At 40.1% G+C, this 144,179-nt stretch overlaps 3 protein-coding genes and 1 long non-coding RNA gene across 8 annotated transcripts; all 4 read right to left on the bottom strand.

Annotated features, from left to right (window-relative positions):
* Window positions 1–13,157: 13,157 nt before the first annotated feature.
* LOC148053340 (uncharacterized) lies at window positions 13,158–30,974 on the bottom strand. Its single transcript, XR_015708877.1, has 2 exons — window positions 30,523–30,974; window positions 13,158–13,943 (listed from the first exon to the last, which is right to left on the bottom strand). It is a non-coding gene; the product is annotated as an uncharacterized LOC148053340 (long non-coding RNA).
* Window positions 30,975–51,307: 20,333 nt separating this feature from the next.
* ALDH8A1 (aldehyde dehydrogenase 8 family member A1) lies at window positions 51,308–64,089 on the bottom strand. Of its 2 annotated transcripts, none has more exons than XM_009460735.2 (7): window positions 63,845–64,089; window positions 58,065–58,212; window positions 57,526–57,681; window positions 55,971–56,120; window positions 54,798–55,054; window positions 53,820–53,981; window positions 51,308–52,357 (listed from the first exon to the last, which is right to left on the bottom strand). In XM_009460735.2, exons 1-7 carry the CDS (start codon window positions 63,980–63,982, stop codon window positions 51,905–51,907), a joined length of 1,464 nt encoding a protein of 487 aa, XP_009459010.2. In that variant the 5' UTR covers window positions 63,983–64,089; the 3' UTR covers window positions 51,308–51,904. The 2 variants fall into 2 exon arrangements, with proteins under 2 accessions (XP_009459010.2, XP_087631379.1); XM_087775253.1 differs by lacking the exon at window positions 63,845–64,089 and adding an exon at window positions 58,957–59,025.
* A 2,881-nt stretch (window positions 64,090–66,970) lies between these two features.
* Window positions 66,971–129,630, bottom strand: LOC104008892 (HBS1-like protein). Of its 4 annotated transcripts, none has more exons than XM_087774004.1 (19): window positions 129,447–129,630; window positions 126,034–126,099; window positions 124,027–124,104; window positions 121,485–121,679; window positions 105,261–105,359; window positions 95,141–95,249; window positions 86,993–87,249; window positions 86,350–86,515; window positions 83,936–84,053; window positions 80,632–80,778; window positions 79,881–79,955; window positions 78,964–79,081; window positions 78,707–78,775; window positions 74,352–74,456; window positions 72,243–72,333; window positions 70,521–70,629; window positions 69,803–69,903; window positions 68,715–68,859; window positions 66,971–67,622 (listed from the first exon to the last, which is right to left on the bottom strand). In XM_087774004.1, exons 1-19 carry the CDS (start codon window positions 129,487–129,489, stop codon window positions 67,611–67,613), a joined length of 2,103 nt encoding a protein of 700 aa, XP_087630130.1. In that variant the 5' UTR covers window positions 129,490–129,630; the 3' UTR covers window positions 66,971–67,610. The 4 variants fall into 4 exon arrangements, with proteins under 4 accessions (XP_087630130.1, XP_087630129.1, XP_087630131.1 ...); XM_087774003.1 differs by having other exon boundaries at window positions 123,967–124,104; window positions 129,447–129,628; XM_087774005.1 differs by lacking the exon at window positions 105,261–105,359 and having other exon boundaries at window positions 123,967–124,104; window positions 129,447–129,625.
* On the bottom strand, window positions 117,752–120,794 carry LOC104008824 (uncharacterized). The gene has a single exon (XM_087774130.1). The coding sequence runs from the start codon at window positions 120,792–120,794 to the stop codon at window positions 119,337–119,339; it is 1,458 nt and encodes a 485-aa protein (XP_087630256.1). The 3' UTR covers window positions 117,752–119,336.
* Window positions 129,631–144,179: the final 14,549 nt, after the last annotated feature.

Raw genomic sequence — 144,179 nt, 5'->3', positions numbered from 1 at the left:
ACCTTCAAGATCATTGGGTACAACCGTTAACCTAGCACTGCCAAGTCCACCACTAAACCATGTCCCTAAGCACCACATCTACCCATCTTTTCAATATCTCCAGGGATGGGGACTCAACCACTTCCCTGGGCAGCCTGTTCCAATGCTTGACAACCGTTTCAGTGAAGAAATTTTTCCTAATGTCCAATCTAAACCTCCCCTGGCCCAATCTGAGGCCATTTCCTGTTGTCCTATCACTTGTTACTTGGCAGAAGAGACCGACCCCCACCTCGCTACAACCTCCTTTCAGGTAGTTGTAGAGAGCAATAAGGTCTCCCCTCAGCCCCCTCTTCTCCAGGCTAAACAACCCCAGTTCCTTCAGCTGCTCCTCATAAGACTTGTGCTCCAGACCCTTCACCAGCTTCATTGCCCTTCTTTGGATACACTCCAGCACCTCGATGTCCTTCTTGTAGTGAGGGGCCCAAAACTGAACACAGTACTCGAGGTGCAGCCTCACCAGTGCCGAGTACAGGGGGACGATCACTTCCCTAGTCCTGCTGGCCACACTATTTCTGATACAAGCCAGGATGCTGTTGGTCTTCTTGGCCACCTGGGCACATTGCCAGCTCATATTCAGCCAGCTATTGACCAACATCCCCAGGTCCTTTTCCACCAGGCAGCTCTTCAGCCACTCTTCCCCAAGCCTGGAGCATTGCATGGGGTTGTTGTGACCCAAGTGCAGGACCTGGCACTTGGCCTTGTTGAACCTCATACAGTTGGCCTTGGCCCATCAATCCGGCCTGTCCAGATCCCTCTGTAGACCCTTCCTGCCCTCCAGCAGATCAACACTGCCACCCAACTTGGTGTCATCTGCAAACTTACTGAGGGTGCACTCGATCCCCTTATCCAGATCATTGATAAAGATATTAAACACAACTGGCTCCAGTACTGAGCTCCTGATGACAACTCTAGATCTCCTGTACAAATCACAACAGCCCTGAAACTTCTGCTGGTGGGTTTTAGGATGGCCAGTGTCCAGATAAAGTCTGAACAATGTTGGGGAAATATGTATGTGATAGAACAGTACCTCTTTGTTGAATGTTATCTGGGAGTTGGGGCATCCAGTGCCATGAAAAGGAACTTCAGGGCAGCAGAGAATAATGTCCAGAGAATTCGATTCCTCCATTTTTTATGCCCAGGAAAAGTTTTTAAAACCCTGCTGCGTAAGGATAATGCTATTCTCTGCCAAAAGTGCATTGCTGCTGACAATGGCAAAGCATGGAGTATTCAACCCCTGCTTTTATCCAGCTCCCTCTGTAATCTCCTGTATAAGAGCAAGCAAAGCATTTTACTTGTAGATCCTTCATATCCTTCCTGGGAAATTAAAAGATGCAAAAATCCACCATGGGATACTGTGGGGCTTAAGGGAGAAATAATGAACACTTGTTAGTGAGAAAGTAAGAAAACTCCAAGGAACCTGAGGACAGAACCATAAGGAAAGACAGCAACGACTGAATGGCTCTGGAGAATAAGATATTAGCCAACACCAGTGAATAGATAGATCATTATGCATATGGCCTTAAGGGACTCCACCCAGAGGAGATAGTAGAGAAAATTTCTGCAAGACAGGAGGGAGACATAAAGTTTCTGATCCCTTTCTTTCAGGCTCCAGAGGAAAGAGGAACAATGTACCCTAAGGACAGCTTCACACTGAAGGACAGCACTAGCCCATCTGGCCTGCACAAATGCTGGGGAGGAGGGTCAGACTTTTCAACTGAACTTCATTTCAAGGAAAGAATTTGCTTTGAAGAGCCACACAAATTTGGCATCTCTTCGTTTTTATTGTTGCAAGTTATTTGCAGCGGAAATAAAGAACAATGAAAGAGAGGATATAGACAGTTTTTGAAGGAATTCGTTACTAGTTATAGCTAGGGAATGAACACCAACATGTTTTACATTTCCCACTTGCAGATGTCATTTGATGCCTTGCGTTAAACATCTGTATTGCCCACTGCAGCCCACCTGCAGCCCTGGGTGGTGATATTTCCCAAGAGTTTAGGGGGCTTACATGGACCTGGACAGCAAGTGCTTCCAGCAGAGGCAAGCACCATCAGCTCACCCTACGGTGCCCAGCACTGACCTACTAATGAGACTGGAGGAGTAGAAAAAACATGGGGAGTGTGTATAAAGGAGGCTGAGGGAGAGTCTGGGAAAAACACACTGTGAGATGAGGGGCGAAATGAGCTGAAGAACATCACCTCCTGTGGTACCATATTCCTTATTTTTAGTGTTACTGGTTGTTCATAGTAGTGGTTGTGTTGTTCTAAAGCACAAACACCCCAGAACCATTTCAAGTGAGTTTCAAACCATGTATTAATGTCGAACAACAATCTGATGTACACGGTCCTAGCAGGGTCCTGTTAAAGTCTGCTGAGACAGGTCAAAAGGAGAAGTTACTCCTGTCTATAATGAAATGAATCTGAGGATTCAAAGAGTATGTTATGGAAATATTTTTTGTTGTGTGATGTAATCTTAAGATACCATACAGCCATTAGTGAAATATAAGTAGATTTTTCTAAAACTTTAGATGACAGCTTTCTAACACAACCTGAACATAGCCTGTTATTGACCTTGTTATGGTAATATGGATATAATGAGTACTGAATCTAGAGATTAATCATTTCTCAGGTACACCACATGGGTGAAGGGTTCATTTCCCCCTGTATGTCATTGCTTCATAAGCAGGAGTCATGACCAAATACTAGGAAATCAGATAAGTCCCAATCAATAGTGTTTATACTTTTGTTTCCAAAGAACTAATTTCCCAGCATTGAGGAATATCAAGAGCAAGCTGACTGATAATGATGAAATACTGCCAGTCAATTTGCAACCAAGCAGGAATAATATTAAACAATTTTAACTGGAGAGAAATATTCTTGGATCAGTAGATCAAGATAATTCATACCAAGGAGCACCAAAAGAGATGGGTGAGGTGTTGGCTGTTGATAAATTTCCAGTTATGGAAACTTCAGAAGTGTGTCAGTATTATATTAGTGCTAAAACAAAAAGTGAGGTAACCCGTTTATAACTATAGCTGATATCAGTTTCAGGCAAAGTTACAGCACAGCTGGAGTAGGTGTTTATGACCAACAGCTTCAAAGATCGGAGTGCAAAGGGAAAACAGGCTTTGGCAGACAAATCTGACCCCACATTTCAGTGAGATTTCACATTTTTTTGATAAAGTTATCAGAACTGATGTACAAAATTCTGGCAAAACCAAGAGAAGTAGTGGTATAAACTTGTGCTGAAGAAAATGCACCCATAGCCCTTCAAGCCCACAGGCAACAGCACACCTGTCACAAAGGGGATGACACAGATGTGGTTTTAAATGTGCTGTAGAACTGGGTTGCAAATTTAGTCAGGCACTAAGGACCCGAGTGGCAGTGTCTGCCACTCTTCGTGGCATGGATGTGACATGCTTTCACATAGCTGTAGGATTAAGAGTATCATGGAGTATGGAAATGGACTTTGCTGCCAAAGTTCAGATGGATGCAAGAAGCTCTGGCAACGGCAGAAGAAAAAAAAAAAGGAGGAGGGAAATATGTCAAAATTGCAAAGTAACAGTTATTTATAGGAATGAGTTGGTTGATAAGAAATGAACTGTGTGGAAGTTTTACAAATTGACAAATTTATATCAGCTTCATAAATCCTCCCTATTTGACTAAAAATCTTGGCTAATAAGCAAAAAATCCTAAAGGTGCCTGCACAGCTGGGAAATGAGCTTTTCAATGCACAGGCAGTCCAAACCCCAGAGAGGAATGGCCCCACGTGGGACTTGGACAGGGAAGCAGGAGGACACGTGGGACCCTACGGTGCTCCCTACAGACGGGAATCTGAAAAACCCAAGCCAAAAGAGATCTGCAGCTGCCAGCTGAATCTGAATGAGACTTGCCACAGATTATAAAATTTGAAGTGTTCCCAGTTTAGCAGGGAAGAGACAGCTGACCTGACTGCAGACCCAAAGGGAACTTATAGCACCTGTGAAGCTGAGTTCATCGCTAGATTCAGACATGCTGGTAATGTAGCAGTAATGAAGACTTTCTACGTTTCTCAGTGGGGAATTTACACAGATATTGAGATTTATAATTTAAAAAATGACTAATGCCAGTTTGCCTTTATAGCCAACTGTGCCAGGACATGATTTCTCCCAGCTTTGATTTGTGAAATATGTATGATATATAGATACATATAAATATATATATGAAGTAGATAGAGCCACTGATTAGGGGAGAAAAAAGTTTCCATTTAGAGTACAAATCTGCCACTGTAATCAATAAAGGCCTGTTAAATATTAGCAAAGAGAGAACAAATGGGGGAAATAGCACACCAGAAAAATCCTGCTTAGATTCCAATTAGCTGCCAAAAACCTTCTCTTTTTAACCTGTGGCCTACAGGAACTCAGCATTCTGTTTGGCATCGGCATTTTTCTCCATTAATTAAACACTGACTTTTTGAATGCCTACAGCAGGCTGATGGGAAACATCAGTGAAAAAAAGAGATTTCTGAAAAGACCTTGCCGTGTTTGGAAGATCCCAATTCAATACAGCTATGTAGAAAAATGTGATTCAAGAGGGCCGCATACATGCTTACATTTTTATTTGTAATCACAAGCCCAGCAGGAGAAGGAAAAAGGATCTTTATTTTCCAAACAGAATTTTAGTGGAGAAGGGGGGAAAACTGACTGAAACCAGTAAAAAACAGTGTATCAGACCAGTATTGTCTTCTTGTTACCTCAGGTTCCCTCTTCTGCTTCTATTCTTCCAACTGCTGTTCCTATACTTAACACATGCCCAGCCTACAGAGCATAGCATAACAGTGAATGCCTCCAGACTAACTTTGAACAAGCTTCCCCAGGCAGCACACCGAGCAGGTTGTGCTGCGGAGCATACTCCCAGGCTGGAGAGGTCAGCCTCGCCAGCAATGGGCCACAATACCAGCAGCAAGATGGTTGCTCACAGGACTCCCTGATGTGAGGCTGAAGCTGTCCACGATGATGCTACGTCTGGCAGTCTGCAGGACATAGTTACTGTCCCTACATGACACTAACAAAGTATACAAACTGTGTTATAGTCCTTTCAAAATTCAAGCTCTATTGAAGAATTAAACCAGTGTTACAGTATACCTCTCTTCTCACACATCCTCCACTTTGGAAGAAAGAGCATTTTTTCAAGAGGCAATAGTCTCCATTCAGTGGGCCTCTGTGATATAACTATTAACATGATGGGGAGATTAAGCCCCAGAAGATAGCGCAGCCACATACCATTGCTCATTAACTACCAAGAGCAACACAGGAAGCAAATCAAAGCCTTACTGGCAGGTTTTTTAATCTGGATAATTTGACATTTAACAGCCAGGAAATGCACCCTTAGAAAAAGGAATTTGGCTGGTCAGGGTAGTCACTGGATGGCAGGATAGTAAAAACAGAAAACAACTCAAATTTCATAAACTGTTGTAGTGCCACTGAATTTAGCAGAGCTCTACTCATCCATGTGAGGTCAGGCTCTGCCTGCCAGGGCCAGATCTGTCAGGTCACCACGTCTAATCAGTGAGCCATGTTGCCCACACACTAATTCCTCGTGCTGTCCCACAGGTTTCCACAATCTATCCACCCCTGCACAGTCCTCTGTCAGTGTGGTTTCGCAGCGTAAACATTCAAGTGAAATATTGCTCACTGCTGATAAAGGACCACACTGGCATTTTTTACTCAGAATGGGTGCCATCGTACTGCTCAGTCCAAGCAGGGAAGTAAGGTACACTTTGAAGAAAAGAAAACACAGGCAGTAAATTACAGACATTAAGTCACCTTAAAGAATCATCTGGACTGATTACGTGAGCCTTTGTGCTTATCCAATGCTGAGTACACACTGAAAAGCTCATTTGATTAAGAAAAAAGGCTGGATCTGACAAAGCCATGTGACTAAGAAAAACATGTCCTGAGGAGGCTGTCCCTGCTACAGCACAAGAAAGCACATTGTGAAACCACCGTGGTGTGGGTGGGAGAAGCAAATTCCAGAATTACGGGTGGTATGTGGCAGCATATTGATCGCTCCCCAACAAGACTGCCTCAGCTCTGCAGGAGCGGTTTGCTCAAAGGAGGCAGAAAGCAGAGAAGAAAGTTCTCCTGTGACAGAGGAACCAATTCATCTCCTGCATGATATTGTCCATTGCGGTTACAGTTGCTTAGTTTCTTCAAAAATTCTTTATACTCCCAGCCTTTAAAACTATGGGAACAGTGACAAGGACTTTCCAAATCAGCTGTTAAACTGTAATATATTCACTTGAGCTCATTACATATAATTAAGAACTCTGTTTTTATAATAATGTAGATTCTTTTGTTTTTCTAAAGCCCTATGCAAACTTTTAGCTATGTAACACCAAACTTTGGAAGTTCTTCATAACAAAAACATATGGTAGGGAGCCACCTCTAAGATGAAAGGCCCATAGTTCAATCCTTGCACCGTATTCAGCTGTAAAAACAGTCTTCACACTCCTCTGGAGAGCTATTGAACAGGTTTAGCAGTAGAGTGCCTCAAAAGGAATTGCCTACACAGTCTGCAGTGTCCACAGCTCTGTATTAGCTCATACTGGGGGAGAAACCTGAAGTGCACTCTGTTAAAAGGCCATCACACACCAGTGAGCGGAGATGGAACCAGATTCAAGCGCAGACATAAACTTTCCACTCCTCATGACTCTCTCATTTTCGCCCACATTGCAGGCTTTGCCTGGCCCAAATCTGTCAAGGTCAGGCACCCACCATTCACAACCTGAGTTCAAACACATAAGAGATGGCAGTATCCCCTGGCTTTGAGAAGGTAAATTGCATCTGGAAATGATCGCTGTGCCTTCTGGGAGACCTGTGGTGAGACCTGGGCCTGTCTCTCTTTGATCCACCCGGACCACCTAAATGAACAGACTCAGGTCTGCAATATGTCTTCAATATATTTCATGCTCTGTATCTCCAGAGCCTGACATATGTGTGAAGTTGTGCACAGATAGTGACTGGCACTGGTCCGTGGTCACACACCCAGAAGCTAGCATAAACATGTTCTGCTTGTCTTGCCATGTGTTGTCTTGCGTGCCTGCTTGGTGGCCTTCAGAGTCCCCTGAAGTAAATTAACAGCATTTTCTATCACTCTTCACACACATTTGCAGATAGTGACAGCAAAATATTCTTGCTAATGGGCATTAGAAATAGGCTTTATTGGAGTGTGCCATGAACAGTAACCTGGAACTCCAGTCACGACACTAGAAGCCAGAACTTGGACTGCTCAGTGCTGCAGCAGAGCAGAACCTCTGGTGAAGAAGCACCCTCAGCTCAAACTAAATCTTGTCAATGCAGAACAAAATGCAGCCTCTGTCAACCTTTCTCCCAAGCTCAGTGTAAAGCAGACAGAAATACTATTCTTCTGCTTCTATCTGGACCAAGCAAACAAACATTAAACAGAGTTCAGCCATCTCATTTTGGAAACGATAATTTTGCAAAACAACTATTCCACAGCAATAGGGATGGTGTTTCATATCAATGTATCAGCTATATACAGGTACCCTGACACATTTTATAAGGATGAAGAATTAAGATTTGTGATAGCCCATTTGTATTAGGCAATTGGACCAACTACCATAATTATCATATGCCATTTAACACGGGCGCTTCACAATCTGGGTGCCAAAATTAGGACATATTCACTCAGATTTTCAGACTTCAGGCACCAGGCTGTGGCAATGTGGTTTCAGACCTGTGGATAATACAAGCCCTCCACACCTCAGAAAGTACACTTTATGTTGACTGCACTAGGAACTAGTACAAAAATACAAGTAAGGTGGTAAGAAGAGGTAGTATGTGTTTTAAACCAGGTGATACAGCTATGGACAAAAGATCAGACAATCTTTCAGGTACACAAGCTTTTTGAATGGAAAGGAAACTCACTCTGTTTGCCTGATGCTGAGCACCTGCAGACTGAGGCACATCTCAGTGCAGAGCGTTGTTTTACAGCATGGCTCAAGGAACTTAAGGAGTTGTTTGCCAGTTTTACATGACAGCTACTGATGTCCTGTTGAGAAAGAGAACCACAGTCTATTAACCTCTTTTCTTTGCTTTAATCACTGAATCATGCTTTCTGTATTGGAACAGCTCTGTGAAGAGTGGGAGAGATGAAACACGAACACCAAATGGTAGGACACTTGCCCCAATAGCACTTTACAAAAGTACCAAGTGATGGTGATTTTGACCAAGAGGAAGAATGCACAGAAATACAAGTGTGCTACGTTGCTAGGGCAGTGAGGAAATAAATGGAGGCAATCAAAGATTATGCCTTTTCAAAATATAGTCATGGCCAGGCACAAACGCACTAATACAGGGCAGGGCAAACTGCTACTGTCACAAGTATAGGCCCTCACAGACAAGTATTAGCACATTCCATGATCACTTGAAGTACTTCCGATGATTAATACTGAAACTTTCTATGGTCTAACTTAATTATTAGGTGCTAGATATCTTCTTACATTTTTTACAGTAGGAAAAAAATCCTCTCCTAATTAATTCTAGTGTCTGCTAAATTGTTCCAGTACTAATTTAACACATTCCTGTCTAGACTGAGCTGTTCTGTGTAGCTCACTGAAATACAGATGATATTACCCTGTGAAACTGCACTGTGTACATAGTGTTTATTACATCAAAAGCTTTTCCTTCAGGTAGTAAAACCTATTATAGATGGCACAACACATCCCAGAGCATTACGGGCTCGGAGGGGATAGAAAACTGCCAGGCAGTTGTTTCCTACCCAGCACAGCAGTACCCTGGCTGCTCTGGGAAGGGAGAAGTCCTGTTCACAGATTGAAATAGGCAGAGAAGAAAGCAGCTCTGTGTTGTCAAAGATCTTATTTATGGCTTTCACTGGAGAGCTGCGAGCTGTGAAATGTGCAGCCTAGCCATTCTTCCTTCATATGTAATAAACACAAACGTTTTCTTGCAGAAATCAATGACTCAAGAAAAGGTTTGTTTGCTCTCCGAGTGATTTGGGAAGGCAGAGAAGAATGCTGTTGGGGAGTTCTTGGCATGAATTTACAATGTGAAGACAACAGTCTGCAATGGAAGTTGGGAAATATTTAGAAAATTTGAAAACAGATTGTGTTATATTGTTCCTGTCTCAAATGATATGTGGATGGTGTTCACCTCCCTGCAGGAGGGAAGGGGGTGCGCAGCTGAGGAGGGAGGCAGTGGAATTTGCACGCTCCAGTGCTGCTGGCCTTTGCTTTGTTTTGGTATGGGGGGAGGATGGAGGGCGAGGAAAGGACACTGCTTGTACGTGTAAAAAATGAAGAGGTGTTTCAACTAACAGGAATATATTGTCTTGTATTATATTGTCTTGTATTAATAGCTTATGGGTGGGGTGGAGGAGTTACTGTTTACCCCTGTGCTAGGCAGCATAGGAAAGCACACATTTAGAGACAGCCAAGATTTTTTACTATATTAAATTTTGCTAAAATCAAAATTTGCCCATAGTGCAAAACATGAGCTGTCGCTGTTTTGACAGGAAGGAGGGAAGAGGGTGGGGTAGGGAAAAAAGTAAAGGAGAGAGGAAGACAGCACATGAGAACAGGCACACGTAACACTTCCCAACCTGTTCAGCTTTTGATGAAAAGTGACATTTTAACACAGCCCAGTTTGGTGAACATGTTTGAAAGAGCTTGGTATTGTTTCTGTATGGAACCAAAGGATGCTTCAAGACCTCAGTAGACACCCCAAAATGGGATAGCCACTCTCCAAGAAGATCCAGCTGGATTTGCTCCAGTGTGTATAAGGCAGGGCTTGAATATGAGTAAGCTGACAGACACATAATTTACACCCTGGTTTATACCATGCAAAACCCTAAGCCATTATGCTACTCATTGAGAGCTCATGGACAATATATTGACCTGCACCTTCGTGGGCAGGCATCTGGATACAAATAAATCATTCCAAAATAATTTTCTTAATTGCGTCTTGAAACTGCTGTGTAGAGACACTCTAGTAACCCACCAGCTTGGGTTCTTGAAAAGCACTCAACAGCACAGGCAACAGAAGCTCACTAGGGTTAGAGAAGAGAGAGCTAAGCAAAAGGCCAACCCAGCTCTCTGGTCCATAGAAACAACCAGAAAGAAGCTTTCCACCAGCGAAGGTGGTCTCAGTCTTCTGACTGCCCAGGCTCTGGTACTCTCTGGGCACAATGGATCGTTTTCCCTCTTATTGATGCCTTTCAAAAACAGTTTTGCTCACCTGTCTGCCTGACCTTGTGACTGATACTGGTGCAGCAAGAGCAGGGGCCTGAGACCATAATCATCAGGTACGTTCTTCACAAGATCAAATGGAGCAGAAGGGCGTGCCATTTATTCCTGCAGATATATTTCCAGTTTACAACCCATGCAAGAAGCCAGTGTGAATGACACTTGGCTGAGATCAATCTCTACTTTAATTAAAAAAAAAAATCTTGCAGCATCATACATATATGTTTGTCTCAAAGCTCTTATTATGCAGGACATTTTTACCTCCATTGCTTAAGACGCACTGGAAACCCTAGAAAATTCAGAATATTGGTTTCAAAAAAGGCTAATTTTTTTTTCTGAATATGTTAGAAATAATCTCAAAAATAAATTTAAATCAGATAAATATTTGCAAAAATTTAGCTGAGATGCTATGAAGACAAGTTTTCAATTCCACTTACAGAAAAAATATGCATAGACTAAGGAGAACTACAGTACTTCAGAAAGTTTTGGTTAGGATCACCTGTCAGTTCAGCCAAAGCGGCTAGTCCATAGTAACCCCTAGTAAACCACGACAGATTATTGCAACACTACAAAAGGCCATTTTCAACACAATTGTTTGCCTTCCAATTACAATCAATGTTACCTTGGTTATATCAGGTTACCCTGATTACATCAGATGTAAAGCAGATCAAGGTCTTAGAAAAAAACAAAGCTCAGTTGGCTCTGTTTCTTAGCAGAAATCCTATATTTTGAGATTGTTGCAGTTCAGCCATCCAGGGCAGCTCTGCTCAGAATGCAATGGGTCAACAGCGGCTATGAAAGGACCCATGTTTTCATCCTTCACGCCCACCACTGGCTGCAGCAGTCCCAGAAACGTGGCTGGAGAAGAACTGGAAGTGCCACACAGGGGGTTACAGAGCAGATTGACATTACATGGCTCTTACAGCCACTGCTTAAGGGGAAAGACTCCTTGGTAATATCTAGGCATCTAAAATTTAAAGTCAGAGGGAGTCAGATGTGTGCACTAGTCTTTCAATGCCCTGTGCCATACAGCACTGCTACATGAGCCTTCCTCTCTCATAGGCTGAGTGGGAGCAGGCACGTGCATAACTGATGCATGTGCAAGTACTCATCGTGTCCTGCACAATCAGAGGGTATCAGTGCCAGATTTCAGTAACTGCTACTTCCAGCAGCCCATTTCACTCCAGTTACATGATCTGTGGGAATCATTAGGGGTGTGTTTGCACAAGCCAATCTGAAAGAAAAGGCCAGCCAATGCTTATCTGATGAGAAACTGGAAGCCCCATGAACTCATAGGCACCAGAACTCATTTGCTCTCAAAATCAGCACCATCAGATGCAAAACAGGTCAGGTCATTAACCTTCAGTTCAGTGCCAGTCTACATCATGGTCAGACTAGAATGGACAGTCTTGCTAAATTTGATAAATTGCTTTATCATGTCTACTCTGGCATCTAATTTCCATGTTAACCCCTTGCTTACCATAGTTAAATGATGCCTGAAATACTCATTTGACTGAATTCTGTATCCTCCCTCCCTTATCTATCATAATGACTTGTTATTAAATATGAAAAGAGTGAGACTTAACATCATTAGGGAGATGGTAATGTTTCCAGGGTATGCATCTAACTGGGTCACCGATGCACTGACAGACTCCAATGTATGTAATGCACTGACTGGTATCTTTCAATGCATGATAAACTTACAGTCACATTAGGTACATCTGCTATTATGCCCAGCAAGAGCTGTGCAAATGCTAGGGTGAAAAATCTGAGCATCTTTTAAAAGAGACAAGAGAAGTTGTCTTCTGTTGTGTTCACATCTTCTCATGCTCTCTTCCTGGAAACATTCAACCACCCATTTAATTAGATTAAAAGATTTGCAAAGATGGAGTTTATGCTTACACATGCAAGGATTTTATATTTACCTCTCTAAGTAGTCACACCAGCAATCTGGTTGTAATTATACTCTTATACTTGAGTGCAAAGGAACAGTATCTCTTACCTGGTCCAAACTTTCAGCCCCAAGCTACAGAGCTTGTGTTTTCCATTCTCAACTCTGAAAACGCAGGGTCAACAGAAGTCGGGAACAAGTTTGTGAAATCATTTTGATTGATGACAGTAAGTTTGTTCACAGTCCATTGCCTCACTGAGCAGTAGGAGGTGTTTCTCCCAGTATGAGTCAGTGTCTGTAGCTGGAACTAGATGCCTAACAGCAGGTCAATACAAAATTAACACAAAAGGGATCACTGAGGATGGAAAAATCACACTAGCACTTTCAACAATAAAAAGTGGCCACAGCAAGGGGCACAGATATCATTAACAGTGTTCTTGCCACATATCCCACAAAAACATTTCTCCAGACTAGCACTGGATGTACGTGACTTTCCAAGGAACCTGTTGGCAATCAGGAATCCCAGATGTTTATTTGGGGTTGTGATTATAGGGCTCAGCTCCAGTTTTCCCTGATGTGAACAGAAGCACACAGTGAGTGTCAGTCACCTTGAACTCTCCCCATGCAAACTGGCACATGGACACTGGTACTCTTTGAGATGCATCTGAAAGCAAAAAGTGATGTAAGCCTACAGCATCATGAGAAATTGGATGGCTAGATGTACATCAGGTTCTGGTTCAAGTGGGTTAGTAAGCCCTTAAGGAACAAATAGTACGTTTACCCTCAACTGCTGTACTTCCTGAAAAGATTAGTAAAGCAAATGATCCAACTTAGTGCCTGCACTTCCTTACAGCTCTTGCTTTCTAATGACCCACATTTTTTGGCACAATTGTCTTGGCAAAATTCAGTGTTTTCAAATACTTACAACAGATGCACAGTCACAACATTTTCCACGATAGTCGCATTTGGATATAGATCCCTTTAATTTTCTCTTAAGGATGGATTGTAGGTGTTATCTTTGTTTACGGCTTAAAACTTGAAAGACTGTCAGGTGCAACATTTGCCTAGAGAGACTCCTCATCTGAATAAATACACAGCTTTGAATGAAGCACTGGGCATTATCATGTTTTACTTGTATACGCCTGCTCAGTTCTTCCACCTTCAGCATGGAATATCCATTGGCTCAGTTACCTTCAGCCCAACTTAGCAAATAATTCAGCAGGTAGAAACCTGCCCCCTTTACAGTGAAGGCTGAGCGATCCATGTTGGTTGGATGATTCTTGAAGTATCCTGCTTGAGAATGTTCTCATCTGTCCAGGTTTTGAGCTGAGATAATCAGATTAAACACAGTACATACTGTATTGGCTCTACACCAGAGCAGTTCTTCCAGTTGAAATGCGATAGCTAGAACACTCATCTGCTGAAAAATGGTCCACCTGGAATGATGTATCATCACTTCTAGTCTGCCGGTACCACCCATATGAAATGTATGTGTCAACCATCCTTTGGATTTACTGAAAGTGGATTTACCACAGTTGTTTATAAAGAATCCGCTAAATGAAAAGCCCATTCATTAAAGTACAGACTTAATTCATTTCAGGCTCTTTCATGCCCTGTCATGTTACGGATATTCTTATTTCACAATCCAAGCAAGCAAAACAGAACAATCCATCCTTTGGTTCGCCAAAACATTCACATGAGCCGATGACAAATATCCATCATGGAAGAAATAAGAGCTTTCACATGGTGCCTAAAAAAGAAATGTTCAAACGGAGTCATGTTAATAAACAATTTAAGTTATTTTGGACAAATATTTGCACTCATCAGGAAATAAAACACCCGTTTGTTTCTAATGAGTAGCTGAAAAACAACAAAAAAATAAGAGCTTATGGGAATTAAAAAACACCGCCAACTCCCTTCTTTCCCCTGATGTTTGTAAATTGTCTGCAGCAAGTGTCCCACGTACACTGAGCAAAACTGCTGATCACTGCCAAAAATGAGACAAATGGCACTACAGAGAAAGGCTTAGACGGAAGAGGAGGAGATTGACCCTTCCATCATGCATCGGCTGAAAGAGGGCTGCGGCTGATTCCTGAAGAGGCAGAACGGAACAAAAGAGCAGCTTTTGCTGATTCTTGGGGCAAAAGGCTTGCAGCATGGCTTGTATCTCTGCCTTTCGCTCAGAATGAACGGCCAACGTGTTCTGAGCTTGTCACTCCTTGCTGCTCCCAGAGGTGTGCAGCAGATCTGCATCACCCCGCGCCAAGTGGCTCAAAAATGCCAGATAATAGTTAACAGAATGCTGATGAAAACCAAAGGTGGTTTTAGAGTCTTTTTAAGAAGCGTCTCCTCTCCTCATGTGACTTCTTTTCCCTTTCTTAATTTCCAGATTGAATATTCCCTGGTGCTAGCAGCTTTTGGCCTTGATTTTTTTTTAAACCCTGTGCAGGATGTTTTAAGCTCTCCTATACAAGTGCACTGGATCTCTTAAGGGGTTCAGCCATAAGGACATCACCTCTCTATACACAGCAGGGCAACGATCCATCTCTTGAGAGGGAATCTCTCTATTACAAAACTGTACACAATAAAACTTCGATTTCATATACACCCCACTGCTGAGCTCCCACCATTTTCTTTAAAAATCTTTTTTCTTTCCTTTCATTTGGCCCACAGTTTGCTCATTTGTATTTAAAAGCCGTTGGCAGCAAAGGAAACTGGAGCAGAAGTACAATAAACAAATACAAGAACAGCAGAAGTGTCTTGGTACATTTTTTGGTCCTTATCTTGAAGAAGTTTTACAACATATTTTGAGGTCAACAGAAGGGTACTTATTAATCAGATTGGACAGTGCTACTTAAGCAAAACAACTGATCTTATATTCATTTTTACTTTGACTCATAATAATTAATATGAAAACTTTGAAATAGACTCTACTTGGCCTGACTCACTCTTTAAATTGACTAAAAAAAACAGGGCAAGGACCTGTTCTACCACAAAGGGATGCAAAAGTCAGATAAGTCAGTCTAGAGGCAGCAAAATTACCCCCTATAATTTTTCCCGTAGAGGACAGGCCCAAAACGCTCCCCACCACAATCATTTCTGTTGAACTGCTTGGAGAAGATGATGCAGAGGATGCCTGTCTGACATCCTCTGGCCAGACGCCCGACTCGCAACTTGACACTCTTTACTCACCAATCCACTAGAAGTTACATTATGGGAAAGGGGCCCCATGGTATGGGAAAAGAGACTGTGTGACCTTAGTGAGAGGGAAAGAGTTGTCTAGCAGGCTTGAGCCCAGTGGGAGAGACGGTCTTGGTTTCTCAACTCAGTTCACCAGGGATAAAAAGGGAAATGACTTCAGTCACTTCGTTGGGTCAGGATTGCAGTAATGACCTAAGGTGGGAAGCCTCAGGCCACAGGGAGCCTAGATGTGTTAAGGGATGCAAGAGGAAGGCAGGAAGTACATAGGAGTTACACAGACTGAATGAAAGATTTATTGCGACAGCATCACCCTCTCTCAATTCCCCTGCTCTCCCTCCACTCTTTTCTCCTCACTATTAGGCCACCTAGAAATGGAGGCAAAGCAAGGCTTGCAGCACTCCAGAAACTTGTACTGCTGCTGCCAGCAATGAGGTAGGAAGAAAAATGCAGTTATGTAACTTTATGAACACTTTGCTTACACAGGAAATTTAATCAGCAAAGACATCATGTACTTTAGGACTTCCTAAATAGCAGTATTATCTATAAAAGGAATGAATGCTATTACATTAATCCCCCTTCTGAATGGACAAGTACATTTCATCTCCTTTGCCTCCTTGGCATACCTGTAAACCCTGCAGTATTTATGGGTAATGAGCTCCACGGCTACTGGACAGTGAATATTTTATTTGGGTAGCTCTTAACCTCTTCAGCTCTTCTGAGCACCATATGCTGCATGGCTCAAGAGGCGAGTTTTAAAACCTCCACATTCTTTCATAAGAGTGACTTCCAAGTCACCAGTTGTGCTGTAGTTGTGGTAACACAGCTGCTGCCTTGTTATCTGCCTCTTGGAAAGTTAATTTGGCACCTGTGATCTAAAATATCTCCTTTTCCAGAGTTACACAACTGAAAATCACATTACAGGTCTGAAATAACAGAGTCATCTGCTCTAAACTGCAGCATCCCCAAACATTGTCCAGGTCCAAGGTGCAGACAAGAGGAGGCAAAGCTGTAGCCATCTGCTCTTTGAAAAGATATAGATCTAGTCATGGTTTAAGTTCATGCTTCTTTGTCAATCTCTTATGCAGCCAGGGGAGTCACCAGGACAAAAAAAAAAAAAAAAAAAAAAAAAAAAGCTGCAATAAGCCAACTTATCTGGTATTGGGTTCTTTTCTGAGGTTTTTTACACAGCCAGTTTACTGGAGAGTTCCTTAAGCAGCTCCAGGACTCTGCCATGCAGGAACTAAGGAGCTTCTTAGCCTGCCTTACAGGACTCTGCAAATCCCAGGTGCTTTACTATGAAAATTAAGATATTATGGGAAAGATAGCTCATATCTCTGTGCATCTTTTTAATATTCCTTAAACTGGCACTTATTTCCTGCCTGGTCAGGGAAGGAAGAAACTAGAAAGAAATAATCTGATTATTAAATCCTTTGAATCTCCTTTTTAACAGTTAGAGTCTACTAACATACCTGTAATATTTGAATATGAACCTCTGCTACATACACACACATATTATATATGTATAATATATATATAGGGGTATGCAAGTCAGGGTCATTTTATGTACATGAAATTAGTTTCAGCTTCATAAGAAAAAACATACCCTGTCCTTTCATTCTTATTCCTGAGGATCCCTCATTGGCTTTACACCCCTGCTGTCCTAATTTTCAGGACATTCTTTTCAGAGTTAATTCTGCCTGCCTATCATGTGGTTTCTTCTCTCCTGGCCTGCTATATTGTAAAGGATATTTACTCAAAGACAGATGAGACATGTTTAGCCCCTCACATTATTAATTGACAGGTTACAAATCATCAGCCATTGCAGCTACTGCTGTGACTGGCACCCCAGCTGGCATTTACTTTCAGGGGCTCCAGAGCCAGGCATGAGAGAGGACATCAATTTAGTTAGAAAGCAGGCTCTGCGGGGGCGACTGTAGCACTCTTCCACCTGTCCGATCCAGAGAGGACAAATAAAAGATGCTCTGATCCCAGTGGGTGACAGCTGAAATGAGGAATACAATGATGTCACAGGGGCACTAGGAGTCCAGCCAGCAACCAAACAGAGAAGCAGATGAACTCATGGGCAAAACCCATTCTGTCTTCTTGTAACAGTCTGTATAATTAAAAACAAACAGAAAGCAACAGGAAGGACTATGAAGACATTTAGGCAGAATCATTCAACAGGACTGTATTCAATGGAGTCAGCCAGTCTTTAATAACAACATTGGCATTCTTCAGGCCGTACGTCAAATGAAGAGCAGAGTTCAATGTAGCTTTTTCTAGATGTTCTCAGTCCTTTTAGCCACTTGAGCAATGGGCTGTTATTGGTTCATAGGTTTTCATATCAACAATTCAATATGGACCTTATTATGCTTGCTGAGGTATTTCCCAACAAAACAGATTTTCATTGGAAACTATAGACTGGTCAAAACCAAGAAATTTTGGCCAAATTGTAGTGAAAGATAGGAGTTTGTCCAGAACTCATCCTGCCACTTTTCCTTTGGAGCATCTAAAGGTATAAAAGATTCCAGCATCTCAGCTTCTGGGGCATTTTACCATAACAAGCACTAACTCATCCATCAGGTCTCAAGTTTTCAGGCTCCTTGCCATTGATTTGGGGGCCTAAGAGAGAGCCTCAGCTACCAGTTTCCTATCAATTTTTCCTTCTCTGTCCATTTTCCTCATATGGTCCTATACAAAGGTAGCCCAAATGATCAGCTCAACTTATTTTACATTACGTTTCACTTTCTCAGGTCTGTATTTTAGTTTTCAGAACAAACTATGTTGCTAAAACAGAGATGCTACAATACATACAAAGCAAGAAGCTTTCTACTTTGAAGCAAGTTACCTCCCGAGACAGTCCAGGACAAAGACTGAGCACGCTTCTCATTTTGCCTCACACCAGTGTTATCTTTGTAACAAAGATCTGAGTAGACAATTTCTGCTTCTCTAGATGAAAATTAAAATGCAATATGCTGGGCAAAATAGAACCACACAGTCATGCCATCCACTTTTAAGGCAAACAATCTTTGTTTGTTAGACATGCTGTTGAAAGAACCAGAATGAGAATTAGAAGTGTTTGAAGACATCACCTCAGGGTTAAAACGAACAAGTTAAATTGAATTTGACTTATGCCATGAAAAGTACACTACCTAGTGCCCTATCAGCAGAGAGCCAGTAAATGAAAGCCATACTGTGCTTGGCACCACAGATGAAACGGAGAAAACGTAGAGCACATAAATGATGTCTGTGTAATTGATCCTTAATCTGAAAAGAGAAGAGTAATGCTCATCATTCATCTACTTCAACATATGCCATTAAAATAAATCAACACTTTTGTGAGCTTGACATCTTTGGAGAAGAAAACATTGTGTTTTTAAACAGAGAAATCCCACAGATTCCAATCCCACACATGCTAATGAACGACAGAGAACAAACACAAGTCTTTGAGGCCCTGAGAATTAGAATAAATAAATGTCACAAGGGAGAGCACTGGCAAAAACAGGGAGGGCTTCAGCATTCTTAATTGCTTTCAGATTACACCAGGGAAAAAGAGAAGTCCAGATTTTTATCTTAATAAAAAATTGGCAACTTTATCCAACTATGCACTTTGCGCTATTTTATTATCATTATTATTATTACTACTACTACTGTTTTCAGGTGTTGACAGAAAACTGAAAGAGAAGAACAGGAAACAGAAATACCATTCTGGAATCAAGAAAGGATTTTAACTGTTACTACACGTACAGCTATGACACAGTAAAAACCACTTGCTTAATAACAGCATCACTGTATAAAACAGTGATCACAAGCCTCTTGGTAAGTCTTCTGAGGACTGTAGTAGTTCTCACATCAGTTGTTAAGATGTGAAGCTGAAAGACACAAACTGAAGCTCTTAAGCTGGCTCCTACTGATTTGTCGGGTGGCATCAAATAAACAGTGAACACTTCAAGTGAATTTCCCAGATTATAAAGGAATATCAGTGTGTGTCCTGGTTTCAGCTGGGATAGAGTTAGTTTTCTTCTTAGTAGCTGGTAGAGCACTGTGTTTTGGATTTAAGATGAGAATAATGTTGATAACACACTGATGTTTTGCTTCTTGCTGAGCAGAGTTTACACTAGTCAAGGACTTTTCAGCTTTTTGTGCTCTGCCAGGTACACAAGAAGCTGGGAGGGAGCATAGCTAGGACAGCTGACCCAGACCGGCCAAAGGGCTATTCCATACCATATGACGTCATGCTCAGTATATAAGCTGGGGGAAGAAGAAGGAAGGGGGGGACATTGGGCGTGATGGCGTTTGTCTTCCCAAGTAACCGTTACGCGTGATGGAGCCCTGCTTTCCTGAGGATGGCTGAACACCTGCCTGCCGACGGGAAGTAGTGAATGAATTCCTTGCTTTGCTTCGCTTGTGCGCGCGGCTTTTGCTTTACCCATTAAACTGTCTTTATCTCAACCTGTGAGTTTTCTCACTTTTACTCTTCCGATTCTCTCCCCCATCCCACCGGGGGGGAGTGAGCAAGCGGCTGTGTGGTGCTTAGTTGCTGGCTGGGGTTAAACCACGACAGTGTGGAAAAATCCCACATTGGAATTTTTTTTCAAAAACTGGCCAATCCTGACTTCTCTTTGTCCCTCTCCCCCCAAAAAGAGGGAAATTAAAGTTTTAAAATCCCAGCATTTGAACACAAGTTCACTATAAAAAAAAAAAAAAGGCAGTTTTAGCCAGATAGAAATGTTTCCTTTCCAAAAACTGCAACATAAAAATTATTTTGATTATTTCCATTAGGAAGTAGTAGATGCTATTTTCAAGATAGCATTAATATTGCAGTTCTTAAACTGGAGGAGACCTTTTGTTGTACTGCTGACAGCTTATTCATCTTAACTTCTTCTAAAGCGCCCATCACACACCTCCGAGTACCACACAATCTTTTAATCTATTTAACCTTACGGTACCCCTGAGAGACAGCAAAGCACTGTTATCCCCAACTGCCAGGTGAGCTGATGCAGGGAAGCCAGTCTCTCGCTGACCCGCGCCCTTCACCGAGTTGTGCACCCAAGCCCCTGGCACAGGCAGCAGGGAAAGGCTGGAGATTGCTGCTCAGCAGCCACCTAACCCCGCATGTGCCCTGGGTATTGCTGGTGCCCACTCGAGCTTTCACCAAACAGCCTGGGCCACAGGTCTCTGGGGATGCTCCTAAGGCACAATTCTTGCCCTGGCAGTTCCCAGTGATTACACCAGAGCTAAGCCCTGAACAGCCAAAAGTCCAAAGGCAGATAGATATCCTCCCAGCAAAAGGGGAGGGAGATATTACCCATGGCTACAGCACCTCCCCAGGATGAGGAAGACCTTGAGTCTTTGCTTCCAGTTAAGCAAAGAATTTAATTCCTCTCTCAGTCATCTTGGACATTTTCAGTGCAGCACAGCAGCTAGTCATGACTATGGTTCCATACCACACCTCTGCATTTGAGCAATTTAACCACTTCAGGAAAAAGCATCAACAGATAAAAATCCTGTAAAAGAAGTATTCACCTCTGATGAGGCCTGTTAAGATGGTGCCTAAAACTTTCCTGTGCATTTTGCTCGTGGTTACCTCTCTGCAGGTGGCTGCTTCTCCCTGCACATGGCATAGGAAACCTGAACTTTCAACTCGGTGCTTGGAGTGACCATGAAGGAGTCAAGTTTTGCAGTGCTGAGGAGAAAACCTGAGTGCAAGCAGCTCTGAGGGTCTGGCCCTGAGCAGTTTGCCAATAGTAATAGGAAAAAGGTGGTCGAAGGTGGATCAGAGACATAAATTCAGGCGTTCCTGAATTTGCTCATAAATTCTGGTGTTCCAGCCCCTGGACTATCCTCACTGCTGGGCCGTATAGATTTTTGAAAGGAGATAAGAAGCATTCCTGTCCTGAGCAATCGGGACTGGTTTTATCCAGGAGTATGCTCAAAATCTCTTCTCTCAACCATCTGGCAACAAGATGAGCACACATGGGATGGGAATGTTAATCCATTGCATTAGCTTCCTTCACCTTCTCCAGCTGATACAACCTCAGAGTATACAGTATGAGAGACTGATTTATGCAGAAAGATTAAAATCATTAAATGTGTTTAGCTTGGCCAAACAACTTCTAAAATGGGAGGTGGCTGTAAGCATTAAATAATTTGGAAAGCATAGAAAGTGAGTAAGGAAATTAACTGGTTAGATTAATCCAAAGGAGTGGAAATTATCCCATATGATGGTTAGGTGCCATCAATTTTTATACTAGACTAACACAGAGATTAAAAATTGCAAAAAGCAATTTTCACCTTCAGCTTAAGGCGTATATTGCTCGAGTAAGATAATGTTTTCTGAATTTCAGTATCAGGTTCGCAAAGGGCACAAATAAGGGGAAGCATATGGCTGAGAGAGAGAGAGAGGGATTTCACTTCTGTACCAATATACTCAATTATTAAAGGCCCAAGCTGCTGCCCATGTCTTTTCCACCCAAAGGCAAAATGGACTGCATTCATCCCCATTGCCACTTCACCACATTGCACAGAGCTACATCGCAGCTCAATCTGAGCAAACCCCAAAGGTTTTTGCATTCACATTGAAGCACACATCTTCATGAGTAGGCAGTAACTGCTTCTAGCTATCCCACAACACAATTATAGGTTTTCCTTTTCTTTTTCCCCCTTCTGCATGCTTTTCTCTAATTTCCTGTTGTATTTCACAGAATCACAGGATGGCTGAGGTTAGATGGGACCTCTGGAGGTCACCTTGTCCCTGTTCAAGCAGGGTCACCTAGAGCCGGCTGCCCAAGACTATGTCCAGATGACTTTTGAATAAATATATTTATATTGTCTAAGACCTTTAATCAGAAGCAGGCTAAAATAAAGCCAGCGTATATCCTAGGAGGTAAAACAGTGACACTTCTTGGCATAATGATGGTTTGAGTTACAGATGTCCAGCTGCGGTATACTCCACACATAGCAACTGACTATACAGTTCAAGTAAACTGGAATATTGGCTGTTATTGACTGTCATCTAAGTTAGATTCCCTTTATATTCAGTCTAGAAAGATACAGTTGATGAAAAGAAGACCTGCCCCTCTGAAAGTCACCTGAGATCTTAGGTAATCATCTTGATGGATTGGACCCAAATCTCTCTGTTCCAAAGATGCTACAGTCAATGTCTTCATTAAACAATGTCTTCATTGTCTTCATTAGACAATGCTAATGAAGGAAAAAAAGAAAAGCCAAGAGCAGGAAGAGATGTGCCTCCCATCTTTCAGGGAGACAATGGCACAGAGAAGAGGTGAACTTCAAGTAACTTGCTCCTAGGTCAGAGCCTTGTACATGACCCCATGTGCCTTGCATCACTCAGCTTGAACTCTTAGAGAGCCTCTTCTAAACCTTCTTTCTTTCAAAGCTGTGGAAAACGGTGCTGCTTACCTCTAAAATATTGCTATAAACAAACATTTCAGGCACAGGCACATCCTCTTTATGAATAGTTCTGTGAATACATACTGATGGGGCTTTTACAAAGATTGCTCTGAAAAATCATGTTTTCCTGCTATTTGGGCATGCTTTACTAGCACTTCTGAAAGCTTTTGCACTGACTCTTATGCCACAACAGGCCACAGGTTTCAATCAGTTTGCTGCATGACACACGCTGCTTTGTTTATAAAAGGTTGACTGATCAGAGAAGCGTGCCTCCTGAGCTTTAGAAGCACATTAGCAGTAAGCTTTAGATGTGGCCATAGGGAATGGCTGTAAAGAGCATACTACCATATCAGAATCAACAGGGGTCTCACAATCGATTAACTGCTTATTTAAATGTCCACTGATTGTTTAATTGACCCATTCTAAGCATAGCCTAAATACAAAGCATGGGAAGTTTTTCACATGTGGATGAGACTATACTGAACATCTAGCCACTTTATTCTTGTTTTTTTTTTTTTGTTGGTTTGGTTTTTTTTTTTTTTTTCCTTTGACAGGGTTGACTTTCTCAAACCAGTCTAAGTAAGTTAGATGCACAATTGCCACTGAAATTAGGAGCCAGCTACTTGGTATCTTTTAGAAACACCATTCTTCTTCAATATGTCAGAAAGGAAAAGAAACTACTCTATTGTGAAAATTGGAAAGTAGCTATCGTAAAGGTTGATGCTGACAGGAAATGATCACTTCAAGCCTCTGATTCACGTACATGTAAAAGATTAAATTGGCTTTAGTGATGAGTCTTTTTGTGCTCCCAGACAGTTAATTTTAAGCGGAAGTTCATGCTTTGTGGATAAAATGGATATAATGCTGGAAATTATGGGACAAAACTAAAATACTATGGATGCCCAGTTCACTTTCCTGCAACTTATGTACAAGCCCTCCTTCCCTTCTCTCTAAGCAAGTGTATATTCTTTCTTAGCATATGCAGACACTCCACAACATATACCTGTCACACCTAAAAACCCAGTCCTTCGGTTTTCTTGGCAGTCCCACATAACAGACGTCAAGATCTCAGGTTCCCAATCTATGGTCTGCATGACACGAGGGTATGGAACACTCTTCCAGGTGAATGTGTGGGGCACATGGCAGCAACAGTTCTTGACAACCGCTGCATGGAGGTTTCCACAGGAACTGCTGGATAAATCCCTCATGGTTCCCAGAGGGCAATCAGGAGTTGATACAATTAGCATCCAACACAACCATGCCCATAATTCCAATGCAAACTGCAGGAACTTGGCAGAATGAGGTAGAGAGCATTGGATTAGGATGGAAGAAAGGCTAGATTATGTTTATCCCTGAGGTGAAAGGAGAAGAGCAATTAAGAAGGAAGAGAGGTAGGATCGGAGTCCTTATTTTGGCAGATAGGAAAGGAAGGGGAGGAGATAGGAACCAGGGAGTGGCTGTTGCTTAAGAAGGGTGTGTAGAAGGAAGTGAGGAGCTTAAGATTGGGAAGGGAAGATGGATGGGAATGGAGTCCTGGTTTGGGAAGCAAGCAGGCATGTGTAACCTGGCCTGAAAGCTAGCAACTGCTGCTGCCTTGAGTAGTGGTTCCCGAACAACCAAGCCTGGAAACCCCATTTCTATCAAGTTCAGCCTGGGCCAAACAAAGTAGAAAGTGAATTTCAGGACAAAGGGATTATGGCAGACAACTCCCTGCCCACTGTCCCCTCCCTTTCTTTTATAGGAGGAGGAATCAAGAGAAGGGCTCAGCTTTGGAAATGTGGCTCCACTCCCAACCAATTTAGTGTCAGAACCAACACCCTAAAGTGCACCCACGAGACCAGCACGAGCCAGAGCAGCTCAGAGAACAGGGTATCTATCCCACGCTCCCTCTCAGGCATGTTGCTTACTGACATGATGCTTTTACACTGAGACTGCACTGCTGAGCAAGTGCCGCACTGCTGAGCAAGTACCGCACGGAAGCTTCCAGGTCTATAAATGCAGAGCTATTATTTGCGGTAAAAAGGAAATTAAAAAACCAACAAATGTGTATACTGGAAATGATGCCAAGGAAGAGAAGTCATCAAAAATATATATACTTTTTTCCATTGACCACTAATGGACAATATGAGGATTTGGTATCACTGAAGAAAAGCTGCCTCCCCCCCCTCCCCCCCCATCTCACAAATACTTACATGTATTATGGCCTAGTTAAGCAGGCAGCTCTTAGCCCTGACTTCAGTAGAAATCAATGCTTAAAGTTAAACTCATCCATAAGCATCTGCAGGATCAGAGACTGTATTCCCATAGTTAGCTTTTTCCAATACAGTTCACAACACTGCCAGAGAATCGTATTTAAGAGTGTATTGCAGTATGTCAAATCTATTTAGCTCCTGCATCACAGGATATATAATTGCCACAAATTATTGCTGAAGATTTGCTTTTCTGATCCCCAGTTGTCCTGATCATCTGCTTTCTTTTTTGGTCAAGATGTAATTCATTAAACTGAAGGGACTTTGATTTTCTTTATGTTCATATCCATCATGCTTGCTTTGCTGAATTCCGTATGTGTATTATTTGTGATATGCATAATGTTTGGAAACACATGAGCAATACACTCACTAAGGATAGAAATTACCAGCTCCAAAGGCAAGAAAATTATGTTCATTCCATTATCTAGCTTCACCAACAGAACTCTCACTGAAGAACTCTATTCTAATACGCAGCCAGACAAGCAATCTTATTACCTCATAATGAGAGCTGATATCTCCTCATCTAAATCTCCATTACTTCTGTCATCTCATTTTTATGTCATTTCCTTCTTACAGACATTTTTTTGTTAAATTTCCCCAAGCAGACAAGAGATATTATGTTTGTTTGATAATCTATTGCAAAGCCTTTTATGTGGAATAGAAATAAGTGTAGAAAAGCTAGAGGAAGGTTTTGTATTCTCATGGACTCCAGCTAGATATATTCTACGTTGCAGATTCCTTCTATAAAGAAAACTACACTCCTTCTCAGAAACAATCCCAATTCCAAAAGTAAAGGATTAGCAAGCTAAGTTGCAGGCTCAAAAAAGCTTTGTATTTGAAATTTTATTATTGCTGATACTGGCCAAAAAAAATTTCCAGGAAGGCCCTACAGATTATCGGTTGAACCGTATTTCACAGATCTGATGCAACAGCAGCCTCCTAGAGTTCCCTCCTACCCACAAGTACAGATTTTTTCCTCTAACAACCTATGAACCTCACCACATTTGTCTTATCAAGGTACAGGTCCCAGAATCTATTTCCAATCAGAATCCTCTTAAAGATGGAGAGGTGAAACCAAACCTGGATAAAGTGCAACTTGCATTTGGCAAGCACACATCAAAGTAGACTAACCTGATCGTTTTTCTCTGACTATCTAAAAAAAGTTATCATAATTAAGGGTGGCAATAAGCAGCACGAAGTCTAGTTGAAGGCCAGTCACTAGTGACACACCCCGGGGAGGGGCAGACAGAGAGGTGATGGTATATGTTGATGATGAGCCAGCAACATGCCCTTCCAGTCACCATGCCTTAAGAAGAGTATTGACAGCAGGTGGAGACAGGTGATCCTTCCCCTCTGCTCAGCCCTGGTGAGATGCACCTGGAGTGCTGTATCCAGCGCTGGGCTCCCCAGTACATGGGAGACATGGACATAATCGAGCAAGTCCAGTGAAGGCCCACAGTGATAATTAAGGGACTGGAGCATGCTTCATATGAGGAGGGGCTGGGAGAGCTGGGGACTCTTCAGTCTGGAGAAGAGAAGACTCCGGAGGATCTTAACAATGTATATAAATACCTGATGGGGTGGGTAAAGAAGAAGGAGCCAGGCTCATTTCAGTGCTGCCCAGTGCCAGGACAAGAGGCAATGAGCACAAACTGAAACACAGCAAATTCCATTTAAACATAAGAAACCTTTTTTTTCATGGGGGTTTTTGAATGCTAGAGGAAGTTACCCAGAGAGGCTGCAGAGTCTCCCCCCTTGGAGATACTTAAAACCCAACAGGACATGTCTCTGAGCACCCTGCTCTGAGCTAGGGTTTGGACTAGACAATCTTCAGAGGTACCTTCCCACCTCAGCAGCTCTGTGATTCTGTGGGATTGCATTGGATCTAATTTAGCAAAGCATTTGATAAAGTACTATCCAGGAGACTAGTGGTTCAGCTGGAGAAGAGGAGAATTACAGCATTGATAAGGAATCTGCATGTGCCAATAGAAGAGACATGTTAAGTCAGAGGAAAGTTACTAATTCAGCCTATGGTCTTTGAAAAAATCTTTCCTTACTATTTTTATCACTGATCTTGATACCAAAAAATAAGAATAGTGTACTGAAATTCACATCTGACAAAGCTGGGATGCACTGCTGACAAACCAGGCAGGCACTGCTAATGGAGAAGGGGACCAGAATATCATCACAGAGAGACTGAGTGCTCTTGAAGACTAGAGAAACAGAAACTGGATAAGTAATAGAACAAATGCATGCAAACTAATAAAGTAATCAGTCTTTTACGGTGAGGAAGCAACATTTGGAAACAACTGACAAAATAAAAAGACCAAGATTGTAGTTAATCACAGGATGACCTTAAAACCTATGCCAAAAAAAAAAAGCAGTCCTGAGCAGCATAAATCAAGATATTAAAAAAAAAAAAAAGTAGAGATGTATTAATATTATTGCCACTGCACAAGGCACTACAATGCTGCATACAATTTCAGCAACCTATGTTCAACAAAATCTATTCTACATCAAAAGGAATTTCAGGGTTGTGGGGCACTAAATTAATTAGGTGAATGGAAAATCCTTCTTCACGAATGGAGACAAGGAGAACTTAGTTTATTTTAGCCTAGCAAAATAAAGGCTAGGGAAAAAAAAAACAAACTAATGAATTGTGCTGCCAAATAAAAAATGACGTTGAATAAATTGAACCTGGAAAACAGAAGGTATCTAACCAGCAGACCAGTGAGGTCCTGGAAAATTCAAATAACTCAGCAGAAATTAGAGGGAAGAAGTTTAGCTAGGCTTAAGATAAAGGCTGAACAGTCTGTGAAAACAATTACAACATGGTGGTCTGTGGTGGCAAGGGACAGAAATCAGCAAACTAAGAGCTCCCATTTAGTCCCCATCTATCTAACCCATGCTCTCAATTCCAGTTTCAGGTCTCTACTTTACATGCTGCCCTTGACTACAGCACAGGGGCCACCTCTGAGATGCTCCGAATTATACTGGAGACAAGACTAAGTATATAAAGGATAAAAATCACCAAGTTCCAGGTTGTTTGATCCTACACTGGGAGAGGCTGTACTAGTTAAGAGGAAGTAGTGAAGTAATTGCCATCTTAAGGCAACTTTCAGCTATATATAACTTTATATGTGGAAAGGGAGTGATCCAAGAAGCTCTTAGGCTAAGGTGACCACCCTGAGCTGAAGCTGAAAATAATAATATTGATCTCTTTACCAGCTGTTCATTTTTTCCTTTTCTGCGACTAACAACGACACGAGTTAATTTAATTAAACTCAGACAGCCACAGGCTGTGTGATGGTGAGATTTGCTGAATAAAATCAAGAGACATTTCTTCATTTGAAGATCTAAATTTTAAAAAAAACAAAGATGATCAATTTAGAGCAGTCAATAATATTCAAAAGGGCTAAAGCAGTACAGCCTCAGTGATTTGAATGGCTTTGGTGCTGCTCCATACCCCTCCAAAAATCAGCTTCCATGTGTCTCAGGTTCAGCACCAGAAGGGAACGTATGCATTTGAAATAATGGTCATTAGCTATCCTTAAATTGGAGAACAATTCTAATCACTGCATGATGCTGAAGAACAAGAGAGCATGTATGACTCAGATAAGTTCACCTATGTGTTTAGAGACTCAAAAGAGAAGGGGTTTTGTGCTAACAGGTTAGAAAAACAGTGTGAAGAACACCCTGAGAGCAAATGATCTAACAATTGTGTCATGACATGTATTTTAGACCGAAAAAAAGATTAACTGCCATGGTGAGCTAAATGATCATTTAGACAATATTGCAGACAAAGGAACTAGTTCTCTGCTGAGATTTTAACGACTTGAGAACAAAACAGTCTCCACTTAAGAGAAGCGGAACACACCAGAAGCATTTGACCCCAACAACCTGCTCTTGCTGTGTTTGCCAGGTTGTGCTCATACTGCCCTTTTGGTTCAGTGCTGAAGTGAAACCTTGACCATCCCAATTTACCACCTGTCAGCTGGGTTTGGAGGGTCGTTTTAGCACAGTCAAACTAGATTCTCTGAGGAGGAAACTCATCCAAAAGCTCTCCTCCATCCACCCAGGCACCAAACTCACCCCAGTCCGTAATGGAGACAATAAGTGGCTAAATCAGTTACTTGTCCTTTAGACAGCCTCAAACCGTATGCGAGATGAGCATATCGGGGGACAAGATTAAATCCAGTCCAGAGCAAAATACCCAAACCATTAACAATTCTGATATATTAAATGGTGATCCATCTGCCCCGGTCTACTGATCTGCTCCTTTCACACAGAATTACTTGCTTATGTAAACACAGCCACAGAGACAAAAACATTATTTCTCCAAGTGAAGGTTGTGTATAAATAGCTCCATCAGGTCTGTGACTGCCCATTGGTTTGTTGGTTTGTTTTTTTTTTTTCCCCAATGGTGAAGAGAAATTCACTTGTACCTCAATGAAGTGATAATCAGTGTCTCTTCTTCCTAGCAGATGTATACCTGACCAGGATTCAATTCATGTGGACTACTGACTGGACATCAGTTTCCCTAGCAGACACTGGTATTAAAAGAGAGCATAATGACAAGGCTGCTTCTTACTCCAGCAATAGAAATGGTTGTTCAGAAGAATGTTTTTGCATTTTATGATCCTATTGCACAACAGATACTATTCAGAAAATGTAACACTTCATGTCACAAATCAGCAGAGAAGATGACTCCATTCCCACTACTGAATGATCAAGACTGCTGTGGGAATGAAAAGACCCTGTAATAAGACTTGCAGGCACCAGAGATTAGGTTTAGAGTTCCCCAACCCAGTTTCCACAGGCAGATGTTTGGCAATGTAAATTGTATTTTGGCCTTGAGAATCGACCTCAGTGTCCCTATTACAAAACCCTAATGCATGCCTCCATTTCATTTGTCTAGCACTACTGTAATTTTATGGCTAAACATGTCTGGGTTTTCTCCCTCAACAAGCAGTCTAGAATTACTCTTGCCATATTGCAAAGTTGGGTCATTTCCGATTCTTGTTTCATCTTGTCCATTTTAGTTGCAGCACTGAATCATGTTAACTTCAGCCCATGTAATCCCTTATCCAGTTGGAAAGTAAGTAGCCTCACAAACCATATAATGTGGGATCCAAATGGGGTTGCCTAATGCCAAGGTACCCCTGCACCAAGGTACCCAGATACCCCTCCTTGCTGCCACTTCTCTGCATGTCTCTGTCCTCAGTGAGTTCTCCCTGCATCCCAACGTCCTGAAAATGAGTTTATTTTGCAAGTGAGCAGAGCCTGTATTCATTGTGCCTGTAGCTCTCCTCTTTCTCTTGCACACAACATGACAGTCTCACAACCACCCTCTCTTTACCCCAAGCACTTTCCTCAGACTGCCTTAGCCCAGGCTCTCCTGGTCACGGGTCTGGAACACAGCTTGAAACAAGCTCTGCACTGGTATGGGAAAGCACTATAACATACCTGCAACAATCACATGGACCTGAAGCATGGATCTGTACAACACCAGATGTCCGAATGGGTAGCCTCTAATAAAACCTGTAGCAGATCCAGGGGACGCTCGAGGTTTGGCGACCACCAAGAAACCTTTTCCACAATACCTCTTGGCTGCAGTACTCAGTACTGTCCTAGGAAGCATCATGCATGGGAGCTCCAGGTGAGGATAACATAGAGCGCTGTGAGGTCAGACTCTTGCAGCCACCTTCCCATAGCTGTGGTGTGCCAAGCTGCACTGGTGCTTGACCCATTTACAGTTGCCATGGAGAGACTGAAGCATACAGAAGTATCGCATCCTTCAATTACAACAAGATCTCACAGAAATAAATACCTATTTGTGAATTTAAAGGGGAAATATAATAAAATAATTATGAAAATCTATGTCCAGTAACTGCTGGCAAACATGAATTATCTGAGAAAGCTAATCTATCATCCTTCATTATCAGTAGGCTGCAGCCCCAGCCTAACCAACCCCTTTAAAAAGAAAAGAGAGGAAATTGGACACAGCTGTGGCACCTTTCCTTTTAAGACTTTCACTTTTAAAACTCAAATACTTTTCATCTTAATGGTCTTGCAACACAAAAATGGATTAAAGCAGCATTAAGCCAAGAATCACATTTTCATGTGCAATGCAATTTCTCACAGATTTTGTAAATAGGTTAGTCTCCTTCCCAACAATGAGATTTCTGCCTTGTAATTGTGCGGCAGCTACAGCAGCTGCTAATGAGAACAGCACAATGATAAGACTGGTTCACTGAGGTTGCAAGGAGCTCAAACACCCACTCCTTCCAAGTGCTACTACTTGGCAACGTTTCTTGAAGAAAGAAACACTAGTATATTAAGGTTCATTGAGCAGATAGGAAATGACCAAAACCTTTTCATTCGGGCTTGAGACCAAAGTAAACATTTTATGCATTTTTAATAGGTTTTTCATCAGTTTATTCTCTTTTTCTGCCAAACTGTGAATTCATGGATCTCAACTAGGTATAGAAATGTTAAACTATTGCAATCAACTCTGTAGTCATGAAACAGCCCAATTTTGCAAGCTTAGTGGCTGAAGGTAATTTTGGTCAAGCCTCTGATTAGGGATATTTGCAGCACATAATAGCAGTAATTTATCGAAACTATGGCTCGGTGAACGATGCTATCTATACTCATGTGTCAGCGGATGGCTCTCGATTAGCCATATATGTGCATGTAGCTAAGTACATCCATTTATTATTATTTTCATTTGTTTTAAGAACTTGGAAGCCTAGCTGGGGACCAGCATTCCCAAACATCACCCACAACTGAGGGAGCTTAGTCTTATACTAAACATCCAATCCCACTTTTTTTCCACTGAGCCTTCTGAGTCTGTTGCATTGGCGATAGCAGGTAGAAAGAAACAGGCTAAAGGAACAAAGTACAAACATCAAGGCATGTAAAGTGTATTATTCTAACCAGAAGGTCCCACGGGCAAATGATTCAGGGCTAGCACTCCTGAAGCTAGAGAGGGAAACTGTGCTAAAGCACATTTTATTAACACAGACCCAGCTTCCCCACCCTGTAAAGACTGAAAGCAGACAGCTGAAAATAAAGAGGTAGGCAATGTGTTTCATCCGTTCTAGAGGGAGGGAGGTGGCTTGTCCTGCGGTGATGCAGTGCCATCTAGTGATTCCTTCCTTCAAGGAAAAAGAAAAACCCACCAAATTACATCTCCAGGTTAAAAAAAAAAAGTAAATTACACCTCGGGGTAGGGGAAGGAGTCTGGCAGGCAGCCTGTTCCCATAACAGGGTGCGAGCGTGAACAGGCTTCCCTCTCGCAGGCAATAGCTGCCGGGGAAGTTTGGGTTGAAAGCCATCGCCATCGCCACCTCCACCACCCTCTGCGGGAACGGGGACCCAGGGTGCCAACTTGGCAGCTGGCCCCAGGCAAGCCAGTGGCCAGCAGGTCTCCCATCGGCTCGCCAGCTTCACGCAAGCCAGCACTTAATGACACTCCAGTTTTAAGGGTCCCCAAGGCCCATGTGTCAGGCAGCACAACCTCGGCAGATGTAGCCGAGGTTCACTTAACCAGCACTTTGCTTCCCAAGGTTTAATTAGCTGCTGCTGCACTAAATAACAGCTCCCAGGAGGCAGCGACACGCCAGCGCTGTTTCTAGCTGGTGCCTGAGCCAGCCTGAAGGCAAGCTGCAGCTCAGTGTCAGAAGCAGCATGGCCACCTCAAAGCAGTTAAGAGGACCCTCTTTCCTCCCTTCCCACCCTCTGTACCTCACACTGTCAGCTGGGTTTGAAAATGCAAGCTTTTTCAGTGAGTGGTGTCCAAGCTCTTGCTCTGATTAGAAATCAGAGGAGTCTAGAAGACTCCTGGTCCCTTGGTGTTCAATTTGTTCATGTTCTCAGTTTTTTTCTAGACAGTCATGAGAACAGGTTTGCTCGTTCTTTTTTTTTTTTTTTTAATTTAATAAAAGCAGTGACTAAGACATTACTATATGATTCCAAAGTCCTGGAGAAAAATACCAAATATTGCCAGCTATCCTGATTTTTACCATGAGCTTTGCAATGCTGGAGTTTACCTGTCTCAACAACATATAGCTAAATACAGCTAAATCCAAAAGATTTACTTCACAGGTGTGAAAAACTACTAAAATGGGAAGGAACCTTTTTTTTTTAAAGAAAAGTAAAACCAAAATTTCTCAACACAGAAGACTTCACGAACGTACAGTGATCTCTAGATGCTGGCAGTTAATCAGAAGCTGATTTATCCCCGTCCTTGTGAACTGAGGTTCAGGTGTTGGTGTGGGTGCCTTCCAGAATCCACACGTTCCCACGAGCTGAGCACCGGGGTGGGTGCCAGGAAATCCCACATATTTCTGTTTCTGCTTCCATCTGGCCTGAAGGAGACCATCCATTTGTATTGTTCTGTAGCTGCTCCAGGCCAGGAGCCTGCTGCAGGCAGCACGTACAGGTGGGGTCTAGGGTGCAGTTGCCTGGTCTCAACATCAGCACATGACCACCATGTGTGTTTGCTGCATCAGCAGGTGCTGATATGGGACTACTGTCTTTCCCTCCCCAGCAAATCCATGTTCCATCTTCTTTATTACAAACTGAGAGGAAGATGAGTGAGAGGAAGACTAGCCAACCAGCCTGGGATTTAGGAGTGCCAAATACAGCTCCTTACCCACCACAGACCATGGTGACCCTGTGTTTCCCTGGGCACGTGAGTCACAGGGGTGCTGCTTGGCTCCTGCATCCAAATGCGCTCTCCAGCCACGTCCAGTCCTTGCTGTGAGGTATGACCCAGAAGTACATCATTCCCTTCCGCTTCCCTTGCTTGTCTTCTTCCCCTGTTCCCCGTTCTCCCACAAAGCAAGCCCAAGGTGCCTAGGAGGGACCAGAGCAAGGGAATAGAGGGCACAAGGCTCTGCCTTTGAGATGAAGGAAGTTAAGAATATTGTCTTATTTTGCAGATGGGGAAAATAAGGACCAGAATTAAAAGCCAGTCACCCAAGGGAATAAGATAACCAAATAGCAATCAGGACCTCGAAGTCCTAAGCCAGTTCAAAGGCTGGCAGACAGCTGTGCCTCCTAGGGCAAATGAGTGGTTCCACTGGCAAATCTGGAGTGGTTACCTTATACACATAATATATAGATAACCAGATCTACTAGATACATCTAATATATATAAAATAATAGCTTAAGGTAAAGTATGTACCTTTAACCAGGGTGGTCCTAGCTACTTGGAATGCAAGAAATAGCAAACTTGACCTTCCTTATGGGTTTCCAGCTGTCAATATCAGAAGATGTTGAGCAGAACTGGTTCTGCCAGTCACTGCATCCCACGCCGAAGATGTGCTCAGCATGCAACCAGCATGTGAAGGGAGGCACTGCCATTCCTCAGGAATCAGAGGTTGCAACAGAGTTGGAAGTGATCAGGATCAGCATAGGATTGTTTGTTTCATTTTTGCTCAGTTGTGCTGAACGCACTATTCCAAATAGCACCATCTCTATTAGGGCTTATCTAATAGCACTATAAAACCAAACATGGGTAACAGAAATTTCCTGACACCTGAACACAAACTGAAAATTCATGTTTAGAGGAGCAAATAATATCCGTGTCAACAATTTCACGATTCACACAAAAAAGAACTATCTTTATGTTTAGAGATAAAAATTAATTGGAGAGCACTAAAATACTGAACATTGAGCAATATATTACCCTTAAAACCATTAAGAATATTCAGGAACACTAGTAATATCATTCATCATCACTTTCGTAGCCATGTTTCATGTTGAAAGTCAAAGCACTGAACTCATGCAGTGCTAAGACTTACTAATACAGCACCAGAGTAAATGGAGGAAGAAGGACTCCTTACAAATGGAAAGCCTGCATCAGAGGACAATGTTTCAGCAAGGTTGCATTTTTACCATCAGTGTGAGGACTTTGGGACTGACTCAGTGCTGGGGAGGGGAGTCTCCCACAAGGACATGATTTTTCTCTCTCATCACCGTAAAGAGGTGAAGAAGGAACATATTTGTGAAAGGATTACCAGTAACTCTTCTCCCATATTCTTTCAGTGATAAATAGCAATATATCCTAGCAGAAGTAAAATTCCTGATGCAGAACCAAAGAGGAACTCGTGCATGTTTGTGAGTTAGTTAGTTTTTCCTCACTGATGCAGCATTTACCTTTCCCCATTGCTAACATTTTGTTTTCCTTGAACTGGAAATACTTTCCTGAAAACTGTAGTTTGCATATTGGGCCATAACATCATGGTCATACAGAGTCTGAGAAGGTCTATTGAAAACAATGGGGAAAAGGCTTCTCGAACAGTAGAGGAGCAGATCCTGAGGGCTGGAATCGTTCAAAGCTGACCTTTGCTCAGCACTAACATGTAATTCTCAAATTCCATGAGGCACAGGAAACAGTCCTTTGCCCTGTTCTGTCCTGGCAAGCTCCCACTTGGATACCATAGCCAGAATTGACTGTCACTTTCTCAAAGCATGCGAAGAAATCCACGGAAAGTATCCAGAACAATCCAGAAAGTATGACATACAAGGAAGACTTGCACGGGGTAAAATAATCTAGCAATATATAAAAAGCTAGTGGAAAGAGGAGAGACATAATGAGATCTTCCTGTTCACCATGGGTGGGAGGAGGGTGTAATGACCTTCATTTGTAGTTAGGAGAATTCAGGCTGGATGCTAGCAAAAAGCATTTTAGCAGTGCAGGTAGCGATACTGGAATAGGGTGCCTGAGAGGCTGTGGACTCTCCACCATCAGAGGTTTTTAAGGACAAATTTAATAAACACACAGGTATAATTACTCTGGCCTGAAGCAGAAGCAAAGCCTAGACAAGTTCATGAGGTTCTTCAAGCCCTATTGGTCTGTGAGCCTCTGATATTAAAATTCTAGCCTAGAAAAAATGAGCTTCTTTCCAACTGCAAACACAGAATCAAATTACAAGTACAGCCCAACTTCACACACAGTAGTGTAAATCAGGAGGCACTAAGCTAAAGGCGGTGGAATTATGCTGTAAAGCCCCAAAAGGTGGCATTCAAGATCATTAAGCTAATGGATTTTAATGTAACACATGGCAATTTCAAGATATTCTTTGTACCCATACTAGTTTCTTTGTTCTGTTCCATTCTGGGTTTTGTAGCAGTAACAGTATCGTCACCTCATTACCTTGGCACCTGAGTAGTGTAGGAGGGTGGAAAAAAATATTAGCCAGGAGAAAAATAAGCTGATTTGATGCCCCTGCACCATATTTGAAATCCACTGATGGAAGATTTGGAGACCAGTACATTATTTATATAACTCCGCTTAATAAACCAATTTCTCTGACTTCTGTAGCTAACAGTTCCACACTACTTTTTTTTTTTAACTGGCTAATTTTGTACATGGTAAGTGTATTAATTAAAAATGGAACCAAAGGGCCTAGCTAAATCTTTGATCTTCTCTGCGCCCCAGTTTCCCCTGTCTGTAATACAGAGATCGTATTTTTCTCACCCAGATGTCTGCTGGATGATTAGTTCATTATGATTTGTAGGGTGCTTTGCATATCCCCAAATTATTAAATTAGATCATAGCAGATATTTCAACCACCATTTTAGAAATTAATTCCCATTTATTGGACTTTTGATAGAATTCAGAAAATGCCTGGGAGATCTGGTTTTTCTTCCTAGATACACACTGTCACCCAGCGTGACTGTCCTTGCTGAAACCAGTTAACAAGTCTCCCAGCAGCATCAGTGGGAACGAGCTCAACTCACACTTTCTCACTTGGTCTGCAGGATGCCTGACTCCTACCAACACAACCAGCACCCTCCAACAGGTACCTTTACTTCTGCATTTGCATCCTGTCCCAGGGGAAATCCCTTACCCATCACTTCCCAAAAAGCAGGGCTGCCCCTTTGTACATCTGTAGGCAGCTTTCATTGCACATAGGAGCATTTCAATGTCTCTTCTATTTAGCGTGAAGGGAAGGTAGTCAGTACAACATTGGTTTTAAGGCAATTTACTCATTGGCAAAGACCAGCCTACCCTTGCTGGGTAGAAATCAACTCTATTCAGAGACAAAGGGGATGCAGTCTGCCTAGTTTCACAAATGCCACAGAGCATCACATGTAGTAGTGATTGTATTTAACTCTCCATGTGTGGACACTCTTACCCTAGAAGTAAAAAGGGCATTTTCCTGTTTAACCCACTTCTGAAGATGAATGTTGAATGTGAGTAAACTAAGCAGGAAGAAGACACTCGTACGCCAGGAAATAAAAAGGGAAAGTATATGAGGCTCAGCATGAAGACAAGGCCAAGATGCCGTGACATATACCTGAAACTATGGATATTCAAAGCCCAGGCTCAAGGCATAAACGAATCACCTTAAAACATTTGACCACACAGGAGTAGCCTGTGTACAAGGAAACAGGTATTTGGAAGTGTGAGGCAATGGCTGCTAATTCACCAAGGGTATATGGGACAGTTTAATCACTTCAACTGTCAATGTCTTTGACTCAGGACAGCTTGACTTATCACGGGCAAAGCCATTCCTATGTCCACAGCTAAGAGGGTACCAAGCAAGGACAACTTCCACCAAATACTACAGTAAAGCTCTTGCTTGAGTAGTGCAATAACTGTGCTATTTCTCACATTATTTGGCAATTCTGTCCTGTATTTCTGCTCTAGAAAAGCTCCTTATTTTCCACTATTTCTAAATATAATATAGTTCTGAAATAAGCAAGCATGAACTTCAGGTTATTAATTTTCAATGCCAGATTATAGTTTTCATTGTTTATTGCCACAACAGATTATTAAAGAGGCACCTCTGCTCAGCTAAGATTTTTGTCTTCAGGCATAATAATATCTCTGGGAGTTGCTCAACTCTAATAAGATATTTAAGCATATACTTAAATTTAAGCATGCAATGCTTAAGGTCAGTCTGAATTTTGTTTAAAAATAAATCTGTGGTTAACTCAGTATACAAACTTTTTTTTTCCCAGTACAATATAGCTGCTATGGCAACAATCAGTAGCATAGCACTTGTGGTGAAAGGCGGTGTGTTTTGATTATTAAATGAAGATCCATGAAGACTGAACAGTGTTCATAAGTGCTACCTCACAGTGGATCCAAAAAGCGACTTTAACACTGCTTAACTAAGCTGGCTCTGAAATGGGAACACATGGGTGGAAAATTCTTTTGGCTATTTTTGGACTTGTCAAAACCAGTTTCTCATAAACTCAATCAAATCACCTAGATTTTTCCTCTTTTTCAGCTGATAAAATGTTTATTGCTTTTCCCCACGTACTTCTTTCATAATGGTATGCTTCTTCATGCACAGTAACTGAGCTTGCCTTACTTCAACCAAACTGTGTTTTGTAAAGCCTGATGTCTATGGTTCAATTCATAATGTTAGAGTTAGTTCTTATAAAACTGTAAATATCACATACCCTTCCACTTAAAAGACACTAGCTTAAGTCTCAGCATAGCCAGTGGAAGCTGAAAAACAGAACATAATAGAATTATAATCTGCCACTAGAGGTGCCTGAACATTTTGACAGGCACAGGTTCACATCAATTTCAGGCAAATTTCCAAAGATCTGATGTTTTGAAGTATATCATATCTGGATCTGGTCTAATACCAATCTAAAACCTTAGGGACAAGGGTCCCTCACAGGAGCAACTTTCCTGCTAGCTTTTCAGTGCTTTGTCCTTTTGCTGTTCAGTGTTTCAAACTTGCAGAGGCAAAGGTAAAGTAGACAGGAGTAACATCATGGTAAAAAGCTGAGAACAAAGGTTTTGAATATCAGAACCAAAATTTGTTTCAAGAAGTTGGTGAGCTTCAGGTAACTACTTCTTTTAAATTCTTATTTATGTTTTTAAAACATTTTGACACAGACCCCTTTGATACAGATCTGTAGGCTCTGAGGTGGAAACCAGTATCTCCTCTTTGTCCAGAGGAATGCTAGAGAATTGCTTGCTGGGAAACCATCTTTGACAGGCACATAGGAAAGCCTCAGGAAAACATTCGTCACAAAACCTGGGTCTCCTGCTCAAAACTAGGGAGGCCCTCCAGCCACACACCTTCCACGCTTTTAAATGGTTATACAGGACCCAGTATGAGAACTTGATGTTCCTTTTTGTTTTGACATTAATCAGCTTTTGCAGGAGTAGCAGAACTGTTTCATCCATTCTCTTAATATATATAAACATTAGGTTTATACATATGTAACCAACCATTTTGTACTTCTAAAACTTAAATTACTACAGGACTGAAATATAACTTCATACAAGACTGGAAAAAAACCTTATCAAAAGAAGGAGGGAAAGAACTGAGAGAACTTTCCTCTCTCAATATAAATGATCAGTCAGATAAGTTTTCTATAGCTATCAACAGCTTTGGTTCAAGAAGATTTCACTTTGCAGTGCAACACTACTAAAAGACCCCATAAACTTAGTCCTTTTTGCCATGTATTGCCACAGAAGCTTATAACTATCAGAATATACGCTTGCTCTAGCAAAAATCATGAACACGCACGCACACCCCACTGCAAATTATTTTATTGGTAAATGCTTTGTGGTGCTTGAGAGAAGAGATATCAAGTGGTCTTAATTCTGCAGACTAAGGCAAACTGTTCCTCAAATAAACAGCAACCAGGCAGAAAAGAAAATTCATTGCTTGGCTCAGAAGTTTGTAAACGCTGAGAAGAAGAGGAGACCTCTGCGGACAGGGGGAGTTTCTCAGCCTCCTCCCATCCCATCCAAATCAATCAGTGCTACAGCTCTACACACCCTTCAGGGCTGGTTTATATTTAGAACTTAATAAAGAATAAAAAATAGCAAATCATACACCCACTCTGCTTTGGGGAAACAAATGTGCTAGTCAACGGAATATATAAATAATCACATGGTGACACAACGAAACGCCTCATCCGGTGGCTGCACTGCAAACTGCTGTCCACCGGCCAGCAGAGCTGCTGGATATACTCCATTAGTCTCTTTTCCAAAGTGATGGATTCTTTTTTTGGGAACTAGCCCAGTTCACCAAGGAGTCATTTTTTCCCCCATCAGCTGAGATCAGTCACCACTAACTCATCACTTTTGATCCAGCCCGTGTTCTTCACTTGTAACTGAGACTTTCCAGCAACAATACTGCAGCTGGCCTGCAGGAAACACCTCCGAACTCCCTATTCATATTCTGGGCAGGGCAAAGGAAGGAGAGAGCAGGCAATCAGATACAGAGTGACAGGAAAAGTGTGATCTTCCTTTCCCTCGATAATGACACCATTTTCTCCCCTCAGCTTTAACCTTTCAAAAACATTCAAGAAGCCATGTGAAAACCTACAGCCCCATGCAATCTAGGCATAGTAACTCCAAATCTTTAGATGCAAAGCAAAATCTGTAGTGTTGGGCATGTATAAATAGGCCTGAGAAAGTGAACGTGACCACTCAGCACCAGGGAAGAACCAGTCTGGGTTCCTACTTCGACGACTGCAGGCATTTCTATTAAAAACTGCTTTTATGTTCCATTAGATAAATTGGACAGGCTATCCTGAAGCAAGAAAACAAGAGTTTCATGTACCCAGCTCTCCTGCTCTGTCACAATTTACCTTTAGGGAATGTATGAAAAATAAAGCTCTATCAGGGATACTCATGCCCCCGTCCCACTCAGTTGCTGGTGAGGTTAGCACCAGGCAGAAGTAGTGATGCTTCTAGACACACACTTGAAAGGACTGAGGCACCGGGAACATTTTGATCCTAAATGCAGAGAGGATGGCAGGTTTACACGGTGGCTAAGCAGGGGCTTGGGAAACTGCAACATGAGAAGTCACTGTCTAAAGAGCGCTAAAGTCTTGCCTTGTCCATCCAAAGCCTTTGGTAAATCTGGCCCTATAAGTCTACTCAGCTTCACAAGTGCTTGCAGACACAAGTGACTGTGCAAGGGCATTAAAACAGACTGCAGTGTATTTTTGTCCTGGTAGAATTCCTTCTGAACTACCCCAAGGAACAGGGTCAAACTGGTAACCAGTGTAAACCAATGAAGGTCTGCCCAGATGTACCAGCTGTGGATCAAACTCCTATCATCCCAAATGTGACTGGAGGTGTACAGGGACAGAACAAGAAAAAAATATGATGGGTTTATAGGGAGGGAACTGGGATATTTACTGCTTTCCAGCTGGCTTACAAGAAAAGAGTGCTCATGTGTCAGGCTTGTGCTCTCAGGGAGCTACTCAGTGGGGTGGAAAAAAATTGAGTTTATTTACATGCTCAGTTGCTCTTTCTGACATCTAATAAGAGCAAAAGCAGCACGAAATGAGGTCCAGGCTATTGTGGAGAATTGCCAGATAATGGGATTTAAGGAAGAGTACATGTGTTTATATACACCCCTCAGCGGTTAACCACTGTATCAAGCAAAAGACATGCTGCCACTTCAGGGGTTAAAACAGATTCATTATCAGAAGGGAGGCTACAAAGACCCTAGTGCAATCCTACTGTGCAGTATGGGGCGGGGGGGTGAGTGTGTACACACACCTGCTTCTCCTTGCAGCAACATTTTTGTTGCACTTTCCCAGATACCTTGGAGCCAGCCATAAATTGACCTTTTGTTAGCTGGGCTATTGGTTCAGTCCTGGATCAAGTCAGTGCCATAGCTCAAAAGCTGGTGCTGCCCGATGCGTTTTTGATGAGCAGCACAAAATGAATGAGTTGGATCCAACCCTAGGCAATAACATGGCTGCCAGCACCTTGGCTGGTGGTTTCTGTGCACACTGAGAATGAGTATCTTCTTTTCAGTCCTAGCAGGGTAGAGTTGAGTTCCTACTGTAAAAATTATTGCCTGACTTGCCTCCACTTGCGGAGGAGGAAATTTAGGTCTCTTGGGCTATTAATTCTACCAGCATTTCTTCATAACATCCTTATGATTTCCTCAGAATTAGGGGTGGTGGAGGAAACAAGTCTAAATAACCGTAATGCAAACATTTTACGGTAGAAAGAAAGCACCACCCTAAAAATAGCATGGAGCCATCATTTTAAATTACACAGAGCAAGAGCAATGCTGCTTTGGAAACTGTAATTTCAAGGTAATGAGGGTGTTCGTCGAGGGAAGAGCGTGTAACCCTGCCCATATTTCTTCTCCAGGATAGGTGGGGATGTGTCACGAATAGGCTGTTTCCACCCAGAGCCACTCCTAATTCCCACACAGTATGCTCTGCCTTGCCACTGAGGAACAAAGTGCAGCCGCCACCGCGGCCACTCTGTACAAGCAGCTCACAGCCCTCTTATCACCATGAACCTGCGGCAGGGAGCCGGCAGTGCCAAAAAGCAGAAATAGCAGCACTCCTTTTATCACCCAAAGCGGAGCGTCCTTCACGCCACACAATGTGGTGCCAAAAGGTCCATGGATAGGGTGGGGAGATTCCCCGCACCTTTTCACAGGGCTCATCACTTAGTCTTGATGTTTACAAGAAGCGTAGGGAAAGGTTTCTCGTTTCCATGTGTGGCAACATGACCCTAACCTCTCAGTTCAGGACATGGTCTTTTTAAAGATTAGACTGGACGGGACACATCCTGAGGAAAGGGTGCAGTGCCGCTCTGCATGACCGCTGTCTAAGAACATGAACTGTATTAACCTTCTGGGGGGCTTGTGGAGGGAAAGGGGGAAAATGAGACAGCTGCTGATCCGGGATATATGGTCACCTTTAAACAATACTTTGGTCACACAGTCTAATGACTGTCTCTTTACCTTTGCCACTCCAGGAGATAATTGTAGCTCTAAGTGGAAAGTTAAGAGCTGGAACTGCAGATTTAAGCTGTGCTTGGCCAAACTTCCCATTGTGATGACCCAAAGCATAGTAACGAGAATGGGCTGAGTCCTCCCAGCTCTGCAGGGCTGGTCTGAGCTCCACAACCGTGCTCCCCCATCCAGAGCAGAGCTGCCCCTTAGCAGCAGAGACACATCCGTTTACATCAGAATAACAAAATCCTGCATTTAATGTCCTCCCTAGGACTAGAGAGCTCTTTCCTCATTCACACTTTTCCGTTAACAAAGTATGGACCAGTCTTCCTACAGAGAAATAAGAGTGACTCCTATTCCTGCTGTTTCAGATGTCAAGTGTTTTGTATGGACATCTGCAGACTCTCCATACAAAGTTAGACCTGTTGCTATTCAAAGCATGGCAAATTGTTCAGGGCCACATAGAAAAAGAAAACAGATTTCACACAAGGTTGGCAAAATCCTGGACAACTTCCAGTTTAGATAAGACAGCACAACCCTTATTTGGCCTGCCTAATGCTTCTGCTCTGGCCATGCAGGGCTTAGGCCATGCATGATCACTGCTTTGAGTGGCCACATTTCTTAAATTTAACCCAGAGAATAGCTAAGTAGACTGCACATGGAAAGAGAAATAATGCTGTGAATTAATCACAAAAATGATCTGACTTAGCTTCAAGGAACAGAGCTCTTTCAAGAGCTACCAAAATCTGACAGTATCCCAATGGCAGTTCCATGTAGTGCAAGTGCAGCCCTTAATGGCTGCTTCCTTAAACCAAAATACGTTAAGCTCCTGCACTGCTAATGGCAGTGAAATCCAAATGAAAATTTAGTATTGCTCAGAATATTGCTGTAGATTTGTGATTCTTCTGTCCTGCATAGGAATGACAGTCAGCAGTTACTTTTTTTCTGTGTTCAGGTACATGATTTGAGTGCTCTCAAAGGCAAAAGTCAACAACACCTGTAAAACCTTTCTTATTATTTTCTTTTCTGAGCTTCACCTGAGTCTAGTTCTCACTTATATTCTGGCTTCTTTACATCTATGAATTCTCTTGTGATATAAATACAAACTACTGTTACTTTAAGGTTTCTTTATGATTTAGAGGTATATAAATGGATGTACAAGACTCACCTACAGTGAAATAAGAACTACTCAGACAGACTGCCTGAATTGAAGCAGTCTGGCCTCCCAGTAATGCATACTGAAACCTTTCATTCTTACTCTTCCTACCTCAGCTCTGCTCCAACTCATCCCTACCAGATACCCAGCAGCCAGAGCACACATCAGCCAACACCTTTTTCCTTGAGTTCCAGCAGTGAGCGTTTTCCAGGATGCTTGGAGACCACATAAACCACATTACAACCAACAAAAGGAATAAGCAAGAAAATTTCAGCCAGGAAACTTCTGCCTCCCCCCTCCAAAGCGACTTTCTTCTCTGGCAAGGTCATTCAAGCCCTTCAGGATATGACTCCACAAGGAAAAAAACACCCTCAACTCCCTTTGAAGAAAATATCTTGCAGGTATTAGAGTATATTCTGTCCATAAATTGCCTCAGCAGCAAAATGAAAAATGCTTCACACTTCCAGATGTAAGATGTGTGAAGAGGCTTAATTAGCTAAAGTTCATATACTGCTTTGAAGATGGGAAGACCTCCGAATGAAGTGCTAAGAACAGATAACCAGAATCCATCTTTACTGGTATAAAAAACATAAAAAGCAGATTGATGCTGCACAGAAAATATATGCCAGAAAAATTGTCCAATCATAGGATTATTCATCAAAGTTTTACTTGGAGCCTCAGGGATTGTTTAGATACTGGTATTTCCAAGCTGTATCCCATCAGAGATGTGATTTCACCACCTATTTTTGACAGGCGACTCAAATGGGACATTAGAGTAAATATTGCTAGAACACTATGACGTTTTCTTTAACATTCAGGACTCAGTTTTGATGTTTAAAATACAGGAGATTTCTGACAGCTTCCTCAAAAAATGATCTTTTTTCTGTCTGCCCAAGTACATAGCAGACCAGCTAAAAATGCTGGTTTTGAAGCACAGTATGTCCATTAAATAATTCATATCACCAACTAACACTAGTGAGAAGTAGTATCTAGGAGCAAAACAACAGCAAGTGATTCTGAGTCCATGAAAGCTCATTTCCAAATATTAATTAGGAAGGAAAGAAAGATTAAGCATATTTAAAAAAACAGACAGAAATACACCTCTTGCTGAATGTTGTCCTTGGAGAAAACATTATCGTCTTCGCGTTCAAACTCCATAAAATGCAATAACGTAGCCAAACCTCGGGAAGAATGACCGGCGGAATGAGTTTACTCCCCCAATGGTGAAAAGCCACATCTTTCAGGAGAAGAAGCACGAAGTGCTTGGGTAAACAATGTTCTAACCCCACTGGGGAAAAGTGGTATTGATCAGACCCTTGGAAGAAAAGAAAAGTGAGTCCTAGGCAGGATGACGGCAAAACCAGGACCGAACCATCAGCTGATGATCAAAAGTAGACTTTGGTTTGTATCAGCTGAGAGGAACGTGATCTCCCCTTGACCCTTGTTCTTAAAATAAGGGAGTTTTATTATTTAGATGAATCTATGGTGTTAAGCACTACAAATAAATAGCAGGTTGTGCTATAAATAGCTCAGGAATCTGAAAAACTGTTTTTCTTTTAGGCTGCTCATGGAAAGAAACTGAACAGGAAGGTAAGAGTGAGGTTTTCTTTGGAAGCACATGGATCAATAGCTCAGCTTGCCCTTCTCACTGGAGCACTACACTATGGAAACTACATATCTGCATAGTTATGCACATACACGCATACACATATTTATTTTTTAAACACAAAGCAAGGGTTTCAAAACATATCACCAACAGAGGAAGCAGCCTGAAGCTCCTTGCAGGGGTCAACTGATTTAGAAGAATCTCGCAGTGCTGTAACAGCAAATTTATCTTCAAATTGCCAACAAACTCTTGCACACGTGGTTGTTGCAGGATGCCGATTTTCACCCCCATCCCATATGACTCAAAGCCACAAAGTCCAGAGACACATTTGATCAAAAAAACCCTCCAGAATGTTCATTTGAAGAGGCAAAACTGACAGCTCTGACAAAAAGAGAATAACTGTAGGAATATAATTATGGGCTATAAAAGTATCATTTCCATCCTCAAAAAGCTTAGTGCAGTTCTGGGAGCAAAACAGCACCGGAAGGAGGTAATTTCCTAATCAAACTTCTAAGGCTATCTTATCATAGCTGCTCAATGTCCTCTACATGGAAAACTGGCTTCACTATCTCCTTGGAAAAGGATGACTGAAATATAGCCATTAAGCAGGACTGAAATTATCTATTTTCAGCTAACGAGTACCACATGAAAACATGGGTATTTTAGCACAGGAATCCCAAAGAGAATCTCAGACTGACATTCTGCTATTTCCACCAACAAACATTTCAGCATTCCTCCTGAGGACAAAAGCTTGCATTTTCAGCAGGTGAACACAGTTAATTCACTCAAGCCAAGTAAGCATAAACAAATCCATTAAAAAAAATTAAGGCAAGATTAGAAAATGTTCCTTTTGTTGCCTTTTTTTTTAAATCAACCCTTGAAAATGCTATTTTACAGCTTCAGAAAATGTGACTCTTGCCTAACTTTTGTGTTGGGTCAGCCGAACTTGAACAAAAACAAGAAATCTCTCTGTAACCAAGGGTAAACCCTCACTTTAATATGCACTGTTCCCAAAGGCAGAAAAAATTCAATTACTAAAATGGCAGCGTAATCTTTTCATTATTATTTCAGGAGCTCAGAGTTAATTGGACAAGTTTAGCACCCTGTGAATGAATTGTGTCCTTACTTCTCCACAATAAATGGTCTATAATTACTTCCATTTCTCTGAAACCAGGGAGATAGCTCTCATTAGCATTACTCTGAAAGAAGCCTTTTGCTCTTTTGGGGGCTTATATAGGCCCCATCGTTTTCATATCTGAGCACTCCACAACACCTCTCACACAGGGAGATGTTCTTATTTCATCTCGCCCGTAACTCCGCAAAGGCCCCGCATGCATATGGTGAAGTTGCATGAGTACTTATGCCTCAGTCTCAACCGCGGTTTAGCATCTGTCTCACCTACTCATGTCCCAGCGGGCTCCTTGGACCAGGCATCCCTCACCTGAGCTGAGCTGTGAGGTCCAGCACATCTTCACAAAGTAATACAACGATATGACAGTAATACTACATACAACGGTAAAGATTATTTGCTGTTTCAGCACACTTCTGCTTATCCTCTCCAGGATCATGCTGTCTCCCCTGTTAATTGCAATGATGTTGCAGAGCTCTTGCTGAGTTCTGCTCTGTTGGGCTGGTTTGGCTGAGCTGGTATTCTCGTACCGATTGTGCTTTCTCTCAGGATCTCCAAATCCTTTTCAATTGCTCCTTTTCAGGAGGCAGCACCATACACAAAGGTTCTGGATGGATAATTAGCTTTCAGCTGCATCAAAACGCATCCAGTTTACCCAGTTATAATACTGCAGGACTGACTTACCTCTTTTTCTCATTATACACCACTCTTCATCTAGAGCACAAGTGTTACCAATAGGGATTCTATATATTCTAGAACAGCAAAGCAAGTGCATTGAGGCCCCCTAAGTACAAGCATCCCCCTCCAGATGCAAAAACAAATGCTCGGAAAGGAGGGGAACAGAATTCAATGAAAAAAATGGCTCAGTCACCAGGATTTCCTGCAACTGTTCTGGGTCTTCTCTATTCATTACATTTAGTTTTCTACAGCATACTTAACTACTAACTAGGGTGAAGACTGGGGCCCAGGTCTTCCTCCAGCCTAGGAAAATTTCATTCCATTTTCATTTTTCACTTTCTCACCACACAGAAAATCCATAGGCTTTAATAAGAAGCTAGAAGTCAAGTACTTGGACACTTCAGATGGCATCCCATCTAGAGCTGAGACAGGTGTTGAGCAAACATCTTTCCAGACTGAGAAAAAACTTATACCTCAGCCTTGAGGACAAGCAATGACAGGAAAGTCCTCACAGTTCCCTCAGGATCCCACCACCCTTTTTTTTTTTCTTCTTTGCTGTTGTTGTTGTTGTAAGAGGAAAATCTTAGGGATAAGAGATTTGACTCTACCTGTGAAGCTGAATCTTAAAGTGTAGCTTTCTGAAGTTTGGAAATTCAAAACTAAGGTTTTAAAATTAGCCTAGCTTACATACTAGTTCTGCACATTTAAGTTAAGTTAGGCATGAAACTTTCTTTGACCCAAAAAGTCAACTCTATTTTCATCCCTGGGAGTTTTACAAATACTTCTTGTTTTGCCTAAGTTACAAACACTGTGGGAACAGGGACGTAGCTTGATTTGAATGTAAACGTTAGAACTGATGTGTCTCCTCTCCGAAGTACACCCAGAGTCTCCCAAAGCAAAACTGCTTTCAAGCATTATACAATAGCTGGATACAGATATAAACATGCTAAGAAAAGATTTGAATTTAGAACAAAAATAACCCTATGCTAATTGAGAGCTGTAAAGTATGGCAAATATATTACTACCTACCCATGTAAAGTAATCATCTCACACCACTGAGATAATCTTCTGGTGTTAAACAGAACTGTACTCGTTCCATCTGTAAGAATTAACAGATGGAGCAACTCTTCGGGCTTTACGTAACAGTAATTAAACAAATCCTCACAATGGCCACATGATTTCATGCACAAGCCAGAGCAGTCTACAAAAAAATGCTTTGCTGCCAGGTTGGAAAATTCCAGGCCGCGTAGCCCAGAGAGCTCCGCGAGCGCCGTCAGCCTGATGCCTTGGATCAGCCTGCCTCGTTCTCCAGGATATCCTCTTTGCTGCGCACTGGGACTGAGAGCAGAAAATCCAGAAACAAAGCAGCTGGAACAGGCACCTTCATCGTCTGCAGGAAAAGTTTTTGGACTACTTTGTCTGTAAGATGAGAGACACTTATCCATGCACATTGCTGTACCAGAAGCCAGTCTGAATAAAGAAAATATGGGAAAGTTCATAGTATTTGGTATGTAGGAGAATTCAGTGTCCCCACAGACAGCCCCTGGTACAAGCAAGTAACCTCTCTCATGTCTCCTGCTTCACAGCCACGAGCACCAGCAGCTCTCTGTGGGCTAGGACCTGAGTCTGGAGGTGGGCATGTGCAATGCAAGAATTACCCATTACTACAGGCAGGAAAAGAAATCTCCCCACCAGGTAATGCCCACCCAGCCACCCATACATACGTGAATCTCTACTCATCTAAAAGGGCAAGAAATAGCAGAATAAGCAAGGCACTTGAACTGCACCTTAACTGGAGAAGGAAGGAGTCCATTACAGACGGAAAATGCAGAGAGGGACATTATTTTGTATCTTCACATGGACTTTCCCTCCTGCCCAAAAGTAAGCATCATCGTTGGCACCAGTAGACCTCCCTTACCTCTCTGAGGTGCTGGACACAGCGATGACCGAATGGGGCACTCCAGGAGTTCACCTCTGAGAAACCCTCAGAGCTGTGTTGGACATGGAGCTGCCATCTCCATGCCACTCATCTTGGGGTCCTGCAGAGCTCTGTCCCCTCCTCACCTGCTCCTCCACCTCTCTATAAAATACCTCAGATATCTTGTGTCAGAAACACATAGATGACACACAGGCCTTTATCTCCTGTACATGAAATACATACAGAAGTCTCCCATCACATCTAACACCAAGCCAAAAGCAACACCTGAAAGCAAATTCAGCTCATTAAAACTGAACCTAGACCAGATCCAGGTGGGGGAAGGAATCCATCCAAAATCTACTAATTGTGTAATATCCCATCTGCTGTTGCTGAAAATGCCTGCCCCCCAAGCTAATGAAGCATTTCACAGCTTTTGGGTTCTTTTGCTCTTCCAAACAGGATTTGTTAAAAAAAAAAAAAAAATTGGCAGGATGAAACATGCACTGATATAGCTGTTCATTCCCCTACTAACAAAATGAGTGACTGGGGGGGCTAAAAAAAACCAACGCGGGTGTTCTGCTGCCACCACATGGTCATGAATAGACCTAGGCAGACTTTTAAAATAAAGCAAAATGTTTGTGCTTCTTCAGAATACATCAATTCACCAAGCCTATAATTTCTATGTATTTCATTAACTCGTCTCCAGTTGGGGGTACTTGTTCCAAATCCATCAGATGACCAGGTTCCCAGCCTGCCTGGTAGGTCTGCCCTGCAACTGGATTGGATCCAGAGATATCAAGGCTCCTCATCACACACTTGGGCCTCAGCTCTGGGGTACAAGTTATTTTCAAAACGTCTTCTGAAAGAGAAAAATCAGCTTTTCATCCAACTCAGGACACATGTATCAAATGTTCCCAGTGAACAACTCACTCTGGAGTGACATCTGGAAGGGGGGAGGTGGGATCCATCCCCCACTCTAAGACCTCTAGGGCAGTCCCTGGCATGACTCGCGCAAGGTGAGGACACCACCACCACTATTTTTTCCAGTGGCTCCTCTCACCAAAAGCACTTAAAGAGGGAGAAAAGACTGCCTTTCTGTAGCTGTAATTTAGAATACCCTGATGACATTTTTATTTTTACTAAGAAAAGTACAAATCGCAGCATTAGCTTGGCCAAACTCTGGAAAGAAAAAATAAATCCTTTCTGGAAAACGTACTCTTTGAAAGGTACACTATGCAAAAAACCAATCTTAATTAGAAGCATCAAAGTGAAGGTATGGATTAGTATTCAAGGCCTAGAGACTCCTCTAGACTGCCTACATCAGTTGTACAAGGTATTACAGTCCTGCATATCATAGCTCCACACACCTAAAAATGTTATAAACTGTACAAAAAATAAAGTTGTATTTTCTATTAACCCCCAGTCTCTCTCTGTGTTTTCTTGTCAGTGTGCAGAGGAGCAGCACAGCAATTTGCTACTCCATTCTTTTATGTCTCATCAGTAAAAATATTTCATCAGTTTCTTTGTATTTTAGACGTCCTTTTTTTTTCCCCAACAGCCCTGAAAAAATACCCCAATGACTCATTAGCTCTTCTCAGAATACAGGCATTTATGAAACTCCATGCAGCTTTGTTTACTGTGAAATTCAGCTCAAACCTTGAAAAACAAATCATGAAGGGCTGCTGTAAAAATTCAATAGCAACATAGCCATCTTGGGGGGAGGAAATGTGTATCCAACTTTATTTCTTTTTTTGTGGAATGTGAACAAGTTTGTGAGACACCTGATTAAAAAAAAAAAAACAAAACTCTGTAAATGAATGAGGGAAAGTTGCCAGTGGTTTTACATTTTGGTGACAAACATTTCCAACTGTTACTTCTCTTAGGAGTCACTTCCAGTCTTTATTAATGAAGAATGGCACTGTCTGTGATGTAGCCAAATCTTTGTGCAGGGATGTGAAAAACACCACCGCTGAGGCCTAGAAGTGACAAAAGGCTGTAATTTCAAAATAGTTAGAGAACAAGTCTTAGGATGATTCAGCTGGGTACCATAAAATAGGTTGTAATTAAAATGTTTATTGTCTCTGTGTATCACGAGAATTTCATGACCCCATGGCTTAATACCACTTATTTGATTAAAGGTACTGCCTTAGGCATGTAGTGTGCTGTAGCATTAGTCCTTGTCTGATATCAGTGAAGTGCAATACAGATTGGTATGTGGAACATACTGCTTATAGTGGAAAAGGGCTGATTCCCGGTACAATATCAGTCTCACAATATGTTTGCCACTTTGTCCCTCAAGGTAGTTCACCAACCACAGGTACAGTCATATATCATCCTCTCTCCAAACTGTCTTAGAGGGAGAGATTTTTGAGACAGGAATACTCAGAAAGCTTTAGGATGCATAAGATAAGCAAATCATCTGGCTTCGGCTGGGTTGATGGTGGAGTCTGCGCTGATCTTCTCATTTAACATGAAAGGCTGAATACAACATTAGCATTTGGGATGACTTATTTTCAGCTGTCATTGATATTACTTGACCAAAGTTCAAGAAAAAGATGGCCACAATAGCAGCCTGTGTTCCAGAAAGCCATTTACGGTAACGCAAATTACTGTCATTTATTTTACCATAAAATACTTCCGTTGACATATGTCAGTGCTTTATTGTGATGGTTTTGACCTCAGTGAAGAACTCGTAGGAATCCTTTGCTCCCTCCCTTCCTATGCCTGAGGCTTTCATCCCACCAAATGGCAAGTTCAGATCTCTAACAAGCCAGCAGTTAGTCCACACCAATCCAGACTGTAGTCTTTGTGCCACCCTATGAACACGTCCCACATTGCTGGACCACACAGTGGCTGCCAAGCCATATTTCACACTGTTGGCTCTTTCAATCACTTCTTCTTCTGTATCAAATGCTACCACACACGTCACAGGACCAAAGATCTCTTCTTGCATGCAACAAGATTCATCCTTGACTTCAGCAACGACTGTGGGCAACATGAAATAGCCTTTCTGGTTGCCAGGTGGGAGAGGCAATGAATCCACTCCCTCTCCACAGAGGACTCTGGCTCCTTCAGCTTGGGCTTTCTTCACATAGCTCCTTACCTGGGGAAGCAGCAGGAAAAGATAACTGCTAAAGGACACCAAATCCTGAGGGCCCACCTCTCCAGTCTGGGCACATCAACAGGAGCCCCTGAATATCTCCAACAGGATCATGCTGCCTTTACTTCCCTCCTAACAACAGAGGTGATTCCCTAGCTTTTGTTGTTATGTTTCTGTAAAAGTAAAGCTGGGTATTTCTTGCTGTAAAACAATCTTTTTCTCTCTCTCCAAACACTCCCTAGCCTAGCAGGCAACACCGCTGGCCCTTCTCGCTAAGTGTTCTCAAAAGGGTAGGGCCCCTGGTGAAAACACAAGTGGTCCCAGAGCCTCCCTCCCTTCTTCCAGGAGCTTGGGCAGTTTGCCACGTATTCCATGCCACAGTTCATTCATTTACTCAAAGGGATCAGTAATATTTTCCTACCTCACAGGCAGGCTTGTTAAATGTTTACATGCCACTAGGATGATGAAGCCATGAATGCTATAAAAAATCTCATCAATAAATAATTAAAGCTGTTTCCATGGCTGGTCCTATAATATGCTACCTTGAACACATAGGACATGTTATTGATCTGCTTCTGCTGTTTTGAAATCGTTGACTGGTTTCTCTCCCTATAGAAACACCGCAGAGATGCCACTGGGCTTCTTTCTCTTTTTCTTCTTTTAACCACCTTGGTAGGTTCAACTCGGAAGTCCTCTGTGGTGCCACAGACCGGGGACCTCGGGAAGTGGGTGTTTCTGCTACTCTGCTTCTGAACAGGCCTGGAGAACCTGCTGAGGCGTCAGGAAGCATGACAATGGTTTGGCTTTCTCTCTCACTCTGCGGTTTTCAGTCTGCTTCTTGCTTACGCTGATTGTGTAAGATGATAGTTTTGGGATGTGAGCATCTGCTCTCCTGAACTCTGTCTGACACCGTAAAAGTTCATTTCATATAAGCCACTAAAGCAGACTGTGTTTAATTGTGCACCATCACAGCTTCCCTCTACGCACATGCAATTCCAAATTACTGCAAGCAGTCCTAGGAAACTGTCTTGAACTCCCCAGAATTTGCCAAAGAGTGATATAAAAATAAAACTTTTACCTTGTTAACTACCTAATCAGGCAAATAAGTGATGTCAGCAAATGCAATATTAAAATCCATGAAAATATACTAACTAATCTTAGTTCAGCAGCAAACTCAGGATTTAGATTTACGCATTTTGAATTATTTCACTTCAAATGGGAAAAAAGCATTGTTTGTCATTTTAAGTTATTTTCCCCACGGAGTTGATTTTTCTGGAGTAATCACGTGATCCCAGGCCACAGGCAACAGAAACCTGACCAAAAAGATACTTTATGATGGCTTTGAATCATCATCCCTCAGAGCTAATCTTGGAGAGGACACGGTCCTTTCCACACTCCTCTGAAATCACCTTTCATAGCCCTCTAAAAGATGAGATGAGATCATGTAAACTCCGTGTAACATCACCTTTTCTAGATGCTCTTTACTTATTAGTGCTCCCATGTCGACTGTAGGATCTGAGGGGTTCCCGACCTTCCACTTCTTAGCCTCTGCCACAAACCTCTTCAAAAACTCACTGTATATGCCCCTCTGAACAAAGATCCTGGAGGTGCAGAGACAGATCTCACCCTACCAAAAACAAAAACAAAAACAAAACAAGAAACCCAACAATATTAGTTCATATTACATTGTACTATTGACGAATATTAAGAGTCATATCCCAGAATGAGACTTGTGTCCCTGCATCCTCAGGAGTGCAAACTACATTCACCAATACTGCACAGCACGGTTTTTCGCAGATTAAAAAGGAAAAGAAAAGAAAAAGACAAAACAGCAATAACAGGGTTGCACAGTCACTTACTAATGCAAATAAATTTGATTTTTCATTGATTACATGTCTTCTCCAACATTTTTCATAGGAAACGTGACTTCCAATTCTGAATGATCTGTCTTCATTTCCTGATAATCCCTTTCTGATACCAAGCTATTTTTCTGAACATTTACCCTGATACAGTTTCAGGTGATGAGGGAAGAGGAATGTTGATAGAATTTGGGGGGGAGTCTCCTAATTTAATTCCAGCAAATCAGCAAGCTTGCCACTTACTTGCAGGGTGGGATTTAAAACAGCTGCTTTCTGGAAGGATAAGCAATATATCTATTTTGAGAGGGATAACGATACCTTGCCATTTTCTGATGAAGAGTGCTAGGAAGAGTCCTTTATTATTTTGTTTCCCTGCTTGTGGAATAATGAAAAAAAAAAATCATATTTTTCTATTTACAGTTTGCTTACAACACAGAATCTTGAAACAGACCTTGACAATTTAGGACTTGGATCCAAAGGTAGGTGCACATGTTCACACACACACACACACACACACACTCTCTCAGACACATGCACACCTCCTGCTGCAAACAGGGTTTATACGCTACAGAGGTGGGAGGCACCTGGTTGGCAAAGCTGGACCTCAAGGTCGTGGGAATGCATTGGGTCAAGTCAGCATCGTCAAAGATGATCGCAGGGTTTTTGCCTCCCAGTTCCAGTGAAAGCCGTTTGCAGTGCGGAGCACTTTTCTCCATGATCCGCTGGGCCGTCAGCGTGCTTCCCGTGAAGGAGATGAGAGGCACGTTGGGATGGCAGACGAGGGCTTCTCCCGCCTTGGCACCCGTTCCAAACACCACGTTCACCACCCCGTGGGGTACTCCTGATGGGAAGAAAGGCACACAGTCATTGTACCCTTTCCCCTGCGGGTTTCACTTCAGAGACAAAACAAAACCACCAAAGCATGTTTTTTCCTTGCTCCTTTTCTTCACAAGCAAAGTGGTGCTGCTGTTCCTGCAGGGCTGCTTTTGAACCCTCAACTTATATTTGGTAGTCTTTGTCACTCTAGAGCTACTGATAATTCTCTAACTTCACTGTGTTATATTTGGTACTTCATAAAACCATACAACAACAGGTCATCAGTTTTCTCCATTAAGAAATGCCCAAGCTCCTGGAAGAAGGGAGGGAGGCTCTGGGACCACTGTGTTTTTAATTGCCTTAGAGCTTGGTGGTATACTAGTCTTTGGGAACATCACATGTCCTCTGAGGTGAGGGATATGCAGAGCCATGGAAGTTAGTACAGAGGGAGTGTGGATATCAGACTAGGGTTAAAAGAGAAAACCAGTTCCACCAATCAGTCAAGTTTGCCTGACATCCATCATCAGAGACTCAGTTTTCAGTCATTCAGGGAAGAAGCAGTTATCCTCCCAGTTTTTCTTAATAGCGCACCAAATACAGCCACGACACAGCCACCGAGAGCTGATTCTCACTCTCTTACACCCTCATGGTTCCTCTGCTGGCACTGCAGACTTAGGACACCCTTAAGTGGAGGGCAGGAGGGCAAAGGAAGGCAAGACTTTTCATAAGAAGATAGTGGAAAAAACTGGACGATAGCTGGGGCAGGGAGATGGGATAGTATGAGGACAGGGGAGCTTTTTGTTCTTCAGTGCAACATTCAGCTACAGCAAACAGTCTTTCCCAAATTCTTTGAGCACTTTCTGATTTCTGCGACAAAAGAAATGGCGCACAGGCGAGCGTTCCCACCCCATTCCCCCTCCCTAGCATGCTAGGGGACTTACCTGCTTTCTCCAAGAGTTTGCACATCATCCAAGCCGTGACAGATGTCATCTCACTTGGCTTGGCAACCACAGTATTTCCACATGCAATGGCAGGAGCTATTTTCCAGGTCAACAAATATAGTGGCAAATTCCAGGGACTGATTAAACCAGCTACAAAGCAAAACCACAAAAGACAGGAGTTCAGTCTGCAGGGAGACAAAACTCGATTCTCTAACCTCAAGCAGTTCCACACCAATTCAGATTTATGAAGGGAATTTGGCTATGGCTTTTATCTCCAGACAATTGTACAACAAATTTGCAGCTAGAAACATTTCTCAGAGGCAGATAATTTTAAAAGATTTGTGCAAATGATCCTAAGGTGATCAGCCGAACTCTCTGAATAAGTTTTGCTGTTTCTTCAGGACTGAATCTTATATTCACAGTAGCTTTTCAGTATTTTCTAGGAACACTACTGCAAGGTTAGCCATAAAAGCTATGTACATCAACTGGTCTGTGGTAACACAGAAGTGTTAGCCACCAGCAAGTTAAGGTAATGTGTGTGAGCTCAGATCATTCTTGCTTTCTCTTGCTCTTTAGAGCTCCCCCTTCCGCCAGTTTCAATACAAAAAAGTGCATGCATAACATACAGGGCATATTTTCCTGATAAATTTTAGCCTAACTTATGAGTGCCGAAGTTTATCAGTGTACAAACTGCTGGTTCCACAAATTGCTGAATGACCAGAATTTTTTCAGTAATTGCCTTTGGGAATACTTTCTCCTTACATATTTATAGGAAATAGGGAAAAACAATCGTAATTGTTAGGTGCGATTGCTCACAAAAGCCCTAGGATTTCTCACTGTTCAATGGAGCAGATGCGGTGAGTGACTGTTCCTTATGAGAGTAATTCTACCAGAAGTACTCATGTTCTCCACTGCTCACAAAAACTTTTAAATAGGTCCTCTAGGTTAGCCAATTTTATTTTTTAAATAACTCAAGTGTGAATGTGGAACATTCGTATGTATTTAGATAAAACACCTAGCAATGGAATCATTATGACTCCATGTCAGCTCAGCACAGCCACTTTATTTCTGAAGAATTAGCAGCATCTAGCGGCTGAGCTCAGCAATTCCCCAGCCAAAAGCTGTTGAGCCAGCCGTGCGCATTCCAGTCGCAGGCTGAAATGTCCCGCTGCAAGCCCCTGCTGCTGCCCCAGAGGCGAGGAGGATCCAGCTCTCCCCGCAGGAGCAGCAGCTCCCTGCTTCTGGACGCCTCACTGATCCACGGCGGTAATACTTACTTACCCACACAGGCACACACAGAAAAAACACAAGAGAGATTTTGAGGGCGAAAGCTACCAGGTTAAAACAAATGCTTTTTAAGGCATGTAAGCATTCTTTTTACCATGAAATAGCATAACTGACTTTACGTAAAGTTGCTCATGCTTTAGCAGACTATAGTCACGTTTAGCACGTGAGCCAGAGACGACAAATGCTTTTGAAATATCCTCTTTCTTTGTTGAGCCGCTGCTGTGGCAGACGCTCTGCCAAGCTTGTCAGCATTTCGGGAGCACCATACCAACTCCCACAGGTGCCCTCGAGGTGTAATGCACGCAGCCCACGGTTGCCATCTCGGTGCACTCTGTCGTGTGATGAAGGATGGAAGAGGCAAAGAATCGGAAGTTGTACACGGCCCGAGGGATGTCCACTGTTCTAGCAAATGTAATAGTTTTTCCTGAAACAAAAATGAGCACACTGCTGTGTTATCATGGGCAGAAACAGTGCTTTAAACTCTGCTCTGAAAGCTGATTTGCCTGGTTTTTGGGAAACGTCTTTTTTCCTGCGCCCAAGTAATCCCCAGCACAGTGCAACCATAGTCATGACAACAGCTCCCCTGTAGTATTGCATTCCAAATATCTAAAAACTGAAGTCAAAGACAGCAATTCTGAAAAGCAAGAATGCCCCAGGAATCCAAAATCAGCAACTTCTGCAAAGTTCATGCACATCAACTCCAATTTGCTCCAACAGTTCATACCATACTAAAAATTTGGACCATATCCTCCATTTCAATATTCAGCAAGACACACTATATTTGAGATCAACAGTTCCAGTTTTTACCCTGATCCTTTGACTCTGCTTGTGCAAATGCTTCCAAGTCATGTTCAATCAGGTCTGCCAATTTGTTCAGGATCTGAGATCTTTCCAATGGACTTTTTGAGGACCAAATTGGGAAGGCATTTTTGGCAGCTTTGACAGCAGCTTCTACCTAAAAAAGCAAAAGAGGAATGGTGAATGTTAATGAAAGGCCTTAGAAAGAATAACAAACAATCAGCAGATGAATTCATAGTTGAGAGGCTGATAATCCAGATCACGTTGTTGGGAAGACTGCATCTCTTCAGAGTTGTGACTACTGATAGCTTCTCCATTTTCATCTTCTCAGGACACTACCTCATAACTCAAGAAGTGTTATTGAAATAGAGTATCTAGAAAAGAAACTGTCACTGTACTCCTGCTTTTCTTTAAATTCCAGCAACTTGTGGGCAACCCTTCAGGCCTGGAGGAAATGCCAGATCTGTCAACTGGCACCAGCAAGTCCCACTGGCTGAACCCATGCAGAATCTTGTTTCTCATGGGGGAAAGTGCAAGAATCTCCCACAGCAAATGCAGCCTCAGTCTAAATGTCCACGGTCCTTGCAGCACGGGACTTCAGCCACATCAGGCAATGATGAAAGTAAGGGGTTGGGGAAGGAACAGACTGCACACCCTGCCAGCCTTGTATTTCCTCTTCCCTTTCTCCCGGCTGGTTCAAGCAAGGACTAAGAATATATTCACAGAATAGACACTCAGAGAAAATTTTTAATCTTACCTGATCACAGCTAGAAACTCATTAACACCCTCACAGAAAAAAATAAAATGAGCTCCTTTCTAAACTCTTGGGGTTTAGTCTGTTCTCTCATCACATACTTAATGAAGTCTACAGATATGAAAGATCATTTATATAGATGCATACCAGTCCTGTCAGTATTTTGCCCGAGATGTACATAACTGCTGCATGGCCCAGATGGGATCCACCCAAGGATACTGAGGGAGCTGTCAGAGGAGCTGGCCAGGCCACTCTCTATTATTTATCAGCAGTCCTGGTCAACCGGGGAGGTCCCGGATGACTGGAAGCTAGCAAACGTGACGCCCCTCTACAAGAAGGGTCGGAAGGAGGATCCCGGGAACTACAGGCCTGTCAGCCTGACCTCGGTGCCGGGGAAAGTCATGGAGCAGGTCATCTTGAGTGCCATTATGCAGCAAGTGCGGGACAACCGAGGGATCAGGCCCAGCCAGCATGGATTTATGACAGGGAGGTCCTGTTTCACTAACCTGGTCTCCTTCTATGACAAGGTGACCCGCTTAGTGGATGAGGGGAAGGCTGTGGATGTTGTCTACTTGGACTTTAGTAAGGCCTTTGACACTGTCTCCCACAGCATTCTCCTGGAGAAGCTGGCTGCACACGGCTTGGATGGGTGCACTCTACGCTGGGTTAAAAACTTGCCGGACAGCCGAGCCCAGAGAGTGGTGGTGAATGGAGCCAAATCCAGTTGGCAGCCGGTCACGAGTGGTGTTCCCCAGGGCTCAGTACTGGGGCCAGTCCTGTTCAACATCTTCATTGATGATCTGGATAAGGGGATCGAGTGCACCCTCAGTAAGTTTGCAGATGACACCAAGTTGTGCAGGAATGTTGATCTGCTGGCGGGTAGGAAGGCCCTACAGAGGGACCTGGACAGGCTGGACCGATGGGCCAGGGCCAACTGCATGAGATTCAACAAGGCCAAGTGCTGGGTCCTGCACTTGGGTCACAACAACCCCATGCAACGCTACAGGCTTGGGGAGGAGTGGCTGGAGAGCTGCCTGGCTGAAAAGGACCTGGGGGTGTTGGCTGACAGCCGCCTGAACATGAGCCAGCAGCGTGCTCAGGTGGCCAAGAGGGCCAATGGCATCCTGGCTTGTATCAGGAATAGCGTGGCCAGCAGGACCAGGGAGGGGATAGTGCCCCTGTACTCGGCACTGGTGAGGCCGCACCTCGAGTACCGTGTTCAGTTTTGGGCCCCTCACTACAAGAAGGACATCGAGGTGCTGGAGCGTGTCCAGAGGAGGGCAACGAAGTTGGTGAAGGGTCTAGAGCACATGTCTTATGAGGAGCGGCTGAGGGAGCTGGGGTTGTTTAGCCTGGAGAAGAGGAGGCTGAGGGGAGACCTTATTGCTCTCTACAACTACCTGAAAGGAGGCTGTAGCGAGGTGGGGGTTGGCCTCTTCTCCCTAGTAACGAGTGATAGGACGAGAGGAAACGGCCTCAGGCTTCGCCAGGGGAGGTTTAGGTTAGACATTAGGAAAAACTTCTTCACTGAGGGGGTGGTCAAGCATTGGAACAGGCTGCCCAGGGAAGTGGTTGAGTCTCCATCCCTGGAGGTATTTAAAGAACGGATAGATACGGTGCTTGAAGACATGGTATAGATGGACTTGGCAGTGATAGGGCGACGGTTGGACTCGATGATCTTAAGGGTCTTTTCCAACCTTGACGATTCTATGATTCTATGGTTCTACGGTCCTCCAGCCTGACCTTTCTGAAGAGTGGAAGATTACCAGCACTTTTCTGAAGACTAGGCTTCAAAGGATTAAAATTCACCAGAAAGCTTTCTCTCCCATCAGTCATTTCCTCTGGGCTCTTAAATGGAAGTTACCTGCATTTATTGCCTTATAAGCAGTCCCTTCTTGATGTTTACCAGTCTCTCAGATTACTAAATATCGTTACCAACATCCTTCCATATTTTAATTAACTGCCCTATTTCCCAGTTTTTGCTTCTTATGTATCACTTCTTTATTGCTTCCAGTGTCTAATATATGCATCAAGGTGGGCTTTTAGCCATAGCTGCCTTAGCTGGTTTCCCATAATTTTTGCTCATAAATTTCTTCAGCTTTTGGAAATCTGCCAAAGTCAATAACTAGGAGGATCCCGATGTAATATTAATCAGATCATTCTGACCTCTCCTAATGTTGCCATATTGCTGGTTCCCGTGCAGTCACTGAAGGCTCCTTTCCACTAATTCCACAAAACAGAGTTCCAAATTTGTTCCTTCACATCGTGATGAGTGTTATAAAAACCATCACAAAATAATTTATAGACACTCCAATGATGTTTTACTAACAAGGGCACAAAAGTTCAAGCGGGTGAAAAACCTGCCCCCCTGCCAGTGCAGAATTTATGGTCTCCCTGAAAATAAGGACCGAGTTTGAGGGCCAGAATGATACTGGTATGGAGGCCAAGGAGGGAAATAAACCAACTCACACAAAGTCACAGGGATCACTGGCTAAGCTGAGAAAACTAGACTCTACTCTTTTGACTGCAGTTCAGCTACATAGTGCTCAGGTGCCGACGGTGGCACTGAACAGCTGGAGCAGGGCCAAAGCAGGCCTGGGAAAGGGGAACTGCAGCTTCTTCAGCAAATCAGGCGTGGAGGGCACACTACCCCGAAAAGGTTCACCCTCTGTAAAAGCATACCACCTTTACTAATTAGCTTGTTCTTCTGCCCTCCCATCATTAGGTGCCATTGTGGTGCTGCTTCTCATCTGTCCTCTCCTCTGTGGGCTTTTCCACCAAGTGCTGCGTGCCTCAAGAGAGGGCTGATGTGAAGTTAAGGCTATCTGCATTTTTAACCCTCCAGCAGGTTTAGAAGAAGAACTAAGATGTTGCATTTTCGTAGACAGAGGAAGAGAAAATTAGCAAAGGAAGGAACGAAGTGGCAGCAGATTGATCTGAAAAAAAAAAAAAAAGACAAAAAGGAGAGAGATTTGTACAGAAGAAGAGAGCATACGAAGGTTAAACAGTTACTTAGTTTGACTAGCAAAAAGCAGCAAAGAAAGCCAAGCCACAAAGAAAACACACATAAGAATTCAACTATGAACTCATGTGTCTGAAATGCTTCCTTCTGCTTGCCTCATCTGCACAAGACAGACACAGAGAAAGAACACACAATCCAGGCCTATCACAAAAGGTTGATACCAAAATACCCCAAACTACCCTTAGGATATGATGTTTGCTTTCCCAGGGGATGATGCACAGGAGCAAGGTTCTTTAAAGAGAGATTTGTTTAAGGAGATATTTGCCAGGACTAATTATCCCTCACCAGACTGTGTTTTGGAGATACAGGGCACCTATTTGGAATTTAAGACGACATCTAGCTGGGGGACAAATTAACCCCTGAAAAAAAAAAAGAAAAACATTCAGTGTTTTTGGCAGAAACGAGCTGAAATGGCCACTGCAGCTGACCTGGTGTTAAATTCCAGGGTCAGCAACGGATATGCTGTCTGTCTCTGTTCTGCCTTCTAACCTTCCACTAAAATTAACCGAGAAAAAAATCCATCTGGACATTGAGCCTTACTAGAAACCAGCATCTCGAGTTCTTTGTTGAATCTGGGTCTAGGTGCTTGTTTTGATATCTCTAGATACCCTCTAAGTAGCATGTGATTGCATTTTCCCCTGCAGCATATTCCATCGGTCACCAGCAGATGCCAGCTCTGCAGAGCTCGACCTTCTCGTACATTTGAAGGCAGGAGTAAAGCACTGGTCGGCTTTACAGGTGTTTACACTGGGTTCCTGCTGCTATGCACAACCACTAACTCAGGAAGCTGACAGAGAAAAAACATTGCTCTTCAGTGTATTTGAACTGTATCTCCAGAATGGCCAGCAGCCTACTCTTGTTAGGCTGTTCTGGCATTCTCACATCTCTCTTGTTCTAATGATTTTGCAAATGAACGAACAGGAAGATTTGCACCTGCAGATCAAAGAGAAGTCTTTTCAGGCATAATTAGGGTTGGAATGAACTTACACAGATGTATTCTAGCAAACCCAACCTGTTACTCTTTAACCCTTGGTCATCAGCATCTAGCAAATATTTACCCAGTTGAAATTACAGTGCAAAGGTTTCTGCTGAGAGAAGCAAAGAGAAAAGATGTCAACAGGACTGAAATACAAGCGAAGGGAACAGCTACACACAGCAGAGGTTTGTTTCAAAAAACATTTTGAAAATACCATACACTACTTGTCAATCTTTTCCAGTCACTCCTCTCTTCAGTAAATCTGAAACATTATGTTGGACACACACTTGTAGGTCCCTTATAAAGTAGCATCAATGAAACTGCAGCTCCCCGGATGAATGTCACATTGCCCATCCACACCTGAGCACGTATAAGGTACCGGGAAACATTCATCCCACCAGAGAGCACAGGACTAGGAAACATTACATCGATGCAGAGGACAGGCTATGTTATAAGGAAACGTACACTCATCGCAGCCACTTCATCACTTCCACTTAATATCCAGTTGCTAATGCCAAAACCAGAGAGGTCTGGAAGCTTTTTACCATCTTCAGGGAAAAGTCAGCAAGCCAAAAATCCTTTTAAATGACAACTGCAAATCATCAAGACACTAAGGGAGAACACATTTAGTTGTATATGGTGCCTCTAAGTTTATTTACAGAAGAGATCAATAAACCTTTTTCTTTCTTACAGACTGTTTATACTTACAGCCAGTCTGAGCGTTATTGTTAACTTATATACAAGACATCTCCCATGTGAGCTGAAGGAGCTCCACTGAAGTTACTGAAGCTTTGTTGATTTACACCAGCCTAGGATCCAGCCTGTAACTTTCTAACAGCAAAATGTAAAAAAATAACAGTATTCGCTGCCGCAGCAATAGATTACACAGTGCTACGATACAATCAAGACCTTACTCATTTAAGCATTAAAGTCTTCAGTGTTTTTCTGTTCTCTCACCCTCAGCCTCTCCCACTCAAAATATAAACATTACGTGCGTTTAACGTTTTCACTTCTTTGTACATTTGGACAGTACTCACCTCTTCTTTGCCACTGTCTGGCACCCTGCAATAGACATCTCCGGTGGATGGATTATAGGAGTCTATGTAGGAGGAACAAGGAACAAATTTGCCACCTATAAAGTTTTCCAGCACTATGAGAGCCTTTGAGTGAGCCATCGTTAGCCGCTTGCTTCATCTGTGATTTTTTTCTACGAGGCACCAATTTAGATTAGTAGGTCTGTATGTATTTGCACAGCGAGTCTCAACTCCTCCCCCTCTCTCTCCGTCTTCCCTGCACCGCTCACTCACGAGTGGGAACAAACCCTGGCAACAACAGCAGAAAAGAGGAAAGGGGGAAAAAATTACTATTTCTGTGACACTTGGTTCTTTTCTAGGAGTTGAAGCAGGGAGGCAGGATCAGCTTAGTTGTTAGAAAACAGCTCCTCTCTGTCTATAGAATCATAGACTAGTTTGGGTTGGAAGGGACCATTAAAGGTCATCTAGTCCAATCCCCCTGCAATGAGCAGGGACATCTTCAACTAGATCAGGTTGCTCAGAGCCCCATTCAACCTGACCCTGAATGTTTCCAGGGATGGGGCATCTACCACCTCTCCGGGCAACCCGCTCCAGTGTTTCATCACCCTCATTGTACAAAATTTCTTCTTTATATCTAGTCCGAATCTACCCTCTTTTAGTTTAAAACCATTACCCCTTGTCCTATTGCAGCAGGGCCTGCTAAAAAGTTTGTCCCCATCTTTCTTATAAGAAAGGCCCCCTTTAAGTACTGAAATGCCACAATCAGGTCTCCCCACAGCCTTCTCTTCTCCAGGCTGAACAACCCCAGCTCTCTCAGCCTTTCCTTGTAGGAGAGGTGTTCCAGCCCTCTGATCAATTGTGTGGCCCTCCTCTGGACCCCCTCCAACAGGTCCATGTCTTTCCTGTGCTGAGGGCTCCAGAGCTGGACACAGTACTGCAGGTGGGGTAAGTACTGAAGAAGGGGAGAAAAAGAATGGTTTGATAGGGAAATTTCTCCCTATATCAGTTTTTCAAGCTACAGCCTGAAGACATTTTACAACATCTATACAAAATAATTGAAGACCCAAACACCTAGCCAGGGACCTGCTCCTTACTGACAGCAGACACAGAGAAAAGACACTTGGACTAGCATGTCTGCAGCTCATGTTGACTGCTTTGTCATCATCAATACTTTTCCTTGTAACCTCAAAAACACTGCTTCTGCCAGAACAAAAGATTTTAAACATAAGAAACTCTTTTTTCTACCAATATCCGCAAACATCAAACCATACAAGCAGCTGAGTGGCCCTTCAATTCAAAACAGCTGAGAAGCACAATCCTACCTGGTACACTCTGTTGTACGTTCTCGGAAATCCAGTTTTTAAAAAAGAAGCAAGACACCGGCTTTCATACTTTCCCTTCCGTAGATATTCCAGTGGAAGCCACCTTACTATAGAGAAGCCTGATACATATAATTAGGTTTTTCTTTAACTTCCCGAGAACCCAAACTGCCCGGTAAGAGCTGTGTAAAAGACATTTTTCTGCAAGAGAAAATGCTTAGATTATCAAATTGCTCTAAGATTGCATGCCACCTCCCTGCACTCCAGAGACAGTCAAAACACTACATCCATATTGGAGAGGAGTATGCGGTCACCAGGAGATTGTGAATATCTCAGTCAGCAGTTTAGAATAATTTTTGCACCCTAGACCACTTCCAAGCCATCAAATTTCTTGTGGATCAACATGCAAACATATTTTGATTGAATAAAGGTGATCTATTTTTGTTGCACAATGACAGATCATTCATGCATCAACCAACTGGCGCCTCCAGGCAGAGTTCAAATCAGTGCTGAAAGGTAGTGCAGTCATGTTGAAACTGGATTAGGTAATACCTCCGGCTCTCCCAAGCTACAAACTGGGAAAGCATGCAGTGGCTTTTCTGTCATCACAGAATACTGAGTCTCAAAATCTAATGTAACCGTGTCTGAGAAGAGGTTATCAGAGGTTCATCCCGTATCACACTTCCTTGTGCACAAAAAGCAAGGAATTTACTGAAGTCTTACAACTGAAGACATTCTTCTGCCTGTAGCGCTTCAGCTGTCCCCTGACTTAAAAGCAACCTAAGCATTTTCAAGGTTTGAGGGCAAGTTCAAGTGGAACAGGTTCAACGCGGGAGCTTGGCAGTACGAATCTCTGGAATCCAACAAGTGCACTGAAACCTTCACGGCTGGCATGTTGAAACTGGTAAGTATTTAAATGCAATTTCTGGATGATAAAAAGACATAACAAATAGTGATAATTCATGAGCTTCAGTTTTGGCAATAACAGCTTTCAGGCATTTCAGATTCAGAAGATTTTCCAAAAGTCATTTCCACATAAAGCATTGCTGATATTTCTACAAATGTGCATGTAGTCAACTGTAAAATTTATCTGTCTGGTCAAGTGCAGCTATCTGCTGAATTGGGGATAAAGCATGTAAGTGCAAAAAACGTTACCTACCAAAAAAACCAGTGTGGGAAGAGTAGGTATGGACTGTACGTGACTTTGAACTAAGTCTTTTTGTGTTCTTCACTACACAGGGCACAGCTTTACTTCGGTTAACCCCGGTGACTGATGCTCTGGAGCGAGTACTTTAGTTCCTTCCTCACACTACTCACTATGGTCAAAGCAGAGTTGTCTCCACCCTGCACTCGCGTACAGGTCCTGAAATACCTGAGGTCCTCTCACACTTCCTATTGAAAAAAAAAAATCTTCCAAGTTGTAGTAAAGTGCGTCTGTCCTGAGCTTATGCTGGAGGTGGCAGAAGGATCCTCTTTTCAGTTGGAAGGTTTCGCCTGTCCTATTACTGAAAAGCAGGAAGGAGTTACAGGCTTGAGTAAGCACAACAATCTGGCTTTAGCATACATCCCAAGATTAAACTGCCAGGTTTTGTTGAAAAGAGCACTAAGTCTGGATGAAAGAGATGTGTAGCTGCACTGAGTAACACGAGAAAAACTGAAATTATTTCCACAGAAAGACAAGTCGCATGCTAGTTTCGCATTTTAACTCATAAGTTTACTCTGAAACTTCTGAGTTATGGAAAGTAAAGAATGATTTAACACAATTTAGAAGTTTTTAAATAACAAAAGATGAAGAAGACAAAAATTATGCTCAGACAAAGTTATTTTATTATTCTTAGAGTTTAAAAAATAAAATTAGCCAATGTTGGCACAGCTTCCACTACACAGCAAAAGAAAACTTCTTTTTTTTAAATAAATTTTGGGACAGGGGAAAACAATCCTGGGATAATACTACATGCCATTCTCTTGAAACCAAAGCAAATAGTTCTTTTTTTCCCCTGAATATGCATTCAACTCAAACCTAAAAATATATTAGACCAATAAAGTTACTTTACTGAATTAATGTGCAGCAAAAAAGCAAATCAAAGAAAATATGTAAACAATTTATGTCTGGAAGTAAGGAGTTTGTTTCATGATGATTCATCATCTTTTTCTCTAATTCAACTTTCTAAGATTTTTCCATCAAACTCTCTAAGGATTAAATTCCACATGGAGAAACACATGAGACTGAGAAGTGCAACATTAGCAGTTCCTTGTCAGTTGGCATCTTGTTCTGCAGTGGGAGAGACTGATGAAGGGCTCCCCAGATGTCTCACACAATTTAACTTTTGTCATCATCATCTCCCCAGTTAATTGCACTTGTTCCTTCAGCTGAAGTAACTGGATTCTTAAACAGAAGTTTGGATATCTGACTGCATTTTGGTTGGACGGTGGAAGTCCTGGCACCACTGTCATTCTTTAATCTAAAAATACAAGCAAATGGAAAAAACGCTATGGTGAAAAATGAAGTACTAAACGTGAAACGATCACAGCTTTTTTCAACATGATATAGTTAGCTGTGGAAAAAATAATTTCTATTGCTCTGAAATTCTCTGGAACAAGATCACAAGTACAAAAACAGTAATTCCCAAATAACAATCAAAGACTTTAGTAGCCAATTCTACAAACATTGGGCATCATAGATCTAAATAGGACTCCATTCACTTCAAGTTAAATTTAATGAAAAATGGGTACAAGATTAAAACCCTAATTCTGGATCCTATTTAAGACCAGACAGGTTGTTAAGAGCATTAAAGCTCCATAAGGCCCAGAGCTTCTGACAGACCTAGCACATCATTCCTACGTACACCAGGAGAAGCCAGAAATTCTCATACTCTAGTTCCAAGTTTTGACATTAAATGATTCAGCTTTAAGTCTCAGTACCAGAATTTCATTAATGTGACTAAATTGCTCTCCCTCAGGCCTAGAACTAGAATTTAAATTCTAATGCAAAAATCATAGCAAGATTTTTTAAAGTGACAGATAGAGGGACATTCATCTTTTTTGCTCCTAATAGAAGGCAAAACATTTATATTTAGCCCCAAAGCCTTTGCTTCTTCTCACACAGGATCAGAAAATGTCTATAGGCATTGGTAAGAATCAAATCGTCTTTGGTGCTAACAGAAAAAGATCTGGGACCTCAACTAGCCACAGTAAATATGGCCAACACTTCTTATTTACACACTACTTCCAGTATATTTATACAGGCAATTAGATTTCAGAAAGACTGATATATGTTAAAATAGCGAAGTGTTATTTTTTAAACTCGAGAGAGGGGGAAAAATGCACAACATTCAAAAATTCTAAATAGAGTAATTTTTGCTCCTAATAAATTGAACAGAACCATGGCAAGTTTTCTTCACATCTCGCTGAAGCACTGTCTCTTTTTCAGCAGAATAAATTCACTTTTTAGGCCAACAGGTATAAAACAGGTCCTAACCATAAAAACTAAAAGCTATGTGAAAGTTAACACTGTTCCTTTACAGTATAGAAAGTCTGTTACAAAAAAGCCATACCTCTGTGACAACTCCTGCAGCAATAGTGGAACCACTGTAGCGTAACATAAACCTCCCAAGCTCTTTAAAATCTTTATACAACTCTAGAGCAACAGGTCTTTGAGTCTGTAGTTCTATTAGAGCATTCTGCCCTTTAGTCAAGAACCTGCAGGTAAATAAGCAGAAAACTCTATTATAAACATATGCATGCATAAATGAAAAAGAAAACAGTGAATAAATGGAAAAAATCAACTTAAAAAGCCAAAAGTATAATGATCAAGCTTGATTTCAAGCCACCAGACTGAAAACTCATTTGCCTGCAATGTACATTTTAAAAAGGCATCTGAGTTTTCTTTAAAAACTTCTAGAGAAGGGCATCCACCACAACATTTAGAAAATTGTTTTGAAGTTAATTATCTCATTAATATCTGGTTTTTCATGTCTAGCAGAAATCAAGTCTTGTTTCAAACCCAACAACAAAAGAGACAATTCATTGCTCTGTAGAAGTCAAGATTTTTCTTCCCATTACCTTTCAGCAACTGTTTCAGCCATGCAATTTTTGGAAAAGGATTATTCTGATAGCGTTCTATGTATCAAATAGCATTTCTACCCAAATACAGCTTCAAGTAACTAGAGGGATGTTCCCATAGTTTAACTTGTTTGGGAAGACTCCCTAAATCTTTTTTTCTCTGACCCACTGTCTAGTCAAGTTTATTTTAGACAGTAACCCATCTCCAGAGTTATACCAAGGATCCCATGCTATTACAGGAAGAAAAGAGATAATGTAAAAAAAAAACCCAAACAAACAAAAAAAACAACAAAAAAAAATCCTTTAAGCACAGGGCTGGTGATCCAGGATTCACTTCCAATTCTGCAGGTGACCTTAGGCAAGTCATTTTACTTCTCAGGTGCCCAGCATTTATCAAGCAGGAAGGAGGTTTTTCTCTTTGTAAAGCACTCCAAAATCTAAACATGAAACCAACTAAAACAATGAAAGCATATTCTTATAAACACATCATTGCTTCATAATAGAACCTGCTTGATATACCATATATTAATCAAAAGTCAGCCCATTTCTTGAGTAATTATTAACTATTCAAAACACTTACTTAGGTTTTTTCTTTGTCACTTCACCAGTGCTTTTGTGCAGGACGCTCAACAGTCTTTTAATAGTAGCAGGTTCACTTACAGTTTGATAGTGTAAAAGCACCTAAAAATATTTTTTTCAGTTATTAAACATTCTACAATAATCAGAAATCCTAGGTGTTACTACTTGAAAACATCAACTTCTTTTAAGATTGATTTTTTTAAACAAATGCTTATAAAACTCCTCTCACAGGAGTCTCTGCCTCACATTCAGTAACCACTCCTAGTTCTTAAACTTTGTGATCTCTACAGATATGACACAAAGGTCATGTATTAATTCATCATAAATTCATCATTTTTCATTCTTAAGTGTTTTGCTTCTGCCACTTCAGTGCCGTTCTGTAGCATGAACTGATATTTATTTTTAAAAGGTATCTTACAACTAAGTGCATCATTATACTCCTGCAAGGTGTGAGATTTCTAAAGGACAACCTAGCCCCACTGTGGTAGAACTCATGTTCTCTGAAATGGCTCAGCTATGTACTAAAAGCCAATAAGAATATGCATAAGTAGCCACAATAGCCCCTTACATGCTCTTCAAATTACAGAAGAGCCTGTTTCCTCTGGAGAGACAGAACCACTTCTGGACACTAAAGGCCTCTCATATTCGGGGCGTTGAACATGGAGAGGAAAAGGCCTGAGCAACCTGTAATGAACACAGGAACTTTCACAGAGACTTACAGGAAATCCTTTAGTGATTGGAACCTCAATATTGAAGATGAGAACCCGAGCTCTGAAACGAGTGCAAACTTTAATGGGTTCCTTGGGATCACAAAATACACAGCCAACACTACAAGAGAGGAGAACAAAAGAAACTAATATATATCTTGACATACAAATGTTAATCACTGCACTGGAAAAAGATAAATATTTAAGACAAGCAAAGCAAAGACACCACTACTTTAATATAACCAGGGGGAAGAAATCAGGAACACCGTATTAAAGCCTCTAACAAAATTAATTCTTAGACAATGTCTACAGTATTTTGTGGGTATGCATGAAGAGGTCTGTCTAGTTCAGTGAACAATTACGTCCATTGCTAATCAGTTTCTAAAAATGTCACTGTTTCCTGTGTGTAGGTACTTTGAAGAATTAGACTTTCATTCAGAGATTAATTGTTCTAGATCAATGGCATAAAATACTGCAGGATGCCCAACATTGCAGTGCCTGTGCCTGTAACTCAGCTATTTTGTGGACAAAGGAACATCGTGGTCAGGACTCTCAAAACTTAAGCTTTCAGCAGCACTCATTTCCAAAAAACTCTCCATGGAGTCACAAGAAAGCTGCTGCTCGTTACAAGTCAATACGGTAGACTAGACACAGCTTTTTCACAGTGGCTAGTTTTAGCCACCTAAAATGAAAGGAAAATTAATCCCACACAGAAAAACATGCCTGAAGAGAACAAACAGCATGATTAAACATATACATCAGCTGTAATCAAATTTCATCAATATCAAGAGGACTTACAACTTCGTACCTTTTCTTGACAAATCTAACATATCTTCAAAATTACGAATGACATCAAGGTAACGAATTGACTCAAGCCTTCATTCAAAAAGTAGAACAAGACTTCCCCCCCCCCCCCCCCCATTTACCACAGAGAATCACACCCCATTATGAAATGGCAATATAGAAAAGCCTGTAGTTTTCCCTTAAAAGCAGAGCATAAATTTGCAAAACTACCAATGCAAGGAGTTTTTCAAACGGTAGCTTGAAAGTTTGTTGTCTGAAGTCCAACTGGAATGTAAAAAAGCTGAACAAATTATGGGTCCAATTTTCTAGCCTGAACAACAACTGACGCTTACCTAAAAGCTTGAGGGCTAACGCTTAGCATGAAACCTATGGACTGAAATAGACACAAAGACATTTGCTGGGTCTCACTGAATGTATCAGACCCCAGAAAAAAGGGTCAGCAAAACATTTACAAAACAAATGTTACAAGCAGCTAAATGTGTTGAATAAACAGTTTCCATCAATTCCTCTTGTCCAGATTTACTTTTTGGTACGCAATGGCAGTTGTTTGGATGTGTTTTATTAGAATGATTTATGATTCTATAAGTTCTTAAAAAAATCCTCTGTTTTATTTAGCAATAAGGATTTACTTAATTGAGCAATTAAAATGTCCAAGGACAAGTCTTAAGGAAACAGGCTTTGAAGGTTACCCCTTTCAGCACTAGGGCAAAGTATGAAAACTAACAGTATTCTTCTGAGGTTGCCGTTGTACATGTAGCAGATGTTTCCAACGTTTGCACATGCAAGCCAGGTGATATGCATCACTTCGGTTTTAAATATCCTGGTAGCCACATCATTCTTCAAGTAAACCGCTGATTGTTAAGTGTAATAGTTATAAAGCTTTTCATTAAAAACAAACCGTTACTTAGACTGAAACCCAGTTTTGCTCACTTGATTTTGATGATATCCATGCCGGTCAAAGTGAGACTAACGTGATCTCCTGCTGCAGCCCAATCAACCGGTTCATCATGCAGTATGATTCCTGGAAATGAGTAAGAACAGAACCTCACAGTGAAGTACCTAGGTTCTGAGCTACAAACAAACAGCTCTGTTTGGGCCATTTGTGCTTCATCAACCATTACTCATCAATTTTCAGTATGAATGGGTTGAGAGTAAAAGCTTTTTAACTGAGAAGACTGAGGAAGCTTTTTTTTCCCCTTGGTGAGGACTCACTATTCTCTCACCCCACCCTGCACAATAACATGGCTTTATTTAAGCCAAAGGAGGGGACCTGGCACTTGTCACACAGCGCAGATGACGCAGTCCTGAAAATGCCGTAGTACTAATATCTCCGTATCTGCCCCACCCATCCTTTGAGGCACATGCACACCCTAGACCGCATCTTTCATATACTTTAATGGTACTGTGTCAACTTTCATTTACCTTAAGTGCGTTTGCTGACTCTTTCATAAAAAAGCATAACTGATACCTCTCGTTCACGACATCGTGTCTATTAGAAAACATCTTTTAAAGTAATTTTATTCTGATTTTGATGTATTTTAATTGCTTTAAAAGATAGCCTGGCTGGTGGGTGAGGACAAAACTAATTGCTCCTGGCTTAACATTCTGAGGTTTCTCGTAGACACCAAGAAGGAAAGAAAAAAACCCCACATTTTATAAATACTGCATACTTTTGTAGGATCTAGTTCTATTTTGCTACAGATTGTACTTACTGACTTGCAAATCTGTTCCCAAAACCACTTGTCAAAAACATGCCAGTAAGCATCATTCAACTACAAGCATGTTAAGTACTGTTTTTTAAGCAGTGTTGATAATTATTTCACATATACATGTCATTCTCGCAGAATAAGTGAAACTCAGCCTCTTGAAATGAAAAACTGGAATCCTAATGTGCACACTACCTTTAGTAAATATTGTATGATAAATTATCTCTTCCTCACATTAAATATAAATAATACATGCTTAATGAACTAATACCCCCAACCTTCACCTGCATTTCAGCCATATGAGAGGCAGTACAAAAGAATTGTACCATTGAGGGCACTCAGACAAAATACATCTTTTTCCATGCTACTTCCTCCACTCTCAAAACAGAGGAGTGACTATAGTGGTCCGATATCCATATTCATACACGTTATTGTAACATTCCTGTGCATGCAAACACTGTGCACACAGCCGTATAAAGAGGCACACTGAAGAGCTTCTCAAATTAGCACTGAATGAGTTGGTTCTGGGACAGAACAAGACAGTTGAACCAGCACATTGCTGAGTTCAGGCTAAATAGTTAGATACAGAAACCTATTCATTTATTTTGAGGGCTTAATTTTTTTCTTCATTGGCCAATGTAGGATAATCATAATTTTATCTTTCTGTTTGCATATGAAACAAAAACAACTCTGCAGTACAAAGACAGTAAGCTTAGTCAGGAAACAGCTAAACATTTAATGTCTTGACTTAGCTATGCCTCTTTTCAGAAACCAAATCTATTGAAATTTAAATCCAATTTTCTTCTCTTTTGTAGTTGCCCAGGACAATTATATCCTGAAAGTTTGTACATTATGAAAGGATCAGTGACAAATCTCATGAACGTCAAACAGCAGAGACTTAATTCTCAAGCTTTTTCACATCTAATTAATAAGATTGATTTCTAAAGGTTGTTCAACATCTTCACACTTCCTAAGAGCAGTAACACTGCACAGCAAAGCTGAATATTAATGGTTCCTATACTGCATATTTTTATAGACATTGCTGGAACTCAGATGTTTTTACAGGTTCTTCTTAAAGCAATGTCAAAATCATGAGGCTATAACATTTCGAATATCTGATACGGTAAAAAAAAGGTAAAAAAAAAACATGCAAGATTTCACATACTCTTCGTAGACATATTTATACAGACACAGTCACATCTAAAGAAATTCGTTTTATGCTTTCACATTTTATGTTTGACAGTTAGTATCAGTTTGACAGTCTGTTACCATTTCAGTAACTGCTTCTAGCCCAGTATTGACCTGAAAGTAAACACGCTTCTGAAGACTGTACCTTTTGCAGTGCAAGTTTCATTGGGAGGCATTGCCAGAAGTCGTTCTCCAACTTGAATATAGCCTGCTTCTATTTTACCAGTCACACAAAATCCTGATCCTTGGTCTGTAAAAAACACAGTAATAATTTCAAAAACCTTGATAATAAGGTCAATTTGCCATCACAAGTTAGCCCTTCAGCAATGCATAGATAAGTTTTTAATGTAATGAAGACAGGTTTCCCCCCCCCAGTAGAGTGTTCAGTACTTGCAAGTTAGCCAGCTGTGCATCATAATGAAAACGAAACATTAAATTCAAAACCTCTAGATCTTATGTTTTTCAGAACTAAGGAGAAATATCCTTCTTTAAACAAATGTAGGTACATGAAGAAATATTTTTTTAGTTTTTCAATATTAGATAAAGCTCCTTAATTTCTAGCAATTTTATTTAATTCAGCACTTTCTCACTAGAATTACAGAAAAAAAAACCCTACCACAGACCTCTCATAAAAATTCTCATGCATACACGTGCAAATTCCTATGCCATTTACTGTTTAACTGAGTCAGAATCCTACATGCTCTGTCTGCATATTACTTTTACTCCTGGAAAGTCAAAGATTGATTCAGTTCTATTTAATATGAGGAGCTATTATAACTGTGGATGACTTAAGTATTTCTGAATAAAAAGATCTGCAAAGTTTTTCTTCTTAAAATGTCCTAATACTCCGTTCATTATTTGAATGATATGCCAGTTATTTTCAATAGATGTGCTACACGTGCACATTTATCCACATACACCTTAAGAAATGCCTCATCTCAGTTGGTGGCCAGTCACGAGTGGTGTTCCCCAGGGCTCAGTACTGGGGCCAGTCCTGTTCAACATCTTCATTGATGATCTGGATAAGGGGATCGAGTGCACCCTCAGTAAGTTTGCAGATGACACCAAGTTGTGCAGGAATGTTGATCTGCTGGCGGGTAGGAAGGCCCTACAGAGGGACCTGGACAGGCTGGACCGATGGGCCAGGGCCAACTGCATGAGATTCAACAAGGCCAAGTGCTGGGTCCTGCACTTGGGTCACAACAACCCCATGCAACGCTACAGGCTTGGGGAGGAGTGGCTGGAGAGCTGCCTGGCTGAAAAGGACCTGGGGGTGTTGGCTGACAGCTGCCTGAACATGAGCCAGCAGTGTGCTCAGGTGGCCAAGAGGGCCAATGGCATCCTGGCTTGTATCAGGAATAGCGTGGCCAGCAGGACCAGGGAGGGGATAGTGCCCCTGTACTCGGCACTGGTGAGGCCGCACCTCGAGTACCGTGTTCAGTTTTGGGCCCCTCACTACAAGAAGGACATCGAGGTGCTGGAGTGGGTCCAGAGGAGGGCAATGAAGCTGGTGAAGGGTCTGGAGCACAAGTCATACGAGGAGCGGCTGAGGGAGCTGAGGTTGTTTACTCTGGAGAAGAGGAGGCTGAGGGGAGACCTCATTGCTCTCTACAACTGCCTGAAAGGAGGCTGTAGCGAGGTGGGGGGTCAGCCTCTTCTCCCTAGTAACAAGCGATAGGACGAGAGGAAACAGCCTCAAGCTGAGCCAGTGGAGGTTTAGGTTGGATATTAGGAAAAACTTCTTCACTGAAAGGGTAGTCAGGCACTGGAACAGGCTGCCCAGGGAAGTGGTGGAGTCCCCATCCCTGGAGGTATTGAAAAGACGGGTAGACGTGGTGCTTGAGGACATGGTTTAGTGGAGGACTTGGCAGTGACAGGTTAATGGTTGGACTCAATGATCTTAAGGGTCTTTTCCAACCTTAACGATTCTATGATCCCCTTAGCATGTGTTTGCAGGTGTGTTTAAAAAGAATCCTCTGAAGTGATTCTACAATGACATTTTCAGTATCCATACAAACAACAAATATATCTGTTGCTGAACATTAGAATTCAGTGGTAAGCAAGCATCTTAGTATTCTGTGTGTCACATTAAATTAAAAGCTTAATTTAAAGTTGAATTCAAAAGAGCAGTTGACCACAAATCTTGAGGTCATACTAGCAACTTGCTCTTTTGCATTCATCACCATTATTGATGAATGCTTCCATCTATCTAGCTAGAAAAATATTACCAGTATGCCTGCAAGCTAATTTTCCTCTATTGATTCCAGCAAATGAATCCAGTCAATTAACAGATGACATCGGATGTCAAAAGAACAGAAAACTGGAGAAGCAGATACTTGCTAGAAAAAAAGAATCCCCAAGTCATGGTACAAATACCACCTCAATATGGTACACAAAAGAACCTGAAGCTGGCTCTGCAATCACTTGCAGGCAACCAGAAACATGAACTGATTCCAGGTTCCCAACCACTCCCAAGCACAATCAAGAATCATTTCTCTTTTTTTCACATCATCACCAGCTCCGGCTTGGTAAACCAGCGTGGTATTTGAAGCTTTGCCCTCTCCCATGCTGATTGCTTCCTGCAAAGTGTCAAGTTCCTTCAGTTCCCCATGAAATCAATGCAAGTACAAAATGGATAGTGGGGGACAGAATCAGGGCATAAAAAATGGCCTGATTTCTGTGTATCATGGTACTTGGTTTCTGCCAGGACGTGTTCTTTGTCCTCAGAGTTTGGCTGCTGGACAAGGCTTTTCTAAAGTCAGGTCAAGTCATACCCTAGACAGCGTTATAATATGGTAAATGGGGACTGATGCAGCAGTAAAGGAATTTACAGGGACCTCATGGATCAGGAGATAGTTTGCCCACAGAAAATATTAGGAGGGCTATGGAGAACGACAGCTAAAATTAGGCTGAGGTAGATGAATCATATGTGTGGGTAACCTTCATAAAGCAAGGGGTTTTCCAAACTACGTAAGAGTACACTCAGCACTCTCACTTTTTACACACTGCTATGGACAGCTCCTCCAGAGCATGCACAGGCCCTGGAACAGAGCTGAGAACAACTGTTGCTTCATGTACTCATACCTGCAGCTACTTCCTCTGGTGGCATCCAAGTGAATTAAGTTTTGAGATCACAAGGTAAGAAAAAAATAGCCTAAAAAACACCTAAAAGGCCACATTTAGTGATAAACCCTGTATATGTAAATTGAGTCCTGTCCAAAGCCATTATTTTTTTGCATACTTTAGCAAAAAAATCAGAGACTTTTCCACAGAACAGATTTAGTCAAAATTGCTCGTTTTGTGAAACTTAGCTCAACACAAAGATGATTACTGCAACAAAAAAGTTGTGAGAATATTTTGAAAGATCTCAATCAATAATCCTAACACACTTTCCCACAGCTCACAAAATTAAAAAAAAACAGTGACAGCCTAGATGATGGTACTAGTGGTAACACACTAAGGTAAATTCTCATGCAAGGTTTCAATATTTAACATGATGGCTTCAGTACCTTAAGTCAGCTAACCCAGGGCACGTGCAGCATCTAGCGTTTTCTCAAAGACCCACGTGAAAATTGCACAAAACTTATTTTTCCAATGACAATCAGTATTTTGATCCAGTTTTTTTGTATTTTCCCTATAAACACCCTATATATAAAGTAAAATTGATTTGAAAATATGTATTTCCATAATAATATTTGATTACAAATATTTACAATATTTCAAATCATGCTGTCATTTAGTTTGCAACATTTCTCAAGGGACCTACGGAATGTTTCAAATGGGATAAACGTTACAAACCTTATTTCTTCCAATTTATCTGTAAATGTAAATGTATTTAACTGAAAAAAATGTCGAGTTTACCATAACAACCTTAAGGGCTCAAGGCAGTCTATTTTCTCCAGACAATGGGAATAAGAACTGGTTACAGTTACGTGCTGTCCATATCTCTATTAGCGCTAGGGAATAGCTAGCTGCCTTTCATTAAATCCTTGGCTGGTTATAACAGTCTCGCTGCCTCCCCCCTTTTCTTTCACCTCACTCCCCCCCAGATTTTTTTACAAAAATGAAGGATTTTATCATTATTTACAGCTACAACAATGAACATAAAAGGAACAAGTCAAACTTTTTTAAAATCTAGGAGTGAAAGGTAAAAGAGCCCGAAGTCACACTCGTAAAAAGTCTGAGAAACATTCATTTAGGCAACAAGAACCAGTTTGGGAAAGAGAAACTCCCAAATTCTGTCCCACAGAACCATCAACTCATTACACAGCCAATTAGCTGGTCATGCAGATTTTCTTCCTCAATTTCTTTTCCAGTGTGTTTCTCCTTCAGCGGTACTATCTAAAATTCAACACAGAAGAGTGCTTGAAAAGTTACTATTCCTGTTCAAGACTACTGATATGCATAAAGCTCCTATTTTAAGTCTTATTTTTACATCATTTTTCAACTTGCGTTAAATATTGGTGAAGCGATGGTGAAAATATGATAAAACCAACCAACCTTTAAAAACATCAGCAACACACAACCTAAATGGTTTATCCACTGATCTCTGTGGTGGCTTGAAAGAATCTGCAAATAAATTGATAAGAGCTTTTAGAATTTCTGTATTCCATAACTACCTCAAGAACTTCTCACTTAGGGATAAATCAACTATATTGCATTCCAAAAACTTTGTCCCACATTTCCCCCACAATAAAAGTTTTGACATACACAGGACTAAGATATATTAGTTTTTAAATGAGGAAAATTGCACTCACCAATTTGCTCTAACAAACACTTTCCTTTATACCACTGTGTGAGGTCACTTGACTGACCCCTTGTGACCAGATTTTCACCACCAAGGCCACTAGTTGGGATATAAGCCACATCTGATTCCTATTTTAGAAAACAAACAGAAGTTAAGCATACATTAACAACAGGATCTTCTAGCAGAAGCAAGAAGTGCATTTTTTTCATTATTAAACATCTAAGCTATAAAAGAACAGTTGGCACATTCGTATTTCCCCTGGAGAAGGTGGATTACTCAACGGATCCATTTCCTTTCTGTTTACCTCTTGCCTGATCACAGTGCTCCAACAAAGAGTTGGAGATATTTAAACATAATGATAGCAACATTAACAACTAGAAACTGAGTCCAGGTAACAAACTCCAATTCCATATCTGACAGGGAAAACTTGTGTTTGAATTGCTGGTTTATGCATAGGGATTTCAGGAAGGCCACAGCCAGTCCAAATGGACAGTAGTTGGAACTGAGGAAATGTGAGAAGAACAGTCAAGAATGGCAAATGGAGAGTGTTCTTATGAGTTCATAATCCACACTGACACCTGCTCTGGTATAAAAACACTCTACTCTCATTCATGTAATCCTGAACATTAAGATAGACGATCCTTGGTCTGTTCTGCTTTGTAGACAACAATCCCAAGAAACTACAAATGACACAAGTGCCCCAAAGATTCAACAGACCTAAACAAAGATTATGACAGAAAGAGTATTAAGAACTGACTAACCTTATCCGCGGCTCAATGTACACCCTACCAGTAAGAAAAGGGATCTGCTATACTACGTGCACATAGTAGTAGCAGGAAAGTGATACAAAATAACCTGACTGTAAGAGAAGCTCATCCTACTCAAATTCCTGAACAAAACAACAAAGACCTCAGAAATTTGCATTACCTTAAAGCCAGCTTGTTTAAGAAATTGGCCAAGCTTACTCGTAATTTCCTGAAATCTTTCCTGTTGCCAATTGACCTAAAATAGAAAACAGATTATGATAATAAAATTGTAGAGTTTTAGCCATGACTCGAACATACAGCTACGTGTCATCAACTCTGTAATACCAGTAGGTGTTCTTCACACACAGCACTTAATGAATTTATAAATACGAGACTTCCAGGTGGATTCATAGTTGAATACATAAGAGCATACACATTAACACTTGATAGCAAACAACACACCACCTAACTTGCAAGCCCCTTTAGTTTGATTTATCATTGAATAGCACCCTTTTAAAATTTTTTTTAAGTTTACACAAAAATTCAGACTCGGCAAGAACATATACGACACAGTAATCTAAAACACAACCAGTAATATTTAACATACCTTACAGGTTTAAATAAAGCTCCTGGGGGCTTGACCTGAATAACCACCAACATGCCCTTGCAGATGCCACTGGGTTAACTGCTTATGTGATATTTTCACAAGTACGAGAGGGACCCCTATTCATTTTAGCACCAAAACTATCCCCTTCTATGTGCTTTGAAAATACACCCATAAATAAAAAGTAAAGTCTAACACAAGAGACAGAGCTGAGAATCAAAGAAAGAAACAATACTTTATTATTAGTTTCATAATATTGATCCTTAAACTTAGGGTCCACAATCCTTGATGGAAGCCCTTCAATTAAATGAAAAATTTAAGCGTGTACCTGGTCCATTTTATTGACTGCAACAGCTAGCTGTGTCACTCCAAGAGAGCGCACTAATAATCCATGTTCTCGAGTTTGTCCCCCCGTCTCAAACCCTGCTTCAAACTCTCCTCTGCTAGCATCCACAACCAAAATAGCCACATCAGCCTAGATTAAAAAAAAAAAAACAAAAAGAACAATCAAAAGTGGTTCAGAGGTGGAAATAATCTGGGTAAATATGTCAATCAGCAACATTTCACATAAAATGTACTTTATATAGGAGGAATCCTGATGTGCTTCAAATGTAATTGAAACTGTTCAGTCCTATCTGTGTGATGCCCACTTTGGTGAGATATTATGGCATTATGTCATAAACCACCATTTTCTGTTAAACACAAGCACACTCTTGGTTTTGGGAACCTGTCCTCTTCAAACTACCCACTATGGATAGGCTGCACAGACCTCAACTAAACAAAAGCAGCCTGTGCTCCAGAAGCTTAAGAACAGGTATGAGCACAATGTCCAGTTCTCCCTGCCTTAGTCTGGACACCTTCATAATGACAAGCTGCAAAAATTACAGATAAATCACCTCACTATACAACTGGGACAACTGATCAACTGCATGTTGGATGTGGATGCTTCACAGTCCTCTCAACACACTGGATCATGCCAAAATCACAAGGTGGAAAAGACGAAGTAGCCTATTTTATCATATAGGCAAACTCTCTGCTACAGCATTGAGAGCAAATAGGTATCGCACAGTCTACAGCACTGCATAAAAGTCAGCAGGTAAGCACAAGGAAAAAACATAGATTTTGCTGTTAGCCTTAAATGCTGCTAATATTTCTTCTACTTTTCCTGCTTTGGTAAGTAACAGCCAGTTATACCATCATCATGTACCAAAAAACAGCAACAGACGTGAACAATAAAGGTACTGCTGTCAAGAGGCAGGTGTAAGACAATTTCATAGGACTCATGAGATGGAAAGAGAGAGGAGAAAAAGTGGTACTTTCTCCCTTTCCTTGCCTGCTTATGCTTCAGGATGCCAGGAGAAGGAACAGAGACAGCACATTGTCCTGGCTCTGAATTCCCCTTGCTTTGTCCTAAGCGTGAAATCCCCACAGCTCATACAGAGATGGTGCAAGTGTGAGAACGGGAAAAGGATGAGGGATAAATTTCCCCACAGCTCTCAGCCTCAGAAGTGCGCTGCGGTGAACTTCTCCCTCAAAAAAATGACATCCTGTATATTCTAAATTATAAAAACCGTATCTTGGGACTTACGTGAACTAACCATATGTATCAAAGGCCAGATCCTGGCCCTGATAAGGCTGATTTGCATTTTGCGTAATAGCAGTTGGGGATTCACCTCCTAACAGAATTCTCCACGATAAAAAGGCATCAGAGCCATTTCCACGTTTGCGTTCTTCCACCCGTTGCTTCAGCACTGAGCCTACTCTAACAGGCAATAGAAACTTGCAAAGTTTCAGTGATTCCTTAACAGGCTTCAGAACAGACCAGCCCCTCACCGTCCTGAGAGCTGAGGGAACACAAAGATACCAAGTCTTATGTAGCCAGCCCCATCTTCTGCTGAACTGATACAACTGCTGGTGGACCTGCAAGTCTTCTCTTAACACTTCTGCCTGTATTACTTTTCCCCCCAAAAAGACAAACCAATTTAAATTGAAGTTGTAAAGAAAATGGTGTGGCTGAGTCAACATTTTCCACTGTTCTGAAACTAAAGATCCATTTCTAATTTTAAAACTCCTGAACTTCCTACAACATATGCTCCACAATATAGATGACTGTACAAGCTCTACACCACAATTTGCAAACTTCTGACTATTCTGCAGCCTAAGCACTGGGTCACAAGGCCTGAATTCTTACCCAGGCTCTGCTTCAGAGCTAGAGAAGAATTTGGGGCAAATCAGTCTTCCTACAGTATAGTTCTCTAGCTGTAAAATCACACTAACAGTACCCATCCTTACTGAGATCTTAAGATAAAACTCACATTTCAGACTGTAATGACATGCACAAAGCAAGAACCTCTACATAGTAGCTTAGCTTCGGAAAAAAAAAAAAAATCTTTGATTACACCTCTACTTTGGAGAATCAATTCTACTATTTAAAAAAGGGTGCCTTTAAGTAGAAAACAATTCACACATTTTATGTCATGGAACCACATGTTATTCTTCCCCGCCTCCGATTTATTATTTCCATACATTAAATAACTAACCTATATGAGAATGGTAAGTGCCACACTGAATTCAATGGGTATTGCCCAATACTTTTGACTTTACCTACTGTTCCTAAAGCAAGCGGCACATAGTCTCTGCAAACGTCATACTGACAACACGGATGCGTTCTGCATAAACTTTGTTACCTGTTATATTTTCTCATCCCATATAAAATACATTGTTAAATAGAAGAATCCTCAGCACAGGAAAGACATGGACCTATTGGAGCGGGTCCAGAGAAGGGCCACAAAAATGATCAGAGGGATGGAACACGTCTGCTATGAGGAAAGGCTGAGAGAGCTGGGGTTGTTCAGCCTGGAGAAGAGAAGGTTGCGGGGAGACCTTATTGCGGCCTTTCAGTACTTAAACGGGGCCTACAAGAAAGATGGGGATAGTCTTTTTAGCAAGGCCTGCTGCGACAGGACAAGGGGTAATGATTTTAAACTAAAGGAGGGTAGATTTAGACTAAAAAAAATTTTTCATGATGAGGGTGGTAAAACACTGGAACGGGTTGCCCAGAGAAGTGGTAGATGCCCCATCCTTGGAGACATTCAAGGACAGGCTGGATGGGGCTCTGAGCAAACTGAAGTTGCGGATGTCCCTGCCAATTGCAGGGGGGATGGACTACACGACCTTTAAAGCTCCCTTCCATCCCAAAGCATTCTATGATTCTATGAATGCCTTTTGTTTGACCTTTCCAAATCTTTTTTCTTTAAGCTCAAAACCACTTAAAATCTTTACCTACAAGACCACTTTCACAGAACTTCTTGTTGAGTAGACATATGCCACATCTGAACAGCTTTCAAAGCTCAACGCTGATCTTATCAAACCGCAAGGTGGTATTCAAATTAATTCCCTAATAAAACTCTCCTCCAAAAAGTTAACGTCCCAAAATAAGAAAAGTAACTGCCTTTAAAAGTTAAACAAACATATTCTTTTTAAGTTTAGAAAACTCATGAAAACCTCAAAGACATCTTAGCACCATCAATGATTCCACTTCATCTTAGATTTTAATAGAAGAAGAAAACCAATTTAAGAAAAAGTTATAAATAATAATGCTATTCAAAAAAAGAGTTTTAAACCATCTCTACCTGTGCAGCTCCTGTGATCATATTCGGAATGAAGTCTTTGTGGCCTGGAGCATCCATCAGTGTAATTACTTTAGTCTTTGTCTCGAATTTGGTCATACCCACATCCATCGTCACTCCCCTTGAACAAAGCATACATGCAATGCACCATTAAAACTGCTTTGAAAGCTTCATAGAGATATAAAGTGAGCTATTAAAAACACAGTAATGAAATTATACACTTCATAACTTTCATTTGATTTAGCCTGCACAAAAAAATTGAAAGAAACCTGCTTGCTGGAAAAGCAGACCTCTAGAACTGCCTTTCAGTAACTCTAGTCACGAAGAAACAAACACCCAGAATTCACAGGACTAACTCCGTGCACCAACAGACTATGTCCCAACAAGCACAGTGAGAACATGAAAATTGTACTGCATGTTTAAATCATTACTAATTCTACTTTTAATACTCTTCAGAAAAAGGCATCATAGAGTAACAGAAATATAGCCAAGAATTAAAAAAAAAAAGAAGGTATGGAACTATAGGAATACAGTTACACATTTGCAAAGATCCACATGCAGAACTAGTGATTATCAAGGAGGGATCGCAGGGCTTTGACTCAGTTCCACATCTCACTAACAACCTCATGTTCTGCACAGCACATAGGATAGGATTCATCTGATCAAATGCAAACACCTATCACGCACATGTCTGTATCTGGGTTAGTCATCTGCATCTCCCTTTATAGACGATGAAGACAGACAGGCACTTTCAAGGGACAAAACTTCTCACATTAGCACAGATACTTAAAATACGCTACTTCCAATTGCAAAAAAAACCCCAACAAAATAACCCCCCAAAACCCCCAAACATTTACAGATGGCTCCAGAAAGTTTTTCTTTAAAAATACAAAACTCAAAGTAAAGAGAAAACAGAATCAAAAATACCAATTCAGAAAACTTTTCCCTTAATAATTACAATTTATCTTCTGAAGAGAAGTCTGGTACGTAAATGCACAACTGTTGGATACGAAAAAAAATCATAAACAAGGGATACCACTTTTAAGGCTCATGACAATTATTCCACAAACTTTACTTTCTGTTAACATTTTACTCTTTGCAGGCCATAAATACTTGTCTCTATTTCCGGTTTCACATGTTAATTACATCCTATCAAAGGTAGCTTGTATTAATAAAATCACACACTTAATATGGTGCTTAACTATTCTATTACAGATCTGCAAAAGGAATTGATCTTCAAAGTTTGTCTGTTTTATATCCAGCTACATCTACAAGGATTAAGAAAAAGACCTTTCCCCCACCATCTTTTCCTCTCTTACATCCTTAGACTATAATGCCACGACAACACTACCACTACAAGTCATCAACCTTAACTGATGTTAGGCTGCTTTTAAAATTTGTGTTTGGTCGCTTTGGGATTGTTCCCCCCTTCCCCATACCTGCACCCCCAAACACCCTCCCCCACCCCCCCCCAGGTTTGTATGTGCACTTCATAAACGAAAGGACCCACATAGGCAAAAGTCTAGCTATATACAGGGACACTGCAAAAGTGTATCCGCCTTTAAGAACAACAACAGTTACACACTCGATAGGGACCGTCTTACTCCATGTTCTTCAGCATCACTTTACATTGTGAAGGTTATCTTGCAAACCAGAAGAGCTATTATGCTATGAAACCATGGGTGACAAGTGATTGTAAAAATATAAGCACATAAGAAAATGCCCTTTTTTATTATTTTGTGAACACAGAATATCGTATCTTTAGCTTCCCATACAGTGTTCTTAAAAGCTCTTACAGATTTTTTTTTTAAATTAGCTTCACTGCTTCCCTGTTACATACTTTTTCAATATGAAAAGATTTAATTTTAAATTTCATATTTCAAGTTAATAAATTAAAGGCAGTTTATAAAGAATACAAATACAATTTATTAATTTTATTAATTTATAGGCTTTATATTCAATGTAATGTCACATGTGATGAACTGACATTTCAGTGCTTAGTTTATAACGCTGACAACCTTTCACAGAAAAATTTAACCTAGAACTGTCCCATACAACGATAACCAAACTGAGAGAAATTTGGCAGCAATAAACCAATAAGGCAGCTTTAAATGAACTAACTCAGCTACCAAAAGAATTCCGCATTGTAGTCGTACGCTGCACTCCACAGCATAGAAATATGTGAAGAAATACTCAACTTCTCGTTCACATTTCTTATAAACAAACAAGGATACTATTTTTTTCTTTTGATAACATGTACTTATATAGACAAAGAAAAATATTTGCTAATAAGTACTGAGTAAATATCTTTAAACATTTAGAATATTCCTACCAAAGCATTATTAGTAGATTGATATTTCCTAATAAATGCTGTTCTTTCAGGAAAAAAGGTCATTCCCATTAAAAGATATTTCTACCTTTCTCGTTCTTCACCAGTTTCATCCAAGACCCATGCATAGGCAAATGAAGCTTTGCCAGCCTTCTTAGATTCCTGTTCATATTTGTGCATAGTTCTTTTGTTCACATTTCCCAAAAGGTAGAGCAGATGACCCATTAAAGTACTTTTACCTGCATCAACATGTCCTACAGAAGGAAATAAATATTATATAAATTTTATTAATTCATGCATTTTAAATATAGTACAAGAAGAAATATACTCAAAATATGAAAATCACATGCACTAATAATGCTTATGCAATCCATAGAATTTCACAATCCTGTAAGATACAGAGAGACGGTTTATTGAAACAATCAGTTAGCATGACAGCCATATAGCACCTCCAAATTCATACTAAAAAGAACACGCTGCAAGAATGAAACCAAATCAAAGTACATTTTACTATACTGTCAAAAGGAAGCCCAAGTCAACCTCACTGTCCTAGTCAAGGGCATCTGAACGTACTCCCTCCAAAGAATAACAGTCAAGCAGATGCGACTGAAAACAGTATGAGATTTCCCTTCCCTGGGAACAGGACAGTTTTGCTTCTGTATCACTTCCAGATTCAACCAACACAGTTTTTAATCTCTATGTTTATCAAAAATGTAATTTAACAGCGTTACCTATTACCACCAAATTAAGCAGTTGCTTTCCTCCTTGTCTCTTCTCCAACTCTGCTTTCACATCTATTTGTGGTTTTGTCTTGCTTGACTTTTTTACTGGAGTAGGCATCGTATTCTGCTCTTCTGAAACCTGCACTACTTGGGGTGAAAGAGTAGATTTTGAGACTGCCTCAAGTACCCCAGAAGCTACGCTGGCATCTTCAGTTAACAGTCCTTTCTGAGGTGTGTTAGCATGGCCATTTTCTTCAGCAATCACACTAGGGAGAAAAAGAAAACACAAGGAATGCAAATGACAAAGAAGCTGTAGAAATATAGGCGAGAAATTGAGTTTTCCCTTCACTATCATGTAAGCCCCAGACAAAGAGTATGTGATAAGCCCATTAAGGTGGAAGCGATAAGCAGCTGGATACAAACTGCACAGATACCAGCTCTGAATATCTTGTCTGAAAAGCACTGTGTACAAGAGCAAGATAAGAAATAATCTTGTAAAATACATGAAACAGATAAACAAAAGCTTCCCACAGCCACTTCTTTTAACAGGGAGGGAAAGGACAGTTGTACAGAACAACTACAGAGAGCTGGTCGTCTCCGAAGAGCCCAAGTCAACTTTGAAGCATTGATCCTAAAACAGCTTCCACAGACACTACGAGTATTGCAGCTGAATGTAGCAATGTTCTATTGTGAGAACAGCAATACAGCATAAAGAGTAGATATTAAGCATATCTGAGCTGCAATTTAAGGTGCAATGCTTATATAGAGCCATAACAGACGACTTACATTTATCAATACCTAGCAAATTTGTTTTATGTGTAAAACAAGGCAACTAGGATTAAGGGGATTTGGATTCCCCAACTCCCCTTCTTTAACACCCTGTTGTCCCACAGATCACCATACTAATCCTAACAGTAAATAATCTTAAATATATTATTATCTTACACTCTCTCACTCTTTTTCGCTCTGATTTGTAAATGAGGATATTTTTCTAATTTACACAAGCGTTCTGAGAATATACAATATGATTCTTCACCTGTTACAGCAAAGATGACCACAAAAAACAAACGCTAAGTAACATCTTCAAGAGAGCATAAGCTTTCTTACTGCCTAACAGAGCTCCATGGTGAGTCATTAATGTAAGCAGCAAGACAGGAACAGAAGCAGTTATTACAGGTGTGACAACACTGTATCTCAGCACACTTCAATATACAAACCACTGACCATTACAGTATATTGAAAATACCTATATTGTATTTAGAACTTTATCCAAGGAGAAGCAGCTTCTTCCCCTGGAAAACTGGAAATCCTTTCCAATGCACTACCACCATGCTGCAGGCTGCTTTCTAGGGAATGGATTCATGCAGGCTCTCAGAATCAGCGTCTCCACATCCAGCATGAATTTTACACTCTCCACGTAAACTTTCTGTTTACATACCACAATTAACTTCCCAGTTTTCCTCTTTTCAACTTCTATAAACAAAACTACTTATTTTGGTACTTCAGAATCCCACATCATGACAACTCTGCTTTTATTTGACATTACTTCTCATTTTCTGTCTGCGTAGGAGTATTTGCATTGTATTAGTCCCTTTCTCTTACATATATCTCAGGAAAGAATATTATCCAAGCATGGCAGCCTACTGAAAAAAAGCAGCTCAAGAGTTATGATCTAAAAAATTAAACCTAGGAAATGGTCAGACTGAACGCAAAATTAGCCTCTCATTACAGCACTAAGCAACATGGGACATTTTATAAGTCTCCCTTTTTCCCCTCAGTTTCAGAACCCACTGATGCAATCACTACTGCAGCAGACTGATTGACTTTGATACCTTTTTCACAAGGCCCAAAGCCAAATTTTTCTCTTGGTTGTGAGACTCCAAAGCAGAAATGTGAGCACTCTCTTTTTTTTGGCTACAGTTCCACAACCCAAGGCCAGGGTCTCGCATCAAGGCTGGATACACAAGCACGCTTCTCAAATTAGCTAAGCAAAGAACTCAGTTAATGGCAGCCATGGTGGTTGCAGGGGCACAGATGGTACCTGTGCTTCTGCATAATGGATAGACAATTCTGTATAAAGTCTATTCAGAAGAACTTATCCTATCAAAATATTCTAAACCACTTGACAGAGAACGACAAGCTTATACCAAACTACGGCCTTAGGTCACACAGTCATGACATTTTAGATTTGACACTACAAAACCAGCTGTACTGTATCACCAAGTATAGCCTTAGACAGGCTCCAAGTATGTAACACTGTATCTTGACAAGCTGATTCCCTAAATTATAAAAATTAGTGGGTCATCATTGCTTTAGTTGTAGCTATGTAGAAAGGTGATTACACATGAACTATTCCACAGAAAAATAGTCACTACACTTGTTTGTGCTTTCTTTTACTGGAAAAGATGAGTGCATTTCTATAAGGCTGAACAGAAGGCTCTATTTTTTAAAATTCCTTAGATAGTACATTAAGTTCAAGCTGAAAATCTACGTTGGAATGGCAGAACAATTATTTTCTCCAATGTTTCTTTCAGAGACCTTTTGCTTCATAAAAATTGACTGAAAACAATCAAGTTTATAGAAGGCAATTATGCAGAGAATTGCAGTGACAAAGCTTTATACATATTTTAATAACATATTTAAAATCATCTGAATGATATAAAGTACACCAGATCATTTTTGTGTGAATCATGTATTAAGAGAGCCTCATATATTTACAATTAATTTGCATTAGATATCTTTCATCAAGATTAAGACTCTCTTCCACCTTTTCCCCTTTTTTCAGATAAACTTCAGCTCAGCATCAGGATAACATCTAGCACTTTCACACTGAAGTACTATGACTAGTGCCTATATGCAAAGGTCACACTGTAATGCAAATATGGTATTTTACATTGGTATCAAGTTTTCTTCCTTGAAATTCTAATATTTGAAGTTCTGGAGAGAAGTATTTGTATAACAACCCATATCAAAACAGCCTTTGTAGTTGGCAATAGTTTCCTCTCCTTTTCAATGTCTGCATTTCTTCCCAAATCAAATTTTCAAAAATGAAAAAAATTTAAAAAGAAGATATTTAGATGAAGCTACAAGTAGTGTGACCCAAAAACATAACCTTCATGTCTTCCTATAGCTTTCCACAACGTATTCGAAGACTGTCACGTCAAGCCTATTAAAAGACAAAAATGTATTTTTAGAGACAGGTTACTTGTAAACTTCTAAATTCTATTTTGTTTAGCTGGGTAATGATTTTTCTTCTAATTCCAGATGCTCAGATCTTCTTGCAGGCCAAAGCCTATGTCAGTAAGGATTCCAAAAAACAGAATGGATGCTAAGTGGTAGAATTCAAACTAATTACAGCACCTGAGAGAATCACGGTTATTGACAGATAAAATAACTACTCTCAATTCTAAGTAGCTTTTATTGTGACTACCACTGCTTAAGGCTGCCAAATAGTTTTTACTTTGGGTGGTGTAAAGAAAACTGCTAGATACAAGTGAAATAATGAGTGAAACATGACTCCAGCCATCATAACGTTAGGCCTTGCTACTTCTTCAAGGGTGCGATATTTTAACAGTCAGTACACTGCTCCATTTAGTTTTACAGGTTTCAGATATTACCATGTTTTGGAAACCTGAAGACAACCTGTGCCACGATAAACCAAGACTTGCCATTTCAGAGGAGAAACATTGGAATGGATGGAGTGTGTGATCTACTTACAGAGCATCTCTGATGAGGTAATTGAGCTTTTTGCCGACCAATGTCAGGGAAAGAGAGAGTGAGTTTATTGCTAGGTACCTAAACAGGAAGATGGGCAGATGGAATGTACAAGTCCAGTCTCATGGAAGTACATGAAGAGAGATGCAGCAACAAGACCCCCTGACAGTTAGTTATTCCTCATGACAACCAGATGAGTAGCTTATTGAAAGCTTGGTAACAGCTCAAAAAAGTGCTAAGGAGCTTCATCTCTAACAGTCAATGAAAAAATGAATGATATTGAAAATGCTTCTCAGTAAGCCTTTTCCACTGAGATTTTTCAAAATTATTGAATTGAAAATTTCTGTTAAAGACAGGGCATATAAGATAACATACTAGTACCTAGTATGTCGCTAGTGCAGGCAGTTGAGGGTATAAACAAGTCGATTGCATTAGCAAGCATCTTCAGTAGCAAAGTTCCAACTAATCTAAGTTATGTCGAACCACCATATCAAGAAAAATTTATATCTGGAGGAAGAGCACTTCCTAATTGCTTGGGTCTTTGTATGAGAACTTTGTATGGAACTACCAAGAGCCATCTCAGTTTGCCAACATCTGTGCCTGTCTGCCACATCACTGCTAGCTGCTAACGTAGAGCCACTGATTAAGCAACTCTTCACTTCTTTGAAAGGACAGAACCATTAAGAACCTTGTACATGCACTGAGGTCACATACTCAAGAAAGTCTGACCGCCAGCAATTCAGGCACAAATGTCAAAAGAGCTTATCACAGCTTTTTGTCAGGAAATCAGCAGACATACGAAAGCCTGGCCAGAACAAACATTTAGTCAAAATTAAAACTGCCAGGCCAGAAACTTCCGATGTTGTCTTGCCAACAAGGGCCATAAGAGTAAACTCAGTAAAATGTTATGGTTACATCACTGTTTTCAGGGGAAAATTAAGAAATACAGCATATGTTGTTATAAGACATGTTAGAAGACACTCAATCTCATACAACTGTTGAAAGGTTCACGCTACCATGCATTCAAAGAAGAACCTGAAAGCTTATCTGCTGAAGATTAACTCTGCATAATTTAGCTTTTAAACATTATTTTCAATCTTCTAGTCTGGACGCTTAGTGAATTATTTTTATACAACCGACTCTTTCGGAGTACTTACAGTCATTACAGGAATGTCTACATTTATTTCCCCTTTCAAAATTATTAATTACACAATATTGGTCAGGCTGGTTCAAATAATCACCCTTTTTTGCTCACAAGTTCTTCTGGCTTCCTTCATAACTTAACAGGAAGAAAAAGTCTGGTAAATAGTTTTGCTAGAGCATCACAAAAACAGTTTGTCTGAAGTGAGCAAGCTCCATTTTCTGTAGACAATCCCACTAAGAATACCCAGCAACAAAGGCAATCAATGCTGAAAGCAATTCATGACTTCTAATCATCGATTCATTTTAAAATAAGATTAATTTAATATTATGAGGTCATACCTCATAACAAGATTGAATCATAAAGACTGAATAGCTAGTCAAAGAATGGTTATTTTTGCTAATGCTAGGCCACTGGTTTTAAAAACACGGTCCATGAATTACCTTTAAGATCCCATAAAAGGTGACAACAAAAACTAGTTCATACATACTATACAATCACCTTCTAATGGTATCTGCACCAACACCATACAAATATTTGGGGGTGAGAGTAGAAGACACAGTGGCAGATGTTTTAGAATCCAAACTGCTATGAATAATTTATAACACTGTGCTTTTGGTCAGTGATACAAACTATGTACTTAGAAATCTCTATTATTATAAACCCTTTGCAGCACATTTATCAATGCAACAATAACATAAAAAGGGTCTGAAGAGTCAAAAGAACGAGCCTTCTTTAGGTGTTAGTAAACAAAGATTCATTCTGTTCCCTGACGACTCATCCTTATGCTGTCAATCATCCAGAAGATAAGTGCAGAAGAAAAAACCCAACACTGATACTCATGGAGTTGAGGCAGGGGTTCAGGTTTTGCTTTGTTTTTCAAGTTTAGAAACAGATGCATACAAAGTCATTACAAGCTTGCAAGACAATGGTAGTCGTTCAGCTAACCACAATATATTTAGCACAGACTTTCCACAGAGACTGTGGAAAGGAGCTAGTCAGGCTCCAACTGTTCAGAAAAGAATCAGGAGAGTAAATGCCACTGTCCTACAGCAGAGATGGGAAAATTTGATGCAAACACAGGCAAGGCCTCCTCCCTGATTCTTCATGTCAAGGTCCCAGTGCCTTGGCACTGCCTCCACAGTGGTCTGTAGGACAAAAGAAGGAGGCCATCACGGACTCCTTGAAGCAGGGGTCTTTAAACGTGCAGATAACTTTAAAATTTAAATTGTACTTTCTTCCATATTCATTGATTGGCTGTGCTCCAAATCTCATGCTCTTTTATTAATTGCTCCACTTCTCACCTATTCCTCTCACTTAAAGCTAAATGCCTAATGAGCATCCAATTTCTACAGCAAGAGAGGCTTGTTCTCAATTAGTATTTCAGCAGTACCACTAAATAAGTGAGGTAAATTAAAAAACATCTTCACGATATTGAGGATTTATCTAAAAGAATTTCTGGCAGGTTCTGAAGGCTTAATTTTTTCTGTCACAAAAAATAGTATGCCACTAAACTGGAAGCGAGCATGATAGAAACTATTTCAGGGTCCCTGAAGAGAAGCAGAGTGGCTGAGAACCATGTTAGAGCCAACCATCTTTCCTCAGAGACTGAGTCATCACTAGCCTATCCAGCAGTTACTCCGGTCTACAGATGAGGAAGCATTCTTCTCATCTCCTCCATCCCTATGGAGCAGACACACATACACAAGGTGCACCAGCAGTTGCTAAGTAAGTATCAGAGATACAAAATTCTGTATTTGCTCTTTTTTATAAACAAACATTTTAAACAGTCCCTATTACAGCTAAAAAATTCAATCACTACTATCCAGGACTAGCTGGCAGATCTTTTTCACTCACTTAAGATTCCTTTCTTTTTATAAACTTCTATCCAAATTAATTTAATCCACAGAAGTCCCCACGAAAAACTCCAATTTATAAGAAGTGTAGTAGAAACACCAGAGATGAAGGTGCCATGACATTGATAGGAATTTTGTGATCAAGTCCCGTTGTCACACGCAGAGTCACTGATTAGTAGAGGCAAGGGGGGGGGAGAAAATTATGTTCCCTTTTATATATTGCAAATCTTAAACAGCACAGAAAGAGGATTTTGAAAGGCCCAGATATTTTTCATTTGGAGCTTATTGTATCTACATAGCTGAATGAAAGTGATGTCTCTTAGCAATGGCATTTAGCAGTATAAAGGGAATAATGACGTCAGCTTCACACCTTGTATCAAATGTGCTTAAGAGACTAAGTAGATGCAACTGCTTGCTTTCCACACAGTTATTAAACATGCACAAGACAGTGTAAAATAAAAACCGTGTTGCCCTCTTATTCCCAAAAATGCTTTCCAGATCAGAACTACAAACACTGCAGGATGAGGTGGGGATGTCGGTACTGCTTATGCTTGCGAATTTTTTTCCTGAGGATGAACTATGGAATTTCTTGCCACAGATTAGGCGGCTATTATAAGACCAGGTTCAAAAACAGAATAAGCACATCCAAGTAAGCAAAATGCATTAACCATTCTTAATAGAAACAGCCTAATCTCAAAAAAAAAAAAAAAAAAAAAAAAAAAGGTGGGGAGCCACAGAACGCTACATGTAATGATATTTCACGGACCGTATTCCCAACACGCGTGCCCTCTCCTTCTATATTTCTTTAAGTATTCACTGCTGGCTACTGTTGTAGGTAGACTCTGATCCAGATGTCTGTTTTCATGCTCTCACGAGACATGCCCCCAACAGTTCCAAGTCAGGATAAAATTAGAACTACTGCTCAACCACTCTAATTTAGCTAAAGCATAAGGAGGACCGATTTCTTCTCTATAACAGTTGTACCCTGGACACCTGTTAAAGTTAATAAAAGCTGCAGAGGAAGGCAAAGTTTAACCATAACTGGTTGTTTTCCCCATAAATTATTCTTAAATGTATTACTGCCTTTGAAGAACAGGCAATTACAGTTAAGATTTATTGATTTCATAATTCCACTTAGAGAACTAAATTTAAAATAAACGAACCCCAAGAAAGTTCAGTATTCTATGAAGCGGATGTTTAAATAATCTGACAAGCTGATATCTCTCTGCACTATTCATAGTGAAAGGATTTGTTAAACTCAAAACGTGAGGTACCATCTTCTGAAAGTAATTCTGAGTCAAACAAGAAGCTGAGATGGTTAGTTCTGGAGAGTGACACTAAAACTGCTGTAAAAAATAGAAAAAAAGAAGAAGAAAACTTGCTACAGGTGCATCAGTCTGAAAGAAGAGCTGCTGATGTACCTTGATGTATGAGGGCTTGGCTTACCATGGAACTTCAAATCCCATAGACTGTTTCTTTCCAGACACTGTCATTTTGGTAACTTTTGGCACAATTTCAGATTCCATTCTGGCTGACTGGGAATCCCTTGTTTTTCCTAGTGATAGACAAAAAGTAAGTTTGAACTTAAGGTTGTAACTAACAGGTGTTAAATATAAAGTTTAACAAGTTACATTACTTCTCTTCAACTCAAACATACCAGTCTCTGATGACGAATTCCCACACTTCAGTGTCTTACTTGCATATATTACATATTTATTCAAAATAATCTACACACAGTTTTATTTATTGTGAAAATCTCATCTGTATCTCCAAGCATTCATTCAGATGACACCTACACCATTCAAGAGCTTTACTCGCAGCAGTTCTGCAGGATGCCAGAAGCATTTCATGCAATATGAGGATGAAGAAATGCTTTGCAGCTGCTCACCAGCTGATTAGGTTAATTCTTATTCGGAGTTTTTCTTTTGCCTTAACATTGTTGAGCCTCAAGGCTACTGTTAGGTAAAAAATAGGTCTACCTCAAGTACTGCTCGCAGCAGCACAAGCTATGTGTGGGCTACCAGACCTTCCCTGAAACGTGGAAACAGAGTTGTCTCGTACTGAATTACACCGAAGAAGCCAAGCAGTACCCAAAAGCTAGCTAATTTAAAGGTTATTTAGAAATAATTACCAGAGTTGAGTAACTTAATTACTTTAAAGGTATCAATTTTTACCATAACTTAAATGAAAACACAATTACAGTAAGGTTCATTCTTAATTCTGTGAAACGACAGTTTCACAACTAATAGCACTACAGTGCTATTAGTTGCTTGTCAAGCTGTAAGAAGAAAAAAAAAACCCAACATTATTTACTCTGGGGAGGGGGAGTTTAAATAAAAGTAGTAAATCTGCTCTTTTCTTTCTATAATTCCCTCTTTAATATGTTAGGATCCCTTCTCCCTTCAAGGAAAAAGACTTCCAGCTTCACAGTGTGAAGGACAGCTGCTGTGTTCTGAAGGATGTTATACACACAGGAAAGCAAAACAATAACCTGAATTCAAAATTAAGCTGCGAGTTTTAAATAATTTTCACCTACAGATGTACCTGAAAACTAGAAAAATGCTGCTACTCTTCCAGTAATAGACCAATTCGGATAGTCAGAGCCAAGTGGATATTTATTTCTAATACCAAGTTAATCTTTTAAGTATTTTAGATTACTACTGTAAGATGAACTGTTGGAGTCATTTGGTTCTCCTCATTTAGAGTTAACCTAAAGGAGTTAACTCCTTATTGTGTTCTAAAGTATGACGGCTACACCTTTAAAACCACAGAATCATAGTGCTTTGCAGGTTATATATAAAGTTGCGGTCAAGGCTGCTGAAGATTTCAGGCAAGGAAACAGAATACCACAGACGTGTCTATAATAGACAGCATACAAAAAAAGCTGCTGTGTGACTTTTTCTAAACAATCACACTATAGATAGAGACATTCTTATTTAACTGATGACTTGGTCTTCACCTCCCTCATTTGTCTTATCTGCTGATACTCATTTTATTTATATGCCACCTGGAGATCTCTGGAAGAAGTAGTCTGTATGTCTATTATTAATAGTTGCATACCAAGTACACTGTAAATAAGGAAAACCAGTAAGAGATATAAAGGCAACAGCACAAATCATGGTTTACAATAATCACAAATTATGTAACTGACAAACAAATAGTAAAGATTCAGAATATAAAATTCTCAGGTCACTGGACAAGGCCTACTACTTAAGCACAAAGATTTTGTTTCATCTTCAAGCTCCTACACAGATAACCTATAGCATTTTTTTAATAAGTAGTTAATCACTTGAGTTACAGTAAAAATTACATTACTTTTGTTGCCAACTTGGTATGATTTTCCACTTCAATTTTAACAATTTTCAAGCAGCCATCACTTTCCACTGCCAGTTAAACATGAATGCTTTACATGTCATTTGAAAGCTCAATTACAGTTAATTCTCAGAAAACACCATGTTTGAAATTTGGCTGCTAGGAACTAATAATTAAAAAAAACACAATAAAACTGAAATGGGATTAGTTGAAAGAAACCAAGATAACAATTCATGTCATATAACTTGAAAATAACTCACAATCTATTAGCAATATTTGCTACATATGATCCAAAATCAAAAGTCAAAGGTTTTACAAAATACATCTTCTCTAATCAATTTAGAAATTAAGCTTCACTTTGTACAAATACTGTTGGGGTGTTTGACACTGATCCAAAGTTAAATGTACAAGGAGACAATACACATTCAACGAATCAAGTATTTGACACAGAAAACACAGACATTTAAAACTAGAGATTAGGAAACACTAGAAGTTGAAAGAAGATACAAAAAATAACATTACAAAGAGCAAAAGAAAGTAAAGTAATTGTCCATCAACAGCACTGACAGTTTGGGTGTTTTTTTCTTTATTTATTTATTTTTATAACACACTAATACTTCAGCATAGGTGGAGCAAGGAAGCAGACCAGGATCATATAAAGACAAACCAAATCATAGAAGATAATCTTGGAATGGTGGCATTCAAATAGATGCAAAGACAATGCAAGAATTATTAATAACACAACTGACAGAAGCATCAAATATAATTTTCTGATTTCAACGTTTTTATAACCAAGTACAATACAATCAAGCAGCGCATTTGAGATAAGGCCAAGTCTGTCTTTTGTGCACTGCAGGCACCATTAAAGATTAATAATTATGGGCTTCATTATAAAGGACACAAGGCCGGGAAAGGAGTATACTTTACTATTTAATCTATAGGGCACTGGAGAAAACGGCATGATAAATTCTTATCTGCTTTAGCAGGCAAAGCAAAAGCTATTCAGCACTTAACAGATCATATGCAAATCCTTAAACTGCACCTTGGAACTAAAAGGAAGTCAATGCACAATGCTGATACAATTCTTCAAACACTTCTTAATCAACAAGCAGAGTATCCTATGGCAACTGAAGTGCACTACAAGCCTGGAAAAAGTATATGAGCAGTAATCCCAATCTGATTAGGACAAGAGCAGCTGTGAGGAAAATTAACCTCTGAAGGGAAAGGATATAAAGGATATATAAGTTTTTGCCAAGAAAGGCTTCATGAAGTTCTTCACGCCTACTGCTATTTGGACATTCTTAAACACATACCCAAGTAATTCACTGACAATACGTTTCCTACATCAAGAGCACACATAAAATAAAAACAAAGACAGATACACCTTTCATAACCTCCTAAAGAAGCCCCAATACCACCTTGCTACATTTCACTTACTCTAGCACTGCAAAAAGCAAAAATAAGAGTGGATCACATGCAAGTCAATGCACCGATTGGCCAATGGCGTCAAATTGCAGGGAGCAAGAGATTTTACTGAAGAGGACACTCCACAAAAATTCTGGCAATTCACTAACTTAACACTAGGAAAATTAAAGAAATTTTCCTTCCATGAAAACAGAAAGTATACGTTCATCAATCATAAAAATGTAAAGGCTTATCAGCATGATATTCTCACAATTCAGAATATTTAAAAACCAAAACTTCCAGCCTATTTTAAGCAAAGTGCATTTCAGATAGATATTTGGTTATTTAGGCTGCACTGATATCAGAGTACCTAGCCTAAAGCGTACTGTAGCTACGAGTCAAACACTATTACAAAACAAAACATGCAGTGATGGACCTTGTCTCAGTAGTAAACTAGGATGAGCCTAATACCACAGGGAACACAGACCTGCACTGACATTACTCCAGTACAACTATGGCAGTGTGTGACAACTTGACAATCAAAGCTCTCTTCCTTTTATTATTCGCCTCTTCGCTTTTACCTTTCCTGTGATTGCCAGTTGGTTTTCTGACTTAAAAGCCTTTTGATTTAGTCAATCAAAGTATTACTAATGACACCTGCTGTAACTTCAAAATCATTAAAAAGTACAACCCCAAAATCTGATGGCACAATAAAGTGTTTGCAGACTGATAAACGGGACAAGATACATATATACGCAGGAAGCAAGTAAATCATAGGGACAGTCTTTAAAAAAGAAAACACGTCTCTCTGGGTATTCAAGCTGGAGTAGCAAAACTGTATGGATATAGTCAACCATCTTCCTTTACTGTAAGCAGCTCCCTAGATTTTGGATTTCCTTTGTAAAAATGGTTGTAAGGAGTACCTGTAAAAGATTTAAACAAACAAATCAAAAGATTATTTTGGCTTCTTTAACATACATAACAGGCTTGAAAAGTTCTTTTTTCAGTTTTTGTTCATTTATACACTTACATTGAAAGTAATAGGAAGATAAAAAATTGGTCTTTTCTCTAATTCTGTTGAAGGTATGGAAGTGACGTTTCAGTACTTGGAAGAGTTGATTGTCAGTCTGCTCTGTTCCCAGGTAGTTTAGAGGCACATAAAACCAACAGGTGTCTGTTAAACAACCACCACCTCAAGACAGACATGTGGATACCAAGTGAAGCAGTGATAGTGGCATATTTGGAGAAATACACACTAGCACTGAGTACTTAAATCCATACTGGCTTCGTTCAGATGGCTGTATCTTTTCAACAACAGGAACAAAATGGCACCATTTTTGATACCTATACTAGAGGCTTCTCCTCCCAATTAGTCTTCCCCTCATCAAATTGTATAATGGCACTGACACTTTAAGCTCAACTACACCATTGCACAGAGAAGCTTGCTTCTGATAAGATGAACCAGAATTTTTAATATGCCTGAATTCAGCTTGAAAAACAAGAAAGGAAGAATGTCAACATGTTAGGCATGTCTTGCGTCCGTACTTTTTCAGATGGCAATCCCATTTAAATAAATACGTGTCTACACACAAAACAACTACTAGCCGTTTATCAGCACTAGCAAAGGAATGCACCCCCAAGGGAATTATGTGTTAATTAACTGTGGTGAGATTTCAGTTTCTTTTTCTTTAAAGCTTTAAGTCATTTACATGCTTTTAAAATTTTTACTTGGTTTATATTGCTTCTTTGATTTTCAAAAGTGGTATGAGCAGTTAAGAAGGTGGCTGCATACTATTTCAATTTTGAATGGGGCTGAGGAGCCTAGATGCTATTGACACTTAATAGAATTAATTTACTTAAGCAGGTCCTCCTAGCGCCGTCTAAACCAGCACTGCCATGGAAAAACATACATGTAACACCATGCCTTCTGATCTAGAAGATAACGGTTTGCATCCCTTACTCTGCCACAGACTTTCTATATAACCACAAGGAAGCCACTTAAACCTTTGTCTACCGATTATACAGCAGCAGCCACCAATTGCATAAAAGAAAAAAGACAGTGTACTGGTTTTGTGCACCATGTCATGAGCTTGTTCCAAGAGTGTTTCATGACTCACTGATTTTTTGCATGCACTATTGCAGTACAACTGTTGAGTGTATTAGTAACAATAGAAGCACAGACAAGACACAGTTCTGTCTGAAAAGCAGATGTAATAACTGAGGCCTCTATCAAGATAATACTTCCCTTCCTATATACTGTGCTATGATTTAAAACTAATTTTAAGGCCCTACAATTGTGAAAATATTCCAAATATGGACTACACGAGACAACCAGATGCAGAGATGCCAGCCTGATTATATACGATTTCATGCTCAGAAGCATGTATCACCTGTTTGCCCACATGTATGGGGGCTCATACTAATATCTAATATATCCATCCATCATTGTAATCAGGTATTTCAAAATTTTGACTGTAACATATCCCAGCTGACAAATTTCTCACTGTTTATATCCTTCTATTCATGCCATAAACCTCATGAGCTTCTAGCCTTTAATTAAAACCTTCAATTTGGCTTAAAACCAGTAGAATTATATTTTTCTACCTTCAAATTTCACAGCACAGAGGACAAACAGTAACTTAAGGAAATATGAAAATTTGTCAAATTAAAGAGATACACTACTGAAAACAATTTTTTTTGTTAATAATTCAACTGAATTATTTGACCCTCATAAATTCTACAAAATGCTGTAGGACATGGCGGCAACTTGCAGCACGGTTCAGTTAAGTATGTCACAGAGTACACTGGATCTTCAGTGGCAGTGATACTGAGTATTAGTATTATCAACACATCACAGTCCTGGGCATAATATCAGAAGTCCAGGACCCTCAACCATGTCCTACCAGTACATAACACAACTACTGAACTTAGAACATCCCAGATTTCCTAAATTCACAGAGTTTTCTAACGTTTAAAACATTCTGCCTGCATATAATTTGCTATGCACTCATGCCTATAGCCCATCATTTGAAATTCTTTGGATGTAACAGATGAGTGACAAAGCCTGCTGCACGTGTGAGAAGTAAGTTCAACATGCAGAAATCCTTTCTTATGCAAATACATGAAGCAATATAGGATAATTGGGAAAGGAAAAATTAAATTATTTAGAAAAGTCTCTCCCACTCTTCAGAGCACCTCTGAGAGCAACGAAACACCACCTAGCTCTAATAAAAATGCCACATGTGAAAAAATTACAAAATAAAATATTACTTTAGTATTTAAAGTATACCAGTTCAAAATACTCATTTTTAGGAAAATGTGTGACATTATAGTACTATGAACCATGATATACAAATGGATGCTACCAAACATCCACAGCACTTATGAAAATAATGCAAGTCCAAAATAATAGAAAAGGCAACTTGCTAAGTCACCCCCCAGTGCTGAGACACAGCCATTCTAAAGCTACTACTGAAAACAATTCTCCAAACAAGAACACTGAACTTTTTCTTTTTAAAAGAAAGGTTATTTCCTAATAGAAACCACAGTGTGGGGTTTTCCAGGTAACTTCGTCTTGTTGTTATAACTATTACCTTCTCTGCAAAGTTTCAGATGGTGAATATGACTTTTTTTTTTTTCATGAAACTGGGAGTAGGCATTTTCACTGAAAAATGCTGAAAATAAAAAAGTCTACTTGCACCTGACTCAAGAATTTTTTGTTTTGGTTTTAAGGTTTGATACAGCAAGAGGGAAGAAGGATACAGCAGGCTATTGAGTGATATTCCTGAGTATCTCCAACATGGGCCAGTTCTCTGTGGCCCACAACACACAAACAGCACAAATCACTACCCCAGGCAAGTGGGGTCTGAAGTTCCAGAAACAGTTTGCTTCACTACATGCAGCTGCAACAACTAGATGTGCAGCAGGTACAGTCAGAAGGGCTGGCAGCCCCACCTGTTAAGAGTTAGCTGGCACTTCTCATTGCTCAGGCTTTACTTTAAATGCTTGCAACTTTCAGCAAGTTGAACTCTTTAGTCCAAAAATTAATTTGTTCAAGTGAGGTACCTGCCTGGGGGTGACTTTTTTCCTCTCTTTTTCTTTTTTTCCTTTTTTTTTTTTTTTTTCTCCTCTCCCCCCCGCCCCGCCCCCCCCCCCCTTTCAGACAGGGAGAACAGGGAAACTGGAAGAGAAAGCATCAGGCAGAATGGTTTATTTTCAAAAATGGCACCTGAAGAAAATATTATTTGCATAAATTAAATCCTTCATGTAATCTTTTCACATTCTGAAAATCCACTCAATTTGGCCTTCACAAACAGTTTGTACATGCTCTTACAGCTTAAGTTTTAACAGCTAAATCTCCAAAGTACTTCATCAACATTCAATATGTAGCTGCTGTTGCTATTTTTGACCAGGCTGGACTTGGTTGTGTCACCTGAGAGCAAACCCTACCTCTCCTGTAGTCTCCCTAGTTACCTACCACATCAGTAAACTGGAGGTGTGAATCTGCCTCGGATAATCATAAAAAGTAAACAAAACTGGGAGGCAACAGAAAAAACTGACAGTACAGTAAACATTGGCAAGCAGCAAGACAAGATTATCAAGGACAGACAAGGACTACAAGAATGAAAATCAATAAAGCAGAAAACATGAAATGAGAGCTACAATGACCATGACAAATTTGACAATATTAGTTAACAAACTAACTTGGGGAAAAACTGTGTGTGAGGAGAGGGAGAATGCAAGAGGCCACATAGTTAGAGACAAGTTACATGCAGAGCTAAACATGAACAAAGGAAGCAGAAGAGGATCAGAACTGAAAATGAACACAAACTATGGGTGGAAAAAATTGAACATGACAAAATAATCATGGCCAATGACTGGAAAATAGGTTAGGAAGCTGGGAATGGCTAGATAAGGGGTTCGGGATGACAAAGTGGAAAAAATGGAACTGCAATGAAAAACTTGGAGTGGCATGAGAAAATGTTGTGTTTAGGGCACAAACAGGAACTAAACAAAAAAATCTGAACGTAACTAAATAAATTAGAGGATGAAAAGGACAGAGACACTGACATTAGATCAGGTTGAATTAGATGGGGTAGAATGTGTTACAACAAGGCAATGACAAATTTTCTTTCCTGCCTGGAACTTCGCCAAAATTTCTGGAGCCTCACCATTTCTCTTGCCATCAACACTTCCTCCCAACTGAAGCCAAATGATACAAAATACAGCAGTCAGCTACTGCTGTGTTCCCTTGCTCTTCTCACCTGAAACAAACACCCATGGAACTATTCTGGCCATCAGGACTTATTCAAATTACAGGTATTCAAATAGTCAAACACCACAAAATTAATGTTACCTATTAAAACTATTTTTTTCTCTGTGATCCTTTATTGCACTGAATGGTGTTTATTTAATTTAGAGTATCTGATGTCCCAGAGAAACCTCATGTCTCAGAGAATGGTATAATACATATTTTTATATAAAACTTCCTACTGACTTCTATTACAACTGGGAGCATTCAGTGTTTTAGCAAACTAAACTTTTAAGTTTCAATTTCTGGATGCTTAATATGACATTCCAATAAGCATCTCTCTCTAAGAAGTTATGTTTAAGCAACATCCTTCAACAAAGGAATGCATAGTTCAGCTCTATATGTGGACCTTTGGTATGGTCTTTCCACAAACACGGATAATTGGTCTGATTTACATTCACAGTTAATATATTAGGGGAAAGAAAGGCACTGTCACTGGAGTAAAACTCTCAAGATTTCCAGTTTCACTAAGCCAACACCTCCCATGTAAAATAACGGAGATTTGCTGTACAGAAGGGCAGACTGGGAGGCTGTCTGTTTTCTTCTAGAGATTACACAAACATCAGGTGCCTCCTTTTGATGTTTCTGATACGTAAACATGTAAAGGTCCAATAGGAATTGACAACAATCAAACCAGCAACTTTCTCATCCGTCAAGTTTTTGAAAAGAATGTCCCTGCAGTATTTCTCATGCCTACTGCTTATAGTTAAATGGACTAAAATCCAGTCCTTCACATAATTGTAACTCAGTATAACTCATCCTGTAACTACTGAAACCTTATTTGTGGGAGGTGTATTTCTTTGCACTCTAGCAATGCCAACAATGCCCGTTCTCAATCCGTAACTGAAGCTACGATCTGCTGTAAAAATAATTTATTAGACATTTGCAGTTGTTCTGTAACAGCACCTTTACTCTCCCACATATATACAACCGTAAGTCGTTGGTGGTGTTTTCTAATTCAACGAATTTTTCTTAAATGACTGTGAATTGTCTTTCACCGAGATTTAGAAAAAGCTCAGTCTGATATTTCTGAAGTGCAACTTCCTACCATAAATGGTCATGTAAAGAGCAGAGTCAGCACTATGGGCAGGATAACCCTAAAAAGATATCCCCTTTAGCCAGTCACTTAATTGAACAGAATACACAGAGTCCATGCAAATTACCAGAATTTCTGTTAAAACCTTGGCCCAAAATGAGTATGTAAAACTGAAAGTACAATATGTACATTCTATTACAATTATATTGAATTTCCAAAAATAACAGACAGCAATTTCAGGTTTAATTCTTAACTAATATTATAATGCCAGAGGATGGTGCTATTTGCCTGCACATCATCCAGGTAATTCAGAAACATCATCGTGCCTTTTACACATTGACGTTATCTATCCAAGTACATTCCCACTGATTGTATTACCGGAGTGCAAAGCATTTTACAAAAGAAAGCTTTCCTGATCCACAACTTCTATTTATGCACCAAAATTATTTCAGTATGAAACAGAAGTTCAAATACAAGAAGAACAGTGAAAAAGAAAAGCATACCAGCAAACTGATAGGATACAAAAAGTGAAATCATCTTATATCTGTTCAACTCTTCCACAGCCATTCTGCAAACTTTCTCCAGAAACTTAATGAGGTGGCCTGTTAAAGTTGCAGATGAAAAAAATGTATTTACTAGTCCTGCACAATTAAGTATGTTGAAGCTGCAAGTATTATTTTGACCAAAGAAATTAGTTAGTTATTTTCCAAACTGTCACAAAACAATGTTTAGTGCTTTCTTGACCATAAGCAATTCTAATTAATTGAGGAAACTGACAAGGAAAAAGCTGACAGTATTCACCAGAATGGAAATAATGATGCTGGAAGGCAGGCTCCAAAGAAGAAGAAACCAGTAAAACACAAGACTGACATTCTACAAGCTTGCCTGCTTTGCAGAAACTATCGTGTTCTATGCAAGGCCTCCAGCTCAGTGAATAAGCAACGCTTTTTACTCTGGATGGGAAAAAGCTTCTGAAGGAACAAGAACAAGCATGTTACACATAACAGGTGCCCTTTTTAAGGCAGTCTAGCAGAACAGCGTCTCCCCATGTGCCCCCAAGACAATGGGAATTTTTTTCAAAGCAAATATTTGTAGTTCTGCACATGGATGCCTCTATTTAAGAAGCTAACTACTGTAAATAAAATTTTTAAAGAAAAACACCAAGATGTCTGCTCACATGAACTAATAATACAGCTGATGGAATGATGCAAAAGGTACCTCTGATAGCTGACGAGCCCAGACTATAGAAGAACTTCCAGACCTAGCAGCTGATAAGCCCCTGATTACAAAAGAGCTGTATTAACAGATGGAGGATAGAGTAGATATTATGTTTTACAGGGTTTTACAAAACAACATAGCTCAAAGGTACTGTAACTTGACAATTCTACCTCTTCCACTATTCCAGCCAGTCTCTTAATACCCAAAACTTGAGCTACTAGAAACGTACAACCTTGTAAAAAGTTAAATGATACATTAACTGAGTTTATTTTAAAAAGCTGTGAATCTTAAACAGTTTAATACGTACATTTAAAAGCCACCTGACCAATTACTTTGAAGAGAAAAACATTACGCATGTTCAGATTTTTATTGTTTTTAATGTATCAGAAAGAATAAATGTTTAAAAAGGACAAGTTGGAAACAAAAGACATTAAAAATGCATTGTTCTCCCTTGCACATGTAAATTAGGTACAGTTAAACATTTCACACAATCTGTTCAAAGGAAATTTGCTGAGTGAACATACACCTTTTATAGTACTTGTTTTACTAGGACTAAATGTAAGATAATGAAGCAAAACACATACATTTATCAAAACCAAGCAAAATAATTAACAAGGTGCTGGTTTTCCTTTGTTTTTTTCCTCCAAATTAGAGACTAATATTGATCGAGTACCTGCTCTTCCCCTCCTTAACTATTCCAAGATTTCAGATTAAGGGTTGGTGTTTCATCCCATTAGATCAATTTTGAATTATTCCTCAATTACAAAACATTAAGTAGCTTTAAAAAAAAAAAAAAATTAACTGCAGGATCACAATTCTTCAATAGACATTTCAGAAACGCTACTTAAAGTTTTAACACTTTTTCTTATATCCAATCTGGCTTAAGATAATTAAAAAGAAATGAGATTTATAAGTTATTTCTATGTAGATGGGACAGTTTAAGTATTCTGTAGACATTCAACATCAATCTTAAAAAGGTAACACCAGGAGAAAACACTTAAGATTTCCTCCTTCTAGCTGAATTTTGTTTTCAATGTGTTCTTACATCATGAATCCAGAGGCTGTAGGTATACCATCAAACAAGATGTTTCTACAATATGCTCACAACCTACCAATTCAATACTAAAGATCACATTTTACAATGCGCTATTATTTAGCAGCATGTTCTCCCTATTTCTTATATTAGATACCACTTAAAATCAGAACATTTTCCCATCATCATCCAGAGTCTTACTCCTCTCCTTAATGCTATTTGCCACTCATGGTGGAACATCAGAAGAAAAACAAAGGGAAATGAGACTTAAAGTCTGGTCACATTCTTATCTACCAGTTTTTGGTACTAAGTCCACAACAATGGGGTATATGAAGATGTGTTATTTCATATGTGACTGCTCTCTACTGAAAGAGACCTTGACTGGTCATAATTATTCTAGAAAATAATTATGCAGCATTTTATTCTACCTTACTACTGGGATTCAAAGCTCAGCTTTTCTGACACAGCTAGCTACATCACAACTAGCAGCTCTCGCTGGTACACTTTCCAGATATTCCTGTGCTGTAAAGGACTTTTTTCTGTATGCACCTCCTAAACTTGAGCGACACCTGCCATTTGGAAAAAAGAGTACAATCTGTTTTGTCCCCAGTGCTACACAAATGAAAGTTCGATAAATCACACACGAACATACTCAACAGCAGCTGTCTTTAACAAAAGACAAATAATAACTAAATACATCCCTAGGAGAGGACGACCACATACTCAAAGCACAGCTTGAGATGCAAGCTGTTAGATGAAGCAGTTTAAAACTACTAAGGCATACTTTACTGCCACATAATTTTCTTCTAGTTCGTTTTTGTCAAATTTTGCTTGTCTTCTCTTTAGTATCAACAGGCTTCAACATCTACTTTTGCCGCTTCCTTTAATTCCCCTGTTCATTTCCAAAATAAACAGAATTAATTTGCCACACTATCTTGCCAGAGTACATTTGAGGAAGGGTAAAAATGCAGAGGAAGCAATGGCTATTAAAAAATAAAAAGAATATCGAGAAAGAAAAGCTTTAGCGTTCTTTGTTATTTAAATGTGTTATTGGCAACACACTTACAAAGAATCTTTGAAATCTAGGTGTGAAACTGCTAAAGATCTCTGAATCTAACTTGCAAAACAAACTCAAGCTGCATCAGTGCAGCAGGCTGATCAAGCATACTGAATTTATCTCCAGTCCAGAACTGCCACAGTATTTAAAACAACATATTAGCAGAAAAAAAAAAGCAAACAAGTGTCTGTTAGTACAATTTTAGAGACAAATCTTAAGCTATCCAAAAAGCCAAGAAGGCAGTTTTCCTGGAGCACCACTGTACACCACACTGTTTGTGCAAACACTTAGCTACAACAGATTACACACAAGGAAGACATCATTCCCTAAGAAACACATTATGGATGCTACCAGTAACAATGGACATTATTAGGGATTTAGTGAATCTAACATTAATTAGATGATTAAGCTGACAGTAAGGGCTTTCAGTAGCTAACTGATATACAATCCTAGTATTAAGCTCGTATTTATCAGGGAAACCATTGCAAGGAGAAGTGAAGATACTGGTCAAGCTGAAGTAGGCAAGGTAAAAGTAAGCTACTTGACATACACAGCAACATACATTTGAGAAGCACAAAATATATTTAAAAAAAAAAATCTCTTCTGCATTAAAATTTAGGAAAAGTTTATAAAAATTGCCCCACCCTTCAGCATCAGAAATGTATTCACTTACATAGGTAACTTTCCCCCTTTTAATTGCAGCATGTTTTACGTTACCTGCATTACTTGTCTACACTTGCATTATTTATGTATATTATTACTCTGAAAATTTCTTTAACTATTCCACATTTTCCTATGAACTCCTCTGGCACCAGCCAAACATAGCAGAATTTCAGTTATCAAAGATTAACTTGCTTAATTAAGTCTAGAAAAAATGGAGAGTGAACATCACCATAATCTGAGTAAGGGGGACCTATATATGGAACAACCTATGTATAGATGTGATGTGAAACACAGCATCAGAGGCTCTATTCTTCATTGCCGAAATCATTCAGAGATGCGAACTGATTATAAAAAGCTGCGTATCTGAGTTTAGAAGAAAAACTGAATATAGTAAAATATAACTTTTAAATAGGCTTTGCAAGATTTATCAGATGCAGATGAATTCCAGGAAAAGTTCATTTGCCAGTCTGTAGCAGTGCATTTCACTCTATCGTAACTTTAGAGAGGAACCTGCATGGACTCAACTTCATTGCTTAATGGTTTCCTCTTCCTTGATGCGGTGAAAGAGTAGTTAGACACTTCACATTTACGGTAGTACCTGCAAGCACCTTTTTACAACTTAAGCATAGCAGTCGGTGTATATACAGTTTCACCATCTTGCCTAGTTGACAAGCAAAGTTAGTCATTTTCCTGTTTATGTGGGTCAGCAATAGGGAAGAGGAAAACATTAAAAATAGGAAAATGTGATTCTGAAACCACAAAAAGTGGTAACAAGGACTCAAACAAGGAGTACCCAAAACAACTCATATTTTGGAATTAATTAGATATAGAATTTCCATTTAAGTTGAGCTTTTACATGCAGTAAAAATATGGAAGAACTACTGAAGGAACAACCAGTCAAAGCTCTTCCACGTCTCTGCCAACTGGGCATCACAGCTTCTGCAGACACAGGTGTTTTCCATATTAAAGTTACCTAGTTTTCCAAGCTTTTGGCATTTGACGCATGAATTTCTACCGGGGATTCTGACAGTAAACTCATGAGTTTTAAGTTTAATGGCCATTTCAAATACCACAAGTATAACAGAATGGAGGAACCTGGGACTTTAAGCATTTGTAACTGTCCACTCTGAAGACCAAAATGCTAGTTTTATGAAAGAATACAGAAGCTGAGATGATAAAAAACAGGTAATATTTTGTCACCCAAGAACAAATCAGTTTGGGTGCAAACAGAGGCACACAAGTAGTAGGTGGGTGGCATTTCTTGTTGGCATATATACGGCATAATAGACTGGAGTACGCAACTAATATGTTTTATAACAATATTGAATCACACAGAGTAAAAAAAATGGATGATACTGCAGAAACACATCCAGATGACAGTATAAAGTAGGTACTGATAACACAAATTTTACAGGGAAGGAACAATAGTATTTGAAGTGAAAGACACCTAGCATAAACAGACATTGTAAAGTCATTTTGTGTTTTAAGCTCACATTTTTACATCTTTCTGGCTTCTACCTTTTAACTTCATTTCTGAATTTTTACATGTGTTTCCTATTAGCATTCAAGCTCCTTTTCATCAGTGACTGATATATTTTGAACTGTTTCTTTTGCTCCCACAATTTTGGATTTGATATGCCTATACTTCTAATGTTTAGATATCTTACTAGTTTCTAGAGCTGAAATGCATTGGTTTACAGCTGCAAAATACTACTGTCTCAGCCTTGTCAACAGCCTTGCTTTGAGTACTCAACTGCAAACTTCAGGTAGGACTTACAAAGTTTAAACTCGTATACAACAGCACTACAGCAGCAATCATTCACCCTTAAAACTTAACAGGATTTTAAAAAAATGTGACTCCAACCATACTTTCCTGGCACTCCAGCAATCATATCTGAGAACTTAGTAAATTCTTCACTTTACCTTCTAAAGACACAGAGAAAACCAACTGATGGCTGATCTTTACCATGACCTGAATGGACTGAGGTAGCAGGCCACTGTAAGAACAAGTGGAGCTACTGTTTCCCCAGGATCTCTGGTTCTTCTGGAATTCCAAAGTTCTAAAAAGGACACAATCATTTTTAGTTTTATCTAAGCTCTCTTAGCTTCCGAGCAAAACACCCAACTTTCATACGTGATATAGTCAACTATGTAAACGATCGACTTTGTATTGGTTTACACTTTGTCCGAAAAAAAGTAAAACAAACTAGTGTTAAAGGACCATAAAAGAAAACTCAGAAAAAGCCTGGAGTGTCACTTTTTCCAGTGTAGGTGTACAGTATGTATGAGGAGAATCTCAAAAAGGTATCTCAAAGGATTTTAAAAAGCTTTTCATTGCTGGTGACACATTTTTCCCTGAAATAAGCCACTTCCTTTCTAAAACCCACACAGTGTCAAGATTCAGTAACTTCTCGAAGTCTGTGTATATATTTTTCTTACACAAAACACGGAAGTCTTAAATTCTCATTACTTTCCATGATTTAAGATATAACTATATCATCAGTCGTGTCAGATTTCAAACATTTCCATTCAGTAAAGAACACATTAACTTTGTCACAGACTGAACGCATGCCACATTGGAGTATCATTAAGTACAATGGCCTCTCATCACTATAGCAGGCATTTGAGAACTGTCATGTTACTGAAAAGTTAGCACAGCCAATTGAAGTTGGGGACAAAAATTTCTTCTGAGCTACCTGTGTATAAATAACGGATTTTCAAATCTGCGAATTCAAAGCATTAGAGCCTAGTATGATAAATGGAAGTAACACCTGAAGGAGTCTACGCTAAGGAAGATACATTGTACAGCACCATTAAACTTCCGAATGTTTGCTACTCCAGGATTTCTTTGGAATTCTCCCTATAAATAAAATCCAAAAGGATTTTTCATTTAAGACTCCCAACTTCACTTGTCCATTAATCACAAAGCAGAAGTGATAAAAGTTAGATGTTAAAGCACAATAATCTGCATTCTGACACTTTTCACTAGGAAGCAACTGCCATCAGTGTCCATCTGTAGCATAAAAAGACAGAAGACAAGTATTTGTCCATGGACTAAGAAATGCCCATCATTCTGAAACAAAACCAAGCCTTGCCGCATTCAACTGAGTGAAAAGAAAAAGCTAATTACATTAAGTCATGTTGTGGTAATGTTTTGGGATTTTTGTTTATTTGTTACTGGTGTAAAGCAAAAATGAAGGAAGATATTTATACAGGAGAGGCAAAAAAAGAATTCTAGAAAACTGAAAGACAAACAACATTAACAAAATGCAAGCTAAGCACCTACTAATTTTACTTGTGGCTTGTATTCTTGAAACTGCCCAGACTACGCTACGTCAAAAACCTGAATACATGCAGTATTAATAAAAATCATAAACCAAAAATAAATGCCAGTGAAGAAATGCCTGCTTCTCTATTAACAGCTACAAGCAAAGCAATATCTCTTCTCCCAAGTAGCAAGTGGTAAGACAAGAGGAAAGAGCCTCAAGCTGAGCCAGGGGAGGTTTAGTTTGGATATTAGGAAAAACTTCTTCACCGAAAGGGTAGCCAGGCATTGGAGCAGGCTGCCCAGGGAAGTGGTTGAGTCCCCATCCCTGGAGGTATTTAAAAGACGGGTAGATGTGGTGCTTAAGGACATGGTTTAGTGGTGGACTTGGCAGTGCTAGGTTAACGGTTAGGCTCAATGATTTTAAGGGTCTTTTCCAACCTTAACGATTCTATGATTCTGTAGTCCAATATTTAGAAAACTAGACTTGAGCTTGAGACCTGTGCTCTGTTCCTAGATTATCCGGCATATCATGAGTAAGGCTTTTCAGCTTCCTGTGCCTCACTTTCAATTTTGGCTCTTTACTGTGAAGCTTGTTTCTTATTAAAGATTTATACATATAGCCCTATAAAGGCCCTGTTCTTGCTGCTACTCCTGAGAAATTACCATAATACAAAATAGCCAGTATCCCCACAAAGACAGCTCAACTACGAGAACGACTTCATTAAAGAAAGACTAGATTCCTTGCTACCCCAACAACAATCAAACTAAACACACTCAGTTCACAGTAGTTTTAATTTCCTGCAAGGACTGCACATTTACAGACATCTGACCTCCTTCTTGCTCATCCATTACTAAAACCAAAAATTTTAGTGTCATAAAGCAGTTAACAATTCCGTTAATGGTGCCCAAAATGGAACAGAATCTAGTTCACTCACCAGTATCTGTATTTGTTCTGCAACACTAACATGGGCAAAAAGAAATGAAAATGTAGCTTAGCCAGAAAAAGCATGCAGAAATGAAACGAATATGCACAGAATGCAGATCCTTTTGACTAAGAGGGGACCATTTTTACATAAACATTTTTTAGAAATTTGAGCTTTAAGAAAGGTTTCTCAGAGAGCCCATAAATATTAGCTAAATTTCATCAAACAAAAATTCTTTCTTGACTATAGTGAAAGAAAATTTATTACAACAGTGCATTTCAAATTGCAATCTTTGAACATCACTAATACCTACTGCTGAGATCAAGCGAAGGACACCTGAGAAATGCTACATATGTCAAGAACATATAGAACATTTAGGATGAGGGGAAACGGCCTCAAGCTGCGCCAGGGGAAGTTTAGGTTAGATATTAGGAAAAACTTCTTCACTGAGGGAGTGGTCAAGCATTGGAACAGGCTGCCCAGGGAAGTGGTTGAGTCCCCATCCCTGGAGGTATTTAAAGGACGGATAGATGTGGTGCTTAGGGACATGGTTTAGTGATAGACTTGGCAGTGATAGGGTGACGGTTGGACTCGATGATCTTAAGGGTCTTTTCCAACCTTAACGATTCAATGATTCTATGATATGTCACTAGTTAAAAAGAAATTTATATTAAGATTTCATTCTTTGATTTTATGGACAAAAAGACTCAAAATAGCCAATTGAAAAATTAAAATAATGTCCATCTTCATCAGCTATTACCTCCATACATTGACATGATGATGAGTAAATACTTCACAAGCAACTCTTCTCTAACCATTATAATAAGAGTAAGACAATTTTCACTGTCTTCGTAAGTCTGTAATTCTTAACAATTTGTTTATGAGTTCTTTCAAAAGGTATCATTTTAATCTCTGCAGTCCGTAACCGTTTTACATGTTCTAGTCATCTGGTCATTTTATAACCAGAAAATTGTAGAGGGCAATGGGTTATTTTCTAAAGGAATCCTACCAACACTAAGCATCCACATCAATTATTTGACCAACAAACCACTGACATACCTCAGAAGTCACTGACAATTGTTTTTAATGGGCCATTTTTAAGTGTTCAATGTAACATGTCTACAAACCATATAAAGAACACTGCCATGATGACACAGACACCAGAAACCCATGAACCATTTCATAAGAATCGTTCATCTCAACAATCACCTAAAATCACAAATTGCAATTAGCTTTTACTTTTGGTAAAAATGTATACTTCAACAGTCTGCATAAAGGAGCAACTGGCTGTATAGTACAGCAATACCAAAATAGAGACCCATTCCCATTGAACTGCATTGAGACAGCAATTTGGGAAGAGCAAAAGAGCTTGCTTCAAGAAATAAATAAATAAGACACCATCGTCTTTGATTTTTGTTTCATCACATTGTTTTCTAGTGCAGACTAAACACACCAGTTTCACAAAAGAAGTTCCTCTTACTTCCCCACAGAAGGCCAAAACCATTAGCACACACAGAATTATAGATAACTTGGACTAACGACATTTCCTCATCATCTAAATAGCAGTTTGGACATAGTGAATTGAACATAAAATCTACTTAAGAGTTTATCAGCTGTCTACACTTCACACAAACCAAAAAAGGATATAAGTTATCCATAAAAATTCCACTCACTTTCCAAAGAAACAAAAAAGCAGAGAAGCATCCCCTTTCAGCACCTTAGGAAGTTTATTTTTACTGCATGAATTACAATGTGATGAAATTTTTGCTTTATTTTTTTTCTCCCAACCACAATTCATAATCAACATTTAATACAAAAACGCTTTAACAACTTTGAAAAGCTGAGCACTTTAGATCTGAGAGAGATGTGAATGATTGTATGTATAACCCTAAACTACTGCCCTTGTACAAAGGTACTGTAATAAACTATATACATTTCATAAAGACAACCTATATCCTATCTTCATACAAATATTTTGTATAGTTATTCATTTTTGCAGTAGTAGTAGTTGCTCTTTCACTTTTTGCATAAGTGTAGATTTTCAGAAATTGTTGATTACTGAAAAATGTATTTGAATGACATGATTAGAGGAAATAGGGCAAAACACAAAATTACAAAATTACCTCGCTGCACCACTTAGTCTCAGAAATAAGATTTTGAAATATTATTGTGCAACAGTTCCAGAAATTCAAGTAGCTTGCTGCCTCCAAAGCTTAAGATCCTGAGAATTGTCTGAACAATTCAATGAGAAAGTACTCACATAGTTATTTCTGAATAAAAAGTAAAAACCAGGTATGTGAAATTTTAATCCCATGGGTTTTTTTAAATCTGAAGCTTATGCTCCTAACATCCTACACTTCTCTCAAAACAAAAGTGTTTTCTGTTGTAATTAAAAACCAGCTAATTATAATTACATTAAATCACATCCCAAAGGGTACAAAGCATCAATCATTTTTGATATCCCAATGGGGGGTGTTGTTATCCTACCCTTCTCATACTTTGACTTTCAATTTGCCCTGGTTTCCCAAAACAAGTTCAGATACAAATCAGCTAGAAAACCTAAAAGAGAAAAATGGAACAGGTATTTACAGACATTTTAAGAATGTTGATTTTAAGAAATCAGCTGTAGTAGCTCTAATTTCTGCTGCAACAAAGAGCTTGAGAACTAACTTTAGACAGTTGCTTTTTTCTTATTTCACTGATATCCTTTCCTTTTTAACATCCAAATAAGGTTTAAAAATGCTATCAAAATTATCTAAAAAGAAGCTTCAGAAACCCATTTCTAACCAAAAACAAGCTGGAGCCTCAATATGGTATCTGAAGACACACTAGTAGATGACAGGTTTTGCCTTACTTTCTCCAAAGAAATCTTCCATGGAAAGAAGTATGGCCATGCAAATCTAGACAAGAACTGGAGCCTGCTTCCACAATGATAACAATCATTATAGAACATTCAATCACAACTCTATTTCTATCAGGTAAGTTAACAAGAAATTGTAATTAAGTCAGTCCTTTAAAAATATGCATTTTATTTAGGTACATAAAACAATATCCAGAAGGCAATTTTATATTAAAAATATTCAGCAGCCACTTAAAAACTATGTACAAAATAAACTTAATGTACAAAATACCTTAGGAGTATACAGTCTGAATACCAGAAGTAGTATGTCTATGTAGTTTAACATTATCATTTTTATCTCCATATGCAAACACAGACACAAGTACTTTGCAATGTTAATATGTGAATTCCAAAACAAATAACACAATTAACCCGTATTAGACAAAGATACACACTAGCTACAAAATGAGGGGCGGGGGGGAGTTTTATACATACATCAATAAAATAAACTCACCGTGTTAAGCATAAAATAGACAGATTTAGTTAACAAGAATTCTAACATTCATTAGGCAGAAACACTTCAGTGCAAAGGCCAAACACAGACTTCTTATACAAAAATGCCATATACCATAATATCATGCAGTGTTCTAAGACAATTAAACCTGTCCCTAATGACACAAACCTGGTTTTCAGTAAGGAAATTAAGGAATAATTAAGGAAATTATTAAAACACCTGTTTCATTTAAAGAGCAAATATAGTAACACATTACCTTTTGTTTATAAAAACAAAACTGTAAAGTTTTCCAAGCATGGAAATAAATAATCTCTGCTGAATATTACTTGGAATTCAGGCTTATCCACCACTTAGGCACCTCTGCAGTGTTCAGCCTGCAGGTTTGTACTAATTCAAGGCTCACTTCAGGATTCAGGATTGCAAACTGAAGAAAAATCCCTCCCCTACTCCTTATACACTGAACAGCATATGTATTGCTTCTTTAAGATCACTAACAACACTGAGAGAAATGCAAATGAAGAAGTATTTATATATGAAAATCTAGCTACCTAACAAGATCCAAAGTTGTTTACTTTACAATCCCACAGTAAGATCTGTGATACACATATAATGTTGATGCCCTTGGGCTTCAGTCACTTGTTCAAAGTTTAATCTGCATGAAACCTATGGCAAAACAGAGCTCCAAGTACTACACATTGCCACCTACTACTTCTACATACTTCCTAATGGAATCCACAGGACATATATTTCGGTGTATGTCCAGTTCAGGCTTTAAAATTATTACAATGCTAAGAAGTTTTATGCAAAGAAGAGCAGCCAGGGGAATGAGAAAACAGACGAAAAACAAAGAGAAGTTCAACAAGAATAAGGGAAAAGATGTAGAGGGAAAAAGCAAAGCTATTCAATGGAAATTTTTAAAAAAGGCATGTACTGGAAATCTCTACCTACATTAATTAGGGCCTCAAGAGTATTTGGAACACAACAAAACAAAATCACCTAACAATATACCAGGCATGATGACGCCAAACTTTCTACTAATATTTTACTTCTTAAAATTAGAATTTTTCTACTAGAAGAATACACACAATTTTGGAAAAACTGAACTTTAATTATAAACTCTCCAAATAGGACATTTTGCCTCAGTGGGAAAAACAGACTTGGACTTTTAAACAGTGGGAAGTTAATATTTGGACTAACTACAGAGAAACTGATTGCTGAAAAGCATTTCATATTGTTCAAAAAGCAGAACTTGCTATTAAGACTAATTAATAAAACAACCAGTATACAATCAGTATCAGCCAGACTTCTATAGGAAGTCTTCTGAGGAAATAAATCAGTTATGTACCTGCTCACAAACTTATCAGATCATAGTATGTACACTGGATTGTACTATTTACACTTCAATGCTTTAAGGCACTCAGGTAATGATACAGATGGCTAGATTAACATGTCAACTAGAACATAAACACTGCAGCACTGTCATTATATAAAACTTTTATTAGTAAGGGCAAGAAACATTAATTTCATTCAAAAGGTCAGAGGTCACACTGCTCATAGTCCTAAATGACAATGGCATCAACTAGACAAACAAGCAAAATATACAGAACATGAAATTTGTACCTGAGAGCACTGGAACATGTTTTATTTTTATCTAGAAACAAAACTGTAGTGCAACCTGAAGTCAGGAATAAACCTAAAGTTTTTGTCTTCTTTTTGATGCAACATGCTCAACAAAAATTAAATTAAAACTAGATGAAAGTTATATCTACTGTTCCATACTAGCTGCCAAGTTTAACATGAATAAGTGTATGGCAGTATATGAACAAACATATTTTTCTAGTTGCAGCAGTACCTTTATTGCACTTATTGCTGTTCAGGATCCAAAATACTGACATTGACACTGGAAATATATTAAAAGTAGTAATAGGTATTACAAGGAAAGTTGAAACATACATGCAGTTACTAATTTGACTAACAGGGGCACCAGAATGTGGTAATTATCAGCTAAAAAATTAAGTCCAGAATGTCCTGATTCTGATCTTCCATATAAAGATTCGAAGTAAGAGCAATGGGTGTCAACAGAAGAGAATATTTTTCCATTACTAAAGGAAGCTTTCTTCAAAACAGACAAGAGGCAGACACAAACAGCACTTATGCTTTGCCTGATTTTTTTTTTTCCATTGAGCAGACTCTCATGCTAAAGTTGAAAGAATTGTTATTCCAATACTTTTCTGAAAGACTTGAGAATAAACCATAGAAGCCTAGTGAAACTTCTCATGAAATACATGCAACATGTATATACCTACAAAATAGCTGGTTTAAAACTCTGATTATCACATTTTGACAGCTGATTAGTGAGTGAACGGGGGGGTCCACACAATTTTAATTGCTTGCTCCCCTACAAATTTGGTCCTATCAAAAAATATACATGTCCTATCACAACTAGAACTGTCAAAACCTGAGGTTAGTGAAGCTTTTAAAAACTAAAGGTATTTCTGTTGTAAAATTGTAATCAGTATAAAGATAGAAGAGAATGGTGACATTGACTGGAAATACCAATTACAAGACTGTCAGTTTAATAACATACTTTATCAGAAAATCTAACTTGAAGAACATTTAATAAAAGAGTCATAATATAAACTGAGGTTCCTGCTCCCAAGCTATGCACCACCTAGCAAAACTAAATTACTTTACAAAATAATTCAGTGTTCTTCCCAACGAACTGTATCTTCAACACCTAGAGAGATGTTTCAAGAAGTCTAATGGTGCTTCAAGAAGTCTAATGGTGTTTCCAGAATTTTGTACATGCAGTATCTATATACTAAAGTTCAAGACTTTGCAAAAGTTAAAAATGTTAAATTGTCAGTGAAAATTAGGCAAAAATAAAGATATTCAGTGCAACAGCTTAAAAGTTCACATACAAATTTGTTACCAAACAGTGAGAATTGTAATATGTCCATTAAAAAATAAAAAAAATTCAATTCTGGATTATAAATAGGTCCCATATAATTAGGGGTTTTTTTAATATACCAAGATATAAACACAGATTTTTTTTTTTTCTTCACTACTCTCTTGTAAAAGCTCTTTTTTGGTTAGCTTTCACAATATCATCAGGAGACGCTGATTTGAAGTCAAATGGTGTTATGGCTATTATAGGACCAGTTTCCTTGGGTTTTATGTCTTGTACTTGTCTACTGTATAGGAAAGCTTTATGCATACCAATTGTGCGCCGCTTATAACCTTTTGGAGGATAACGGAGACACAAGGTTAAAGCAAAAGCTGAAGGTCTTGCACGCAGCGCCTTCATCCATGAAAGGGACAAATCCTGCCTCTTAGAATTGAGCCCTCTTTTGGGTTTTTTATTCGTTTTGGCAAAACCAGAACATTTTCCTTGGTTTTGTTTTAAAAGTTTCGTTTCAGGGCTTAAGATATTTGACTGTCCTATCACATTTTGGTCTGCAGATACATCTGCATTTTTTACAAGGACACTTAAATCAATGTTGGTTCTTTTAGAAGGCCTCAATTCAGCTACATTGAGCATGGGGAAGTCTATCCTTTGTTGAGTTTTATCTACTTCAATAGTCTCTGCTATTAAATCAGAGAGTGATAAATTCTCAATTTCCTTTAGTGGAGAAACACTAGAGAGGGCTAGAGAAGACAAAGATCCTGTTAGCTCTGGCATCCCACCTGAAGTCTGGGGTTCACTTACTAGTTGTGATAACGGTGAGGTTCCCAATTTCCTAAGAGTGAGACTTGCTGTTGACTGGGTATAAAGATCAGCCAAAGAATAACAGTGGCTAGCACTGCTGTCCTGGTGCTCCTGAAGTAAGTCAGCCAATGATGTACTTCCAGACCTTAACACTGGCAAAGCAGCCATGTCTGAAGAGGGGTTTTCTTGTTTTCTACTTTGCACAAGCGAAGAAAAATTTTCAAGAAGTTCATTCTTTCTATTTACAGTATGACTGCCTTCGTTATCAAGAGCCAGTTTTCCTAAAGCACTTGTTAAACACAGAGGACTGTAAAAATTTGCATTACTATTACAATCAGAAGTATTTGAGGAAACAAGACGAATGCTGTCTTCAGGACTCAGAGAATCACAAACCACATTCTGCAAGGATTTCAAGTCCTGTGTTTCCTTGCATTCCAACTTCTTAAAGGAAGAATTTCCAGATGGGTTACTTCCTATGCTAAAGTAAACACCTTCACCGTCAGGAATCAAACTTATTGCATTAGCACTTTCTGGTAGTTGATTCTCTGCCTGTTTATTCACAGGTTCACAATATGATCCTTTACACAAATCATCACTGAAAGAAGATAACAGAACAAGTGAAGAGGATTTCAATCCTTTCCTTTCAGATGTAGGTATATTGGACTTTCCAGCATTAAGGAGCATTTTGTCATTTGTAATTAAAGAGTAACAAGCTGAACCATTTTTGGCTGTCAAGTTTCCAAACCCAGGTTTGCTGGTGTTGTCAGCAACATTTCCTACTGCACAAGAGAAACTGTCTGTATCAATACACATTTCTGGACAACAAAGTAAGTCTCCTTACCTTACAATAGCCAATAATTTTCAGATGGAAGTGCAGTCACAACGAAATATCCAATTTTTTAAAAGTAGACAGCAGCAACAAAAAAATCAAGAAGAAACATGAAAAGGCATTTAATTACTAAGTGTTATCCAAAGATATGCAATGTTCTACAATTAAATTATGGGTATCTACTGAAATACCTAAGAAACTTTAAGAATCAGCAAAGAATACCAATAAAGATTACGAAGATTTAAGCACAAATCAAAATAAGAAAGTTACCGTATGGGTGCTACCAAAAAAAGGGAGGTATCGGGATGGGAGATGTCAGTTCACCAAACAAATAATGGAAGTGCATAAAACTTAAAGATGTTGTCCAACTTTTAGGACATGTATTCACTCAGTTAAGTCATATATTAGAAATCAGAAATTTACTGTGAACTGCAGATAGTTGCAGTTTGAATTTAAGCTGACACTAAGGTTTTATGTTGACTTCTAGCTGAAAAAAAGCTACTGTTTCCTTTAAATGTTTTTAGAACACAGAAATAGAAGAGCAAGTTGGTCTTTTTTAATTTTCTAATAAATGACTAATGCAATAACAAACATCTTCACAGTTTGGAAAGCCAAAATTAAACTGTACATAGAAATGAATCATCTTGAATGTAAACAATTAAACGGAAGTATACCTTTTGTCGTCTTTCCCACAATCACAGTGTCCTCATTCTTGGTCTTCACATTTTGCTTACTCCCTTGTGAAAGCACAAGATCGAAAGCCTTCTGTACATCAAATTTACTATCCAGTACTGCTTGCACCATTGCTTGCTCTGGTACAGACTCTGCCAAAACTTCTCTCATTTGATCAAGGCATGAATTAAGACGGGCTAAAAGAGACATATTACTGTTACAAGCTGCACAAAAAAAAGTGTCTGAAGTGGCCTAACCACTAGCACCACACACCTGATTAACAAAAACAGGAGAAAAATATCATAGTAAGAGATAAAACCTTTAGAAATTAATTTCAATCTCACTTATTGCCATGATAAATTTTGCCCCCAAATCCTGCAGAATATTTGACTAATTTCAAATATCTCTATAAGGAACATATCACTGACTACTATTTATTGGTTTATAAAGTCTCCATATTGAAATACTTTGATGTTGTAAAATTAACTATCTTCACGGCAGAGAACAAATACAAATAATCACCTTAAAATTATCCAAAGTCACTTAGTAAGTCAACACAGAATCCCATTGTGTGTTGGGACAACATCTCAAGTGTTTACAGATACTATAATTAACACCCAAAGTAAAACAGCATTTCTGGGGGCCTCAGGCCTTATCAATTGAGAACTCTGGATCAACACGGCAGGTTTGAAACTACCTGCAATCTTTACCTTTCCTGAAACTGTAATACATTTTTTTGGCTGACAAAATCAGTTTTCTTTGGAGCATATTTCTGCAACTAGTATAAGCCTTGACTAAGATAAGATTCTTAAGTCTTGACCTGCCTCACAAGACACTGAAAATTCACCAGGCTGCCATTCACTGAAGTAGTGCACGAATCAGACAGACACACACGAGAGAACAGAAGGAAATCTTCCTGAATATCACAGTTTCTGCCAGTTCAGATTTTAGAAAACAGGAACTGAACAACAGGAAGATGACTACAGATTCTTTATTTGAACACCTCCTCAAAGATGGTGATGTTTAAAGAACTTTGCTAAACAAATTCAACACCACAGAATTCCAGCTCCCTCAAGGTTACTTAAATCAGCACCCTCGACCCATAATCAAGTCGGCGTTCCCCAGACATTTGCTTGGCAGAACAAGTACTGGCAGAGCCCTGCAAAATGTGCTGGTTGGCCGTTTTATTATCCAACACTCAGCAAGGACAATCTTGCCAAACTCTTTGTGACCAGGTTGACTATAATCAATAAGTTTGTATTAATGGCCAACACTGCACACTATATCAAATGTAGCAGGTCTTGTGGGACCACTACTGTTTTCATGGTAAAAATGGTTACTTCTAGGTTTCTTTTCCATCTTTTTTAGTCTAGAATATTACTTTCCTTCTTGTTCCAATATGAATTCTTAACTGATTGAGTCAGTCAAAAGCATTCTGAAAAGCCAGGGTACCATATTGTCTAGATCACCTGTAACCACATACTGGCTGATTCTTTCAAATCGCCATCTACAGCATTATTTCCTGCTGTAAAAACATATATATTACACCCCAATTTATCATATTTACCCATATGTCCATGCATTAGCATAGCTTCTACCAATTTACTTGACATGGAATCTAGATTGTTTCTATTTATCTATTGTTTCTGAGTTTTCTGCAACTTGTTTTAAATACCAAAGTTCATTCATGCATTTTATTGTCTATTCGTTCACCAACACACTTCACTCTGAGCTTATTAACATTTTAAAAATAACCCTGATCATATCCAAAACATTAAAAACTAAGTTATCTATTAATAGTTAGGAAAGAGACTTGTGAATCTTTTTCACAAAGCACGTAATTAAGCTATCAGGCAGCAAGTTTAAAAAACAAAAGCAAGTATTTTTTCCCCAACCACCCAGCTCAGAACTTGGCTTGTAACGTGGAATTCACGGTTGCAGGACTGAATGGAAACCAAAGTCTAATGAATTCAAAACAGGGTAAGAAGAGATTGTAGATGATACAGGTATCTAAAGATATTGGCCACAGTTTCAAGGAAACGTGTGACTTTGAAAACTTCTCAAATACTGCTAGTTGCCATAATTTGGAATGCAATAAAAGCAAAAGATCATTCTACAAATACTCGGTTTCTAATACTCTTCCCTAAGCATCCATTTGTGGAGTCAAGACCTTGAGCAACATGGATGCTTGGCCTGAGCCAGTACAGCTGTTCTTCTGTCTGAATTTCCTATCAAATCTCATTATTTCTAATCAGAAACTAAGAACGTATTTCAATGTATGCAATCAAGTTACAAGTAGTATACAAAAGGTAGTTACAAACTTGAAGAATCACCACTGAAGCTATGCTCATGAAAGGTGTTGTTCTACAAGATCACAAAATTGTGAATAGTGTCAGTCAAGTAACAAACATTAGTTTAAGACTATTTCAGTAAATCCTTAATTCATAAAAGAGTTTGTTCTGAGAATTAATTTTCTATAATTACCTCTATCAACTTCAGTCAACTGATGATTGGATGTAAAATAATCAGCAGTATCATCTGTACCTTCATAGCCATATTCTTCTTGTAATGGCTCAGCAAATGCTGCCGGTTTGTCTCGTCTGGAGTAGATAAATTGAGCTGCTGCATTAGGTAAAAAACAAAGTATTAAAAAAAACTTGAATCTGTTTTCCTCCTTTAAAAATAAAACATATCTAAAGGGGAAAAAAAGTCAGGATGCTGACCTGCTGCAGTGGTTTGGAGTGGGGAAGTGGGACATTACTGTATAATGACTGCTGCCTGAAGACTGTACAGAGCATACAACAGCTCATGCTAGAATATCAATAAGTCATCATCACAGCAAAACTGCAGGCTGGGCAATATCCTTGTATTCATGTAATGCAATAATTCTGCAAAGTTCAATATTCAAACAAAAGAATATACTCCACGTTTGAAAAATAGTATCTTCTATGCTGAATTACCATCTATGGCCTAATGTCTTCAGAACCTCACTCCACGATTATTTTTTTTACCTCAGTTACAAGTAAAATAAAATCAGCATGAAAATAACATTGCTTTTACAGTATGGTGCTATGAAACTACTAGTAACAATTTAATGGAGTTGAACACATTGTTCTCTTCTTGGAATTTCATTAGGAATACAGCCCATGAGTTAAAATGCATGTTCACACAAAACTTTAAACAAGTGCATAATTCCACTCTGATTTAGCAACACATTAAGGCATACATAGATAAAACTTCTTGCTGAACATGAGCCCCAGTCACCACATACTCTCAGAAATGTACAAAGTATAATGTAAACAAATTTCCTTATGTTATGTAATATTCTCCCCAGCTCTGAAATACATACTGAGAGTGTATGTATATCCAGAAGTTTAGTATAGCCTTAGCAACTGTTTCCCAAATGCATACCATTACATATTCAATCACCATAACTGAAGCAACTATTAAAAGATTGCTATACAATCCAGATCAGATTCTTTTATAAATGAAGCTTACGTAAAAACAATTCTTAGGAAAATTACTGTACACAAACAAGAATTAGTTTTGCAATTTAGCAGTTTACACTTGATTAAAAAGTAAACACGTTGCACATTTTCATCACAAAATACAAGGCTACCTTAATTCTTAGAAAAGGTCTGAAAAATTCTAGCAATTAAACTTAGAAACTGAATGCAAGACAATCCGAATTTAAATCAGGGAATGTGACTACAAGTAATAAAAATGCACACCTAGATTTGCTTATCTAAAATCAACAGGATGACAGAGGAACAGATTTTTAAAGATCTAATTAACTCAAGTACCGGTGGCCAGAGGTCACAGACTACATCACAGTCGCAGGGGATTTAGATCCAGCCTAGTTACCTGCAGTAGCACAGCTTTGCATCACCATCAGCCATACTATTTTCAGGGCCTACTCAGTGTAGAAACACTGCCACTAAACCTGGGGAAACCCCGAACTGATAGTCTTGCCAGAGATTCTACAGTTGAGTTGAATTTAGCTGGGCTGAGCCACTCCAATTATGTCTTACCTGAGTACACAGCATCACTATTTTTATACCTACTTTGCAACATTACAAATGCCCAAAGGCTTATTAGCTCCACATGATCTTGCATGAGAACAGAAGCCAGTGAGGACCAGTGCTGCATCCCACAATAACACTCCTTACCCAACATTTACTCAAAGGTGTATAAAAGACATCAACTACCAGGTGCAGAATCACAACCGTTAAGCCCAACTAGATCCTACTAACAACTTTAAAAGATATTTCAAAACTATTAGCACATTTCCATAAACCAGATTTTTACATTATCAAGTACATTCTGACCATCTGAGATAATATACTTCTAAGACTGAAGATGTGCCCATTTGTCTAATGTGAATTCCTAAAGTACAACAGTGCCTAACACTACCTAACTGACTTCAACAGGATCATGGCTGCTAGGCACTTTTCAAAAGTTTCACTAGCTTTTAGATATTGTTTTATTCTAGAAATAAATATCAGAATAGGAGTCAATGGACAATGCTTATACGTAATCATTTGAACTAACCTGTTGAAGGAGAAATGCAATAATCATCTTCTACTGATTGGCCATACACATCATCATCTTCAAAATCTATGAAGCAGAAAAAGCAAGATTAGTCTGCACAATTTCTATATACTTAATATTATAATTCAAAGGGTGTAGTTTTTACACAAGGTTTTAAGAAATTATGCATCTTTAGTCCTCCAGAAGTGCAGTTAAGTACTGTTTATTTACCTATTTATTAACCCTAAGTTACAATAATAGAATTTTAACATTTAATACCTTATTCTTTATGAAAGCTGAAAATTTTCAAGAGCTGCCATGCTTTACACCTCTTCCTTCAGTATCTCCTTTGGAAGGCTGCCCTTACAGTCCAAACCCAACCTTCTACAGTTCCAAAAATCGTTACCCATGGCAGTTCTCCTGATATTTCTGCTTGGCCTCTCTGTAGTCTTAACCACGGACAGTTCAATTGCAATCTCTGCTCCAACAACTCAGGATCAACCTTTCTACTCCATACCTACCTACTTCTCAGCTTTCTTCTCTGGTCTATCCTCACGGCCATCTACCTTTCAACTCACGTTCAGCAAGGCAACAACACAATTCACAATTCCCTTTGAATATGCAAAATAAGCAAGAATCTTATACAGTTACTTAAACAAAACCATATAATTTCCCCATTAAAATAAAAGGTATCAGTAATCAGTTATCAGGAAACGCAAAGAGAAAGTAAATTATCCCCCCCCCAAAAATCCTAGTATTATGTAAATCTTGAAAATAAATTTGTAATTTTCTCTAAGTAATAATGAAATACATGAAAAAACTAATGAACTATTTTTAAAGATGTTATTGCATACACTTGGCAGTTTCACAAATAATATGTATTGTTTGTTGTTTTAAAAGAGTGAGAGAAAAAAGTAGCTAACAGGTAAAAAAAAAAAATCCGCATTCTGGTATCAACTTACAGACCACATAACTGAAACATTACAAACACTGTATCCATCTATAAAAGGCTCAGAATTTGGGACATGAAAGGTTCGTTTATCTCAAAGTAAACTTAACTCTATAATTCATTGTAATTTTCAGAAAAAAAGGCCAACCAAAAGCAGTAGGGCTGGCACGAGTGTATGAAAAGTTTAGTGAAAAACCCAGGAATCTACTTCTGAAACTAAGTATCACGGGATAAAGAAAACATATTACAGGCTTGGTTTGATTGTTTGTCTTTTAAAAAAGAGCATATTGTTACCTACTTTTTGACCATGTCGAAAAGAACACACTGTCTCCTGTTTCCATGCTAGGACCAATTAATCTTTAAAAAGTCTAGAGAAGAGCTATACATTTTTTTCGAAGTAAGATCACTTTTTGTAGTTTGACCAATACTTGGAGAGCATCAAGGAGAACTCCAAGATGACTTGTGTGAATGGTTAACATTCACAGTTAGTAGTAAGTGAAATCAAGGTAAGTCTTGTCAGTGTGCATTATATGAATCACTTGTACTTCCCATTCTGGTTTAATTTCTAGACTAAGAAAAAGACACCTCAGTGAAAACAGCTTAGCTTGCATTGACCATAAAAATAATTATTAAAAAATAGCAAAAATTACAGAGAACAGAGTAGAAGCCACAGAAGCATTCCACAGTATCAACAGCTGTACTCTCAGCTGGAATATCACATTCAGTTCTGATCACAATACCTCAAAAAGGAGAGAGCAGAAACAGAATATGGTTAAATAAAGGCCACAAGATTTAAGGCCTTCTTATGAAAGGAGACCAAAAAATATTTATTTAGAAAAAAATATAAATAATTGGGTCAAACAAAGCATTACGGAATCGTAAGTGGTATAAAAAGAACATATGGCATTACATTAAATAAAAAAGAAGACACAAAAGTGTACTTCATTCGGGACAGAAATTATTGTATACAACTACAAAAAGTAGTATACTGTGTAAGTATAAAGACCACACATATACACACTACTAATTAAACCTGATGTGTCATGCAACAGTAAAGTTTCAAATAGCAATAGCAACTTAAGCCTCATGTGGCTACAGCAAATTACTATGTATCTCAGCAATCTCATTAAAAGAGATTCCAATGAGTGTACAAACACTGAAATAAATTCTACAGATTGGGCACCCAACTTCACAGATGACAGAGACTCAGTTGAAATCAACATTGCAACCAATCTGTGATGAAGAAAATCTCTAGAGGATGAAAGAATCAAGTAGGAAAATCCCCAATCCAGTCTAAGATTTTGCCTATATTAGGTAAATTTGCACTAGTAAAACCTGCAAGGTAGGCCACACAGATGTCATGGCTACATGGATTTACATGACTTCCCCAAAAATTCCAATATCATGGTGCAAAACCCGATTTGTGCTACTATAATACATATACACATTGCATCTGCTCACTCAACAGCAAAAAAACAGAGGCAGGCAGAAGTATTTCTTGCAACTTTTTTATATCATCCAACAAAGTGGGGCAACAAAATAGCTGCTCCCATACCAAAGGGTTCTTTAAAATACCAATATCAACTGGAAGTGTACCCATTTTTCCACAGCCCAAAACTACACAAACAAAACCTTTGAGAAAAAAGGGTGCAATTTACAGTTTGCCTAATTTAATGGGACAAGGCACAAAGAAAGCTGCAGTCCTGCAGGTATGAGCCGAGATCTTACACAAAAGCTCGTTCATTTCATGCAAGCCTAAGTAAAATATGACGTAAAGGTGTCTGAAAAACAGGTTCTTCCTTAGATGCTCAACTCCATCTTCAAGAAGTACATTTCTTCTACAAGGAACGGCTGTTGGCGCTTATCTATCTATGGCTGAACAGCACCAACAACTAGAGCTAGACTGGGAACACAAACTTTTAAGCTTTACAAAACTAAAGGGCGGATTCAATCGTATTGAGGCTGGTTTTCAAGTCACTCCCACCCGCCTGAAAAGCGGTCAACTTCGGCAGCTTAAGACAACTGAGGTAAACCTTGCCACGGCTTGGCCTGCCTGCCGGAGCCGCGCTTTCCCTGTGTGTGAAAGCTCCCGGGAGCCCCGGCTGCAGCAGGTGGTGGCCCTGAAGGCCGGCGGCAGCGCGGCCACGTGCGCCCGGCGCGCCGCTCGGGCGGGAAACGGGCGGCAAGGCTGGGGGGGGGGGGGGGGGGGGGGGGGGGCCTCACGGGGCCTCGTCCAACCCCCGGCGGAGGGGAGGGGGCTGCTTCTCCCCTCCCACCGCCCTTGACAGACCCCGCGCCCTCTCCGCCACCCGTGCGGGCCCGCGCACACCCTGCGGCCCGCGGACGCCGCCGCGCACCCCCGTGCGGGCCCGCCGGGGGAAGGGGTGCGGGCCAGGGCGGGGGGGGTGGCGCGAAGGGACCGGCGGTTGGGGCGGCGTCCGGGGCGGCCCCCACAGCTCCGCCGCCGGCTCCTGCTCGCCACTACCTTCGTCGTAGTTATAGCCTCGGACGTTCCTGTGCCGGGACATGATGGCGGCGGCGGCCGCCTCGCTCGCCCTCGGTGGCGCTGGCGCGGCGGACCTAGGGCGCCATGTTGGTGTCCGGCGGGGCTGGCGGCATCCCTCTGCGCACGCGCGCCGGGCACCCTTCCGCCCTCCTCGCGCTGTCGCGCAGGCGCGGCGTCTCCCGCCTCGCCCGGCCGCTTCCTGGTGGGCCGGTCGCGCGGGGCGAGGCGGGGCGGCTCCCTGAGTCCCCAGCGCTCCGCCCGTGTGCCGGGCTGTTGTCCACGTCAGCGGCGGGCGCTGGCCTCGCGCCGCGGGGCCCGGCTGAGGGGCTGGGCCGGCCGGTTGCCGCTGGGCCTGCAGCCTTCACCGCCCCCTGCGGCCTCCCTCGGCTTCCTCAGGGGCGGTGAGGGAAGAGCCGCTGCCCCACCGCGCTTCGGGAGGTCTCCGCGCGCAGCCTCCGGTGGCGTCGTGCTGAGTCCTGCGCAGGGCAGGGTAGGCCCGGCCCCGCGAGGGGTAACGGCGGTACAGCTCACACGTGTGCCCCCCGACGGGGAAACACCCCCGGCCTCGCCGTTGGTGCAGGCGGCACTGAGAGCGCCGGCATCCAACCACCCCACGGCCAGCGCTGCCAGGAGTCTTGACAGTGCAGTCCGGTGCAGTCTTGGCATTTGAAGTGTAACCCTCATTGCTGCGTCAGTATTCACACCTGAAACTTAAAATGGACAAACTGCTGCAACCATATGTGCACATATGTGAGCAAGCATATTTAAGATTATTCAAAACAGTTACATCATTGATGACAACATAGCATTCGGGGTTGGCCTCGGTTCGCTGAAGGGTATGCACATTTGAACACACTCTCAAAATACTGTTTCTGTATTTGTGTACCACGACAGGAACAGAGTTTGAAAGGCTTTGAAATTAACTACAAGTTTTTTTCAATTCTGGATCTGAAACAGCTCCAGTCACCCTGGGTTGTTGGTGACCAGTGGCCATTACAATCCAGTGACTGACTAGTGGCCGGGATTAAATGAGCTGGCTGTAGGCAGATGCAAACTGTATTAATTAGCATTCCTATTGGCAGTGTTAAGCAGCAAAATGTCAAAGCATTAGGCTCCGTGGAGGTCTTGATTTGACTTCATTGGCATGTTACTGTAGGCACCATCTAAAACCGAGTTTCAACTTGCAAGTGCTGTTGCAGTGCCAAGGGATCAGGTAATCAAGGAACGTCCCTGCAGCTACTCCTCTTGCTGGGTCAGAGAGAGAAGGGCAAGCAGAGAAGACTGTAAGCTTCGGTGGCAGAGGGAGATGGGATCCCAGTTCACAGGCCCTGCCAGTGCTCCCTGCTGAGCTCCAGCTCTGCTTCTACATCTGCCAGCCCAGTTGTTCCCCAGATGCCTGCATTCATCTATGTGCTCAGGACCTGCTAGGCAGAGGTCCCCATTACTGTTCCTCAAGTCAGATGTCTCCATCTTCAGGACCTTTAATACTTTATTTACCATCTTTTTATCCAATCTTCACAACACCAGAAATCCAGCCTCCTCCAGCCGCCTGCATGCCCCAGGTGTCCTCCAATACCCCACCGCGTAGCCACGCATCCCTACAAACACACATACCTGGGTTATTGTAACTGCCACCTAACTATTGTCTCCTCCTGGCCCACACGCCAAAACTGTCACGATCTGCGACTCCACATCCTTCCTGGATGCTGCCAGAGGCAGGGTGTGTTAAACATAAGCCGAAGTTTGTGTTCATATTCAAATTGTATGCAAATGTGCAGATTGTTTCCTTATGTTATTTGCATATTTCTAACTAATTTGTACAGAACAGCACATGCAGCTGCACAAACTTAGTATCTGTATAATATCTTTCATACGGTGCTAAGATTAAAATAGAATTGGAAACAAAGATTTCTAATTAATGCTGGTGTCCTATCGACCTTTAGTGACCCAAATGTCCTCTACAGCAGGGGTTTTACAGAAGTTGTGTTGATCCTTATCTGTCCCAATCTCTTGATACGGGTCAAAGATACAAAAGTGAAGAATTGCTATCATACATTATGATTTAATATTATAAGGCCGGGGGACACACTTCTAAATTCAAAACCTCATTCCAGCATGTGCTATCTGAGCCTTTAGTGAAGTAACTTAAGACGCTGTAGCACTACAACCCTCGCAGCGTCCTGTCAGTCTGCCTCCAACAGCTTTGGAAATGGCACTCTTTCCAGCCTCCAAAATTACTTAGATCCCGTTTTGAAATGTTAAAAACTCCAGTAAATCTTAACCATGTAACTTCAGCATTTTTTTCTTTCAAGTAGTGACATTTCTCATTTCACACCTGAGCATCCTATTGCAAAGATGTTTCTTTTATCCTTCCTGTTCATGCTTTTTACACAAATCGTCAGCTGCTTATCAAATAATAATTTTTTCATGTTTGAATTTTATGTCCACATTTATTATGTTATGGCTCTTGCTTTTCAGTGACTGCGGCCTCCACAGATATGACCCGCATTTCATTTGCTTGATAGTCAAATGTAACATTGTTTTTAAGATTTCAAAAGTAGTATTTAAAAGAAGAAAATAAATAATAGTTGTAAAAATATAAAGATGATCTAAGCCGAGTGTAGGAGATGATACATTATGCAGTCTTTCCACGGCATTAACAGTGAACTTGGAAGGCCGCTATTTTTCTTCATTTAAAGTGTAGTAGGAAAAAAAAACAAAGAACAACGATTTCCTACAGAAGCACACTTACTTCATATTATAGCAGTATCTTCAAAGAGTTATAAATACACTGTGATCATTCCTTGCCTTTCCTGAGATCTATGTAAATGTTTTGCGGAAAGCTGCTCAAGAAATAATAATCTTTAGTCCTCAAGCCCTAGCTTTACCTCAGTTCATGCTATTTGTAAGTGAATGCAAGGTTCGTGAAAGGTATTCATCTGATAGCAAAGCAGTATATAACTAAACATTGTTCTTTCAGCAGCAATTAAAGCACCATCCTGTTCAACATCTTCATTGATGATCTGGATGAGGGGATCGAGTGCACCCTCAGTAAGTTTGCAGATGACACCAAGTTGGGTGGAAGTGTCGATCTGCTGGAGGGTAGGAAGGCCCTGCAGAGGGACCTGGACAGGCTGGACCGATGGGCCAGGGCCAACTGCATGAGATTCAACAAGGCCAAGTGCTGGGTCCTGCACTTGGGTCACAACAACCCCATGCAACGCTACAGGCTTGGGGAGGAGTGGCTGGAGAGCTGCCTGGCTGAAAAGGACCTGGGGGTGTTGGCTGACAGCCGCCTGAACATGAGCCAGCAGTGTGCTCAGGTGGCCAAGAGGGCCAATGGCATCCTGGCTTGTATCAGGAATAGCGTGGCCAGCAGGACCAGGGAGGTGATAGTGCCCCTGTACTCGGCACTGGTGAGGCCACACCTCAAGTACTGTGTTCAGTTTTGGGCCCCTCACTAGAAGAAGGACATCGAGGTGCTGGAGCGTGTCCAGAGGAGGGCAATGAAGTTGGTGAAGGGTCTAGAGCACAAGTCTTATGAGGAGCGGCTGAGGGAGCTGGGGTTGTTTAGTCTGGAGAAGAGGAGGCTGAGGGGAGACCTTATTGCTCTCTACAACTACCTGAAAGGAGGTTGTAGCGAGGTGGGGGTCGGTCTCTTCTCCCTAGTAACGAGTGATAGGACGAGAGGAAACAGCCTCAAACTGCGCCAGGGGAGGTTTAGGTTAGACATTAGGAAAAACTTCTTCACTGAGGGGGTGGTCAAGCATTGGAACAGGCTGCCCAGGGAAGTGGTTGAGTCTCCATCCCTGGAGGTATTTAAAGAATGGATAGATGTGGTGCTTGAGGACATGGTTTAGTCGTGGACTTGGCAGTGATACGTTAATGGTGGGACTCGATGATCTTAAGGGTCTTTTCCAACCCTGACGATTCTATGATTCTATGATCAGAGAACCTTGTCAGTCTGGCTCCAGCAACTCAGACCGAGGAATGACTAACCAGGTCACTTCTGGTAAACACTATGAGCATTCATTTCCTTCCTGCCCACTGAGATTATATATTACTATAAGGCGTGAGCATTAAGAAGTGAGATAAGACCACCAGTCTCAATCCAGGTGGCAGCATTGCTGGTGATCCTGTTTTTTTCAGCAGTCTCCTGGGCACTCCCAGCCCCAGCACTACCAATTTTTTTTCTAACAGTAAGAATCAATTAATAAAATACTTAATAATTTCTTTTAGCTAAGCAGAAAGTCTTTCGAATGATGTTATTTCTTCTTAAAGTGAAGTTACCCAGCTTTTTAGTAGTTTTAAAGTTCTTAGTTAAAAAACATTCCGTTTATTTCAGTATTGTTTCCTTTTAAACCAAAGTTAAGCAAGACCTCATCTGGGGAAAAAAACAACATAATTCCAGATGTTATACCACACTATGCAGTATGGGTGTTAAGTTTTAAAATATAGGTATTATCAATGTCACTGAGCACTTTTCCAGCTGATAAATGATATGACTAGATCAGAAGAACTGCAGCCAATAAACACATGTCTGGTTTTGTTTCAAATGACACCATCTAGATCAGAAGCTGATTTAGGAGTCGGAAAGCAAAGAGTATTAATAAATGATCGTTTTGTACATATGGTAAATAGCAAGTGTCTCCAATTTTCCACAGTATGAATGAGCTTGTTAAATATATTCATTATTTCTTTGAGAATGGATCAGTCTGCAGAACAGCAAGTTTCGCATGTGAGTTAGTGATTTATGTTAGTCAAGACCTTATACAATTTCAACAGGATCTAGCTAAGTTAGATGGCAACTGATGGCAAATGGTAATGTAATGGCTATTCGATCTGGAAAAGTTGCCTATTTGGATGGCTTAACATAACGATCATAGAATAATAGAATCATTTATGTTGGAAAAGACCTTTAAGATTATTGAGTCCAACTGTAAACCTAAAACTGCCAAGTCCACCACATTTGTGTTCCTCACAGGTATGTAAACTTACTGTTACAGTAAGAAATAAAGTATTTCGGCGACTTTAGCTATGTCTATGCTTCCCAGAACACTTTGGGCTCAATCCCAAATTCCCCTGTCATCCTGCTGCCTCCCTGCTGGCTCTCAGACTGCTTCTCATCTGCAGGGATCCAAACATCAGCCCAGAAAGGGAAGTTCAGTCTCTGCAAGGAGGGGAACTGCCTTGAACCACACGGCTGCAAGAGCAGGAGTTCAAATTCAAGCACAGTTGCCAAGAGCATGGTAGCTATAGCCACTGTGAAGCACTCACTGAAAATCCCTGATGAATTGTTTTTACCACTGAATGCAAATAAAAAAACAGGATATGATTACAAGAGAGTGGCATTCGCTTCTAGTTGGTCTGTGACGTATATTGTTGATACAGAGTGAGATATGTGATGAGAATCATCAGGGGCATAGGAAATTTCTTACATGAAGAAAGACTAAAAGGATTAAGAATTTGTCTTATAAAGGAGATGTATAAAATGGGACATGACCGAAGTATATACGAGGGAATGGCTCAGAAATAGCTATTGTTTTTTTCCGTCGTAGTAAAAGAGGAAATTCCTTGAGATTGAAAGAAGGCAAATTTTAAACTGATAAAAGTAAACAATTTTCATTCAGCACAGAATTAGACTGTAAAATTCACTGCTGGAAGAAAATATCATGGCCAAAAACTTGGCAGGATTCAAACAGCTTAGATACTTGTGTAGATGACAAGAATACTTAAACTTGATCACAGTAAATATTTAAAATCTATCTAAAAGTTTTGCAAGGTATGGAAATCTGCATGTTATTGATTCAGTCTACTTTTAATTGTTTCAGGTGACTGACAGGATAAATTAATGGTAGCTACAGACATAAGGAAGAGACAAAACAGAAGGCTGTCATTATGACTTGGTTGAATATGATGCACGTGTCTGTGCTAAAGCATATTATAATGAGTCATATACATATGTAGTGGCAGCATTCTGTTGTGTATGATTGTACACATCAATTTAGCAAGCACTTTAAAAAGTTTGTCATGGATCCTGGCTACTACCACAAACTCTGTCTTCACCAATACCTCTGTGGTGAGTTATATTTATTGAACGTAGGGATGCAGTCAAGCTTCCAGTAACACCAGCGGGATCTTTTTCTATTGCCTCAGTAGAAAAAAAATAACTTAGATTCTGGAAAATATCTTTTAAGAAACATTACACAAGTGTCCACAGGTGCAAATCAAAGCAGGGCGAATACCGTTTGAAAAGTCCCTCACTTTCCTGGATAAAGTAATTCATGATACAAATCTGACTGGGAGATTCCACTACTGATCCCTTCATATAGACCTTAAATTAAAAACAAATGCTGACACATGTATGCTTGTGGGAGGCATAATTATAGTTGGTTTGTTGAGCTTGTTAAATTCTAAGCACTGCCTTAGAATTACTCTGATTTTGTTTTCTGTGTTCTGCACTTTTAAATTTTTGGGACTTGCCTTTGGCAAACCCAACTATATATGCTGGGCAGAATGGACTGAATATGTTGTCAAGAAAACTCCATATGCTAGTCTCTCAGAGACTTATTTTTTGCCCTTTCTGGTTACTGACCAAAAAAAAAAAAGCTGTCCTAGAGAGGGGTGGGAGGGAAATTGCCTAACACATGGAAAACACAACAAAGACTTCCAGCAGAAGAATAAATTCAGACTTCCAGAAGACATCCAGAGAAATTACCATTTGATATTCATGTATGAATTGAGGCTGTGGCAAACTCAGTGAATAAGTATCCATTTTGTTTGAAGTGCAGACTCACACATGGGGTCTGGGCAAGTCGTGGGGTATCCTGAAGGAGAAATCTTGAGTGACTGAGGGAGCAGAGGAAGGTCGTATGTGAAGTCAGAGGGACTGTAACTTCTCTTCTGGAGAAATCCCACATCTCACTTCTGAGTAATCCCAGGTTACCTTAACCCTTGGCAGCAGCTCTAAGCTTTTTCTTCCACAAATCAGAAATCTTGCCACATGCCACCTTCCAGAACATGTGGGCAGAACTTATGGCTAGTTAATTTTCTTGGCAGACATCTACTGAGAATAACTTCACCTAGAGGCTTTCTCATCTGTCACAAAAGTATTTCTCATAGCCCTATCAAGAAGCCAGCAACCTGCTTAGAAACTCATGTCTGAACTGAATTACAACAAATTGAGTGAAATTCTAAAGTCAGTGACCTTCTGGAAGACTAAACCTTGTTTCCCATCCATTCAACATCCCTGACATCTGAAATCTCTTGCTGTTCTAGTAACTTTTCTTTCTGCAAAATCTTGGATTTTTATCTGTCTACACCTCAGAAGACAAAATATAGCTGCAATAGCAAAACAGCGACACAGTTTTCATTAGGCTCATTTCGAGTACAGCCTTACTGGCAGTGCGCACAGTCTGCTGCCCTCCGTACCATGGAGCATGGGCCATTGCCATGCGTCCATATTGCAAGGCTGTGCAGCTGTCCGGCGTCGGTAGGCAGCCTGAGATTCGGTTACCTTTATGTGATGCAGAAGAGGGAAACTACAGGCATCCTAATGGCAGGGATGGCATGGCCACTGAGTCAGGGACACCCTCTATACTCACCTCTCCTGGAAATCTGCTACCTGCAGGGTTTTCCTGAATCGCATTCATTTGCACATGAGACTCAGAACTGAACCTATAAAATTGGGATATGTCAGGCTGAAAAGAGATCTGTGGTGTTATTAAGTGTGACAGGGGGCATCGTTACATGAATAAAAAATGTGGTGTCATTCAGACTGATACTATACTTTCGTCTTTGACTAATGGCTTTGTTTTCTTCCCAAAAAATTTTCACTTTAAAGGCGTAATTCTTCATGAAATTATCAAGTCCCTCTTTATCTCTCAATCAATTCTCATGTACTGCAGACTGAAGAATCCCATAGCAGGTACTGCTAATTCATCCTGCAATCACAGGAAATAATGCACATCAGATGTTCTTTTATTTTGCTTTTCTGGCTTTGTCATCTGGTTATATTTTGTGTATCCTAGAGTCAAATGTAGTCCTGGAGCATAAAGCAGTGACACTACCAGGGAATGGAAACTTGGCCTAATCTTGCACAATAATATCCTTTTAGTTCAGTTTTGTTTACTTTATCTGATAACCAGGAACTACTTAACAAGATGCTCATTTACTATCTAGTTTTCTTCACGTTTGAAGTATAAAATTCTATCACTTGCTATAAGAACAAATGTCCTATCTTCCATGAGCTAATCTTGTATGGCAGATGCACTGTCTTAAATGTATAAATCTACTTGAAAACCAATCTGATAAAATTTTATGCCTGCAAAATGATGATTCACTTATATCAATGTACTTGTCACTCAGACCTTTAAAAAATGCATATAATACCACAGAGTTGGGTGGGTGCTGAAAATATGCAAGACCTTGATAATAGGAAACCATTAGCCACAAAGTGTAAAGGAGAAACACCAATTAAAAAAAACAAAACAGCACCAGTCCAAAGTTCCCTAGTTTGTACACCGTATATTACAAAAAAGAACACGTCAGCTTTTGGTCTTAGGGTGCTGCAGCAGCTACCTTGTGGGCAATGGCAGGATTTCAGTTTAACTGGAGATATCTTACTCATCTCCCCAATTTTTGTATCCGCACTGTTTATAAAAACAAACATGGCTTAGGCCTTATGAATCAATATTTTAATACTAGTGTCAAAAGCTTAACTGATGTAGCTGTTCTATTTAAACATTATGCTACCTCCAAAGTATCCCCTTCTGAAAAGATTATTCTCTCTCTTTCTAAGCTATCTCTGAGGGCAGGTTAACTACATAAAATTTTGCTTAATATGCTTAAAGTTATAATTGCTTTATGTAATTTTGTTGCTCATTGGAGGTGTGGTGAACTTCCATCTTTCCTTTGAAGTCCACGTGTGTTTTTTATGGTTGTATCCATGCAATGAATTCTCTGAAAGACACAACAATTTCACAGTGTAAGCCAAATTTGGTTAGCATTAAAGTCATTTTTCCCAAATCGTGCATGGACACAATGGCAAGAAATGGTTCTTTCTGTCCCTCTGCTATGGATAAAATAATTTCCCACAAGACTTCATACTGAATGAGGTGTACCTTGCACCAGTCATTCCTGCAGACAACCTCTGAAGAGGCTAACACATCTGACTTACAATAACAACTACATCATCTTTGAATGGAGCAGATCCCTGCAGCAACAAAGTCTCTCTTTGCTCTGCACTCATGGAAATCAAGAATTAAGTTCATTTTCCTTCTACATCAGTAATCTGGGTGGGGTTTTTCGCAAACTTCTATAGAAGCAAGGCTTATAAAAAAACAGTTATCACATATTCCTTCAATCTTCGTAAAATTCAGTGGCGAGATACAAGAGAGGGACTCAAATTAGTGCTCCCTCAGATGGAAAAAACACCTAAAATTGAACTGTTACATGTTCTGCATGTATGCAGAGTTTCACATTGGCCATAGGATGGGCCCAATGATGGGGTCACAGAGATATAGAGACAGCTCTGGTTACTGCTGTGAAGGGTAATTGGGGGACAACAGATACAGTGCAGAAGAATCCAGGTTTCATCCCTTCGCTGTTTGTGGAACAGCTTGTTTTATTTGGCAGAAACTATTCCTGGAGTCTTAAGTATTTAATAGAAATAGCCACAGTCTATCCACATTACTTAAGTTGATGGTAGTATATTGAGGAGTTAACAAAATTAACTTCTATTCAGTGTTTAATAAATGATACTCAGCAGTATTAAGAGTGGATGAATTAAGTCAGTATAATTTATTAGGCAAGGCACGTAAAAGTGACTTCAAGGAAATTTAATCAGGAATGCATTTAATGCCATAGCAATAAATTTTAGTATCTACTTGCCATTCAGAAACTTTATTCTGCAAAACATTAGATAGATGTATCAGTGCTTTGCTGGATTTCATAAATTTGAGATCATAATTTACAGCTATGATGCAATGCCAGGACTCTGTATTGGTCACTTAACTTTGTTAAAAGAAAGTTTAGAATGATTGGAAATGTTACAAGCAGGATCAGTAAGAGCATTATTTGCAATAGAAACAAAAAATGTTCCTACTTCATTTTAGTTCAGCTGTGCTCATGTGGAAATCCACATTTCATTCTCAATAAATGCTACAGCAGAATGCTACTAATATTCTCCAACTAAAGGATTCTGGTCACCTTTTTATAGCAATTCATCTGGGGCCTGGTCCAAACCTCGTGAAAGTCAATAGAGATAATTGCATTTGCTTTCATAAATTAATTTGACACTAACCAGACCAACAAAACATATAAAGGAGAGGATTTTGGTAGAACAAAACAGCAAAATTGTACATTGAGTTCCAGTGGAGTAAATTATTTGAGAGAGACACCCTATTACTGCTAGAGGAACCATGAGCTGAGCAACAAAAGATAATAATAGGTATAGAAAATTTCTTATCTATGTTCTCAGGCAGTGAGAAAAAGTCAATGGATGTTATCTGTGAAAACACAAGATTGAGTAAAAAAAAAAAAAGTGAAACATAGCAAAGAGGAGGCGAATAACCAAGGCTGCCCCTTTGAGTCTGAGGAGGTGGGAGAGGAACACTGGAACCAGCCGGTCCTGAGCCATTATTTGTCCAAAAGGGAAGGCATCAAGTGAGTCCCGCTAAGGACCAAGAAACCCAGCTGGATCTGTTGTAGGGGCCCTTGGGGGTAGCTTTAGTCAGGGGAAATAACCTTGTGTTGTGCTGCTTGGTAAAGTTTGCATTTCAGATAATAAAATGTGCCTGAGGGAAGGGCCTTAAAGAGACGTGGGTGTGGTACCGGATTTTTTTCCCTGGCTGGTGAGGGAGCCTGCCAGTTTACAAAAATATAGGGGCTTAGCAAATGCTGTGTGCTTGTATGAGACTTCCTTCACCTTGGAATAAAGACATGACGCTTTCCAGTATTTTAAAGCAGACTTGACACATTATCTTTGAGTGCATATCAAGAAAAATGATCACCTCTCAAAAAGAAGAGGGAAAAGAGATTGTTTGTGATCCATTGATTTGAATTTTTTTTAAAAAAACTTCCTGTATGTTGAAAGGTAACTATTCCTCAACCAGAAAAAATGCTCCTCTCAGGTTACAAGCTCCTTAGAAAAAGGATCATCTTTATTTTGTCTGTATTTTTACCCTACTGAGTACAGCATGGTTCTTCTCCAGGACTGGCACACAAGAGTAATAGCAGTAAAACACTGGTATCTCAAAGATGAATATAAACACATATATATTTATGACCAACCAAAAAGACTGTCAATCTATCAAAAGTCCTGTTGTAATCTTACAGCAGTTTTGCATTTGTACGAACTATACGACTTCTGGAGGCTCCTGAAATAAATTAACGTTGTTCAAATGTGAATCACTTCTTGACTCTGCAGACACCTTTAATGTGGCTGCACATTAAATTTGCAGGATTTAAAATTTCCAGTTCATAACCTAGATGCAACTACCATATCTTTTTAAAGAAAATTCTCTTCAGATATAGACCCAGAGCAACTGATTTTCCTGTCTTTTACATCATGCAATGCTTCTGAGAGGAATCCCAAGCTATATGTGAAATAGTAGAAAACTGTATTACTTACTAATGTAAGATAAAGAAACCTTAATTAGTCACACTGGTTTTGAGGTTCCAAGGCACAAAATGAGCTCTTGAAATATTTTTGGGATGTTTTTCTGTTGAAAATAACCAGGGAAAAAATCAAACAAATGAGAACGGAGGGCAAAAATGTAGCCAGGAGAAAGATGTATACATGAAGAAAGGAAAAAAATAATTGAGGGAAGTCAAAATGGTTGCATATATTTCCTTCAGTAAGGGCAAAATCTGTAAAACTAGGTCTACATTCAGTTTTACCCAGATTGCTAGTCTTTATGCTGTCCTGTCTCTCTGATTGGAAGTTAAAGTTGTCTCTTACAGTGCTTTATAACAGTAGCAAAAAGTAAAACACAGATTTTCAATATAGTTTAAATGTGATTTCTTTGCATCAGCAAGGTTGAGGAGAAAGTTACACTGTTTTATCTGGTGAATGGATGAACGTGTCGCTTTGATGTAACAAGTTTTATTCCATGAGAATGCTCAAACGAACAATCTGTTCAAGTTATAAGCAATGTGATTATTTATAGTCTGAGCCTAATACAGACCTAACACACTTAACTGTGTGAACAGTAAATACTTTGTGAGGATAAAAAAGTGAAAAAAGTGCTGTTTGTAAGCACTGCCACATGGTGTACAGCATTTGCTGAGAAAGATAATGCAACATCTCCTCCAGATCCCCACAGGATGTGTATTCTTGTTATTTCAGGGTCTCTTCCAAATTTATTTGACATTATTGTAGGATTCACATAAAATTCAATGGATTTCGGTCCTTAGCTTGTCATGTAAAATACTGGCTCAATACCGAGTTTATATTTGGAGAGGTGAAATAAAACCTTCCTATTCCCACACCCTGAATAAGCACTTTCACCCTGTTTAAGATCATTCCAAAAATAACAGGAAGCAGGCAGGTAATAGGTACTATCTGGCCTAACATTATAATTGCAGCCCCAGGGAAGGAGGGAATAATGGATTCTTCTATACCCATTTTCTCCATGACTGAATCTTCAAGGAAAAGGGACATATGTAATAATAAAGATTCCAAATCTTTAAATAATTGCCTTTTAAAAGACAACTGATTAAATCATTGCTTAAAACTCAATCATTTCTGCCAGTTCTATGCAGTACATGTGTAGTTGTTTACTATTTACTGTTTCCCTTCGTAACTTGAGGGATGAATGTCTAACGAAAAACAAATTACAGAGAGACTTGTATAACCACAGCTCAGCGGGTGAGTGGAGGAAAGTAAGCATGTGCTTCAAAATGTGGATCTCAGTTGTCAGAGTGTGCAAATATTAGCTTATAATTACTCTTTATTAGGCTTTGTGCTGGTAGGAGTTAGGGGTCCTCTGCAGGGGCTGGGAAAGCATGAGCGGCAAGGGAAGCCAGACTGCCGTGCTCATTCTGGGAAACGCGTACATCCATCCATCCATCCATCCATCCCTCCGTCCATCCATCTGTCCGTCTGTCCTCTGTGAATATAACCAGCTAGAGGTACATTCCCAAATGTTGCAGAGCTTTTATATTGACGGAGTTTGTACCTGCAGCTGATGATTTCCTGCTGTTTGTCAGTGACCTTGGCTTCGCCCTTAACGACTGCGGTGAGCCCCAGCTCCATGTTATCTGTTTGCAGTTCAGCAGCCTCTCGTGAACTGAACTTAGCCCAGAAAACGGGGAAGTGAAGCCAGCACTCAGCCTTTCAAGTGGCAAGGTGGTTGGAGGTAGAACGACGATGTTGCCGTGACTCACTGGCAAGAGAGTCAGACCAGATCACGGGGAGAAGCAAGGGTCAGATGCTGGCCTTCAGGGGTCTGTCTGTCTGGGGTAGGGGGAAAGACATGGGTGATCTGCAAGCAGCTGTGTAAGACCATCGTTTTAACGGTGCAATCATGACTTATGACAGTCCCTTCTGATAAAGGGTTATAGCAAAGCCACCATCAATCAAGAAAAAATTAGCTATATGCAAGAAACTTTTTTTTTCATTGTTTGATTCATGGACGTGAGAATTCACGTAACAATATTTCTCAAAGAGTGTCCCCATTCATTAGTGGAAATCTGTTCTACTGAGCACCGAGTGGTTGGTTATGCAATTTTAGTTTGACAATTCCTGGGGATTTGTACACCATCAACAATAAGAGCTCTATGCTCATCAAATACATGGCCTGCAGATGATCAGAGAATATGTTTCAGCCCTCACCTCACACTATCTTGCTAAACTTGTCTGGGCTGAGGAAACTTGTTTTTGCTCTTCCCTGTGGGCCTCCCACTAAGAAAACAAAAATGAGGTGATTGCAGTATTTCCATCTCGGCTCTCACAACCCACCTGATTCTGAAAAATCAAAACATCTCCCCTCAAAAATTCACAAAATGAAACAGTGATCTCTACAAAAGCAAGAAAACATTTACAAAAAGATGAATGAAACCTCTGGTCTGTGTGCAAAAGGCAAAAAGTAACCTATGTAGAATAATGTGTGTGATTTGTTTTAACTAGAAATACTGCACTTCATTATGCTTCCTTCATCAGCCAGTGAAGACTGTGAGGCTTTTCCTGGTAACACCAGTGGGAGCTGGAAGACAATACTTTATGTTCATTTATGACCCACACACAGGTTCCTGCTGATTTTCTACTTAGCTCCCACATTCAGTAATAATGGAACTGCCTTTAACCTTGAGGCAGCTATCATCTTTATGCGAATTAAACTTACCTGTACGTGGTTTCTCTACGATCATGGTAAATGTAATAAGATGACAAAGCAGCATTTTGAGAATTCAAAATCCTGAGCATTTACAGGAAGATTAATGATTCTGAAGGAGACAAACCAGTCACAACTCTATACAGTTGTCTTCTGAAGCTGTCTTAAAATCAACCTTATTTCTGGACTGTGAGGGGTGGAAATCAAGATTTACTATGTGGATGACCTTTCAGTATGAATTTGAGTATAGTGTTAATTTTTATGGCATTGAAATTTCTCCACAGATTCAGGTGGGCAGAAGGGACCATCCGTTGTTCCCATTCATGGTGGGGGGATAACAGAAACTATATGAAACTTGTATTTAGTCATCCGAGCATCT

The sequence above is a fragment of the Nipponia nippon genome, unplaced genomic scaffold (assembly GCF_047370975.1).
Source record: "Nipponia nippon isolate SJK-2023a ecotype South Korea unplaced genomic scaffold, ASM4737097v1 scaffold_4, whole genome shotgun sequence".
NCBI classification, from domain to species: Eukaryota; Metazoa; Chordata; class Aves; order Pelecaniformes; family Threskiornithidae; genus Nipponia; species Nipponia nippon.
Note: the sequence above shows the minus strand (reverse complement) of the source record. Positions and strands in the feature narration are given on the sequence as shown.

What these genes read in the sequence shown, in the direction of transcription:
- LOC104008824 (XM_087774130.1), bottom strand. Translation starts at nt 120,794, where the DNA reads ATGTGTATTGATACAGACAGTTTCTCTTGTGCAGTAGGAAATGTTGCT.
- LOC104008892 (XM_087774003.1), bottom strand. Translation starts at nt 129,489, where the DNA reads ATGTCCCGGCACAGGAACGTCCGAGGCTATAACTACGACGAAG. An exon ending in ACTGGTGAAGAACGAGAAAG is followed by an intron (nt 84,054 to 86,349) that starts GTAGAAATATCT and finishes GCTTTGTTCAAG; the next exon opens with GGGAGTGACGATGGATGTGG. An exon ending in GTGTTTGTTAGAGCAAATTG is followed by an intron (nt 78,776 to 78,963) that starts GTGAGTGCAATT and finishes ATTTATTTGCAG; the next exon opens with ATTCTTTCAAGCCACCACAG.
- ALDH8A1 (XM_009460735.2), bottom strand. Translation starts at nt 63,982, where the DNA reads ATGGCTCACTCAAAGGCTCTCATAGTGCTGGAAAACTTTATAGGTGGC. An exon ending in CAGACAGTGGCAAAGAAGAG is followed by an intron (nt 58,213 to 63,844) that starts GTGAGTACTGTC and finishes TTGCTTTTTTAG; the next exon opens with GTAGAAGCTGCTGTCAAAGC. An exon ending in GGTCCAGCTTTGCCAACCAG is followed by an intron (nt 53,982 to 54,797) that starts GTGCCTCCCACC and finishes TGTTTTTGGTAG; the next exon opens with GGTGAGATCTGTCTCTGCAC.